The sequence below is a fragment of the Heterodontus francisci genome, chromosome 5, assembly GCF_036365525.1.
Source record: "Heterodontus francisci isolate sHetFra1 chromosome 5, sHetFra1.hap1, whole genome shotgun sequence".
Classification (NCBI taxonomy): domain Eukaryota; kingdom Metazoa; phylum Chordata; class Chondrichthyes; order Heterodontiformes; family Heterodontidae; genus Heterodontus; species Heterodontus francisci.
The window spans coordinates 104,686,617-104,830,795 of record NC_090375.1 but is presented as its reverse complement, the minus strand read 5'-3'; the positions used below and the strand labels follow the sequence as shown (position 1 = coordinate 104,830,795).

The window sequence follows — 144,179 nt, the reverse complement described above, 5'->3', positions numbered from 1 at the left end:
AGCAGAGAGATTTAGGGTTCCAAGTATCAAAATCACTAACAGCTAGTGGACAGGTACAAAAATATAATGTAAAAGGCTAATTGAATGTTGGCCTTTAACTCAAGAGGGCTGGAATACAAAGGGGTGGAAGTTATGTTACAACTGTACAAACCTCTGGTTAGAATGCATCAGGAGTACTACATTCGGTTCTGGGCATGCTCCTCTGGAAGGATATTTTGGCCTTGCAGGAAGTACAGCACAGATTCACCAGAATGATGCTGGGCTAAAAGGGTTAAATTATGAGGACAAATTGCAGTGTCTATGGTTTGTATTTTCTTGAGTGTAGAAAATTAAGGGGTGATTAAGGGGTAAGCACAGAGTCCAGCTTGACAGAGTACTGCTTTGACAGAGTACTTGGGGAATTTGAGACTCACCAACAGCATCAGTGGTGATGGACCCAGGTGGAGACTGAGCACAGTGACCGAGGAATTAAAGGAGGGGAGAGAGCCTCCAGCAAAATCTCTGACAACAAAAGCAACTTCTGCAAAGCAGTTATAACGACATCCCAACCAAGGAAGGAGCCAACCGGTGAGTAGCTGGTAAGTAAATCCAGGTAATAGGAACCACAACCTCGTTGAATGCACATCCTGTGCCATGTGGAAAATCCTGGATGTTTCTTGTGGCCTGGACAACCACACGTGCAGGAAGTGTTACCAGCTAGAGCAGTTTCAGCTCCAGGTTTCAGAGCTTGAGTGGCAACTGGAGTCATTATGGGACTGAGAGCTTCATGGATAGCACGTTGCTGGAGGTGGTCACCCCGCAGCTTAAAAATGTGTGGGCAGAGAGGGAATGGATGATAGCCAGAAGGACAAGGTGGACCAGGCATGCAGGCCAGGGATCCCATGAGTGCATCTCACTCTCCAACCGGTATTCAGTTCTGAATACTGGTGAGAGTGATAGCTCGTCAGGGGAGTGCAGGAAGAATCAAGTCCATGGCGCCATGAATGGCTCAGCAACATGGGGGTGGTGGGGAAGGGGTGGAGGAAAAAGAGTGGGAGAGCAATAGTGGTAGGAGATTTGATAGTGAAGGAAACTGACAGGTACTTCTGCATCCGTAGACATGACTCCAGGATGGTATGTTGCCTCTGTGGCACCAGAATCAAGGATGTCACTGAACGGCTGCAGGACATTCTGAGGGCAGAGGTTGAACAGCCAGATTAGACTCAGAAGGGAGAGAAGAAACGTTAGAAATGGAAGACAGAAAATTAGTAAGCGTGTTTGGAAGACAGAGGGTAGAACATGGACAACAAGAGAGTTTGTCAGTGCTAAGTGGTATATGCTTCAATGCAAGCAATCTAGGAAATAAGGCAGATGAGCTGAGAGCACAGATTGACATGTGGGAATATGATATTATAACTATTACTGAGACATGGTTGAAAGAAGGACAGGAATGGCAGCTCAATATTCCTTGTTACAGGGTTATCAGATGAGATGGAGAGGGCCATAGAAAATGTGATGCGGCTGGGGGGTGTGGGGAGGGTTGCAATATTGATTAAGGAAACAATTATAGCTGTGAGAAGGGATGATGTGGTAAAAGGATTATCAAATTAGGCCACTAAAATAGAAACAAAATACTGCAGATGTTGGAAATCTGAAATAAAAACAAAAAGTGTTCGAAAGTACTCAGCAGGTCTGGCAGCATCTGTGGAGACAGAAGCAAAGTTAATGTTTCAGGTCAGTGACCTTTAATCAGAGTTCCGATGGGACTAACAAATCCAGAGCCCCCTGGATGTCAAGGGGCTTAAAGGAGAAGATAAAAAGAAAAGGGAAGCTTATGACAGATACCAACTGCTCGATATTGCAGACAACCTAGAGGAGTATAAAAAGTGTAGGGGAGAAATTAAAAAGGAAATTAGGAAAGCAAAGAGGGCATGAAAAAATATTGACAAATAAAATCAAGGAAAACCCAAAGATTTTTTAAAATAAATACATAAAGAGCAAGAGGATAACTAAAGAAAGAGTAGGGCCTGTTAGGGATCTGTGTGTGGAGGTAAACAATGTTGATATGGTTCTTAATGAATACTTTGTGTTTGTTTTTTACAAAAGAGAGGGACAATACAGACATTGCAATCAAGGAGCAGGAGTGTGAAATATTAGATGAAATTAAGAAAATAAGAAGAAATATTAAGGTGTTTAACATCTTTGAAAGTGGATAAATCCCCAGGCCCAGAGGAAATGTATCTGAGGCGTTAAGGGAAGCAAGAAAAGAAATAGTAGAGGCTCTGACCATCATTTTCCGATTCTTGCTCGATACAGGTGTTGCCAGAGGACTGGAGGACAGCTAACATTGTACCAATGTTTACGAAGGGAGAAATTACAGGCCAGTCAGCACAACCTCAGTGGTGGGAAAATTATTGGAAAAAAATTCTGAGGGACAGGATAAATACTCATTTATAAAAGCATGGATTAATCAAAGACAATCAGAATAGATTTGTTAAGGGAATGTTGTGTCTGACTAACATGATTGAATTTTTTGAGGTGGTAACAAGGAGGGTCAATGAGGGTAGTGCATTTGATGTAGTCTATATGGATTTTTAGCAAGGCTTTTGATAAGGTCCCACCTGGCAGACTGGTCACAAAAGTAAAAGCCCATGCAACCCAAGGCAGAGGGGGAAGTTGGGTTCAAAATTGGCTCAGTGGCAGGAAGCAAAGGGTAATGGTTGATGGGTGTTTCTGTGACTGGAAGGCTGTTTTGCAGTGGGGTTCTGCAGGGCTCAGTGCTCAGTCCCTTGCTTTTTGTGGCATATATCAATGATTGGGACTTGAATGTAGAGGGTATGATTAAGAAGTTTGCAGATGATAGAAAAATTGGTTGTATGGTTGATAGTGAAGAAGAAAACTGTGGACTGCAGGAAGGTATCAGTAGACTAGTCAGGAAGGTAGAACAGTGGCAAATGGATTTCAATCCAGATAAGTGTAAGGTAAAAGGTTGAAGGGTTATGGAGAATGGGCAGGAGAGTGGAGCTAAGGCTGAGATGAGATCAGCCATGATCGTATTGAATGGCAGAGCAGGCTCGAGGGGCTGAATTTCCTACTTCTGCTCCTAGTTCTTATGTTCTTCCAAAATTCTATAGATTCTGGAACGGTTCCTGCAAATTTTAAGGTAGCAAATGTCACCCCACTATTTAAGAAGGGAAGGAGAGAGAAAACAGGGAACTACAGATCTGTTAGCTTTACATGAGTAGTAGGGAAAATGTTAGAATCTATTCTAAAGGATGTGATAAATGGACACTTGGATAATAATCTGATTGGGCATCTTATATCTTTATCTATATCTTTGGCCTCCTTATCTCGAGAGACAATGGGTAAGCACCTGGAGGTGGTCAGTGGTGTGTGGAGCAGCGCCTGGAGTGGCTATAAAGGCCAATTCTAGAGTGACAGGCTCTTCCACAGGTGCTGCAGAAAAACTTGTTTGTCGGGGCTGTTACACAGTTGGCTCTCCCCTTGCGCCTCTGTCTTTTTTCCTGCCAACTACTAAGTCTCTTCGACTCGCCACACTTTAGCCCCGCCTTTATGACTGCCCGCCAGCTCTGGCGAACGCTGGCAACTGACTCCCACGACTTGTGATCAATGTCACAGGACTTCATGTCGCGTTTGCAGACGTCTTTAAAGCGGAGGCATGGACGGCCGATGGGTCTGATACCAATGGCGAGCTCGCTGCACAATGTGGGGATCCTGCCATCTTCCATGCGGCTCACATGGCCAAGATATCTCAAGCGCCTCTGACTCAGCAGTGTGTAGAAGCTGGGGATGTTGGCTGCCTCAAGGACTTCTGTGTTGGAGATACGGTCCTGCCACCTGATGCCAAGTATTCTCCGGAGGCAGCGAAGATGGAATGAATTGAGACGTCGCTCTTGGCTGACATACGTTGTCCAGGCCTCGCTGCCATAGAGCAAGGTACTGAGGACACAGGCTTGATACACTCGGACTTTTGTGTTCCGTGTCAGTGCGCCATTTCCCACACTCTCTTGGCCAGTCTGGACATAGCAGTGGAAGCCTTTCCCATGCGCTTGTTGATTTCTGCATCTAGAGACAGGTTACTGGTGATCGTTGAGCCTAGGTAGGTGAACTCTTGAACCACTTCCAGAGCGTCGTCGCCAATATTGATGGATGGAGCATTTCTGACGTCCTGCCCCATGATGTTCGTTTTCTTGAGGCTGATGGTTCAGCTAAATTCATTGCAGGCAGCCGCAAACCTGTCGATGAGACTCTGCAGGCACTCTTCAGTGTGAGATGTTAAAGCAGCATCGTCAGCAAAGAGGAGTTCCCTGATGAGGAGTTTCCGTACTTTGGACTTCGCTTTTAGATGGGCATACACAACATGGATTTATGAATGGCAAATCATGTTTGATGAACCTGGGAGTTTTTTGAGGATGTTACCAGCAGCATTGATAAAGGGGAGTCGGTGGTTATAGCATACTTGGATTTTCAGAAGGCTTTTGATAAAGTCCCCCTGTTAGAGTGGAATTGACTAAAATGAACCACTCAATGCTCAGGTCTGTTCCAATCGTCAAAAATTTTATTTTACACCAGTGGGGAGTAAGACACTGGGCCTACTGTGCGCTTCTCCACTGAACAAAGGAAAATCCACAATGGATATACAATAACTCTGCCCATCCCGGCTGGACACGGACACAATCCAATCATAACGGTTATTGATTACACACATTATATTCATTACCAATAAAATTACTAATTAGGTATCATGTGGTTGTGGGGATAGCTCGTGGTATGCCCCTGACCATCTCAGGATGTTTACCAGGCCCCCTTATCAATTATCCTTGAGTCTTCACAATGAATCTTTCTACCTCTGTCAGGCCTGCCTTCCTAGTTTCTTTGTGCAGTCTGCTATTAGACAGAGCAGCTGTCTTATGCACTGTTATGAGAGGCCCTCTTTGGTCAGCTTAGTTACCTGTGCTAAGCAGTACCATGCTCAAGGCTGCAAGCTAACTTAACTAGTCCCACAATGCCTTGGGTAAATACTCCATTTTGTAACAATATGTGGCTACACTTTCATCTTGTATATATGTTTATATTTATTTAGCTGCATCGGCCACAATTTTTCTCCTACACCCCTACAGGAGGTTGGTTAGCAAAATTAAAGAACATTGGATAGGAGGTAATATACTGGCATGGATTAAGGATTGGTTAACAGGCAGAAAATAGAGAGTAGGAATAAATGGGTCATTCTTGCATTGGCAGGCTGTGACTAGTTAGATACCGCAAGGATCAATACTTGGGCCCCAGCTGCTCACAATATATATCAGAGATTTGGATGTGAGGACCAAATGTAATATTTCCAAGTGCACAGGTGACAAAACTAGGTGGGAATGTGTGTTGTGAAGAAGATGCAAAGTGGCTTCAAAGGGATTTGGAAAGACTTCGTGAGTGGGCAAGAACGTGGCAGATGGAATATAATGTGGAAAAATGTGAGGTTATCCATTTTGGTAAGAGGAATAGATGTGCAGTGTATTTCTTAAAGACCGCAATTGTTGACAACGCGATCGGTAGGTGGCGCTGTTTTGGCACATGCGCAAATACAGCATGTGCCACGAAAACGTCACAGCTTGCGACTGTAGCAGCTGCCAGGACTAAAGATGGCGCTGCTCAAAGAATCACAGAGATGAAACCTAACTAACACGTGGCAGAATACAATGGCTGGAGTGAGAGAGTGGAGCGGGCCGGGGAGAGCAGCGCGGGGGGCGGGGAGAGCAGCGCGGGGAGACCAGCGGTAGCGGTGACGGGGGGGAAGACGGTGACGGGGGGGGAAAAGAGGTGGGGGAAAGAGGGTGGGGGGAAAAGAGGGTGTGGGGGAAAAGAGGTGGGGGGAAAAGAGGTGGGGGGAAAAGAGGTGGGGGGGAAAGAGGTGGGGGGAAGGTGGGGGGAAGGGGGGATAGGGGGGAAGAGGGAGGGAGGAAGGGGGGAAAAGAGAGAGGGAGGGAGGGAGGGGGGAAAAGAGGGAGTGAGGGAGGGGGGAAAGAGGGAGGGAGGGAGGGAAAAGAGGGAGGGAGGGAGGGAGGGGGGCGAAAGAGGGAGGGAGGGAGGGGGGAAAAGAGGGGGAAAAGAGGGAGGGGGAAAAGAGGGAGGGGGGAAAGAGGGAGGGGGAGGGGGAGGAAGAGGGAGGGGAGAAGGGGGAAGGAGGGAGGGGACAAGGGGGGAAGGAGGGAGGGGGCAAGGAGGGAGGGGGCAAGGAGGGAGGGGTAAAGAAGGGGGAGGGGGAGAGCTGGGGGAAGTGGGGGAGAGCTGGGGGAAGTGGGGGAGAGCGGGTGGAGGGGGCGAGAGAGGGAGGAAGGGGAGAGAGTGGGGGGGGGGGAGCAGCGGAGCGGAAGAGGAGTGCCTTTTTCTGTGCATGCGCCATAAACACAACAGCAAAAGACTTACCAGCCAGTCCCTGGACCCGGCGACACCAAGGTCTTCGCACGCTCGCTCCCCGCAGCTCTCTACGGCCTCTCGCTTCCGGCCCTCTCCATTCAGCCGTTTCCTCCAGCTGCAGATGCCCAATCCAGTTGCTTTATCCCCTACCCAGTTGCTTTCTCCCCTACTTCTCCACAGTACTTCAGGCATTGCAACTGTCTGGTCCCTGCATGTTGCATGCTCCCTCTCCCCACCCCTCCCTACTCTCCCCACCCCTCCCCGCTCTCCCCACCTCTCCCTCCCCCTCTTCACCCACCCCTCTATCCCCCCTTCACCCACCCCCCCCTACCCCCCTACCTCCACCCCTCCATCATAGTTGAATATCTGAAGTGCAGTTGCAAAGTCGGGGAAATAGCATGCAAAACAAAACCTCAACAATTCTGGGTTTAATTATTGAAAAGTTTTATTAAGTTCATTAAGCATCCGAGGAACTGCTGTGCATGGATACATGAGTGCTGTGTCCAGCATTCCCGTGAGACAGACAGGCCGAGTCTCTGCTATGCACAGCTAAAGAGATTGTTCCTGGAGAGCCTTGTGGTGAATGAACGCTTGGCTCTCTATTCCACTACTGTATTGTCCATGTGAAGAAGGCAAAGTCACAAGAGTCTGAGCTCAGTCTATTCTTGTTGAATGTTCCCCAAGCGCATCCCAACGTGCATTCCCAATTCATCCATGAATGCAATGTTCCTTTCCACATCGTGACCAGCTCCGCAGCATGATCCAGTTGCCTTCGTTGCTTGAATGCTGACCGTAAGTCTCGAGGATTGTTTTCTCGACGGCATGTTTTACATGAAAAGAAATAAAGCAAATCAGAGTCAGAGCTTGCCTCCCTCCATCCACTGAAATTACTGTTGAGCACACCTTTTTAAGTTCTGCAGTGAAGGCACCAATTGATAACGTCGCCAATGAAGCACTTATTACCCGCCTCAGATGCAGGAATCAGCACATCCTTGCGTCATCTCCTGCACTGCCTCCTTTGCTGGAATGCCATCCTTAAGTGTCGAGGATTGTTTTCTCAAGGGCACATTTTACATGAAAGGAAATAATGAAAGAACATTAGTGTCAGAGCTTCCCTCCCTCCAATGAAATTACTGTTGCGCATGCTTTATGCTCTGCAGTATAGGCCAATGAATCACTTAGAGATTAGATTAGAGATTAGAGAGATACAGCACTGAAACAGGCCCTTCGGCCCACCGAGTCTGTGCCGACCATCAACCACCCATTTATACTAATCCTACACTAATCCCATATTCCTACCAAACATCCCCACCTGTCCCTATATTTCCCTACCACCTACCTATATTAGTGACAATTTTTTTTTTTATAATGGCCAATTTACCTACCAACCTGCAAGTCTTTTGGCTTGTGGGAGGAAACCGGAGCACCCAGAGGAAACCCACGCAGACACAGGGAGAACTTGCAAACTCCACACAGGCAGTACCCAGAATCGAACCCGGGTCCCTGGAGCTGTGAGACTGCAGTGCTAACCACTGCGCCACTGTGCCGCCCTCAGCTACCCACCTCAGCTGTAGGAGTCAGGATGATGTAACTGCCCCTATCTCGTGATGGTTCAATGCTGCTCTCAGGGAAAACATGAATGATGTGAGGGTGCTGGAAAAAGAAGCACATTTCTTTTGGACTATGAACATAAAGCAGGCCATTTAGCCCAGCTGTTCCCTGCTAGTGGTTATGCTACTCGTGCGTCTTCCCATCCATTCCCATTTAATCCTGTCTACTACTATCAGCATCATCTTCCATTTCTTTCACTCTTATCTACCTTTGCCTTAAAGCAACACTGAGGATGGAGAATGGTGTGGCTGCACTCCCACCTCACCAGTTGTGTACGCAGCAAGAGCATTCACATTTGTGCTACCACTGGACACGGCATGCTTGTTTCTTTTAGTGCTCAGTCTCTTCTTGCTGAATGTTCCCCAAGTGCTTGACCCCTTTGGACGCCTTCTCTGCTTGACAGGCAGCAGCTGGCAATTGCGGAGTCTCACAAGGCTCTGCATGGTTGTTTCAAGGGCGGATGGGGAAACATGTGGCTGTGTGTCCACGTGCACTGCTCGGATGGGTGCAGGAACAGGTGGCTGTGTGTCCACGTGCACTGCTCGGATGGGTGCAGGAACAGGTGACTGTGTAACTGAACAGCAAGGAGAGGGTACTGCAGGTGGGGGAAGTGGAGCCTTGAACAGGCAGGCGTATGTATGGTCCATCAGATCATTAGGCCAGGGGGTGAAACGCTCAGGATCCATGGATTGTGGCACGTGACTGATGTCCAGCGCATGGCCACCTCCATCCGAAGGTGCTTCCGGGCAATTGTTGGGCAAATTAATTGGCTCCATCTCATCAGCCAGTCCTTGTGTTTATGGCACATGCACAGAAAAAGGCACTCCTCTTCCGCTCCGCTGCTCCCCCCACCCCCCCTCCCTTCCTTCCCTCCTCCCTCCCCCCTCCCTCCCTTCCCTCCTCCCTCCCTCCCTTCCTTCCCTTCTTCCCTCCCTCCCTTCTTCCCTCCCTCCCTTCCTTCCCTTCCTCCCTTCCTTCCCTTCTTTCCTCCCTCCCTTCCTTCCCTTCTTCCCTCCCTCCCTTCCTTCCCTTCTTCCCTCCCTCCTCCCTCCTCCCTCCCTCCTTTCCCTCCTTCCCTCCCTTGAAATGTTTTCAGACCAACTTAACAACAGGCACTGGAGCACATGCAGTGCCCCAGACAATGTAAATATTTTCAGAGCAACTTACCTTGGAACAATCTCCTCTGTCAATTAAAAATGAAGCAAATGTCCAAAATGACTAAATAATTGAGATAAAATGCCCGACGAAACCTCTCCTCCTTCCACTTTCAAAAACTCGCGCCGAAGCTTTCGGAAGATTGACGCACATGCGCACACGGTCTCAGGCCCTCTGCGCATGCGCTGCGGTCCGGTTTGCCAGGACCAGTTTGCGCATGCGCAGAGGCCAACCTGGCGTGTCCCCGAGGAAGATGACGTTACGCGATGACGTCATCTGCGCATGCGCAAACTGGTCCTGGCAAGCCGGACCGCAGCGCATGTGCAGAGGGACTGAGACCGTGTGCGCATGTGCGCACCGCGGCGCAGCCTGATGACGTAGCGTTGTCATCAATCACTTTGTTTCTTAAATGGGAAGACATTAGAAAGTGTAGATGTACAAAGGAACCTGGGTGTCCTTGTCAATAAGTCACTGAATGCTAACATGCAGGTGCAGCAAGCAATTAAGAAAGCTAATGGTATGTTAGCCTTTATCGCAAGAGGATTTGAGTACAGGAGTAGTGAAGTCTTGCTTTAATTGTATAGTACCTTGGTTAGACCGCACTTGGAGACTGTGTGCAGTTTTGGTCCCCTTACCTTAGAAAGGATATTATTGCCATAGAGGGAGTACAACGAAGGTTCATCAGACTTGTTCCCGGGATGGCGGGACTGTCCTATGAAGACAGATTGGGGAAACTGAGACTGTATTCTCTAGAGTTTCAAAGAATGCGAGGTGATCTCATTGAAACCTACAAAATACTTAAAGGGATAGACAGGGTAGTTGCAGGTAAGGTGTTTCCCCTGGTTGGGGAGTCTAGAACCAGAGGACACAATTTCAAAATAAGGGGGAAGCCACTTAGGACAGAGATGAGAAGAGATTTCTTCATTCAGAGGGCTGTGAATCTTTGGAATGGTTGTAAAAGCTCAGTCATTGAGTATGTTTAAAGTAGAAATTGACAGATTTCTAAATACCAATGACTTAAAGGGATATGAGGATAGTGTGGGAAAAAGGCATTGAAATGGATGATCAGCCATGATTGTATTGAATGGCAGAGCAGGCTCGATGGGCTGAATGGCCTATTCCTTTTCCTATGTTCCTGTGACGTGTAGAGGAACAGAGGAATGTTGAAGTGCATGTTCACAGATCCCTGAAGGTGGCTGGAAAGGTAGACGATAGTCAAGAAGGCATTCAGGATACTTCCCTCTATTAGTCGAGGCATAGAATATAGGAGCTGAGAGATTATGCTGGAACTGTATAAAACACCAGTTAGGTCACAGCTGGAGTACTGCATGCAGTTCTGGTCACTGCACTACAGGAAAGATGTGATTGCACTAGAGAGAGTATAGAGGGGATTTACGAGGATGTTCCTTGGACTGGAGAATTTTAGTTATGAGGAAAGATTGGATAGGCTAGGGTGGTTTTCTCTGGAAAAAGAAGTCTGGGGGAGGCCTAACTGAAGAGTAACTATGAGGGGTCTAGATAGAGCGGATGGGAAGGCTATATTTCTCTTGGTTGAGGGGTTCATAACCAGGGGGCATAGATTTAGGGTAAGAGGTAGGAGGTTCAGAGGGGATTCAAGGGGAAATTGTTTGACTCAGAGGGTGGTGGGAAGCTGGAATTCACTGCCTGAAAGGGTGGTGGAGGCAGAAACCCTCATAATTAAAATATACTTGGACGTGCACTTGAAGTGCCATAGCCTATAAGGCTACGGACCAAGAGCTGGAAAGTGGGATTAGGCTGGATGGCTACTTGTTGGCTGTCACAAATACAGTGGGCCAAATCGCCTCCTTCTGTGCTGTAAATTCTTTAGGATTCTATGATTTAATTGATGTATTTGATGATTAAGGAAATTGATAGGATATACAGAAATAAACTATTTCCTCTGCTAGGTGTGTCCAGAACAAGGGGCATAAACTTAATATTAGAGTTAGGTAATTGTTACGACCAGGTGAGAAAGAGCTCTAGGGGTCCCTCTCAGCCTTCATCTGGTCTTTCTGTAACAGGGTTTAGTTTTTAAATACACTGTGTTTTAGCTCCCCTTTGGTGAATCCTTGTTCACTGCTTTCCAATTAGGCAAAGAAACCAGCACAACCAGGCTTTCTTAGGTTTAAAGAAGAAAAGTTGAAATTCATTAAACTTAAACTTAAACTCCAATTCGGTTAACACCTACGATACACAACATGCCCACACTAGCATGCATATGCGATACACACATGCAAATAGAGACAGAAAAGAGCAGAAGAAAAATAAAGTGGAAGAGTTTGAGACAACATCTGAAGAGATTTTGTTACAATTCTTCGAGCTCACTGTAGAGTCCTTGATTGTAGGTAGATCTTGCTTTTTGTTGGGACCCAGTATTCTTCTTAAACCTTGTTCATTGTAGGAGACTTTTCTCTCTTGGCATTCATGTGTCTTCAGTGGATTCAGAAGCTTGTGAGAAAGAGATGGGAGCAGGCAGACGGGAGAGGCTGTGGTGAGCCAGCCAGGAGAGATCTTCTCAGTCCAGGAGCATTCTGCTTTCTGCCCAAACTGTTGGTACAAATTCAGAAAAAATCTCAGGTTGCCCAGCAGATTAGTCACGTGACTAGCTGGTTTGACCATGTCCATTTGTGTATTTGGCCATCTTTGTAGTCACCCTGGAATGCGAGCTCCCCCACCGTCAACGTCTGGTAATCAAAAGTCCATTGTGGGTTGAATGTGTTACAGAATTGTCCTTAGTTCTTTCCAAGCACAGTCTGTTTGTATACATGTGCCTTTCCAGCCAAGGGTCCATTGTAGGATGAATGTGTCAGGGAATGGCTGCTTTGTCCTTCCAAACACTGTCTGTTAATATGCAAATTTCTTTCCAGCCAAGATCTGGCAATTTTGTAAAGCAAGTCCTTCCTTCACTTCAACAACAGTTTGAAATTTAATGTCCATGTGGTGAAAGTAATATGCCTCATGCTTGGCAGGTGGGGGTCTGCTTGAAATTATTTTGGGATGATGTCAGAAAGCACTTCTTCACACAAAGGGTATTGAAATCTGGAACTTTATGCCCCAAAAACTGTTGAGGCTAGGTCATTGAAAATGTCAATATTGAGATTGATAGACTTTTGTAAGTGAAGGGTATTAGGGGTTATGGAATCAAGGCATGTAAATGGAGTTGTTACATATCAGCCACGATCTAATTTAATGGTGGAACAAACTCAAGGGGCTGAATGGCCTATTCCTGTTCCTATGAGAAGCAAGGAACATGAAGCTTTTCAAAATGTAAGACCAATATTGTGTGTAATATGTGTTGATCAGTGAGTTAGTAGTACTCACACTTCAGGATATCAATACATCCTAGGATCATTTGTTATTGCTTCAATTATAAAAATCCTTCATACCTTATTAATAGCATAGGTGTTGTCTGCACTGCCATTAAGATGTTATTGTTTATAATATATTTGGTTGGAGTGTTGTGTGGAAAGGTAGTCTGAGGTGTGTGCGTGGAGGGGGTGAAAGTTCTGTTCTCTTTTTAGCATTTTGTTTTCCTTGATTTAAGTTGAGGTAGAAAGGTTAATTAATAGCAAGTACCCACAATTAAATTTAATGTGCTGTTGCATCATGCAATTTTCACTGCAGTAACATCTAGTTGTATTTCACTGCATGTTACTTGGGAATAGCATCGAATGTACAATAAGGTAATATCAGGCATTGAAATTAGAGTGAACGATGTTACTGTATGAATGCTCTACATGGTCATGTTAAATTCTTCTCTGCACTACTTTAACAAGCAATAGCCTACTTCTTTTAAACTTAAACATGCTTGTACCAAATTCTGTTAAATAGAGCATAGAGGAATTCAGTACAGCACATTAAGCCTTTGTACAATAATACTGTAAACAATCATTTCTACTCCTACTTTAAGAAACATAAAGTAACTAGTATTTAAACTAGGAATATTTGTTTAAAGCTGCAGTGCCCGCCAATTATTTTTCCTGTGGATTAGGGGAACTAAACCATCTATACAGAAATATTACATTTCTGATGCAATTAGTTTTAAAGCTATTAGTTTTTTGACAGCTTTGAAAGATAAGACTACAACTTTAGTGCATTTATCTGCTCTACACCCTTATTTTTGACTCCAATTGACAGGAGCCTGGGGCAAAGAACATAGTTGTACAAACCTGATGTTTTAATCTTCACTACTATAAAGCTAATAGCCTTGAAACTAATCATTGGAGACTGGACCCAATATATTGTATATGTATGAGAGAGAAAGAGGACATAGTTGATGAAAGCTGTTAAAAAAAGAAAACAAAGTGTGGTTAAAAACAATGTTTTGATTTAATTGGCAGATATCTATTGTTCTTACTGATTCAATTTATTTTTGACTTTGGCATATTACAATTTTAAGAAAGATTTTCCATTATGTTTCTGATACAGTTATAGAGTCATTTATGGCATAGAAGGAGGCCACCTAGCTCATTGAGTCCATGCTGGCTCTCCGTGGAACAATCCAATCAGTCCCACTCAATTCCTGTAGTTTATTTCTTTCACGTTCCCATCTAATTTCCTTTTGAATCATTGATTGTCTCTGCTTCCACCATCCTCATGGGCAGTAGGTTCCAGGTCATTGACACTCACTGCGTAAAAAGTTCTTCCTCACATTCAAAGAACAAAGAACAGTACAGCACAGGAACAGGCCATTCGGCCCTCCAAGCCTGCGCCGATCTTGATGCCTGTCTGAACTAAAACATTCTGCACTTCTGGGGACCGCATCCCTCTATTCCCATCCTATTCATGTATTTGCTAAGATGCATCCTAAACGTCGCTATCGTACCTGCTTCCACCACCTCCCCCGGCAGCAAGTTCCAGGCACTCACCACCCTCTGTGTAAAGAGCTTGCCTCGCACATCCCCTCTAAACTTTGCCCCTCGCACCTTAAACCTATGTCCCCTAGTAACTGACTCTTCCACCCTGGGAAAATGCTTCTGACTATCCACTCTGTCCATGCCACTCATAACTTTGTAAACCTCTATCATGTCGCCCCTCCACCTCCGTCGTTCCAGTGAAAACAATCCGAGTTTATCCAATCTCTCCTCATAGCTAATGCCCTCCAGACCAGGCAACATCCTGGTAAACCTCTTCTGTACCCTCTCCAAAGGCTCCACGTCCTTCTGGTAGTGTGGCGACCAGAATTGCACACAATATTCTAAGTGTGGCCTAACTAAGGTTCTGTACAGCTGCAGCATGACTTGCCAATTTTTATATTCTATGCCCCGACCGATGAAGGCAAGCATGCCGTATGCCTTCTTGACTACCTTATCCACCTGCGTTGCCACTTTCAGTGACCTGTGGACCTGTACGCCCAGATCTCTCTGCCTGTCAATACTCCTAAGGGTTCTGCCATTTACTGTATACTTCCCACCTGCAATAGATCTTCCAAAATGCATTCCCTCACATTTGTCCGGATTAAACTCCATCTGCCATTTCTCCGCCCAAGTCTCCAACCGATCTATATCCTGCTGTATCCTCTGACAATCCTCATTCCCCCTGCATCTCTTGCCTAAAACCTTCAATATGTGTCCCCCTAGTCCTTGTACCATCAGTTAATTGGAACAGTTTTTCCTTGTCTAACTTATTTAAGCCTATCATAATCTTGTACATCTCTATCAAATTTCCCCTCAATTTCCTTTGCTCCAGGGAGAACAACCCCAGCTTTTCCAACCTAACCTTGTAACTAAAATCCCCATCCCTGGAACCATTCTGGCAAATCTCCTCTGCACCCTCTCAAGGACCCTCACATCATTCCTAAAATGCGGTGACCAGAACTGGATGCAACACTCTAGTTGGGGCCTAACCAGTGCTTTATAAAGATTCAGCATAACTTCCCTGATTTTGTACTTTATGCCTCTATATATGAAGCCAAGATCCCATATGCTTTGCCAATCATTCTCTCAATATGCCCTGCCACCTTCAAAGATCGATGCACATACACTGCCAAATCCCTCTGTTCCTGCACACTCTTTAGAACTGCGCATTAGGTCTATATCACCTCACCCTATCCCTTCTGCCAAAATGCATCACCCCACACTTGTCTGTATTAATTCCATCTGACACTTGCCTGCCAGTTCTGCTAGCCTATCTATGTCCTATTGCAGGCGGTTCATATCATCCTCTCTGTTTACCATTCCTCCATGTTTGGTATCATCGGAAAAACTTGAAATTCTGAATGGCCTCCTTCAGCACTCTAACAATTCTGTGATTCTATAATTTATATATAGCAAAAAAAAAAGCAGTGGCCCTCGCACTGACCCTTTGCGAACACCACTGTCTACCATCCTCCAGTCTGAAAAACAAACATTTACCATGACTCACTGTTTTCTGTCCTTAAGCCAATTATTTTATCCAAGTGGACACTGACCCTACTATCTGATGTGCCTCAATTTTGTTAACCAGCCTTTTATGTGGTACTTTATCAAACACTTTCTTAAAATCTATATAGACAGCATCTACCACATTCCCTTCATCAACCTTCTTTGTTACTTCATTAAAAAATTCAATTAGATTAGTCAAGCATGATCTGCCTTTAACAAATCCATGCTAGTTCTCCTTAATTAACTCAAACGTCTCCAATTGCCTGTTGATTTTTTCCTTGATTGTTGTTTCTAAAGCCTTACTCACCACTGATGTTAAACTAACAGGCCTGTAGTTGCTAGGACTATCCTTATACCCTTTCCTGAATAAGGGTGTCACATTTGCCACTCTCCAATCCTCTGGTACTTACCCGGTATCTAGAGAAGATTGGAAAATTATGGAAAGCCCTTCCGCTATCTCCATGCCCACTTCCTTTAGCAAGCTGGGATGCAAGCCATCTGGACCAGGTGACTTAGCTACCTTAAGCATAGCCAACCTTTCCAGTATCTCCTCCTTCTCAATTTTTACCTTATCCATTGCCTCTACTCTCTCTGCTCTACCAATATTTTGTAAGATTCCTACTTCTTAGTAAACATCAATACAAAGCACTCATTAAGTATTCTAGCCTTGCCCTGTACCGCTAAGCATGTATTAACTATATATTACATTAAAATGAAAAGAAATGTATACGTAGCTTTACTTTGTATAAAACAGGATTTAATATGGACTGACAGATTTGGGCTGAGAGTAGAATTCTTAACCTCAATTTAAGGGAAACATCCTTTACCAGAAATATAAATCTTGAAATTATGCTGTAGAAAACTTCAATAAAAACACGTAGGGGGTGAATTTCCTTTATTTTTATTCATTTTTTTATTTAGAGATACAGCACTGAAACAGGCCCTTTGGCCCACCAAGTCTGCGCCGACCAACAACCACCCGTTTATACTAACCCTGCAGTAATCCCATATTCCCTACCACCTACCTATACTAGGGGCAATTTACAATGGCCAATTTACCTATCAACCTGCAAGTCTTTGGCTGTGGGAGGAAACCGGAGCACCCAGCGAAAACCCACACAGTCACAGGGAGAACTTGCAAACTCCGCACAGGCAATACCCAAAATCGAACCCGGGTCCCTGGAGCTGTGAGGCTGCAGTGCTAACCACTGCACCACTGTGGTGCACCGAGAGAAGTCCAAAAGAAAAGTTACCCCATCACTGTGTTTGTGAGAAAATTTCCTTCTTCACTATTTTGATGTAAAAGCTGATCCAAATGAAGTAATGTTTCCAGTGAAATTAAGCTTTCATTTGCTAGGATCAGCCAGCATAATCTCAAGACCAAATTGTTTATTTGATTACTGATATTTATAACAGCAATATTAAAGTTACTTCCCAAATACACAGTACATTCTATTTTTCATGAAAGCTGCTTTTAAATATTGAAAAGCAAGAATATAACTAAAATTGTCATTCTAGTATTGATAAAAGTGTACAAAAACTTTTCAAGAAGCTTGTTTTTGCAGCAGCAACAGATGTTCCCACTATCAGAGGGATCATATACAAAATAAAGAGATGTATAATGTGCAGGTTAATTATACCACAATAGATAGGATAAAGTGTGATCAGCAAATTTATAGTGAATTCAACATACATTTAATTTTCCATTTAATTAGAGAATCTAAAACACAACTGAATGGAACAGAAAGCAGTTAGTTTTAGTTTTGTTTTTGAAGTTCCTAGGAAATAGCCAAGCAGTCAGGAACTGCATGTAGAACCATTCGGTGCTAATGTAATGTTAGCTGCGATCAGTTAGTTTAGATGCAACACAGAGTACCGAACCACAATACTTGGAGGCTATTATATCATCCAGCGGGTACAGCGGATGGACATTAGTTTTGTAATCCACTTGGAGCTAGAGATGAATCCCACCTTGGTCCAATAAGCCTCAACATTACTGATATTAATAATAGTAGACATGCACACATTGTGCTCATGTAACATTTATTTACTTTAAACAGTTTAATGCCGTTGTAAACATAGCAGAGGAATTTCAGACAAACACATTAAGCTCCTGTCTGTTAATATCGACAAAAATCATATTTAGCTTTGTCTGACTAAATTTGAGGTAACTCCAACTCCACAGAGGTATTGGTAATGGCTTTATTTTCCTGGGAAATTTGAATCCTAGCAAGCTAATGGGATTGTCTAAAACTTTAGTCAATGTCCTCGTGAAACAAGTCATGAAAAATTTAGAAACAATTGACACAAAAAGGCATTGGAATTTTAGATAGCTACTTCCAATTAATTACGTTAAATGTATTTTATTTTAAATTATATGTGACAAATAGAGACATTTTTCTTGATTTCATTTTAAAATCATTAGATCTGAAATGAAGACTGCCAATAAATTTACAACATAGCAATCAAACACCAATGCTTCAGGATAATAGTTAGCTGATAAAATGGATTCCCATTGATGCCAGAAGTCTCTATGTGGTAATTGTATGTCTTGACAGATTATTGAGGTATTAGGAAATTTCATTACCAAGTGTGAAATCCAGTCTAGGGAAACGTATGGAGAAAGCTGCAATTTCCAATCAGCATGTCAGCTCCCAGTTGCAAAAGTTGTGAACAATTCTTTTTGTTTACTTCAAACATTGCTATACAATGGCCATCAGTAGTTTTCAGTTATGATGAAAATTATTCACACTCCCTAGGTAAACGGGAACTTCCACATACTAATCCTGTATTAAAGAGACAAATCTGTGTCATTCAAAAATGTTGTTACATGTCAAATATTTAAAGTACCTTTCTAAAAGGGTATATTGGTCTCCTGTGAATTGATTATAGTTTTTTTTTCTGTTTTTAAGCATTCTACTTTTTTTTTAATCTTGCTACAACCAGGTGAGAAAGAGGTCTAGGGTTCCCTTTCAGCCTTCACCTGGTCTTACTGTAACAGGGTTTTTTTTAAACACTGTGTTTTTAGCTCCCCCTTGGTGAATCCTTGTTCACTGCATTCCGATTATAAGGCAAAGACACCAGCACAAACAGGCTTTCTTAGGTGTAAAGAAGAAAAGCTTAAATTTATTAAACTTAAACTCTAATTCGGTTGGCGCCTATGAATACACAACGCACCCACGCTAGCATGCATACGTGATACACACATGCAAATAGAGACAGAAAAGAGCAGAAGAAAAATAAAGTGAAAAAGTTTAAGGCAATATCTGAAGAGGGTTTTTTGTTACTGTGCTTCACGCTGGCTGTAGAGTCCTTGATTGTAGGTAGATCTTGCTTTTCATTGGGGCCCAGTATTTTTCACTGTAGGAGACTTTTCTCTCTTGGGGATCATGTGGCTTCAGTGGGTTTTGGAGTTCCGTGAGAAAGAGATGGGAGCAGACAGAGGAGAGGTCTTCTTCAGTCCAGGAGCAAACAGACGCTCTGCAGACTGACTCTCAGTTCAAATTGTACAATTCAGAAAAAAACCCGGACTGCCAAGCGGGTTAGTCATGTGACTAACTGGTTTGACCACGTCTGTTTGTGGATTGTATTGGAGCAGGGGACAGCTCCTTTGTTCCAAGCACTGTCTGTTAATATGCAAAAATGTCTTTCCAGTCAGGGGCCTGGCAACCCCTTGTCACAGGCCTTCTCTTCTTCCCAGCAACAATCTGAAATTTAACGTCCATGTGGCAAATTTAATGTGCCTCATTCTTGGCAGGTGGGGGCCTGCATGACATACTATTAAGATACACCCATGTCTAAAGACCTTATAACTTCTTATTTTAACCTAACTCCAGCCACCCCCCCCCCCACCCCACACACACACACACACACACTCAAAACTAACAGTGGTGTTTTTAAAAATTAACTGTTTCTAAAGAATAAATAACTAAGTCTTTGTGGGTTATGTTTCTGATGGGTGAGGTATCCTAGTGTACAAATAATCAAATGCCTCTCGAAGTCTTCACACGGATTTGATGAAATAGTCTCTTAGTACATTGGCATTCAAAACACTTCGGCTGCAGAAGACATCAAACAGTTCTTTCAACGGTGAGCACATTGTTACGACCAGGTGAGGCAGGGGTCTAGGGCTCCCCTCTCAGCCTTTTCCTGGTTTGGCTGGAACAGGGTTTCATTTTTAAAACACCCTGTTTTTAGCTTCACCTCAATGAATCCTTGCTCACTGCTCTCTAATTGTAGTGGCAAAGAAATCAACCAGACAGGTTTTCTCAGATTTAAACAAGAAAGGTGTAAGTTTATTAACCTTAAAACTCTAATTCAGTTAAAACTATTAAAAATACGCGATGCAACCATGCTGGAATGCATACGCGATAAACACACATGCAAATAGAGACAGAAGAATTGAAAGAAGGGGAAAGGTTTGAAGTAATAGCTGGAGTTCAGTTACACATTTTGGATTGGATGTAATGTAAAGGCCTGCTACCGGACCCGACGACATGTGTCGGGTTCGGATTGGGTCGGGCCCATCTTCCGGGCCCATCTTCCGGGTCCAGCTTTCGGGCTTGGGCCGGGTCAGGCCGAGTCCAGGTCAGACTCAGGCGGACACACATGGTAAGTGCTCTGCTGGTAAGTATTGAAATTAAAAAACTTACCTAAGCTGGGAGTCCGGGACGAAACTGAGTCTGCGCAGTGAGTGAGTGACATCACTATGATGTCATCACGCATGCGCTGCAGCTTCGTGGAGCTTCCCAGTCAGAAGGTAAGTAAAGGGATGGTCGGGTTGGGTCGAGTCAGGGTCGGGCTCAGGTTGGGTCAGGCTCGGGGCGAAATTGGAGGGACTCGGGTCGGGCTCGGGCCACTGTAGATCGGTCGGGTTCATTTTCCCGACCTGAGCAGGCCTTTAAAGTCTTTGATTGAAGTTAAGTCTTGCAGTTCTCATTGAGGCCCTGTGCACACTTTCAGACTTGTTTTGCTGGTCTTCTATATTGAGACTTAGTTACTTCCGTGGGTCCCTGGAACTTTGTGTGTGAGAGAGAGACAGAGAGAGAGGTGCTCTTTTCTTGAAGTTCACTTGCAGTCTCATCCAAAAACTGTTCTGTGTGCACAATTCAATTAACTCTAGGTTGGCCAGCAGGTTAGTCATGTGACTAGCTCCTTGTTTAGAGCAGCCTCGCATGCGAGATTTGTGGTTTCCTTCAAGCTCAACAAACACTCTCAGTGTGGGCTGGGGGGTGGGGGGGTTGGGGGGAGGGATGCTGGCTCAATATCTCTCAATGTCTCTTGATCATCACTATGGAGAAAATCCATCTGGCTAATTGAATCAGGGAGTACTCCCATTGTCTTCTTCGTGCAACTGTCTTTTAGAATGCAAATGTGCAGTCATGTTTTCAGCCACTGTTGTGGTCTTTTTATACAAGTTATTTCAAGTCCAATAACAGTTCAAAAATAATGTTCCATATGACGAAATTAATATGTCTCATTTTGGCAGGTGTGGTTTCCGTCACAACAGGTCAACTTGAATTTTAAAACCGACAGTCTATCAGTCAAAACTTTACTTCGAATTCCAGCAAACACAATCAGTCAAGAGAGATTCAAACTTGAAGCAAATATTTCCTGGCCTGGAAGTAAAGAAAAGGAGTTTTGCTACCTTCAGCGATACAAATGGTCTCTTCAAAAAAGGGCTTTTTTTTCTCCATAGGCAATTAACTTGGCCTGTAGCTCCTTGTAGAATTTCTTCTGAGAGAGTAGACAGCTCTTTTCTTCAGTAGCATGCCTCACAGCTGGTTCAGACCAGATTTTGCTAGTTTTACACACAGTCAAATTGAAACATTACATTTATAAACCGACTGTCAATCTATATTGGCTTATGTTTGGGGAAAAAAGCAACTCATGATTGTTATACCAAATCTCTTCATTTTAAGACTTTCGCTCTTGTTTTCTGAGACATTGGGGTTGGCATCTCTGACATAGTGTCTTTCATGATCCCAGGGCATCCCAAGCGTTTCACAGCCAAAGAAATGTCGTCACTGTTATAATGTGGAGAAACACAACAACCAATTTGAAAACATCAAAGGCCCACAAAAATAAATAAGGTAAGTCACCAAACAATGGTTCAGTTTTGTTGCTTGAGGGCTAAATGTTGGCCAGGGGTACCAGAAATTCAGTGGTCTTCTTTGAATCGTGTCATGGGAACTTTTATGTGCACTTGAGAGAATAGACAGGGTCTCAGTTTAACATCTCATCCAAAATGGCATTCCCTCAGTACTTTACTTATGTGCCAGTCAAGATCATCTGCTCGAGTCTCTCAAAATTGTTGATTTAAGAGGCGAAGGTATTACCTCTGAGCCAAGGATGACATTTCTAAATCATAACTGTAACAAAAAGCAATTTTGTAAACTTTAGTTTTGCAATAATAGTGCTGGGAATACTGGACGTGTGCAGCTTTAGTTATATCAAGTTCATGTTTATTTAATTTTCTTTTCTTTAGAGATACAGCACTGAAACAGGCCCTTCGGCCCACTGAATCTGTGCCGACCATCAACCACCCATTTTAGACGAATCCTACATTAATCCCATATTCCCTACCACATCCCCACAATTCTCCTACAGCTACCTACACTAGGGGCAATTTACAATGGCCAATTTACCCATCAACCTGCAAACCTTTGACTGTGGGAGGAAGCCGGAGCACCCGGTGGAAACCCACATGGTCACAGGGAGAACTTGCAGACTCCGCACAGGCAGTACCCAGAATTCATGTAGCTATTTTTTTTTCACATGTCTTGGCAAGGTCATAGGATTTCAGCTTTCATTAAAAAAAGTAACTGAATTGCAGATCGTGAAATACGTTTAAAAATCCTAGAATTCTACTTAAGAAAATCAGAATTTAACTCTTTCAGTCACCTTAAAGCAGTGGCCCTGCTCATAGACCTATATAGCCATTCCCATATTTAATTATCCTCCTTTGCTAATTTTCTAGGTTGGAATGTATGTCTGTAACACATCAAGCTGTGTGTAGATCCCCAGTACGCAAACTCCAAGTGTCACTACGTGCTGAGGTTCTATCTGTCCCCGGTGTTGCGAAGGATGGGCCTGGTCACATTGCCGCGGAACGCTCCATGCAGTTGGGCCGTGCCGTACCACCTATCCTTCGTGGAGCAGTTTCTGCGGGAAAACACCTTCGACCACCGGTCCATCAGGCAGTGGTCTGCACGGAATGTCCTCAAGGCCCTACGGGTAAAGGAAACGGTGGATCCTGTCGGATGGTTCCCCGAGCAGACCGTCAAAGTCATTTGGCGGAATGCCTCATCACCAGAACTTTCAAAGAAGCACCAAGACGTAGCTTGGCTGGTGGTGAGAAGGGCCCTCCCCGTCAGATCCTTCATGCACACCCGAAGTCTCGCCCCCTCCGCACAGTGCCCCCGCGTTGGCTGTGGTGGGGAAGAGACGGTCGCACACCTCCTCCTGGAATGTGCCTTTGCAAAGCAGGTGTGGAAAGAGATGCAGTGGTTTTTGTCAAGGTTCATCCCAAGCAGCTCTGTAACACAGGAGTCTGTGCTCTACGGGCTGTTCCCAGGGACGCACACCGAGACAAACATCAACTGCTGCTGGAGGACTATCAATTCGGTGAAAGACGCCCTTTGGTCTGCCCGAAACTTGCTGGTCTTCCAGCGCAAAGAGTTGTCCACCAACGAATGTTGCAGACTGGCACATTCCAAGGTCCAGGACTACGTGCTGAGGGACGCACTAAAGCTTGGGGCAGCCGCAGCAAAGGCTCAATGGGGAAAGACCACAGTGTAAGGTTCCCCCACCAAGCTGGACTGAGGGGCTGGATCAATGGGAAACCCCTCGAACTGTATCGTTAATATTCTCAATTGCTGTAAATGTAAAACTGTAATTGACATGACAATTGTGTAACGGAAGGGTTGGGAAGAAACTCATGACAGTCTTGAAGGAAACTGACCTCCCTTGCAATGTTTGTATTTTTTGGTGCTGTTTGGAAACTGTTTGGCAATGTAATTTTTACAGATTTTTATGAATAAAGTATATTTTGGAAATAAAAAAAGTATGTCTGTAACACAGGAGTCTGTGCTCTACGGGCTGTTCCCAGGGATACACACCGAGACAAACATCAACTGCTGCTAGAGGACTATCAATTTGGTGAAAGAAGCCCATTGGTCTGCCCAAAACCTGCTGGTCTTCCAGCGCAAAGAGTTGTCCAGCACCAAATGTTGCAGACAGGCACATTCCAAGGTCCAGGACTACGTGCTGAGGGACGCACTAAAGCTTGGGGCAGCCGCAGCAAAGGCTGAATGGGGAAAGACCACAGTGTAAGGTCCCCCCACCAAGCTGAACTGAGGGGCCGGATCCATGGGAAACCCCTCGAACTGTATCGGAAAAATTTTCATTTGCTGTAAATGTAGAAATGTAATTGACATGACAAATGGAAGGGTTGTGAAGCAACTCATGATTGTATTGAAGGAAACTGATCTCGCTTGCAATGTTTGTATTTTTTGGTGCTGTTTGAAATGTTTGGCAATGTAATTTTTACAGATTTTTATGAATAAAGTATATTTTGGAAATAAAAAAAGTCTGTGGCGTATTTTGGTTCAACTTGACCCATGAGGTACACTGCTGGCAAAAGGATATCTCGCCTGTGCGAGTATGTTCCAGTGCAGCATTAGGACCGTATCACCCATTCAATTGCATGAGGCCCAGCGCGGATGCTGCGAAAGGCCACGCATGCATTGGCAATGGGGGATCCCCAAACATTTTTCAACCATTTTTGCATTAACTGTTGCAAACGTGCCTTTTCACCAATGTGTTTACATTCGACACGAGATTTACTTTCATTGTTCAGTAAAATGTTGCCCACTCCCCCACAAAGCACACGCTGCTCTTCTATCTAAGAGCAGTGTTAGTAAGAAGCAGTGAGTGACCTGCTCAACCCTTCTCTCGAAGTCAATCAAAGACCTGGGTGAATAGTTCTGTGGCGATTGCTCCTCCGACTGTCAGGGGGCGCTCCTGCCTTCTAACTTCAGCCGGTGTGCGGACGGGCGACAAAGTGCGGCGCTGGATTATTTGATTCCCGCTCCGGGAAGCTGCGGTGCTGGACTGAGTTCATTTCCACTCCAGGCCTCGGGAAGCTGAGGGGCGATTACAGCTCCGGCGCTGGATTTCGTTCATTCCCGCTTCGGGCAGCAGCGGTGCTGGACTGAGTTCATTTCTGCTTTGCTCCGCTCCGCTCCGTGTTTTTATTCCATTCTGTCAGTGACGGCTGGGGAAAGCGTTTCCATCCGGGGGCCGGCCGCTCGTGGCGGGATTTAAGCGCGGCCGAGGCCCCGCCCCTTCCTTTTCAGCTGTGACGGCGGCGCAAGCGGAGTCTGTGGCTGATCCGGTCCGTGCCCTCCTGACTCACCGCTGTTCGTTTACTTTTAAAGTCCCGAGCGAAGAAGTCGACGGATAAGTCGGTCAGGAAGTTACCATGGTGAGGGTGAAAGAATGGGATTGGATGGCGGGCGGGCTGCACAAATCCCAGGCCCGGGGCCTGCCTTCACGGGCTTTGTCCACGTGTTGCCCTTTCCGGCCTCGGTTTTGGCGGAATGGGAGGGCAGGAGGGATGGGGTATTTGCTGCGGTCGCTGTTGTATTGAATCTTCTGAGTGACTCCGTTAAAGGAGCTGATCTAATTCTTGTAGAGAAGGGAGGAGGTGTTGATCTAACAACCGATACATGGAAATAAAAACAATGTCGCAAGCTTTCCGCGGTTAACATCACGGAAAGTTTACTGCACAGAAGGAAGCACTTGGCCCATCGTGTGTGTGTGTGTGCGCGCCGGCCGGAAAACGAGCCACTCGGCCTAATTCCGCCGTCGAAAGTTAAGGGAGTATCCGAAGAGAAACGGTTTGTAGGTTATAAATCGGTTACCTTCCGGTACCACATTGTATTCGCTTCTGGGCCGTCTTCGGGACGGTTTATTGCATTCAAATTGGCATACATTTGTTGTTTACTCCTTGCCTTGCGGGTTTAAGCCATTTAGTTGACCAAATTTGTTTAGCTTCAAAACAAGTAACGCGTTTCTGTCTGGGAGGAATTTTTGTGGGAAGCTTCAAATTAGCTCATGAATGTGTTTCATGGGAGGCACATTTTAATTGAGGCATTGTTAATTTGGACATTGTGGGACTCAGTATATTGTAAATGCCAAGTTTCTTTTGCATAACTGGTGTAAGATGTTGATAAAATGGAAGTTTGTTATTTAGTCATAAAGTCATAGTTATACAGCACAGAAACAGGCCCTTCGGCCCAATGCGTCTGCGCCGACCATCCAGTACCCATCCAATCTAACCGATTTTCCCACACTTGGCCTTGTGGTGTTATGCTATGGCATTTCAAGTGCTCATCTAAATACTTACTAAATGCTGTGAGGGTTCCTGCCTCTACCACCCCTTCAGGCATTGTGTTCCAGATTTAAACCACCCCCTGGGTGAAAAGTTTCTTCCTCAACTCCTCTAAACCTCCTGCTCCTTACCTTAAATCCAAGCGCCCTGGTTATTGACCTTTCTGCAAAGAACATAGACTAGCTGTTCCACATTTCTTGTCATCCAAGGTTCCTTCACCCTACCATCCCTTCCCTGCCTCGTCGGGACAAACCTATCCAGCAGTCGCAGCAAGTGCTCCCTAAACAACCTCTGTCTTTCTGTCGTGCATTTCCCTGAGAACATCTGTTCCCAATTTATGCTCCCCAGTTCCTGCCTAATAGCATTGTAATTCCCCCTCCCCCAATTAAATATTTTCCCATCCCGTCTGCTCCTATCCCTCTGCATGACTATAGTAAAGGTCAGGGAGTTGTGATCACTATCACCGAAATGCTCTCCCACCGAGAGATCTGCCACCTGGCCTGGTTTGTTGCCAAGCACCAAATCCAATATAGCTTTCCCTCTAGTCGGCCTATCTACATATTAAGTCAGGAAACCTTCCTGGACACACCTGACAAAAACTGCTCCATCCAAACTATTTGCACAATCAATATTGGGGAAGTTGAAGTCACCCATGACAACAACTCTGTTACTTCTGCATCTTTCCAAAATCTGCCTCCCAATCTGTTCCTCCATGTCTCTGTTGCTATTGGGGGGGGTCTATAGAAAACTCCCAACAAAGTGACCCTTTCCTGTTTCTGACTTCCACCCATAATGACTCAGTAGACGAACCCTCCTTGATGGCCTCCCTTTCTGCAGCTGTGATACTATCCCTGATTAACAATGTCATGTTAAGCTTTTTTTGTGGGTACTTTTAAGTATCAATATTGGGGTATGTTAATTCAGGATTTTTTCCATGTGAAATTCTAAGAGAATTGTTAATGTGTAAACAATTCAGTTCATTTGGACATTTTGAATTTTGATCTTAATCTTGTGGTAATGTGAACAGGTATACTTCTAAACTGGCTTCTTCGCCTTATTTGGGAGGACAAGTTGTATAACTACTTTGAGAATTCTGTTCTGTTTATGCCATATGATTTTCTCTCCACCCCAAAACAGGCATTTAAAGATCCTGGCAAAGCACCTGTGGAACAGGAGGTTGCAATCCACCGCATTAGAATTACCTTGACCAGCCGGAATGTAAAATCACTTGAGAAAGGTAAGCATAACTTAATATAGTGGGATCGTTAAAATCAGCATTTAACAAATTTCCATAATAAATTGAGTTTATGGGTAATGAATCTGTAAATATTTGAGGCAAAAAAAATTGACATGTTTCTTGCCAAAAATTTGGTATGTGACATCAATTTTATGTGCCATGCTTTGTCATGGATGCAATACATGCACATCTCAACACTATTTTCAGCAGGGGAGAAAATAGACGCTGTGCAATTTGGATTTTTAAATGATCCAGAAAATGTCCATCTCTCTGGCGCTTTCAACTCAATGTAAAGTAGCTGTTCTCCATCTTTCTTGAAGTTGTTTCTCACTGACTTTCTCGCCCACCAGAAAACCTCAGATTTTTAAATTGGCAATGCAAACAGATTCTTCATCAACTAGATGAAGTGGTAAACGAGCCTTGGAGAAGATAAATCTTTGTACAAATAAGCAAAGCATTTTAAAAGGAACCAAGCTTTTGTACTGTACAGCTAATTGTCTCAGCTGTTGAATAAGCATCTTCCAATGTAAAAATTTGTGAAGCAAAATCTAATTGTTCTGACAAAACTACTGGGTTTTGTATTTGCTGGCAAGGAGGATATACTGTAAATGAAATAACATGATTGCTTTATACGCTATTCTGAGCCAGTTTTGATGGCAATATAAATTATAGATGTATGCTTTCTTCCCTAATACATTTGCTTCTCTCCAGTTTGTGCTGATCTAATTCGTGGTGCCAAAGAGAAGAATCTGAAGGTCAAGGGACCTGTTCGTATGCCCACCAAGGTGAGGTCTTTTATAGATAAAAGACTAAGGGAGGTCAGGTGTTTTGAGCAGCATTTTATTTTGACCTTGAAGTTGTGGGAAAATTGGAACATTGATGAAAACAGTTGTCAAAGGAGGGAAATGGGGGAAATTTGTGATTAGATTGATAAATGTCACTGCAGTCTCCAATTGGCTTTTCTTTTCAGTCTTGACTCTGGAGAAGGGCATTCTGATACAAGCAGAGACTTGGGCACATAATCTAGGTTGGCCCATAGTGTTGTACTGCCAGAGATGTAATCTGTTGGATGAAACTGGACTTGTTTCTCTTGGGCGTAAGCGGTCTCATGGCAATATTAAGAGCATGGGAGTTCTAATGATCTGCCTGACATTTAACTACTCAACCAATATTGCGTTTAAAAAAAAAAAAATCTAGTCACTTATCTTATTGCTGCTCTGTACTGTGTACAGTTTGCCATGTATGTTTTCCTGCATAACAGCAGTGAGTACACTTGAAAAATTACTTGGTTGTGAAGCATCTTGTGGTCTGAGGATGTTGAAGGGTGCTATATAATTACATATACTTTGTATGGGTTGGGTTTTGTGGCTGTTCTCATCTTAGACTTGGAATGTATTTGACAATTAAGAGCAAAATTTTCTTGGAAGCAGATTATAGCAATGGAGAGATGTGACTTCCATTTAAGGCTAGTATGGCAAGGGTTGTATGCTTTAGTCAGAGTCAGCGTTATACAGCACAGAAACGGGCCTTTCAGCCCAGAGTGTCTGTGCCGACCATCAAGCACCCATCCAATCGATCCCATTTTCCTGCACTTGGCCCGTAGCCTTGTATACTATGGCATTTCAAGTGCTCATCAAAATACTAAAATGTTGAGGGTTGTAAGGAGAGAAGGGGAGACTGTGGCATAGTGGAAATGTCACTGAACTAGTGATCAAGGCCCAGGCTAATGTATTGGGCCAGGCCTGGGTTCAGATCCCACCATGGTAGCTGGGGGAATTTAAATTCAATTAATTTAATAAGATCAAATTGAAAGCTAGTCTCAGCAATGGTGCCATGAAACTACCATTTTTTTTGTTTAAAACCCCCCCCCCCCCCATCTTGTTCACTAATCTCTTTTTAGGGCAGGAAATCTGCCATCCTTTTTTATATCGGAAGATAGGAACAGGAGTAGGCCATTCAGCCCGTCGAGCCTGTCCCGCCATTCAATGAGATCATGGCTGATCCGTGGCCTAACTCCATATACCTGCCTTTGGTCCATATCCCTTTATCTTTGCTTAACAAAAATCTGTATCTCAAATTTAAAATTAACAACTTCTTGCTTAACTGCTGTTTGTGGGAGAGAGTTCCAAACCTCTACCACCCTTTGCGTGAAGAAGTGCTTCCTAACATCTCTCCTGAACGGTCTGGCCCTAATTTTTAGACTATGCCCCCTAGTTTTAGAATCTCCAATCAGTGGAAATAGTTTATCTTTATCTAGCCTGTCTTTTTTTTCCTGTTAATATCTTGAAGACTTCAATCAGATCACCTCTTAACCTTCTAAATTCAAGCGAAAATAGGCCTAATTTGTGTAATTTCTCCTTGTAACTTAACCCCTGTAGTCCAGGTATCATTCTTGTAAACCTATGTTGCACTCCCTCCAAGGCCAATATATCCTTCCTGAGGTTTGGTGCCCAGAACTGCTCTCAGTACTCCAAGTGGGGTCTAACCAGGGTTCTGTGCAGCTGCAGCATAACCTGTGTCTTTATATTCCAATCCTCTAGATATAAAGGCTAGCATTCCATTAGCCTTTTTGATTATTTTCTGCAGTTGCTCATGGCATTTTAAAGATCTGTGCATCTGAACCCCCTGAGTCTCTTTGGACATCCACTGTACTTAACCTCTTCCCATTTAGAAAGTACCCTGCTCTATCCTTTTTTGGTCCAAAATGGATAACTTCACACTTGCCCGCATTGAAATCCATCTGCACAGTTTTGCCCACTCACCTAGTCTGTCAATATCTCTTTGCAATCTTATGCTATCATCTAGACTGTCTACAATGCTGCCTAACTTTGTATCATTGGCAAATTTGGATATATGACTTACTATGCCATCATCCAAGTCGTTAATGAATAATATGAATAATTGAGGCCCCAACACAGATCCCTGCAGCACACCACTAGTTACATCCTGTCAATCGGAGTACTTACCCATTATCCCCACTCTCTGTCGCACACATGACTTGAGACCAACAGCAATGTGGTTGACTCTTAACTGTCCTCTGAAATGACCTAGCAAACGACTTGGTTCAAAGCAGCTAGGGATGAGCAACAAAAATGCTGGCCAGCCAGCAATGCTCACATCCCATGAAAGAATAAGAAATCTGAAAGATGTAGATCTGGACAGTTAAGCAGGTACAATAAACAATGACGGCAAATTGTATGTTAGCTTTTATTGCAAGGGGATTGGAGTACAAGAATAAGGAAGTCTTGCTGCACTTTTATAGGGCTTTGGTGTGACTGCACCTGGAGTACAGTGTACAGTTTTGGTCACCTTAGCCAAGGAAGGATATACATGGCTTGGAGGAAGTGTAACAAAGGTTTGCTAGATTGCTGCCTGGGATGAGGGCTGTCCTATGAAGAGATTGAGTAGAATGGTCCTGTACTCTGGAGTGTAAAATGAGAAGTGATATTAAAACATAAAAATTCTTAAGAGGGTCAACAGGATAGCTGCTTGAAAGACTTCTTTTCTGGGCTGGAGTGTAGAATTGGGGCATGGTCTCAGGATAGGGGCTGGCCATTTAGGACTGAGAAATTTCTTGTAAATTCTGTACCCCAGAGGGCTGTGGATACTCAGTTGTTCACGACATTGATAGATTTTTGGGCAGTAAGCAAATTAAGGGATATGGCAGGAAAGTGAAGTTGAAGTTCAGCTGGGATGTTGCTGAATGGTGGAGGTGAGGGATTGTACAGCCAACTTGCTTTTCTTTCTAGCAACAGTAGAACTCTGACAAATAATGATTCCTATATTACAATCATGAGTAGTTTAAGTATATTGACTAATGAGCTTGAGGACATCCTGCAGTTGTGGAAGGTGCTATATAATGCATTTCTTTTGATGGCAGAACAGAATGGCTTAGGGTGGAGCCGTGGGAAAGTTAATGGAAAGGGTTTGTGGTGAGACATCGACTAATGTTCTGTTTTTTAATCTGGCCAGTCAGGAATGGCTTTGGTAAAATGTTATGAATTTGTCCAAAATGTCTGACTGCAAACCAGAGTAAAAGTATTGGCAGTGTCTGATTATTGGAATATTCAGTTTAAGAAGTCTTGCTTAGGGAGCAAGATCATTTGTGGTTCAACTGTGCTGATTAACTAAATGAAGAACGACATGCAGCATTTGAGTTCAACTTGGGTTTTCTCCTATGCATTTGGATTACTTGCCATGTGATATGTGCTATTTAACACCTAACCAGGAGAGGTTATCTGACTGGTCACTTTAGATGCTGACTATCTTATCTTTGTGTGGTGATCCAAATGGGTGGTACATTGATTATTTTAAGTGCTAATGTCTGACTGAAATTGATTTTTTTTTTTGTCAGCTGGGGAAAATTGTGAAATTTAGTTGGGAAGTACTGTAAATTTCCACATAATTGAGCATTGGATTCCAACCCACACCCCCAGTACCTCCAATTCTAAAATCTAATAGGAGATAGTGAACTGTCATATGCGTGCAGTTGTTACAACCTGGTATGAAAATGGTCTGTTACTGTCTTCACCTTGTCTTATTGTAACAGTTTAATTTTAAACACAATGTTTTGAGCTTCCCTTTTTGTGATTCCTTGTTCAGTTTTACAATTATAAGACAAATAAACCAATTCACAGGCTCTCTGGTTTAAAGGAAGATTAAATTTTATTAAAACTTGAACTCTAATACAGTTCATGTCTGCGGATATATGACACGCCCACACGGGCATGCACACACGATACACACATGCAAATAGGGACAGAAAAGATAAGGTGGAACAGTTTGAGGCCATATCTTGTAGTGCTTAGAGCTCACTAGTCCTTTTTGTAAGTAGTCTTGCTTTTTGTTGGGGCCTAGTATTTGTCTTAAACCTTGTTCACGTATGAGACCGTTCTCCCTTTGAGTTTGTATCTTCAAGATTCAGGTCTGTGGGAAAGAGATGGAAGGGGGCAGACAGACAGGAGTGGAGATGTTCAGTCCATGAGTACACTGTTCTCTGTTCCAATTCCTTTGGGAGTTCAAATTCAAAAATACTCCCAGGTTGTCCAGCAGGTTAGTCATGTGACTAGCTCCATATATGAAACCGTCTCCTGCGAAGTTTGTGGATTGTGCTGCAGTCTCTGGAATGCTATCTCCCCCACCTTCAATGTCCTGGTAAACAAAAGCTCATTGGTTGAATGAGCTGGGCATGGCCCTTTGTCCCTTAATCCAACACTTGGTTACCATGGAAATGTCTTTCCAGTCAGTGGCTTGCAGTTTGAAGTTTTAATGCTCATGGTGAAATCATGTCTCAATCTTGGTAGGTGGGGGGGGGGGGGGTTTGCCTGACACAGTAATTAGCTGTCAATTATTGGATAGAACATTGGCTCAGTGCAGTGACTTGTATAGGCAGAAGTTACAGCCATTTTATCAGTAAGGTCCTGGGAGTAGTGCTGTGATGGACCAGCATCTTTACTAGTCATCAGAATAGGTAGACGAGACCTCTGAACACTTGAAACGCCAAGTGCTGGAAAATGGGATTAGATTGTATGGGTGCTTGATGGTTGATACAGGTGCATTGGGCTGAAGGACCTGTTTGTGCTGTAAAACTCTGACTCTGGTTTCTCATGGATGTTACAGTGCAACACTTCCTGCAGTACTGCATTGGACCGTCTCTGTAGAGGTCAAACTTTGGAATTGTGCTTGCTCCCATGACCTTTGAGACGAGTATCAGCTGAGCTAAATTGATAACTTCCAGCTGGGTCAGAACTTGCAGGATAAAAGCAAAATACTGCGGATGCTGGAAATCTGAAACAAAAACAAGAAATGCTGGAGTCACTCAGCAGGTCTGGCAGCATCTATGGAAAGAGAAGCAGAGTTAACGTTTCGGGTCAGTGACCCTTCTTCGGAACTTGCAGGAGTCTTGCTACAGATTGCCATTCCAGTACAGTTGCAGTACTGTGATTTCAACATCTTTTGAACAGCAAGATCAGCTGTTTGTACTGAATTTTTCTTCTGGGTAGAATTTTAAATACCTAATACTTCATTATGGTTACTATTGACATCAAAGAATATGGGGGTAGTGGGGGGCAGGGGAGAGGTGTAGAGGTAGATCAGCTATGATCTGTTTGAATGGTGGAGCAGGCTCCTTGGGCCGATTTGTTCTACTGCTTCCTATGATCCTATAAAATAATTCTTGAATTTGATCAGTCACCCAATCTGAAGTTACTTAGTTTGCCATCTTTCCTTTCTGACAGTTCACTTGAATGTTAATTCTTTAAATGGATGCAGTTCAAAATGTTATGGTCTCCTGCAGAACCATTGTAGCTAAATTTACATAATCTGCTTTATACTTTATTTCAGACTCTGCGTATCACAACAAGAAAGACTCCTTGTGGTGAAGGTTCCAAAACCTGGGATCGTTTCCAAATGAGGATCCACAAGCGTCTAATAGATTTACATAGTCCATCTGAAATTGTGAAACAGATCACCTCCATCAGTATCGAGCCTGGTGTTGAAGTAGAAGTTACAATTGCTGATGCTTAAATGTCTATGGAGATGCATACAATAAAAGTTTAAAACCCTATTGTGCTTTTCCTAATCTAGATTTATTAATTTTTTACAAGGACATTCAAATCAAAATAGGCTTTTCATCAGTGAAACCTAATTTTTTGTGACTTTCTCCCAAGTGTTTATACTGCAGGGCTAATTCAGCAAAAATTTAATCAGAAATAGGAGTAGGCCATTTGGCCCCTTGTGCCTGCTTTACCGTTTTATACTGTGGTTGGTCTGATTATAGCTTTAACTCCACTTTCCTGCCTCTCCCCATAACTGTGACTCCCTTGTACATCAAAAATTTAAGTCAGCCTTGAAATATATTCAATGAGCATCCGGAAGAAATTCCTCTTCTGTTAAATGGAAGCTCCCTTATTTTAATAGTGCCCCCTAGTTCTAGATTTCTCCTTGAGGGGTAACATTCTCTGACATCTACTGTCAAGCTTCAATTTGATTTTAATAAGATCACCTCTCATTCATTCTAAACTCCAATGAGTGTAGGCCCAACCTGCTTAACCATTCCTCAAAGGCAACCCATTCATCAGAAATCAGCCCAGTGAACCTCTGAACTAATGCAAGTATATTGTCAAATAAGACCAAAACATAACTAGTAGATTTGCAAACACATTCGTGTCACGGCATTACAAATGACCTAAAATGGTAGTGTAGCCACCTCTGTTAAGTCATAAGCAAAACTCCCCTTGAATTTTGAGTAAGATAAATATATTGCCAAGCTACTGTGAAACCCTGTTCACCCATATTTTACGTTATCAGTCTTGCTAATTGGTTTGGGGTCAAACGAAACTTTTTTGGTTTTATAATTTTGTAAAAATCTTTCCCAACCTTGGATGTAATTGGTTAGAACTACAAATACCAAATTTAGTTCTGAAGAGGATTACTTTTCCTATTGATTCTAAACTATACCCAATGGTGATATGTTATGACAGTAAACTGATGGGATCTTTGCTTAACGATCTTGTCACAACCATAAAGTGCCCATCGTGTGCAGCTTTCAACAAAGTTGTTAGCTCCTTTTTTGTTGTATCCTTGGTTTTTGTACAAGCAGTGGTGTCTTGCTATCTTTAATAACAAATGTAATTAAATAATGGATGTGAAGCATCCAAGGATAGAGGAAAGTAAAGGTGTAAATTGCAGAGGCACACAAGTTTCTAATCCTTAAGATACAGGTGTGCTGGAGAAATGTAAATATTACACCCTTAATCAAAAAAACATGCAAGGAGAAGACCAGCAAATCCAGGCCAATCAATTTAACTTTTTTGAGATGATAATTTGGGGCACAATTTGGACACGTGAAATAAGGAAAGCCAGCACTGATATGGGCATATTGTGCTTCATGGATGTCCTTGAGCTTTTTTGATGAGATAATAGAGGTTTGATAGGTACATGAACTTACAAAAAGCATTTGATAAAAGTGCCACATAACAGGCTTGTCAGCAAAGTTAAGAGCCCACAGGATGAAGGGAACATGGATACAAAATTGGCTGAGTAACAAACCGGAGTTGTGAACAGTTCTTTTGGACTGGAGGAAGGTTATATGATAGGGTTTCCCAGGAGTCAGTGTTGGGCCCTGTGCTTTTCTTGATATATTAATGGGTGACTTGGGTGTACAGGGCACAAATTCAAAATTTGCACAGATGCCACAGAACTTGCAAGTATTGTGAACTACAAGAAGGATACTGATAGACTTCAAGAGGACATAGGCTGATGGAATGGGTAGACAAATAGCAAGTGAACTTGAATGTAGAAAAGTATGAAGTAATTCATTTTGGTAGGAAGAAGGAGGCGAGGCAATATAAATTAAAGGATACAATTCTAAAGGGAGTGCAGGAGCTGAGGGATCTGGGGGTACATGTGCACAAATATTGGAGGTTGCAGGGTAGGTTGAGAAAGCTGTTACAGGATATGGGATCCTGTGCTTTATAAATGGGGCATCAAGCACAAAAACAAGAAAGTTATGATAAACCTGTGTAAAAAGCTGGTTTGGTCTCAACTCGAGTATTGTGTGCAGGTCTGGGCACACACTACCGGAAGGATGTTATGGCATTAGAGAGGGTGCAGGAAAGATTCATGTGAATGGTTCCAGGGATGAGGAACTTAAGTTACATTGATAGGTTGGAGAAACTGGATCTGTTCCTCTTTGAAAAGAAATTAAGAGATTTGATAGAGGTGTTCAAAATCATGGCTCTGGATAGAGTAGATAGGGAGAAACAGTTCCCATTGCCTGAAGGATCCAGAACAGAGGACACCGATTTAAGGTGGTTGGTAAAAGAAGCAACAGAGATATGAGGAAAACCTTTTTTATGCAGTGAGAGTGTGGTGGAGGCAGATTCAATTGAGGCCTTCAACAGAGAATTGGATAATTATCTGAAGAGAAAACATTTGCAGGGTTATAGGGAAAAGGCAGGGGAGTGGGACTAGGTGAGTTGCTCTTGCAGAGAGCTGGCACAGACACAACGGGCCAAATGGCCTTTTGTGTTTTAACCATTCTATGAATGAAATTTAATTAACACCTGGTAAGGTCATATTTGTAGCTATGCAGTCCCTGCAGACAGCACTGTTCAATGTCACAATTACACTTGAGTAGAGAATGTTGTGTCCCCAGTTTTTGCAGAGATCTTAAATAGATCAAACTATATTGATCCAACAATTTCAAACACTGGAACTGGTCAGAAATGTGGGGAATAACTGCTTATTCAACCATGTGTTAATCAGACCAAATTACCATTGCGAACTAATGTTGCAAAGACTGAATAGGAATTTTTTTTTGGTTGCTCTCATTTATCAACAATTAGTATTTAGACTTAACTGCAGTTCAAATCCAGCAAGGCACAAGTTCTAGAGGAAGGCAATGCAGTCAGATGCTGGTCAAGATAGGTGTATTGTGTTTGTCTATTCTGTAACGAGTATTCCTTTGATTTACACAAAGCCCTACTGCTGCAACCACCAGTTACAGCTCTGCACATTCCTTTTTTGATGCATATAAAACTACTTCATTGTGCTCCATCACCCTCCATCCAATCCATTTTGGCTCAAATGAATGTATGATCCACTCCATCCTTTAATTCACTGGAGCAATTTGCCTCTATGCCTACAGTTAAGATTTTACACCCCAGATAGCTGTTTCATATAGTCACTAAAAGCTTTGACTGTATTTAGGTCAACTGTAATTAACACCATCTAGTACCCAATCTTCTGACTCACTTGTGTGATCCTCACTGCACATCCTCTTGTCCAATCCATTTTGATAAATATATGTCATGTTTTCATGGAGGGTGTCAGTTTATTTTTACAACAGCATAGCAGGCCTCTGTATTTTGACACTCATTCAAGCAGATTCTTGATCAATCAAATGCTTAAGCATTATCCAGTCCCTTATTTGTTACTGCTAAGGTATAAAGTCATGTGATAGTCCTAGAGCTACAAGAAATAATTATGTTCATGGAATTTCTTGCATTTCTACTTCTACTTTTATAACTACCTTAAATTCAGATTTAAAGAACCTTAACAGTACCCGGCATGAGAAATTACAGAGGCTTTTTCTTTTACTTTGCCGACTTTGCATTGCACACAAGATCAGGGGGCAGGTTGTTCAACCTTGCCCGTCTAAGAGCGAAGTCCAAAGTATGGAAAGTCCTCATCAGGGAACTCCTCTTTGCTGACGATGCTGCTTTAACATCTCACACTGAAGAGTGCCTGCAGAGTCTCATCGACAGGTTTGCGGCTGCCTGCAATGAATTTGGCCGAACCATCAGCCTCAAGACACATTGTACAGTGAGCTCGCCACTGGTATCAGACCCATCGGCCGTCCATGTCTCCGCTTTAAAAACGTCTGCAAACGCGACATGAAATCCTGTGACATTGATCACAAGTCGTGGGAGTCAGTTGCCAGCGATCGCCAGAGCTGGCGGACAGCCATAAAGGCGGGGCTAAAGTGTGGCGAGTCGAAGAGACTTAGCAGTTGGCAGGAAAAAAGACAGAGGCGCAAGGGGAGAGCCAACTATGCAACAGCCCTGACAAACAAATTTCTCTGCAGCACCTGTGGAAGAGCCTGTCACTCTAGAATTGGCCTTTATAGCCACTCCAGGCGCTGCTTCACAAACCACTGACCACCTCCAGGCGCGTATCCATTGTCTCTCGAGATAAGGAGGCCCGAAAGAACTTTGCATTCAACAGTGATACTTCAAGTACAAATAGAAAGTCCATAATGAAAAAGAACCCTTTGCTGCTAGAGAAACTATTCAGGAATTGGGAGGAGAGGTGATAGTATAATCCGTCAACTTCAAAACAGCATTTGATTGAAGTGTATAAGCAAAACAGATCAGTGGAAAAACATACAGAGGCTGGAATTATGCCTGACATATGGGAAAATGCTTGTGGTTCTTGGAGACCAATCATTGCAATGTCCTGGACATGACTGCCAGCTATACTACTGTTGTAAGGTCAGGAATGTTCCTGTTTGCTGACGATTCTACAATGTTCAGTTCCATTCACTGCTCCTTCATAATTAAGCTACTCAAATGCCAGTCTACAGGGCTTGGATAACATCCAGGCTTGGGTTAACAAGTGGCAGAAAGCATTTGCACCACATAACAACCTTTTTTAATATAGCGCCTTTAATGTAGTCAAATGTTCCAAGTGCATCACAGAGGTGTAATCAAACAAAGTTGTGTCAAAGAAGGAGATTTAGGAACTTTGACTGAAGACTTGGTCTTAGGGGGAGAGAGATGGAAGGTTTAGGAAGTGAATTGCAGAGAATGGCAGTTGTAGGCATGGCTGCCAATGCTGGTTAAAGTCAGGCTCGGATATAAAATTAAAACCCAACTCGGGCCCGAGTCGTTTAATTTTGTTTTTGCCCCCGACCCGACACAAATATTCTTAATCCGTTCTGGCAGTGGCTATTCCTGCAGGTGGAGTTGTGGGGAATCATGGGTAAGCCTGATCCCGTGACTTCCCAGAAGCAACACTGTCCAGCCCGACCTGAGCCCAAATGCTGGACTTGGAATATAGACCCCACCCGACCTGAACCTTGGTTCGGGTTGGGCAGCCAGGCTTTAGTGGTGGTTCCACACAAAAAAAAGGAGCCAGAGGGATGGAGAGTTTGGGGTTGCAGGGCTGGAGGAGGTTAAATATATAGGTAGGGCTGAGGCAATGAAGTAATTTAAACACAATAATGAAAATTAAATTTGTGGCACAGGGAACTGGAAGCCAAAGTTGGTCAGTGAGAGCTGTGATGATAAGTGCGCAGGATTTGCTGTGGAATAGGATATGAGCATCATAATTTTGGAGGAGTTAGTTTATGGAAGATGGGACAGTATTGAAACAGCAGCTGACAAAGGCATGGATGAGCATTTTAACAGCAGATTGGCTGAGCTAGGGATAGAGGTGGGTGATGATATGGTTCTGTTGATAGTATGCTCACCTCAAAATCACAAGGTTCCAGGTTCAAATCCCACTCCAAGACTTGAGCACAAAAATCAAGGCTAACACTTCAGGGCAGTACTGAGGGAGTGCTGTACAGTCAGAGGTGCATCTCTCAGATGAGGTGTTAAACCAAGGCCCTATCGGCTTGTTTGAGTGGATGTAAAAGATCCCATGACGCTATTTTGAAGAAGAGCAGGGGAGTTATCCATGGGTGTCCTAGCCAATATTTATCCCTCAATCAACATCACAATGACAGATTATCTGGTTATTATCACATTGCTGTTTGTGGGAGTTTGCTGTGCACATACTGGCTGCATGTTTCCTGCATTACAACAGCGACTACATTTCAAAAAGTACTTCATTGGCTGTAAAGCATCCAGTGGTAATGAAAGGCGCTATATAATGCAAGTCATTTTTTGTGTGGAACTAGGTGGTCTTTATGATGGAGAGGATATGGGGTCAGAAGCTTAGCTTGGGGTGTAAGAGACTTCCGAAGTTGTATTTAGTTTTGTTCAGCTTAAGACAGTAGCTAGGGAAGTGTCAAGGGTATAGAGTTTGTGGCAGGGGCAAAGACAATGAACATCCCAATGTTTAGTTGGAAAAAATGAAAGGTCATCTGTTATAAGGGACTGCCAATTACCATCTCCAACAGGAAAAGTCCAACCACCTCCTCCTGACTATGTATGACATCATGATTACCAAGTCCCCTGCAATCAGCAGCTTGGGGGACACCACTCGCCAGAAGGTTAACTGGACCAGTAGCTATGAGCAGGGCAGAGACTGTGTACTTTATAACGAGTGGCATACTTCCTGCCCCCTCAAAACCTCTGGGAATAGAAGGATATAGGAGCAGGGTCCGAAGAGGTAATTAGAATGGAGGAGGCTCATGTTGACTGTAAACACTGAGCATGACCAGTTGGACCAAATTGCCTGTTTCTGTGTAGTAGATCTTATATAATTCGATGTACACGGTGCAAGTCAGATATGTGATGGAATACTCAGCATTCACCTGGCTGGGTGCAGCTGCATTGACACTCATGGACTTCCAACAACATCCAGGACAAGGCAGTTTGTTTGATTGGCACTCTTGCCACTGAACTCAATATCAACCACTGCTGCATTGTAGCTGTAATACGTACATACAGGATACGCTGCAGCAACATGCCTAGCTTACTTCAGCAGCTCCTGAGTTCCTACAAGTTGCACACCAATCTGATTTGGAGACATACTTACATTCGTTCATCGCTGCTAGGTCAAGATAATAGAAATCCCTAACTAACATCATCATTATAGCGGTACCATCACTACAAAGACTGCAGAACTTGAAGGAAAAAAACCACGACATTCTCAGGACAACTAAGGTTGGAAGAAATGTGATCTTGTCAGGGTTGCCCACACCCTGAAAACAAATCAAAAATGTTTGGCTTTTTAACGTGTGCTTACAGGTAGCTAAATTTTATTTTGCAACATTATGCCCTTTTTTTCTCCAGGATTGAATTTGTACTGAAAAAAAAAACACATTTCTGATGTTCCTGTTTCCAAGGAGCCTTTGTTATTTTATTCTTAAGAGATAACTTTGATTTTAGGTTCAGGCCGGACTTTGAGAGTTTTAATCTTACTGATAGTCTTAAGAAATTTAGTCCTAATTTTAGTCCAGTCTTTTAGTTTCAAATTAGCATTATCTTTTAGTTTTAATCCTGTAAAGTGTTAAAAAAAATTAAATTTTGCTTTCCATATATTTGTTCTCATCTTTTCAGATACGTTTTCATAATATATGTTTAAATAAAATGTAATAGTCATTGTTTTACATCTCACACAAATCACAAGCTCATAAGGGATGTTATGAAATACTAAAATGGAGCTTGAAATGATTAAGATGTTATTAGTCCATTTCAATTTCTGATGCAGATCTAATAAAATTGGATATGTTGTGTGGTTTTACTATAATATACATTTTGATCATGGTAAACCAGTTTTCAGAATGCCAGTTGATGCCATTTCAACTACAGAAAAAGATTGTTTTCCTTTCAACAAAAATCAATAAAGTTAAAGATACTTTGAACAAGATGTGAAATAAATGGATCATAATTTGCTGAGCATCTTAGGGCATCTGCTGTTTGTTCTATTGCATTTGCAAGTTTAAGATTTTAAATATTTTTCATGGCAAGTTACTGAAATTGTGACTTGATAAGAGCATAGCAACAGAAACAGGGCAGTTAGTACCTAACTGAATAGAGCAACCAACTGTGTATCACCTTTACTAATCAGATTGAAGGTTTGCGAAATAAGCAGTACAAGGATTGAGAAGGAAGTGTAAATTACAGTGAATGACTTCAATACCAAATCAAGTACAAAAAAATAAATAAAGAGAGGGAAAGAAAGGTTAGGCTAAGAGAGAGAAAAAAAAGAGGCAGAAAGGAAAAGTTTAAAAGGTAAAATTTAAAAATTTTACTTTTTTAAAATCTCCAACAATTAGTACCTGAAGGAATGAGACTCCATACTTGCAATAGTTAATTTTTAGTACCAGCGAGGATGATTGGCAGTATTTAACAGTATCACATCATTAAAAGAGTACCTAGACTTGAAGTGACAAGACTTAACTTTCTGTGGTGAAATTAGATTGTCTTCTTTGGCCTCCTTATCTCGAGACACAATGGGTAAGTGCCTGGAGGTGGTCAGTGGTGTGTGGAGCAGCGCCTGGAGTGGCTATAAAGGCCAATTCTAGAGTGACAGACTCTTCCACAGGTGCTGCAGAAAAATTTGTTTGTCGGGGCTGTTACACAGTTGGCTCTCCCCTTGCGCCTCTGTCTTTTTTCCTGCCAACTGCTAAGTCGCTTCGACTCGCCACATTTTAGCCCCGCCTTTATGGCTGTCCGCCAGCTCTGGCGATCGCTAGCAACTGACTCCCACGACTTGTGATCAATGTCACAGGATTTCATGTCGCGTTTGCAGACGTCTTTAAAGCGGAGACATGGACGGCCGATGGGTCTGATACCAGTGGCGAGCTTGCTGTACAATGTGTCTTTGGGGATCCTGCCATCTTCCATATGGCTCACATGGCCAAGCCATCTCAAGCGCCGCTGACTCAGTAGTGTGTATATGCTGGGGATGTTGGCCGCCTCGAGGATTTCTGTGTTGGAGATACGGTCCTGCCACCTGATGCCAAGTATTCTCCGGAGGCAGCGAAGATGGAATGAATTGAGACGTCGCTCTTGGCTGACATACGTTGTCCAGGCCTCGCTGCCATAGAGCAAGGTACTGAGGACACAGGCTTGATACACTCGGACTTTTGTGTTCCGTGTCAGTGCGCCATTTTCCCACACTCTCTTGGCCAGTCTGGACATAGCAGTGGAAGCCTTTCCCATGCGCTTGTTGATTTCTGCATCTAGAGACAGGTTACTGGTGATAGTTGAGCCTAGGTAGGTGAACTCTTGAACCACTTCCAGAGTGTGGTCGCCAATATTGATGGATGGAGCATTTCTGACGTCCTGCCCCATGATGTTCGTTTTCTTGAGGCTGATGGTTAGGCCAAATTCATTGCAGGCAGCCGCAAACCTATCGATGAGAATCTGCAGGCACTCTTCAGTGTGAGATGTTAAAGCAGCATCGTCAGCAAAGAGGAGTTCCCTGATGAGGACTTTCCATACTTTGGACTTCGCTCTTAGACGGGCAAGGTTGAACAACCTGCCCCCTGATCTTGTGTGGAGGAAAATTCCTTCTTCCGAGGACCTGAACGCATGTGAAAGCAGTAGGGAGAAGAAAATCCCAAAAAGTCCCAAAAAGTGTGGGTGCGAGAACACAGCCCTGTTTCACGCCACTCAGGATAGGAAAGGGGTCTGATGAGGAGTCACCATGTTGAATTGTGCCTTTCATATTGTCATGGAATGAGGTGATGATACTTAGTAGCTTTGGTGGGCATCCAATCTTTTCTAGTAGTCTGAAGAGACCACGTCTGCTGACGAGGTCAAAGGCTTTGGTGAGATCAATGAAAGCAATGCAGAGGGCATCTGTTGTTTGCGGCATTTCTCCTGTATCTGACGAAGGGAGAACAGCATGTCAACGGTCGATCTCTCTGCACGAAAGCCACACTGTGCCTCAGGGTAGACGCGCTCGGCTAGCTTCTGGAGCCTGTTTAGAGCGACTTGAGCAAAGACTTTCCTCACTATGCTGAGCAGGGAGATTCCACGGTAGTTGTTGCAGTCACCTCGGTCACCTTTGTTTTTATAGAGGGTGATGATATTGGCATCGCGCATGTCCTGACGTACTGCTCCCTCGTCCCAGCACAGGCATAGCAGTTCATGTAGTGCTGAGAGTATAGCAGGCTTGGCACTCTTGATTATTTCAGGGGTAATGCTGTCCTTCCCAGGGGCTTTTCCGCTGGCTAGAGAATCAATGGCATCACTGAGTTCCGATTTGGTTGGCTGTATGTCCAGCTCATCCATGACTGGTAGAGGCTGGGCTGCATTGAGGGCAGTCTCAGTGACAACATTCTCCCTGGCAGTATTTAACAGTATCACATCATTAAAAGAGTACCTAGACTTGAAGTGACAAGACTTAACTTTCTGTGGTGAAATTAGATTGTATCTACTGTGCAAATACAGCAACGTCATGCCATTCAATTCATTTCCATGGCGAGTTGGACATTTTCACAAAGCTAACAGCATAGCGTTGAAACTCAAACAGCAACTTTTGGAACCACATTTAACTGTGCATCTACCCCTTGCCTGAAATTGCTATATCATTTGTGCATAAATAATGGTGATGCCATCAACCTTACTGTTAATTTAACAACAAATTCTGACCTAATATTGCTAACATTTATTGTGTCAAATGTTCAATGATGTATCTTTAAAAAAAGTTCATGTGGTCATCTTCTTGATACTGTGTTCAGAAATTGAACGCAATGTTGAAATAACATTAAACCTTAGAATACTGAAACAAAGATTAAACCTTCTGGTCTGTGATATGTATAGACTGCAATTCAGTCACCAAAGATGTTTACTGCATCTAACATTAACATTGAGTCAAATTCATATCTTTGAAACTAATACAGAAAAGTGATAAAGAGCATCAATGTGTAGAACAGTTTAACTTTCAATTGGTAATTTCAGAGATTGTTCACTGGAACACACTACCTGAAGGGATGGTAGAGTCAGGAACCCTCACAATATTTAAGAAGTATTTCGATGAGCACTTGAAACACCATAGCATACAAGGCTACGGGCCAATTGCTGGAAAATGGGATCAGAATAGATAGGTGCTTGATGGCCGGCACAGACGCGATGGGCCGCAGGGCCTGTTTCTGTGCTGTATAACTCTATGACTAATGAAACAAAGAGGCTAAGCATAAAAGCAAAATACTGCGGATGCTGGAAATCTGAAATAAAAACAAGAAATGCTGGAACCACTCAGCAGGTCTGGCAGCATCTGTGAAAAGAGAAGCAGAGTTAACGTTTCGGGTCAGTGACCCTTCTTCGGAACTGGAGGCTAGGCACATTGTTGCAAATTAACTGCATCTTCCAGTATCAACATCTCTTTAAATCTGTACTCTATTTTCTAAGTTAATCTATATTTTAAATTAATGTTTAGCATTTGGCAATGGTATTTATTACAAAGGGGATTTTTCAGTTTAAGAACGGTTCCTTTAAAAATAAATTAATATCGCGTCAACAGCAGGTGCCAATGGTTCCCAACTTAAAGGAGAAACATGTCTTTTTAAAAGAAGCTATTTGTCCAGTAAAATAGTGACAAATACTGGTGTTTTAAATTTTTCTGCGCCGTGAGTATGGACTAATTTTTTTCACTTTACATTATTTAAAAGGCTGAGGGAAATTTCACACTTTTCCCCCCCAAGAGCTGTGATTGGGAAGCACTAACAATTGTCTCCAAATTAAAGCGCCGCTGAGTTTGACTTTTTAAAGCTGTGGGTAAATGTTTTACACGCTAATATTCCGAACTTCTGCTGTTTCATGTTTTTGAACTTTCAAAACTTTCCGCGTTTTTGACAGATCAATTCTGTGTGTTTGGCTGCCTGTGACCTGCCATTGATTTAATACTAAGACGATGTGAGTATAAACTTTCACCAGGATGTTTCGACACAGCCACAGGCCATTGGATAGATTCAGTCCACGCCCAATACTAAACCCTTTATCCCTGAGTCGGTGTTAAATGCTTCGATTTCATTGCAATTCAGACACTCAATCGTGTCAAATTACTTTATTCAAGGTTTATGCGTTTCTGGGGCTCCATTTTCCTGTAATTCCGATAGCATATGTTTCAGGTGGGACTTGAGACGTGTACAAAATGAACTTCAATCTTTTTGTACATTTTTCCATATTATAGGGTGGGGAAGTTCAGGAGACACTGTGGCTTGAATTAAATCCTAAACAGAATTCAACTTTTTTTTTTTACCTCTTCAGCAATTTCTGTTTTGTTTTTCCTGGGGAATTATAGAAATCATGTTCTCTCAGTCTGAAGAGCCGTGTTCTACATTTCCTGAACTGCAAGATGCACAAAGTCAGGAGCAGCTGCCATGTGATTTGTTAGATGAGTTCTCTACTCCACAATGTTTAAAGGTTGGTCCTTCATGTTTTTAGTTTAGGATATGACCTATCCTGAACTGCTGCCAGTTTTTGTCTGACTTACTGTCTTGGTCTTGTGTTTAATCCGAACAGGCTCATAGTCGGGTGAAAAGCAGTTTACCTATTGATGAGGATCAACATCTGAAGGTGTATTTGAGAGTGAGACCATTTTTTAAAACCGAATTGGCCAATAATGAAGCCAAGGTTAGCAAATGCAATCGATGTGTGATGGGACTTATTTCATGATGTGTATATAGACAAATATTATTTATCTTTTAAATAATTTGAAAGAGAAATTTCAATATAATTCATCTGTCAAGATTGATAGGTTGGCTATTCATTTTTTTTTGTGGGGTGGGTGGGGGATTTTATTTATCCTCCAGCAAGAATTCTGAAGCCCATGTTACTGCATTTTAGTATGATTAACATAACCAATTTTAGAACTGTTTTGAGCATAGATCCATAGAACAGCATCTGGGCAACACCTTTTAAAAATATATTTTTTTAAAAAAAGCTTTATTCCAGCACAGAACATGAAGTATTAAAGGGCCGTCTTCCTCTGTGGGGTAGCACTCTTGCCTCTGATCAGAATGTCATGGATTCAAGGCTTACTCCAGGATTAGAATACACATTCTGTGCTCCTTTTTGCCTGTTCAGTTGATGTAAAAGATTCCATGATGCCTGCCACTCTTATTGTTTGTGGGACTGTGCTATGTGCTAAATTGGCTGCTTGTCTTTGCCTACAAACAAGTGCTACGCCTCAAAAGTAATGATTTGGTTGTGAAGTGCTTTGGACAACTTAAGATTGTGAAAGATACTATACATTCCTCTTTTCCTCTGCTAACATGTTGCAGGCCATATTTTTTGGAAGCTTCATGGAAGAAAATTTTTTTAATGTAAAAAAAAACTTAAATTTGCCATAACATACTTGTATGACCAGCTCTGGGAGCAGCTTTTTAGCTAGGATGAGATGTTGCAGATAATTCTATTGGGATTCCTTACATGAATGAATAAATTATGTCTGTTTGCTGCAACGGTGGTATTAATTTAATCCATTAAAACTTGGCAAAATGGAAGTGGTCTTATTGCAATAACCTTCCATTGTTTGGGGGGGGGGTTGCGGGTAGTGAGTTAGTGGCATAACTTAATGAAGAATAAAATGTGGTTATTTTTAATGTTCTATGGTTCTTATCAAAGTCACATGACAACCTATGCTATTGTGACAAAGGTAACTTATCCCTTCTTTACCTGTCTGCAGCTTTTGACACAGTTGACCACACCATCCTCCTCTCAAGCCTCCCCACTGTTATCCAGCTGGGTGGGACTGCTCTCGCTTGCTTCCATTTTTATCTAGCTAATAAAAGAAGCAATGGCTTCTTTTCCTGCTCCTGCACATTACCTCTGGTGTACCCCAAGGTGCTCCCTCTTATTTTCTCATCTACATGCTGCCCCTAGGTGACATCATCCAAAACCACAGCATTAGTTTTCTCATGTATGCTGACAACACCCAGCTCTACCTCACCATCACCACCACCTCTCTGAATCCTCTACATTTACTAAATTATCAGACTGCTAATCTGACATCCAATACCGGATGATCAGAAATTTCCTCTAATTTAATATTTAGAAGATTAAAGCCTTTGTTTTCGGTCTCCCCTCCAAACTCTGTTCCCTAGTTACTGAGTCCATACCTATCCCTGATAACTGTCTGTCTGAGACTAAACCAGATTGTTCACAACTTTGTTATATTTGACCCAGGCTGACCTACATTGACTTCTAGTTAAGCAACACTGATTTTAAATTTCTCATCCTTGTTTTCAAATCCTGCCATGGCCTTGCACCTCCCTATCTCTGTAATCTCCTCCAGCCTCACAATCCTTTAAGATACCTGTTGTAATCTAATTCTGACCTTCTTGTGAATTCTCTATTTAATTGCTCCACCATTGCTGGCTGTGCCTTCAATTGTCCCAGCCCTAAGCTCTGGAATACCCTCCCTACACCTCTTTACCTCACTTTCCTCCTTTTAAGACACCCCTTAAAATCTACCTCTTTGATAAAGCCTTTGGTCATCTGACCTAATATCTCTTTATGTGGCTTGGTATCATATATTTTGTTTTATATTGCTCCTGTGACACCTTGGAACATTTTATTACAGTAAAGTCACTATATAAATATATGTTGTCATCGTCCTATTTCCTAAATTTAAATATTCCATTTAACTTGCAATTCTGGTTCCCTGCAAAGGACATTTGCCACATCCATAAGTAACAACCCTAAATATGACTAATTAAGATTAAATAAGCTTAAATATTGGGAAGGAAAGCCAGAAGTGCCTTTTTATCCTGGAAGAGTGAATAAAATTGTAGAATCAGAGCTGATGGTGAATGATTTCAAAAGAAAATTAGATGAGCACTTGAGGGAAATACGCTTGCTGGGCTAAGGGGATGGAATGGGACGAACTGGATTGCTCTAGAGAGCCAGCATGGACTTGATGGGCTGAATGGCTGCCTCCTGTGTTGTTATGACCCTAAGTTCACAGGAAGGGTTTCTAGGGGGGGAATTTTGTGCTCCTTCCCATGGCAAGTTTGGAGGTGAAGAGAGCATAAAATTGGGGGGGGGGGGGGGGGGGTTCCTGCCTCTGCAAAAAATTTAGCCCGTGGCAGGAAGGCCTGTGAATGGCCTTCCTGTCCTGCTGCCAGTTGATGCCCCTTACTGGGCAATTAGCCCCTAATTAACGTCCTCTTCCCATGACAGGTGGCCCTGTCGCTGCATAGGAAGCATGGCATGACAAACTGTGCGGGCTGGTTCTGGTGTGGGGTTGGGGGGGGGTCCCTCGTTCACAGGTATTGAGTGTGGGATCTGGCATTGGGAAGGGGGTGGGCTGGGAGGGGGGGCCACACCCCAGGAGACTCCTCCCACCTGACTTACCTGAGGCCTGGCTCCAGCAAAGCTCTTCGGCCTCCAGTATGTGCCCCTCCAGCCGTCGCCTCTGCAGTGGTGTTGCAGCTGCCGGTCAAGGGCGGGACCTCTGGAGAAGAGGCAATGCAGGCATCTCGGTGATGCTTTTTCCTCCAGAATAAAATTCCCTCCCATGTGTCTGTCTACCACAACTTGCATTTATATGCCTTTACCATTGTAAAATGTCCCAAGGTGCTTTACTGAAGTATTATAAAACAAAATTTGACATCAAACCTCATGAGATAATAGAATGGATGACCAAAAGCTTTTTATGAAGTAGGTTTGAAGGAGTGTTTTAAAGGAGATGGTGGTTTGTGAGGGAATTTAAGAGACATGGGAGGGGGCTTGGCAGTTGAAAGAATGGCTGCCAATGGTGGAACAATTTAAAGTCTGGGATGCTTAAGAAGCCAGAATTAGAGGAGCACTGAGATCTTGGAGGGTTTTAGGGCTGGAGAAGGTTAGAGAAGAGTGAGGTCATGGAGGGATTTGAAAATGAGCTTGAGAATTTTTAAAGTTGAGGCATTGCTTAATTGGGAACCAGTGATAAGTCAATGAGCATAGGGGGGACTGGGTGCACAGGACTTGGTGCAATTTAAGGACACAGGAGGCAGATTTGGGAGGAGCTCAAATTTTACGACATGGGAGACCAGCCAAGTGTGTTGGAATAGTCAAGTCTAGAGGTAACAATGGCATGGATGACTGTTTCAGCAGCAGATGATCTAAGGTCGGGGTGAGTTCGACACTGTTAGAGGTGGAAATGGGCAGTCATGATGATCGCTCAGTCCTTCTGCTGCTGCTCTATGCCATGGTGTATGCAAATTGCAACATCATCGTATAGTACAGGATTGATGAACCAGCTGGTCTTTTCCTGTTCATTTTTGTACTTTTGAATGAATGTGAACTCTTGCACCAAAGCTTGGACTGTAAACTAATACACAAGAGGGTAGAAATTAGTTATTGTTACAAGGCTATGCTTTGTGCCTGGAAGATCGCAGAAAAGTGCTATCCTTGGATGACTTTCAGGCATGCAGGGCAGCTGCTTAAAATGAGCATTAAGCCCCTTGTATATGTTAATGAGGCCCAATACCCGTTTTAGGACCCCTTTGGGAAACATGTTGCCCTGAATGCTTGGGTTTTTGCTGTTGTGAATTTGGTCTAGCAAGGGGTCGCCACCAAAATATTTTTTCTTGCCTCTGTGTACTCCCACCCAGTACTGGGAATTACCTGAGGCCATTGCTGGCAAGAGGCCCTATTTTTGGACTTGCCTCTGGCAGCTTGTTTTGAACTTCCCACACAACAGAGTCTGAAGTTAATTCCTGCTCCCATTTGTATAATAGAGCAGGTAAATGAACAGTACTCTGTGCAAAACATTGTCTTCACTGCAACTTGCAGAAGTTGCTATCTGTCAAAATAATAGATTTGGTTTCCCTGCAGCACCTTTTTCAGGCTCCATTAAAACTAAAAACATGTTCAGTGTTTTGTCATTTGTTACTGACTTGGTGCAGGTTGTCTACTAGCTTCAAACTGTACAGTGGACTTCTGAGGTAAATTCACCTACAAAAGTATATCATACAAAATCTTTTGAAAGTACATTGAATATTTTAGGAAATACAGATCAATGGTGAGCCTTTCTTGTGTAGGATTTATGTTTCACTTCCCACCCCTCCAGTTTGAAATATTTGGTCAGAAATTAACACTTTGTCTATCCATTCATAGTAGCATAAGACACCAGTTTAACCTAAAGCCTCTACATTCAATTAACAATAACCTATTTAAAAATCACTTTGGTCTAACAAAACATTAGTTGACCTTTGCCTGCCTAGATAACATGTATTTTCTGTACCTTGGTGAAATGACCCCTAAAAGTTACTAACTGCAATTTTTCTAGTAATGAGTTATTCAAATTGATAATATGGAAAAAAAAAAATTGCTGTAAATGTGCAAAGGGATAAATTAGGTGGAAATCAACAGTTTATTTAAAAACTGCAAATTGTGGAAATTTATAATTTAAAAATAGAATGTTTTGGAAATACAGAGCCCTCCCTGACATCTGAAAAGACTAAAGCTAGGTTAATGTTTTACGTAGAGACTCGGAGACTTTCCGAAATGAAAAGACAAACCTGCTGGAAATGCTCTGCAGGTCTGGCAGCATCTGTGGAGAGAGAAACTGAGTTAACATTTCACAACTGTTCCGATGAACGGTCACCAGACCTGTAACATTATCTGCAGTATTTTGCTTTTAATTTCATAAGCTTTCTAACGATTTGGATATAACTGGTTAATGTTGGGGAAATAATCAGTTTTTTTAAAAAAACTTTTACTGAAGCTGCAAGTGGGAGCTTTGAGGTATTAAAACAATATTTTGGGCTTTGTTTTTTCAAAAAAAGCCAGGATCCTTCCCCGATAAATACTCACTCATGAATCAAGCAGGGTAGCCTCATATTTTTAATCAAAACCTGCATCGGTGATCAGGTGTGCAGATTTAAAAAGTATGAAATATAAAAGGACACTCCCCTGTGGTACTAGGTGTTAATGGGGAGCAGTATTTCACTGAATGGGTTGCACGTTTTTTGCAACTAAGATTTTATCAGCTCATATATTAATATGGTCTGGAGGATATTTTCAGCCAATTGGAAGCAGGTTTGTTGTACTCCTATTTGCAGAAATCTTATCTGACATCTCTGTTACTGTTGATGCTATTTTGTGAGCTTGGCGTAAACCTTATTAACTTTGCAATCATGTATGGTTTAGGACTGTATAATAATAGAAGATTCTGAAACTATTGTGTTAGAAGCACCTAAGCATTCAACTACTAAGAAGAATCTTGAAAGAGGGATTGGACAAGCTGTACATAAGTTTACATTTTCTCAGGTGAGCAACACTTGTTTTTATTGCATTTTAGTAACGATGGTTGCTGGAAACTGCTCCTGAGCTGTAATCGGTGTTTGTATCTGTCCTGATTCATTTTGAAAATAGTTGTCAATTTACAAAATTTACTTTTTAATTTTATAAACGATTCTGTGAGACCATATCCTATTTTCCCTGTAAGTATTCCACAGCAGTCTTGAAAATGTATTTCACAAGGCAAATTTTCTTAACTTGTTCAGGTTTTAATTTATTTCTTTATCTGATGATAAATCTTTGCCTACATTGGCTTTTTTGGCTTGGTTTTCCATCCTTTTGCATTTTTAAAATCCATCAATTGCCCATCAATTCATGGTCCGTTTTATAGTTACAAATGTGTTTATTTTACTTTTTATGTTCCCTTTTTCAAACCTGTAGATGCCTGAATAAAATACAATGAAGTGTTATTTGTACTGAATTTGCTTTGGTTGTAAGTTGGGGCCTTTGCATTAAATGGAGAGAATAAAATTGTGAAAACACACACTTACAGAAACAGGCCATTTGGCCTAAGGGGTCTATACTGGTGTTTATGCTCCACATGAGCCTTCTCTCAACTTGCTTCATCTAACCCCATCAACATATCCTTCTACTCCCTTCTCATATACTTATTTAGCTTATACAAAAGCAAAATACTGAGGTTACTGGAAATCCTAAATGAAAACACAAAAGTGCTGAAATACTCCAGCAGGTCTGGCTGCGGAGAGAGAAACAGTGTTAACGTTTCAGGTTTGTGACCTTTTCATCAGAACCATGAAAGGTCACCAGACCTGAAACGTTAACTATTTTTCTTTACGCAGATGCTGCCAGACCTGCTGAGTATTTCTAGCATTTTCTGTTGATTTTACTTATTTAGCTTTCCTTAAATGCGTATATGCAATTAATTTCAATCGCTCCATGGCAACAAGTTTCACATTCTCACCACTGAGTAAATGAATTCCTCCATTGTATTTATTAATGACGATTATGTATTTATGGCCCTAGTTTTGGATTCTGTCAAATAGGGTAGATGTAGAAAGGATGCTTCTATCAAACACCTTCATAATTTTTAAGACCTCAATCTGACCACCTCTCGGTCTGCTGTTTTCTAGAGAAAAGAACCACAGTCTTGTCTGTCTTTCCTGATAGTTCTAAATTCCAGGGAATTTAGAAGATTAGTGAGTGATTTGATTGACGTTTACAAGATATTAAGGGGAACAGATAGTTTTTCCTCTATCTACCCTATTTCTTCTGGTTGAAGAGGTTAAAACTAGGGAGCATAGTCTAAAAATTAAAGCCAAACATTTTCAGAAGTAAAATTTAAGCAACACCTCTACACACAGGGTGGTAGAAGATTGGAACTGTCTTCTGTTAATGTACATTGATGCTCTAAGGGATATGGGGCATAGGTGGGTATATGGAGTTAGGTCCCAGATCGTCTCATTGGCTGAACAGGATCGAGGGGCTAAATGGCCTACTCTCTTCCTATTTTCTGGATTTTTTTTTTAATGTTTAGATTCTGCTCATTGTACTGCAATAGTTAAATTTAGAACTCTAACATTTCTTCCCAGTTCTTTCATCAACTTTTGTTAGATCTTTGGGCAGGAAACCAGTCAGAAAGAATTCTTTGATGGCACAGTAAAAGATATGGTTAAACAATATCTCCAAGGGCAAAATGGTTTGGTGTTTACCTATGGAGTTACCAATGCTGGGAAGACCTACACTATTCAAGGTATGGAATTAGAGGGAGAAGAAAGAGATAAAACTATAAGATACCAAACTAGAATTGTCACTGGTTGTTGAGCTTTTTGTATTTAAAAGGCTATGTGCAACTCAAACCATGGGTAAATCATCCAAGAAGATAAAACAGTAAGTTCCTCCTTGATGATTGCAGTGCTGGACCTAATTCTGGGGAATGAAGCCAGATGGGTGGTTGATGTGTTGGTGAGGGAGCGTTTTGGTGATAGCGTCCACAACATGGGCCAATTTAAGCTTGTTATGGAGAAAGAAATAGACAAGTTGCAAAAAAAGGTTTTGGATTGGGGGAGAGCGAATTTTAGTAAAATAAGGCAGGATCTGGCCAAGGTAGTCTGGAAAGAGTTGCCTGTCGGGAAATCTACAGAAGAGCAGTGGGGGGCAGTCAAAAAGGAAATTGGGAGGGTACAGGCCCAACATGTTCCCTCTAGGGTAATAGGTAGGAGCAACAAGTCCAGAGAACCATGGATGACCAGAAACATTCAGTGTACGATGAGAAGGAAAAGAGAGGCTTTTAGCAAATACAAGGAGAGCAAATCAACGGAAGCATTAGTGGAGTACAGAAAGTGTAGGATGGAGGTTAAGAAAGCAATTAGGAGAGCAAAGAGGGGATATGAGAAAGCCCTGGCTGGTAAAAGTAGAGAAAATCCCAAGATATTCTATAAGTATATCAATGGGAAGAGGATAACCAGGGAAAGAGTAGGACCCATTAGGGACCAAGGGAGAAATCTGTGGGTGGAGCCAGAGGACATTGGTAGGGTGTTGAACGAATACTTCACATCTGTCTTCACCCAAGAGAAAGAGGATGTAGATATGGAACTCAGAGAGAGAGAGAGAGAGAGAGAGACTGTGAGGTTCATGAGCAAATTGTCATAGGGAGTGACAAGGTATTGGAGGTTTTGGCAGGTTTAAAAGTGGACAAATCTCCAGGTCCGGACGATTTGTGTCCCAGGATGCTGTGGGGGATGAGGGTGGAGATTGCAGGGGCTCTGACCCAAATTTTTAATTCCTCTCTTGCCACGGGGGAGGTGCCAGAGGACTGGAGAACAGCTAATGTGATCCCACTATTTAAGAAAGGTTGTAGAGATAAGCCGGGGAACTATAGACCAGTGAGTCTCGCGTCAGTGGTAGGTAAACTATTGGAGAAAATTCTGAAAGAGAGAATCTATCTCCACTTGGAGAGGCAAAATTTGATTAGGAATAGTCAGCATGGCTTTGTCAGAGGGAGGACATGCCGAACAAATTTGATTGAATTTTTTGAGCATGTGACCAGGTGTGTAGTTGAGGGTAGTGCAGTTGATGTAGTTTACATGGATTTCAGCAAAGTATTTGACAACGTCCCACATGGGAGACTTATCAAGAAAGCAAATGCACATGGGATACAGGATAACTTGATAAGGTGGATTCAAAATTGGCTTATCTGTAGCAGACAGAGTGATGACAGACGGCTGTTTTAGTGACTGGAAGCCAGTGTCCAGTGGCGTACCACAGGAATCTGTGCTGGGTCCCCTATTGTTAGTCATCTATGTCGTTCATATAAATGACAATGTGGGGGGTAGGATCAGTAAGTTCGCGGATGACACAAAGATTGGCCGAGTGGTTAACAGTGAGGTTGAGTATCTTGGGTTACAGGAAGATATAGACGAGATGGTCAAATGGGCAGAAAGGTGACAGATGGAATTTAACCCTGAAAAGTGTGAGGTGATGCACTTTGGAAGGAGTAACGTGATGCTGGGAAGTTCCGAGGACCAAAGGGACCTTGGCGTGTTTGTCCATTGAACTCTGAAGGCAGAAGAGCAGGTTAATAGGGTGGTGAAAAAGGCATATGGGACACTTGCCTTTATCAATCGAGGCATAGATTACAAAAGCAGGGAGGTCATGTTGGAGTTGTACAGAACTTTGGTAAGGCCACAGCTGGAGTACTGTGTGCAATTCTGGTTGCCACATTATAGGAAGGGAGTGATTGCACAGGAGGGGGTGCAGAGGCGATTCACCAGGATGTTGCCTGGGATAGAACATTTAAGCTATGAAGAGAGGTTGGGTGGGCTTGGGCTGTTATCGCTGGAGCTGAGAAGACTGAGGGGTGACCTGATCGAGGTGTACAAGATTATGAGGGGCATGGACAGGGTGGATAGGGAGCAGCTGTTCCCCTTAGTTGAAGGGTCAGTTACGAGGGGACACAAGTTTAAGGTGAGGGGCAGGAGGTTTAAGGGGGATTTGAGGAAAAACGTTTTTTACCCAGAGGGTGGTGACGGTTTGGAATGCACTGCCTGGGAGGGTGGTAGAGGTGGGTTGCCTCACATCCTTTTTTAAAAAAAAAAAGTACCTGGATGAGCGCTTGGCGCATCATAACATCCAAGGCTATAGGCCAAGTGCTGGCAAATGGGATTAGGTAGACCGGTCGGGTATCTTTTTAATGCATCGGTGCAGACTCGATGGGCTGAAATGCCTCTTCTGCGCTGTATTATTCTGCGATTCTTTGAAACCTTAACCTCTCAAGTTACAAAAATGAAAGTGTTTAATACTTCAATTTCTGCAGCCAATAATTCAATATTTAAAAAGATTCTGATTTTTAATTTAAGATTTTCAGAAATTGATATGACTTGCTCACCAATCTGTAAAATGTGGATGTTATTACCCTCTTGGTCAACCATAGGTACTGCTAAAGATGGTGGTATCTTACCAAGGTCATTGGACATGCTCTTTGATCACATAAAAGGCAGGCAATATCAAAAGATGGATTTAAAGCCAGGTATCGGTGATGAGGTGTTAAAACTGGACAGTAACCAAACTTGGCAAGAAGAAGCTATCAAGGCTGCAATCTTTTCCACGCTGAGAGAGGTGATTATGATTTTGGAAATGAAGACTGATTTTTATGTGGTGAAATTCCTTTTTATTTTTGGAAAGGATTAATATTCATACATTTTCCTTCCAAATCAAGAGCTTTCGTATTGTGTGCTGCAGAAATGCTCATGAGCTAAAGCACAATGTTGCAAATCTTAATTGTATCTAATCTTCATGAAAGCCAGTCTTTTGCAGATGGTTTGAAATTCTAATTCAAGCTGATTGTGACATATTGCAAAGACCTGTAATGTAGCATTTACCTTCCACAAATATAAATAACTATAACTCGCTTATTATTTTGCTCATGAGTGGCCTGCTCATTATAAAATTCCTGTAGGATCAGACCAATTTAAATAACGTTTTCACTTATTGGAAGAATGCTATGATGGAGTAATGCTTGCCTATTTCCATTATATAAAGAAGTACTTTAAACTCACTGGGAGAAAAGTATAATTTGGACTATTTGAAAACACTAAATGTACTTCTCAATACTGTTGATTCTCATGCCAATGTTACAATAGAACAGAATGAATTTGTGTTTACAAGGGCACTTCTTTGTTTTAAATAGGAGGTTCAGTTTTGATTTTTTACTGCCATTACCTGTTTTCATGTATGGATTAACACAATGTTTTAGGTGTCAAATACAAATTCAAACTTGTACACATTACTGTGGTATGATTTTATAGTCCAGAGTTGCTGGTTCTGCTTTCTGATAAAAATGCAATTCTTTGGTAGAAGGTCCTGTGGTGATTTTAGATTTAGAGATACAGCACTGAAACAGGCCCTTTGGCCCACCGAGTCTGTGCCGACCATTAACCACCCATTTATACTAATCCTACACTAATCCCATATTCCTACTACATCCTCACCTGTCCCTATTTTCCCCTACCACCTACCTATATTAGGGGCAATTGCTAATGGCCAATTTACCTATCAACCTGCAAGTCTTTTGGCTTGTGGGAGGAAACCGGAGCACCCGGAGGAAACCCACGCAGACACAGGGAGAACTTGCAAACTCCACACAGGCAGTACCCAGAATTGAACCCGGGTCGCTGGAGCTGTGAGGCTGCGGTGCTAACCACTGCGCCACCCAAATAGGTTAAGTTTCACATTGATTGCTACCAATGCATGATGTGAATTGTGTAATCTAAAATTTATGCATATTTAAATTATTTTATATGTTTTACCATCTCCTTTTTTGAACTGGGTTAGTCACGATTATTAGGACAGAACCACTGGATTGTTTCAGTGCCATATGCATTGCACTTTTTAGAACAGATGGATATTGGAATGAAATTGTAAGTGTATAGCATCTCCTTTTCTCTTGTAGGAGACCGAATACCACTCTTCGAAGACTCCAACCAACAAGAGTAGCCAAAAGGACTTGGCACAGCTTAATTCCATCGCTCCGGCAGTCCCTGTAGCTTTTGATCAACTAGGTACCTTCCTATTACTTTTCTATATGGGAGGATTTGTGTTTATTCATATGACTTTGTTTGTTTCTTTACTTTTTCAAAAGGATTCATTTTGGACAATTAGAAGTAAATTACAAAAAAGTGCTGAAAATACTTGGGTCTGGCAGCATCAGAACTGATGAAAGGTCACTGACCTGAAATGTTAACTCTGCTTCTCCATAGGTACTGCCAGACCTGCTGAGTAATTCCAGCACTTTTTGGTTTTATTTCAGACTTCCGGCATCTGCAGTATTTTGCTTTTATTATAGAACTAAATTACTTTTGTTTTGGCTCATGCCCATATCCTGCAGAATTTGGGGGTAGAAGAAATAGAGAAATTAAATATTATGGTTTAAGGAATAGCTGCATTAGTGATGAATAGTTTGCTTTGTTTCAGCACTGGAGAAGAGTTAAGTCCTCAAGAGCTTATGGATGAGGAAGTACAAGGGCAACCAATCAATGTATGTATGAATGAGAAATGTTAAGGGGCTGAGGAAGCTTTTTTAAAAAAAAAATTAAGCCAGAACCAAATGGTTCTTAGCCTACAATTCTGAGAAGTTAGTGAAGAATTAGTGGAGGAATGAATCATTGTTTTAATACAAGAATCTTTAGTGACAGGTGTGCCACAGAGCTGGAGGGTGGCAAATATATCTTTGAACAGGAGTAAAAAGATGAGTCAAATGATTTTTTCTCGGTTAACCTTATGTCAGTAGTAGGAAATGACTAGAGACTGTAATTGGAGATGATAGAATTTTACATTAGGCTTGAAAGTGAGGTAATTCAATCTGAAACCAGCGTGTTAAATTTGAATAAAGGAAATTCTGAAGGAATGAGGGCAAGTTGGCTGAGGTGGATTGGGAAAATACGTTAAAAGGTATGACAATTGTTACGACCGACCGCTCCTGTCAAAGCCCCCAATCAAAATATACGATTCTGATTGTGGTGGGACCAACACACTGTTAATTCAATCCCATCGCTCCACAGATTTGCTAACATATCATTTAAAACTTTCCAAATTAAAGAAAGACCCAGCCAAATTGTACCACATATTAACCCCCAAATGAGGCTAAACAAACCAGGTGTCCTATAAAACAACAAATTAACTCTATAATTGGACAAACTAAATTCCTAAACACCATGAAGAATAAACCACATTTAAAATAGAAAAATTAGAGTTCTTGCAAATTTACAGTCCAATGTTGCTTTCCTTCTCCAGTGAATTTCAACAATTAACAGCTTGCCAACTCTTTTTCAATGGAATCAATCTGACTTTAGAGTTTTTGAGGGATAAAAGATTGTCACAGTCTAACTTCCCTTTCTTCAGTTTAAATTACCAGAGATCTCTGTTTTGGCTTGATGTTTTAGAATTTTGAGATAATTAAACAGACTAAAATCCTCTTCCTTCAGATTTAAGTGGTTGAGAGCTCTTTCTTCAAGTACCAACCCCAGCTGTGTCTGTATGTCTCTGTCTGTTAGAACAAACTGTCTTCAAGTAAAAGCCAGTTCAAAACTGAATTGTAACAAATATATTGGATGAGACTCACTCCCAGTGGTTATATCTATGGTAACAAGAATGCACCCTTTGAATCACAGTCTCCAAATGGCTGTTTCTAAGGCAATGAAAATGCACCTTCCTATAACTGCTGCGGCTTGCTGGTTCTTAAAGCAATACTGATCCCTTGCAAGCCTTAAAGGCAAACCGCATATTCCTGAAAAAAAAACTACAGGACCATGACACAATGCATAGACAATGGATAGTCTTTAAAGAATTATTACATAGTTTACAGCAACTATACATTCTTTCAAGGCACAAAAACCCCAAAAGTAAAGGCAATCAACCATGGCTAACAAAGGAAGTTAAGGATTGTATAAGATTAAAAGAAAAGGCCTATAAAGTTCCCAGAAATAGTAGTAAACCCGAGGATTAGGAGGATTTTAGAATACAGCAAAGGAGGACCAAGAAACTGACAACGAAAGGGAGAATAGAATATGAATGTAAACTAGCAAAAAAAAACTAAAAATAGACTATAAAAGCTTCTATAAGTACGTAATAAGGAAATGTTTGGCTAAGACAAATGTGAGTCCATTACAGGCAGAGTCAGGAGAATTTATAATTGGGAATAGAGAAATGGCAGAGATGCCAAATGATTACTTTGTGTTTGTCTTCACTGAGGAAGATACAAGAAATCTCCCAGAATTAGAGATTCAAGGGACTGGGGAGTATGAGGAATTTGAAGGAAATTGGTATTAGCAAGAAGAAATATTGGAGAAATTAATGGGGCTGAAGGTTGATAATTCCCCAGAACCTGATATTCTACATCCCAGAGTGTTGAAAGAGGTAGCTATGGAGATAGTGAATGCATTGGTGATCATCTTCCAAAGTTCTATAGATTCTGGAATGGTTCCTGTAGATTGGAAGGTAGCAAATGTCACCCTACTATTTAAGAAGGGAAGGAGAGAGAAAAAGAGGAACTAAAGACCTGTTAGCCTTACATCAGTAGTAGGGAAAATGCTAGAATCTATTCTAAAGGATATGATAAATGGACACTTGGATAATAATCTGGGCATAGTCAACGTGGATTTATGAATGGGAAATCATGCTTGATCAATCTGTTGGAGTTTTTTGAGGATGTTACTAACAGAATTGATAAAGGGGAGTTGGTGGACATAGTATACTTGGATTTTCAGAAGGCTTTTGATAAAATCCCTCACAGGAGGTTGGTTAGCAAAATTTAAAGCACATGGGATAGGAGGTAATATACTGGCATGGATTAAGGATTGGTTAATAGGCAGACAACCGAGAGTAGGAATAAACGGGTCATTCTCGCGTTGGCAGGCTGTGACTAGTGGGATATCGCAAGGATCAGTACTTGGGCTCCAGCTGTTCACAAAATATATCAATGATTTGGATGTGGGGACCAAATGTAATATTTCCAAGTGCACAGGTGACAAAACTAGGTGGGAATGTGTGTTGTGAGGAAGATGCAAAGCGGGTTCAAGGGGATCTGGACAGACTTAGTGAGTGGGCAAGAATGTGGCATTTGGAATATAATGTGGAAAATGTGAGGTTATCCATTTTGGTAGGAGGAATAGATGTGGAGTGTATTTCTTATGGTAAGACATTAGAAAGTGTAGATGTACAAAGGGACCTGGGTGTCCTTGTCAATAAATCACTGAAAGCTAACATTCAGGTGCAGCAAGCAATTAGGAAGGCTAATGATATATTAGCCCTTTATTGCAAGAGGATTTGAGTACAGGAATAGCAAAGTTTTTTAGTTCTAGTTTTAGAGACAGCACTGAAACAGGCCCTTCGGCCCACCGAGTCTGTGCCGACCATCAACCACCCATTTATACTAATCCTACACTAATCCCATATTCCTACCACATCCCCACCTGTCCCTATATTTCCCTACCACCTACCTACACTAGGGGCAATTTATGATGGCCAATTAACCTATCAACCTGCAAGTCTTTGGCAGGTGGGAGGAAACCGGAGCACCCGGAGGAAATCCACGCAGACACAGGGAGAACTTGCAAACTCCACACAGGCAGTACCCAGAATTGAACCCGGGTCACTGGAGCTGTGAGGCTGTGGTGCTAACCACTGTGCTGCAAAGTCTTGCTTCAATTGTATAGAACCTTGGTTAAACCACACCTGGAGTACTATGTGCAGTTTTGGTCCCCTTACCTTAGAAAGGATATTATTGCCATAGAGGGAGTGCAATGAAAATTCACCAAACTTGTTCCTGGAATGGAAGGACTATCCTATGAGGAGAAATTGGGGAAACTGGGTTTGTATTCTCTAGAGTTTTGAAGAATGCGAGGTGATCTCATTGAAACCTACAAAATACTTTAAAGGGATAGACAGGGTGGATACAGGTAAGATGTTTCCCCTGGTTGGGGAGTTTAGAACCAGGGGACATAATTTCAAAATAAGGGGGAAGCCACTTAGGACAGAGATGAGGAAAAATTTCTTTACTCAGAGGGTTGTGAATCTTTGGAATTCTCTACCCCAGAGGGCTGTGGAAGCTCAGACATTGAGTATGTTTAAAGTAGAGATTGATAAACTTCTAAATACCAATCCCATAAAGGGATATGGGGATAGTGTGGGAAGAAAGGCATTGAAGTAGATGATCAGCCATGATCATATTGAAGGGCAGAGCAGGCTCGATGGGCTGAATGGCCTACTCCTGCTCCTATGTTCCTATGAGCTTTGAAATGTTATTTCCTATGAAATAAATACTAAACGGGCATGGCCAAAATAGAGATGGGTCAACTTGGATTTGCAAAGCATGCAACTTGAAAAGACTTAGAGGAACAGCGAAACCTGGGTTCAGATACCTTTTTGTGAATAGGATGATATGTTGATAAAATGTATATATTTCAAAATAAAGTGCAACAGGGGTCCTATGATTTTATAATTGGAAGCATTGAGTAAAAGTAAAGAGGTAAGGCTAAACTTGCACAAATCACCAGCCAGGCCACTGTTAAAATTTCAGGAAAGAAGCCAAGGACATAAAGGCCAGAATCTTGTTCTCCTCCCGACGTCGGGTTTCGTGGGGGGCAGAAGATCGAGCGGCAGCAGCCAGCCACGGAACCAGATGTCTAGATTACCAGGCCTGATCTTGCCGGTGGGGAAGCTCCGTGGCGGGCCATCTGCCGTTCTGTGACGGGACCCAACTTTACATATTTAAATAACCTGTTTGCATGAATTAATATGAAAACCAGAGTGATCTTCACAACATGTGGCACTCGTGCGCCTTCATTTTCCTGTCCAAGGGAAGCTGGTGCCAGAGGTGGGGAAGGGGTTAACTCTACATTGGTAGTGTAGTGGGGGAATGGGGGCAACTCTGCAGTTACTTAGCAGGACTGGTAGCCCTTTAAAAATGGTGTCAGCGCCTGCGCAGAAACAGTTGATGGCGCGCCGAGGCTGCCCCCGCCATGTGATTTGTGGAGGGGGTGGGTGGCAGCCGCCCTGCATATGATGCACCGGGACCGCAAGATTCAACCCAAAGAAGGTGCAGAATTGAATAATGTGCTACCAGGAATATGAGAACTTGGTTATGAAGAATTACTGCAAAAACCTGGGCTTTTTTTTCAGTGGAGTAGTAAAGTTTAGAGGAGCTAAGATAATTCAGGTGTTCAACGTTATGAAGTGTTTTGATAAGATTAATGGGAGGAAGAACTATTTTTCCACTTGTCAGTGCATCATTAACTCTCAGACACAAGTTTAAAGGTTGCGTAAAGAACAAAGGGAGAACTTCTGAAATTATTTTTTTGAAACGCTGCTGGTTATTCGGACACTGCCTAGCAGAACCCATAGTGGAAAACAAATGTATAATAGCTTTTAACAGAAATTTGATCAAAATTTTAAGAATTAAAAGGATATGGAGAAAGGGCAGGGGAATGAAGTTTGGTGGAGCTTGTGATTTTCTACCATTACGGCGAAGTTATGTTTGAATAACCTAATAAAAACCTATTGAGAGAATATGGGAAGTATAGACTGGGAGAATGTAATAGTTTGTATGAACTTCCAAAAGCATTTGATAGTCCCATTTAAGAATTTTTTTTTTAAAGTTGGAACTAATAACATAGAGATGTGGTTGTATGGATAGAGATATTTAAAAGGTTGTGCTAAATGAATGCTTATTCGATTAGAAAGCATGAGCTGGCTTTCTGTCTTTAAAAGTTTGCTGATCCAACTCTGAATCAAAAACTGCCAGAAGAATACTGAGAATTACAGAAGAATGAGCAGATGCAGTTTACGGAAAAGTGAGGATACTCGGTACTTTCCTAGGGCCAAAAATCTTCAACTGTTTTCATCAATGACCTTCCTTACATCATAAGGTCAGGACTGGGGTTGTTCATTGCACGATGTTCAGTTCCGTTCACAACTCCTCAAATAATGCCTGTATGTAGCAAGACCTGGGCAAAGGTTCAAGCTTGGGATGATAGCTAGTGAGCAACATTAGTGCCAGGCAATGACCAGCTCCAACAAAACTACAGCCCCTTGACATTCACTCGTTTTCATTGTCAAATCCCCTGCCATCAACATCCTGAGGGTCACCATTGGCCAGAAACTTAACTGGACCAGCCGCATATGTACTGTGACTGCAAGAGCAGGTTGGAAGCTTGGTATTCTGTGGTGAGTGACTCCAAAGCCTTTTCACCATCTACAAGGTCCAAGTCAGGAGTGTGAATACTTGCCTGGATGGATGCAGCTCCAATAGCACTCAAAAGGCTCGACACCATTGTTATGACCAGGTGAGAAAGAGGTCTAGGATTCCCTGTCAACCTTCACCTGGTCTTTCTGTAACAGGGTTTAATTTTAAACACCGTGGTTTTAAGCTTCCCCTCGGTGAATCCTTGTTCACCGCTTTCCAATTATAAGGCAAAGAAATCAGCACAAACCGGCTTTCTTCGGTTTAAAGAAGGAAAGTTGAAATTTATTAAAACTTAAACTCTAATTTGGTTAATGCCTATGGATAAACGACATGCCCACGGTAACATGCATGCGCGATACATGCAAATAGAGATAGAAAAGAGAAGAAACAAATAGTGGAAAGGTTTGAGGCAATATCTGAAGAGTTGTTATGGTTCTTTGAGCTCACTGTAGAGTCCTTGATTGTAGGTAGATCTTGCTTTTCTTGGGGCCCAGCATTCGTCTTAAACCTTGTTCGCTGTAGGAGACATTTCTCTCTTGGGGTTCAGAGGCTTGTGAGAAAGAGATGGGAGCAGACAGCAGAGAGATCTTCTCAGTCTAGGAGCAAAATGACTTTTTCTGCCCAAACTGTTTGTACAAATTCCAAAAACTCCGGTTGCCCAGCAAGTTAGTCATGTGACTAGCTGGTTTGAGCATGTCGATTTGTGTATTCAGCCATCTTATCAGTCAACTTGGAATGCAAGCTTCCCCCACCTTCAATGTCTGATCTAAAGTCCATTGTGGGTTGAATATGTCAGGGAATGGCTACTTTGTTCTTACAAACACTGTCTGTTTAATATGCAGATGTCTTTTCCAGCCACAGCTGATCTGTTTAACAAGTCCTTTCATCACTCCAGTAGCAATTAAAAAATCAATGTGGATGACAAAATTAACGTGCCTCAACTTGGCAGGTGGGGGCCTAGCATGATGCCATCTAGGACAAAGCAATCTATTTGCTGGATGTCCTATTCATTTCCACAACCACTGGAGCAACTTGCCAAGGTTTCTTCGACAGCACTTCCCAAACATGCAGCCTGTACAACCTAGAAGGATAAGGAGAGCAGGTACATGGAAACTCCTCCATCTCCAGTTTACACACTATCCTAACTTGGAAATATATTGCCATTCTTTCATCGCTGGGTCAAAATCCTGGAACTCACTGCCAAAAGCACTGAGAGTACCTTCACCACATGGAGTGCAGTGATTTAAGAAGACAATTCATTATCACTTTTTTTCAAGGGGAAATTGTGGATGGATAATAAATGCTGGCCTTGCCAGTGATGCACACATCCTGTTAATGAGTTTAAAAAAAAAACTACTTACAAACCAGAGCTAAGATTGAAAATGTATTTTAAATGGGTAAATGTCTTATTGGGCATCCATGAGGCGCTGTGGACCGTCAGCAGCAGAATTGTATTCAGCCACAATCTGTAACCTCATGGGCAGGCATATCCCCCCACTCTACTATTACCATCAAGCCAGGGGCCAATCCTAGTTCAATGAAGAGTGCAGGAAGGCATGCCAAGAGCAGTATCAGGCATACCTAAACCATGGTGTCAGCCTGGTGAAGCTACAACACAGGACTACTTGCATGCCAAACAGTGGAAGCAGCATACGATAGACAGGGCTAAGCAATCCCACAACCAACTGATCAGATCTAGGCCTGTGAGTGGTGGTGGACAATGAAACAACTGACAGGAGGCTCCACAAATATCTTCATCCTCAACAATAAGGGAGCCCAGCACACCAATGGAAAAGACAAAGCTGAGGTATTGGCATCTATCTTCAGCCAGAAGTACCGATTGGTTGATCCATCTTGGCCTCCTCCCAAGGTCCCCAGCATCATCGATGCCAGTCTTCAGCCAATCCAATTCACTCCACGCGATATCAAGCAACAGCTGAAGGCATTGGATACTGCAAAGGCCATGGGCCCTGACAACATTCTGGCAATAGTACTGAAGACGTGCTCCAGAACCTGCCAAGGTGTTCCAGTACAACTACAGCATGGTATCTACTTGACAATATGGAAAATTGTCCAATTTATGCCATGTGCACAAAAAGTAGGACAAATCCAACCTGGCTGATTACTGCCTTGTCGGTCTACTCTTGATCATCAACAAAGTGATGGAAGGGATCGTCGACAGTGCTATCGAGCAGCACTTGCTCAGCAATAACCTGCTCACTGATGCTCCGTTTGAGTTCAGCCAGGGCTTCTGACCTTATTACAGCCTTGGTTCAAACATGGACAGAAAAGCTGAACTCGAGTTGAGGTGAGAGTGACTGCCCTTGACATCAACGTAGCATTTGACCAAGTACGGCATCAAGGAGCCCTAGCAAAATTGAATATTTCTGATGAAAGGTCAGACCTGAAGCATTAACTCTGCTCCTCTCTCCACAGATGCTGCCTGACCTGAGTATTTCTAGCACTTTGTTTTTATTTTAATCCCTTTACTGGAAACCTCAAGAGAAGGCTGAGATGGATCATCCACTCAGCACTTCTGGCTGAAAATGGATGCAAATGTTTCAGCCTTGTCTTTTCCACTGATGTGCTGGGCTCCCTCCTGACAGTTGTTTAATTGTCTGTCTGCCACCATTCGCGAGCATAGATCTGATCCATTGGGTGTGGGATTGCTTAGCCTTGGCTATTGGATGCTGCTTCTGCTGTTTGGCATGCAAATAGTCCTGGTGTTGTAGGTTCACCAGGCTGATAGCTCATTTTTAGGTATGTCTGATGCTGCTTCTGGCATGCCCTCCTGCATGCTTCTTTGAACCAGGATTGGTCCTCCAGCTTGATGGTAATGGTAGAGTGGGGGAGATGCTGGGCCATGAGGTTACAGATTGTGGTTGAATACAATTCTGCTGATTTTTTTTTTTTATTTCCAAAATATACTTTATTCATAAAAATCTGTAAAAATTACATTGCCAAACTGTTTCCAAACAGCACCAAAAAATACAAACATTGCAAGGGAGATCAGTTTCCTTCAATACTGTCATGAGTTTCTTCCCAACCCTTCCGTTTCACAATTGTCATGTCAATTACAGTTTTACATTTACAGCAATTCAGAATATTAACGATACAGTTCGAGGGGTTTCCCATGGATCCAGCCCCTCAGTCCAGCTTGGTGGGGGAACCTTGCACTGTGGTCTTTCCCCATTGAGCCTTTGCTGCGGCTGCCCCAAGCTTTAGTGCGTCCCTCAGCACGTAGTCCTGGACCTTGGAATGTGCCAGTCTGCAACATTCGGTGGTGGACAACTCTTTGCGCTGGGAGACCAGCAAGTTTCGGGCAGACCAAAGGGCGTCTTTCACCGAATTGATAGTCCTCCAGCAGCAATTGATGTTTGTCTCGGTGTGCGTCCCTGGGAACAGCCCGTAGAGCACAGACTCCTGTGTTACAGAGCTGCTTGGGATGAACCTTGACAAAAACCACTGCATCTCTTTCCACACCTGCTTTGCAAAGGCACATTCCAGGAGGAGGTGGGCGACCGTCTCTTCCCCACCACAGCCAACGCGGGGGCATGTGCGGAGGGGGCGAGACTTCGGGTGTGCATGAAGGATCTGACGGGGAGGGCCCTTCTCACCACCAGCCAAGCTACGTCTTGGTGCTTGTTTGAAAGTTCTGGTGATGAGGCATTCCGCCAAATGACTTTGACGGTCTGCTCGGGGAACCATCCGACAGGATCCACTGTTTCCTTTTCCCGTAGGGCCTTGAGGACATTCCGTGCAGACCACTGCCTGATGGACCGGTGGTCAAAGGTGTTTTTCCACAGAAACTGCTCCACGAAGGATAGGTGTTACGGCACGGCCCAACTGCATGGAGCGTTCCGCGGCAATGTGACCAGGCCCATCCTTCGCAACACCGGGGACAGATAGAACCTCAGCACGTAGTGACACTTGGAGTTTGCGTACTGGGGATCTACACATAGCTTGATGCAGCCGCACACGAAGGTGGTCATCAGGATGAGGGCCACGTTGGGTACATTTTTCCCGCCCATGTCCAGAGATTTGAACATCGTGTCCCTCCGGACCCGGTCCATTTTAGATCCCCAGACGAAGCGGAAAATGGCTCGGGTGACTGCCACGGCGCAGGAGTGGGGTATGGGCCAGACCTGCGCCACGTAGAGCAACAACGTGAGCGCCTCGCACCTGATGACCAGGTTCTTACCCACAATGGAGAGAGATCGCTGCCCCCACATGCCCAACTTTTGTCGTACCTTGGCTACTCGCTCCTCCCATGTTTTGGTGCACGCCCCGGCCCTTCCGAACCATATCCCCAGCACCGTCAGGCAATTCTGCTGTGGTCCACAGTGCCTCATGGATGCCCAGTTTTGCGTTGCTAGATCTGTTCGAAATCTATCCTATTTAGCACTGTGTGGTTGTACCACTCAACATGATGGTGGGTATCCTTGATGTGAAGATAAACACACTATTGATCTATCAGGGTGTCATGTAGGCCCCACCTGCCAAGAATGAGGCACCTTAATTTCGCCACAAGGACAGTAAATTTCAAATTGTTGCTGGGAAGAAGCGAAGGCCTGTGACAAGGGATTGCTGGCTGGAAAAACATTTTTGCATATTAACAGACACTGCTTGAAAAGACCAGACAATCCACAAAGCCAGAAGTGGTTATACCAGTCGGTCACGTGACTATCCTGCTGGCTAATTTAGCTAGTTTTAAATTGTAGACAGTGTTTGAACTAGCAGTAAACTTTTTGCTCCGAGATCGAAGAACTCTGCTAGCTGGCTCACCACAGTCTCTCCTGCCTGTCCTGTCTGCTCCCATCTCTTTCTCACGGAACTCCAAAAAACACATGAACCCCATGAGAGAAAAATCTCCTACAGAGAGCAACGTTTAAGAAAAATACTGGGCCCCAACAGATCTATCTACAAGCAAGGACTCTCTACAATGAACTCTACAAAGTGTGTCATGTATCCGTAGGTGTTAACCGAATTCGAGCTTAAGTTTAATAAAATCTCACTTTTTTTTTCTTCTTTAAACCTTAAGAGCCTGTTTGCCCCAGTTTCTTTGCCTTCTAATTGGAAAGCAGTGAACAAGGATTCAACAAGGGGCAGCTAAAAACCGTGTTTAAAATTAAACCCTGTTACGGCCAGACCTGGTGAGGGCTGAAAGGGAACCCTAGACACCTTTTCTCACTGGGTCGTAACAAGGGGATATTGAAAGTAATTCCTCCACATAACCTGTCTCCTACTGTCATATCTAACACTCCCAATTGAAGATGTTATTCACTGCTGCAAGTTGGTGATTTTTAGATGAACAGATTACAATAAATCAAGAATTGTACTTTCTATCCTCCACCACCATGTCCTATGAAAGACCATCAACACACTATTCAGGTCTTTCAGATTGGAACTTGCATTTGTGACTCGGGCTTTGAAAATATAAAGTGACAACAGTCTTTACTATAAGCTTAACATTGGTCACTGACCACCTCCAGGCGCGTATCCATTGTCTCTCGAGATAAGGAGGCCCAAAAGAAAGAAGAAGAACATTGGTGATAGAAGCCTAACTTACTGTAATCTCTACTGTAGTAGTTGTTTTGAGAGTACTTGGTTTAAATGATTTAATCTTTACATCGAATTTTGTTTTTTGACACAAGCATTCTGAATTTCTCAACAGCGTCAGATACAGGTCTCAGTGATCAAAGCCCACTGAAATATTCAGTATGGGTTTCATTTTATGAGATTTACAATGAATATGTGTATGACCTATTGGATGCAATACCAACTTTAAAAAGCCAGAAACGTCAAAACCTGCGAGTCTGTGAAGATCTAAAAGGAAATAGCTATGTTAAAGGTACAGGCTAATCTCCTTAATGAGCTGTTGCACAAATAATTAAACTGTTAAATTTAACATGAAATGTGTTTTTAAAATTGTCTTTCTTGTGTATGTGGTGGGTCAAGACCATTCTATATAGTAATTATACAAACATGAATGTCCAAGGTTCGATTCCCAGTAGAGTGACTATTTATTAATGTAGGCAAACAATGTAGGTACTTTTTTTTTCTCTCTTGGAAGACCCACAAATAACATTTAATATGAATGATCTGTTTATTGTGGCACAGGCTGAGGGGTGGATGTTGACCAAGACACTGGGAGACCTTGCTCTTCAAATAGTACAATGAGATCTTTAATCTGAACAGGCAGAATGGGGCATCTGGTTAGCACATCATCGATGGTTTTCACCAGACACCCAGATTTTGAGTACGTAACCTTTTGACACAGAATTCAAAATGCCAACAAGTCAAGCTGACATCAGGACTGAAAAAGGAAAATTGGGTGGTATTCCTGCTCTGAATTATCTGACTCCTTTTTAATATAAATTTTTTGTTTCCAATATATAGATTTTTTTTTTTCTTTTTTTTTTTTTGCTCTTGAGGTTCAAGCTCATCCAATGTCCTGCATTGTGTAATGACATTGGCTATCTGGCTCAAATTTAAAAACCTCAAATTGGCCGAGGTACTGGAGACCTGACAGCTGTCAAAGGAACTGTACTCCAGCAGAAGCTGATCCTTTCAGGAGGGGGAAAAGTAAAAAAAACAATATCTTTTGCTGCCTTTCTTTGAATAGAAATTAAGTCAATGTATGAATGTCAAACTGTTTCCAGAAGGCTGGTGACTATGCAATTATATATATTTTATGATGGTTAAAGTTTTTGAGTTTGAATTGTTTGAAATATTTTAGATCTAAAGTGGATCAACATTACTAGCTCAGATGAAGCTTACAAATTCCTAAAAATCGGAAATAAAAATCGAAGCTTAGCTTCCACCAAAATGAACCAACAGTCCAGCCGAAGGTATGTGTATAATTCTAACTGTAGCTACCTTTACATTGGTTAGTTAGCAGTTTAAAAATTCAAGTAAAATGAAGACTTTTGTTTGATTTTTGTCAAAATTAATTCCATAATATTTTGAATCTTAATCAAAATACTTTTTTTTAAGCTATGATCAATCTGGTTAGTCTAAAATTACCTTCTTACAGTCACAGTATATTCTCCATTCGCCTGCTGGAAATAATTGGTGAAGACAAGCCCCATGTGATGAGGACTTCTGAGTAAGTTAGTTTTTTTTTAAAACTCTTTCATTAAATGTTTGCATCTTATTGTAGTCCATACCTTTTTTTTTTGTATATTTAAGTTGAAACAAGACCTGCAGTTTTGAGTCTGTATGCTGGGGCATCACTTTAGCAAATTTTGCTTAAAAAGCTGAAAAGGCTGGCATTTACATTCCTAATTTTTGTTGATGAAAAGAATGTAGAAATAATAAAATCTTGGCACAGAAGGAAGCCATTCAGCCCATCATGCCAATGCTAACTTTGAAAGAGCTGTGCAGTTTGGACCCACACCCAAGCATTTACCCCGTAACCCTGCAAAATAATTCTCCAAGTAAACTTCCAATTGTCTTTTGAAGGTGCCAATGGAATTTGATCCCCCTACCCTTTCAGTTAGTGCATTCTAGATCTTAACCCTCTGGGGGCTTGGGGTATAATTCCCATTTTCTCGTCTTCTCTTTGATTTAAAATAATTAGCAATCACCTCTGGTTACCAACCCACTTGCCTGGAGAAACACTTTTTTTTTCTCTCTACTTGTTCTATCAAAACGCCTCCTAATTTTGAAATTAAAAACAGAAAATGCTAGAAACACTCAGCAGGTTGAGTGAAACAGAGTTAATGAAGGGAATTTTATGCTCTCCCCTGCTACAGGTTTGGAGGTGGGGAGAGCATATAATTGGGTGGGATGGTGGTGTGGGAGAGACCCCACCACCTTCTTGGCTCCCCGGGCATTAAGTCTAAGGCGGGGAAGGGTGTCCAAGGCCTTCTGCCCCTCCGCCAATTAGGGCCCTTAAGTGGGCAACTAATGCCCAATTAAAGGCCTCCTCCCGCTGCCGCCACAATTAGCTCTGTGGCAGGCAGGCCTGTTGCCGCATGGGAAGCACGCCGCTCTTCAGTTAAGTGCCTAATTGGCACTTGATTTGGCGGGGCTCTCACAGAAGGGGCAATGCGGAGTTCTCTGCTCCTGGATAAAATCCCGGCCAATGTTTCAAGTTGGTGCCCTTTCATTACAACTCAATGGTAGGTCAATGACGTGAAATGTTAACTCCTCTGTTTTTCTGTCTACAGCTGCTGTCTTACATGCTGGGTGTATCCAGTATTTTCTGTTTTTTATTTCAGATTTCTAGCATCTGCAGTATTTTGCCCTCTGAATTTTGAATAGCTTTATTAGGTTTCACTTTGACCTACTCTGCTCTAAGGATAACAATCCCAACAAATGGATCCGGTTTAAGGAGAGTCTCAGATTAAAAACTGAAGGACATACAACTAGAAGTTAGAGAAAAGAATGAGAAATCTTGCATTTGCATAGTGCCTTTCAGGATATCCCAAAGTGCTTTGCTAATGAAGTACTTTTCAAATGTAATCACTGTTGTAATGTTGGAACAGTGATTCCTGACAACGCACCGATCCTCAGACGTCATCAGAGTGCGCCCAAAGGCGCAGCTGCGTCTTGCTAGAATTTAATGATGCATGCGCAGGATCACATCATCACACAGCGATTAACCCCATCGCATATCTGCGCCAGGTCCATCTTCGCGATTAAAGCATCATGGGGTGTCCAGCCCCTTACTGGGCTAAGCGGCTGAATAGGAGACTTTGAGGCTGGAACTCTTCCCCCCTAGCTCCAGGTCTCGGTGCTTCCTCGCCTTAGCCGCTTGCTCTAGACCTCGCTGCTCCCCTGGCTGATTTGTTCCTCGCTTTGCGCCATCCCGCTCTCCGGCCGCTCGCCCCCGCACCCACCCCACCCACCCCCCCCACCCCCCCCACCCCGCAACCAGCTGCAAGCTCTAGGCTGTGCCACTTCCCTCCTCCCGCCTACTCGATCCTACGTTGCCTCGTCGCCCCTTGTGGCCCGCCTTGCTTCTTCGGGCGGCACTTGGTGTCTGATGAAATGTGGGGGCGAGAGAAGGGAAACAGCATGGCCTAGAGCTTCTGGCTGGAGGGGAGGGGGGTGGCGGGGAGCGAGCAGCCAGAGAGTGGGGTGGCACAAGCGGGGAACAATCAGCCAGGGAAGTAGGGGTGTGTGGGGGAGCAGCGAGGTCTAGAGCAAGCAGTTGCGGGGGTGGGGGGGCGGGAGTGGCCGGTGGGGAGGAGGGGGAGAAAGCAATTTTCCAAGGGGGGAGCGTGGCCAGTGGGGTGGGAGCTAGTAGATGCATTTGGGTGAAATCGGTCCGGGTCAGTCATATAAATGAAGCGCCATAACGAATTGGGAGCACATTTTATTCACTGCCCGAATTATTTTTTTTTTCTGTATCAGGATGCCAATTCACTATTTTTCAATGGAAATTCAATCATAACATTCCTTTGTATTTAATAGGATTACTGGAATATTAAATAGATCTGAGGATTACAGTTAATATCCTATAACTACATAGCATATTACTGGGCTTCCATCCAATTTAATGTACGGTTAGTTTGCTAGAACGATCTAGTCATAAGCATCTCCTGTGATAAATTGAGCAGTGCCATCTTTAATCCTGGCAGCTGCCTGAAGGTTCCAGTTGAAGAGCCTGCATTTCCACATGTGCAAGCACTTTGCCACCTACTGATTGCGTTGTTAGCAAATGCAGCCATGTTGGAAAGATGGCAGGCAACTTGCACAAACTTTTCACACAAACCACAATGGGAGAAATGTACAGAATCTGTTCGTGATGTTGATTGAGAAATAAATATTGGCTAGGACACAGGGGAGAACTGCTCTTCAAAATTGTACCATGGGATATCTGGACACCCACTTAAGCAGGTAAATGGAGCCTCCGTTTAACATCTCATCCTAAAGGGGCTATCTCCAACAGTGCCACAATCCTCAGTATTGGACTGAAGTCTCTGCCTGAATTTTGTGCTCCAGAGTGGGGCTTGAAAATGCAGCTGCCTTGCTAACACTGAGCCATAGCAAATCTGTTCATAGCTTTGGCAATATTTTCCTTTAAAGGGGCAAGATACTTTGTTAATGGCTAAGAATTTATATTTTTACTAAATATAGGCTTTCCTTGTGTGATTTGGCTGGGTCAGAGCGTTGTGACAAAGCACAATCTTTTGGCGATCGACTGAAGGAGGCAGGAAACATTAATAGTTCTCTCCTTATCCTTGGCAAATGTATTTCTGCAGTCAGGCAGAAACAGCAGAATAAGTAAGTATTGAAATAAGTTGATCTATTCGATTAATTTAGTGAGTGGAAACATTAGAATTTAAGTTTTATTTTTGTATTGTGAAATTGAGTTACGTGCACTTTTTTTTTTACATTATATCAAAACAGTGGGTTAGTATTTTTATTTACTGTTCTTCCATTGTGGATGATGTTTCAAATTTGCTTTCCAACAAAAAAAATCCCATCTTTTAATTTTTAGGAACTTAGATAATTCTGACTTTTTTCTAACAAATTGATTTAAAACAAATTATCTACTTTAATTAAAAAAAAAAACTTTTTTGCAAAATTGGAAGATCCAGCTTATTTACCAGGAACCTAGGAACAGAAGGAGGCCATTTGGGCCTTCGAGCCTGCTCCACCATTCGATAAGGTCACGGCTGATCTGGTTGTGGTCTCAACTCCACTTTCCTGTCTGCCCCCCATAACCATTGATTCCCTTGTTTATCAAAAATCTATCTAAGTTGGCCTGAGATAAATACAATGACCCAGCCTCCCCTGCTTTCTGAGTAAGAGAATTCCACAGACTAATGACCCTTTCAGGGGAAAAAAAAAATTCTCCTTATCCCTGTCTTAAAAAGATGACCTCTTATTCTTAAACCTTGTCCCCTAATTTTGGTCTAATCCCACAAGAGGAAACATCCTCCCGGTATCCCTCTCTCAAGTCCCCTCATGATCTTGTATGTTTCAATAAGATCACGTCTCATTCTTATAAACTTCAATAGGTATAGGCCCAACCCTTTCAATCTTTCTTCATAAGATAAGCCCTTCATCTCTGGAATTAATCAAGTGAATCTTCTCCGAACTGCTTCGAACACAATTCTATCCTTTTTCTTTTCAAATAAGGACACTAAAACTGTACACAGTGCTCCAGATATGGTCTCGCCAAGGTTCTGTATAGCTGCAGTAAGACTTCCCTACTTTTTATACTCTATTCCCCTTGCAATAAACACAAACATTCCATTTGCCTTCCTAATAACTTGCTGTACCTGCATAGTAACCTTTTTGTGATTCATGTACCAGGACACCCAGATCCCCTGTACCAAGTTCTGGAATCACACTCCATTGAAATAGTATATAGCTTTTCTATTCTTCCTGCCAAAGTGGACAAGTTCACATTTTCCCACATTGTTTCATCTGCCAAATTTTTGCCCACTTACTTAACCTATCTATATCCTTTCGTAGACTCTTAACTTCCTCTTGACAACTTTGCTTTCCTTCCTATCATGGTGCCATTGGCAAATTTAGCTACTATACATTCGATCCCGTCATCCAAGTCATGGGAGGTCTTCCAAGAGGTAAACTTAAGACTAGACATATTCTCCCAAAGCTCCATGGATGATCTAAAGCTAGAGATTAAAATAAAGCCAAAAAAGGAGACTTGGGGTAAATACTGAAAATACCAGAAATAATTCAGTAAGTCGTGCAGCATCCATAGAGACAGCAGCATAGATAACATTTTGTGTTGATGACCTTCAGAACGGTCAATCGTTGACCTGAAATGTTAACTTGATTTTCTCTCCACAGATGCTGCATGACTTGCTGAATATTGCCAGCATTTTTTGCTTTTATTTCAGGTTTGCAGTATTTTGCTATTGGCTTTATGATAACTGTCAGGTTCATAATTCAGTAGAGCTGAGCAGAATACAAAGTACAGGGGTGAACTGAAAAATAAGAGAGTATGAGAATAGACTAGAGGGCACATACAGGTAACCCTAAGTCTTTTCATAAACATTTAAGGAACAGAAGGGTGTGGTTAATTAGGAACCAAAAAGAAGATCTTGTAGAGGCAGAGGGCATGATGGATGCAAGTATTCATTTTAATGCTTCAGTCTTTACTAAAAAGAAATGCTAACAATGTCTTGGTAAAGGATAAGGTAGTAGAGAAATTGAATAAGATAAACCTAAAGAAGAGGTACTTTTTGGAAAAAAAAAATTTGCCAGCTTTAGAAGTAGAAAAGTCACTGGGTCCCGATATGTCATGAGTTATGGAGAGAAGTAGGAATAGAAATTGAAGAGGCTCTGGCTGCAATTCTTCCAAGCCTCCTTTTAGATATTGGTGTGACGCCAGAGGACTGGAGGATTGCAAATGTTACACCTCTGTTCAAAAAAAGTGATTAAACCTAGCAACTACGCGCCAGTCAGCCTAATATCTACTGTGGGGGGGGAAGTCTTAGAGACACTAATCTGGGTCAAAATTAACTGGCACTTGGAAAAATATGGATTTGTTAAATCCAAGCCTAGTGCTTGACTAACTTGATTGAATTCTTTGATGTAATTGAGAAGGCTGATAAGGGTAGTAAAGTTGATGCATATATGGACTTTCAAAAGGCATTTGCTATGTACCAGGTAATAGACTTGTTAACAGTTCATGAGATCAAAGAGGCAGTGGGTGTGTGGATAAAATGTTGGCTAAGGGTCAGAAACAGAATAATAGTGATTTGGTTGGTTGTTTTTCAGACTAGAGGGAAGTGTGCAGTTGCGTTTTCCAGGAGTCAGTGTTTTTACTACATTTAAAAAAAAAAGTAACAGTCTTCAGGAGGACAAAGACAGATTAGTGAAATGGGCACACATGAAGCACTAAATTTAGCACATATTGGGAGGGAGAATGAGGAGAATCATTAGAAACTAAACATTATAACTATATAACATTAATTGAAATAATAAGAATAAGAATCTTCCGAGACTCAGGTAATTTAGTATGGTTTAATTAGTAAGCTTTATGAGCAGTAGTGGGGCTTGCTAGTGGGATTTATTAATTATAAATTAAAAATAAATTAACATATAATGAAAATGGTGATGTGTTGCAACTGCAGTATGTGGGAGCTGGTGGACACCAGTGTGATCCATGGCAAATGCGTTTGCAGCTTGAGGAGCTTCAGCTTAATGAGCTGGAGGCTGAGCTACAGATGCTGCAATGCATCAAGGCGGGGCAAAGTTACCTGGACACTTCCTTCCAGAAGGCAGCTAGACCCCTTAAGATAGGGTCTGATTTGGTCAGTGGTCGAAGACAGGAGGGTGTGACTGTGAGTGAGGCAGGAAGGGAATAGAGAAGGCAGAAGTGGAAGAGCTTCAGCCCTTGCAATTGTGCAACAGGTTTGAGGTTCTTGCAACTTGTATGGATGAGAGCGAGGGCTGCAGGGTGGATAAGCAAACTGACCATGGCACCATGGTACAGGAAGCCATTCGAGCGCTGTAAGTAAATAAGAATGTAGTGGTAGTAGGAGGTAGTATAGTCAGGGGGATAGAAACAGTTCTCTGCGGCCAAGAGTGAGTCCAGAAGGCTGTGTTGTCTGCCTGGTGCCAGGATTCGGGACATTTGCTCAGGGATGGAGAGGAACTGGCAGTGGGAGGGGGAGGATCCAGTTGTCGTGGTCCACTTGGGTACCAACGACATAGGCAGGACTAGGAAAGAGGTTCTGCATAGTAAATATGATCGGTTAGGAGCTAAATTTAAAGCAGAACCTCAAAGGTAATGATCTCTGGATTATTATCTGAGCCATGAGCAAATTGGTGAAGGGAAAATAAGATTAGAGTGTTAAATGCGTGGCTCAAAGATTGGTGTGGGAGAAATGGGTTTCGACTCATGGGGCACTGACACCAATACTGGGGAAAGTGGGAACTATACCATTGGGACAGTCTTCACCTGAACCTTGCTGGGACCGGTGTTCTGGCTAGTCGTATAACGAGGGTGGTTGCGAGGGCTTTAAACTAAATAGTGAGGGGGAGGGATCAAGTGAGAGAAGATGTGATAATTTAAAGAGAGGAGCAAGCAAGAGAGTAAGGTAGCAACAAGGGTAACGATAATCAGTGTGGCAGGAAGGGACAAAGCATACAAACTTAATGTGCCAGCAGATAAGGCTAGAGGTTGTGAAAATAATAAGACAGAATTAAAGGCATTCTATCTGAATGCACACAGTATTCATAACGAGGTAGATGAGTTGACAGCATAAATAGAAGTAAACTGATATCCAATTGTCTTTACGGAGACATGGCTACAGGGTGACCAAGAGTAGGAACTACATATTCAAGGGTATAGGACACTTGGGAAGGATCGGCATAAAGGAGGTGGGGTAGCGCTGTTAATAAAGGATGAGATAAGTACATGAGAATCATAGAAAGTTTAAGGCACAGAAAGAGGCCACTTGGCCCATCGTGTCTGTGCCGGACGAAAAATGATCCAGCTATTCTAATCCCACCTTCCAGCATATGGTCTGTAGCCCTGCAGATTATGGCACTTGAGCTGCAAATCCCGACTCCTTTTGAATGAGTTGAGGGTTTCTGCCTCAACTACCCTTTCAGATAGTCAGTTCCAGACCATCACCACCACCTAGGTGAAAAAGTTTTTCCTCATCTCCCCTCTAATTTTTCTACTTTAAATCTATGCCCCCTCGTCACTGACCTCCCTGCTAAGGTGACTAGACCTTTCACCTCCACTCTATCCAGGCCCCTCAAACTTCTGTACGTTTCAATCAGATCTCCCCTCCGCCTTCTCCGTTCCAAGGAGAACCACTCCAGCCTATCCAGTCTTTCCTCATAGCTACATTTTTCCAGTCCTGGAAACATCCTCATAAATCTCCTCGATACCCTTTCTAGTGCAATTACAACCTTTCTGTAATGAGGCGACCAGAACTGCACACAGTACTCAAATTGTGGCCTAACCAATGAGTTACACAGTTCCAGCATAATCTCCCTGTTCTTATATTCTATACCTTGGCTAATAAAGGAAAGGATTCCATATGCCTTCTTAACCACCTATCGACCTGTCCTGCTACCTTAACAGATCTGTGGACATTCACTCCAAGGTCCCTCACTTCCTCTATAAGTCTCCATATTTTCCTATTAATCGTGTATTCCTTTGCCTTGTTTGACCTCCCCAAATGCATCACCTCACACTTCTGCAGGTTGAATTCCATTTGCCCATCTGACCAGACCATCAATACCTTCCTCAGCCTACAGCTATCCTCCTCGCTATCTACCACACAGTCAATCTTTGTGTCATCTGCAGACTTCTTGATCATGGCCCCGACATTTATGTCCAAATCGTTAATATGTACCACGAAAAGCAGGTGACCCAGCACTGAGCCCTGTCGAGCGCCACTGGAAACAGCCCTCAACAATTACCCTTTGTTTCCTGCCACTGAGCCAATTTTGTATCCACCTTGCTGCATTTCCCTGGATCTCATGGGATTTTTTTTTTTAACCAGTCTGCCAAGTGGGACCTTGTCAAAAGCCTTGCTCAAATCCATGTCGACCATATCAACTGCACTAACCTCATCTTTCTTCCTTGTCGCTTCTTCAAATAAATTGATCAAGTTGGTCAAACAAGATCTTCCCTTAACAAATCCATGCTGACTATCTTTTTGATTAACCTGTGCCTTTCTAAGTGACAGTTTATCCTGTTTCTCAGAATAGAGTCGAATAATTTGTCCACGACTGAGGTTAGACTGACTTGCCTGTAATTATTCGATCTATCCTTCGCTCCTATTAAACAGAGGTACAATGTTAGCAGTTCTCCGATCCTCCAGCAACACACCTGTATCCAGTGAGGACTGGAAAATGATGGTCAGACCTTCTGCTATTTCCCCTCTTGCTTCTTTTAACAGCCTAGGGTACATTTTCATCTGGCCCTGGTGGTTTATCAACTTTCAAGGATGTGAATCCCATTAATGCTTCCTCTCTCCCTATGTTTATCACATTCAATACTTCACCCTCTCCCTCCTTAACTACAATATCTGCATCATCCCCCTTTTTTTGTGAAGACAGACGCAGAGTATTCATTAAGAACCAAAACAATGTCTTCTGCCCCGACACATAGGTTACCTTTTTGGTCTTTTATGGGCCCTACTCTCTCTTACTCTTAATGTATTGATAAAACATCTTTGGGTTCACCTTGATTTTGCTTGCCAATATTCTTTCATGCCCTCTCTTTGCTTTCCTAATTTCCTTTTTCATTTCACCCCTCCACTTTTTATTCTCCTCTGGCTTTCTGTAGTATTGAGTTCTGTGTTGGACATGAGCTTTCCTTTTCTGCCTTATCTTGCCCTGTAGGCTCCTTGACATCCATGGGGTTCTAGATTTGACCATCATACCCTTTTTTCTTTGTGGGAACATGTTTACTCTGAACCCCTTGAATCTCCCCTTTGAATGCCTCCCACTGTGCTGACACTGATTTACCTTCAAGTATCTGTTTCCAATCCACTTTTGCTCAATCACTCCTCAGTTTAGTAAAACTGGCATTGCCCAATTGAGAACTCTAACTCCTGTTCTATCTCTGTTCTTTTCCATAATTATGTTAAAACTGACTGGAATTATGATCACTACCACCAAAATGTGCGTGGCACTGGGAGTAATCTGGAGATGACTACTTTTGAGGTGCTGCTTGCTAATTTCTTACCTAGCTTCCTAAATTCTGACTGCAGGACCATATCCTTCTTTCTGTCTTTGGTTCCAATGTGGGCGATGACTGCTGGCTGTTCACCCTCTGCCTTCAGGATGCTCTGCAACTACTCAGTGCCATTCTTGACCCTGGCACCAGGGATGCAACACACCATCCTGGATTTTACGTCTGTGGCCACAGAAATGCCTGTCTGTTCCCCTGACTATTGAATCTCATATCACTATGGCTCTTCCAGTCTTCCCTGTACCCGCCTATGCAGCTGAGCCACCCGTGGTGCCATGGACTTGGCTCTGGCTGCACTCCCCAGGTGAAGCATCACTTTCCTCAGTATTCAGAACTGAATACCTGTTGGAGAATGAGATGCACTCAGGGGTCTGCTGCACTACCTGCCTGATTCTTTTTGACTGCCTGGTGGTCACCCATTCCCTCTCTCCCTGCATACTCTTAAGCTGTGGTGTGACCAAATCTATAAACGTGCTACCCACATAGCTCTCGTCCTCATGAATGCACCACACTGTTGCCAGCTGCCATTCAAGTTCCAAAACCCGGAGCTCAAGCTGCTGCAATTAACAACACTTCCTGCACAAATGGTTCTCCAGGATACGGGAAGCATTCTGGAGTTCCCACACAGCACAGGAGGTGCATTCTCGAGCTTGAAGCTCCCCTGCCATTCCTTTTATTTTAGTTCACCCTTTGTTACTGCTTAAAAAACCTCACCAATACTGAAACACCTTTAGAATTATTAATATAACCTTACTACATAAGAAATAGGAGCAGGCGTAGGCCATTCTGCCCCTCAAGCCTGCCCCGCCATTCAATAAGATCATGGCTGATCTGTCCCAGTCCTCAACTCCTCTTTCAGGCCTGCTCCGCATAACCCTTGACTCTCCGAGATTTCAAAAATCTATCTACCTCCTCCTTCAATACATTTAGTGATCTAGCCTCCACGACTGAGGCAGAGAACTCCAGAGATTCACCACCCTCAGAGAAGAAATTCCTTCGCATCTCAGTTTTAAATGTGTGCCCCCTTATTCTGTAATTATGTACCCTAGTTTGAGATTCCCCCACTAGTGGAAACATCTTCTCAACATCTACCCTGTCAAGTCCCATTAAAATCTTATACGTTTCAATAAGATCACCCCTCATTCTTCTAAACTCCAATGAATAAAGGCCTAACCTGTTTAGCCGTTCTTGATAAGACAACCACTTCGTCCCAGGAATCAGTCCAGTGAACCTTTTCTGAACTGCCTCCAATGCTAGTATATCCTTCTTTAAATATGGGGACCAAAACTGTACACAGTACTCCAGGTGTGGCCTCACCAACACCCTGTACAGTTGTAACCAGACTTTCCTATTTCAAAACTCTAATCCCCTAGCAATAAAGGCCAAAATTCCATTTGCCTTCCTAGTTACTTGCTGCACCTGCATGCTAACCTTTTGTGTTTCATGCACAAGAACACCCAGAGATCCCTCTGTACTGCAGTATTTTGTAGTCTTTCTCCATCTAAATCTGCTTTTTTATTCTTCCTACCTCACACTTTCCCACATTGAACACCATCTGCCAAGTTTTTGCCCACTCACTTAACCTATCTATATCCTTTTGCAGATTCTTTGTATCCTGATCACAACATGTCTTCCCACCTATTTTTGTATCATCAGCAAATGTGGATACACTACACTTTGTCCCTTCCTCTAAGTCATTAATATAGATAGTAAATAGTTGAGGCCCTAGGAACGATCCTTGTGGCATCCCTGTAGTTATGGCTTTCCAACCTGAATAAAGACCCATTGATCCCGACTCTCCGCCTTCTGTGTGTTAGCCAGTCATCAATCCATGCCAACACATTACCCCCAATACCCTGAGCTCTTATTTTGTGCAATAACCTTTTATGTGGCACCTTATCAAACGCCTTCTGAAAATCCAAATACACTACATCTACCGGTTCCCCTTTATCCACTCTGCTTGCTATATCCTCAAAGAATTCCAACAAATTTGTCAAACATGATTTCCCTTTCATAAAACCATGTTGACTCTGTTTGATTTCATTATGTTTTTCTAAATGTCCTGCTATTTCTTCCTTAATAATGGACTCTAGCATTTTCCCAATGACTGATCAGCTAACTGGTCTGTAATTTCCTATTTTCTATCTCCCTCCTTTCTTGAATAGGGGCGTCACATTAGCAGTTTTCCAATCCGCTGGTACCCTACCGGAATCCAGTGAGTTTTTGGCATATTATGACCAATGCCTCCACTATCTCTGCAGCCACTTCTTTTAAAACCCTTGGATGCAGACCATCAGGTCCTGGTGACTTTTCTGCCTTTTAGTCCCATCAGTTTGTCCAGCACTTTTTCCCTCGTGACAGAGATTGTTACAAGTTCCTCCCTCCCATTTTACACCTTGCTCATCTATTATTGTCAGGATGTTTATAGTGTCCGCCCCGGAGAAGACCAATGCAAAATATTGTTTTAAATTATCTGCCATTTCCCTGTTATTAATTCCCCAGTCTCATCCTCTAAGGGTCCCACACTTACTTTAGCTACTCTTACTTTTAATATACCCGTAGAAGCTCTTACTGTTTGTTTCTATGTTTCTTGCCAATTTACTCTCATCAATTTTCTTCCTCCTTTATTAGTTTTTTATCATCCGCTGCTGGTTTCTAAAAAAAAACCCAATCCTCTGGCCTACCACTTGTTTTCGCCGCATTGTAGGCCTTTGTTTTTGATTTGATACTCTCCTTAACTTCCTTTGTTATCCACGGGTGGTTCATCATTCTCTTTGAGTCCTTCCTTCTGACCAGAATAAATATTTGCTGAGTGTTATGAAATATCCGCTCAAAAGTCTGCCACTGCTCATCTACTGACTTCCCCTATAGTCTATCTTCCTAACCCTCTTTAGACAACTCTTTCTTCATACCTCTGTAATTGCCCTTGTTTTAGTTGAAGACACTGGTTTGAGACCCGAGTTGTTCACCCTCAAACTGAATTTGAAATTCTACCATGTTCTGATCACGTCCCCCTAAAGGATTCTTAACTACGAGATCTCTTATTAATCCTACCTCATTACACAATGCCAAATCTAAAATAGCCTGTTCCCTGGTAGGTTCTGCAACATATTGCTCTAAGTAACAATCCCTGAGGCACTCTACAAATTCGTCTTCCATGCTACCCTTGCCAATTTGACTTGTCCAGTCTATATGCAGATTAAAATCGCCCATGATAATTGCAGTGCCCTTCTTACACGCCTCCATTATTTCCTGATTTAATATCTTGTCCTACAAAGAGGCTACTCTTCGGGGGCCTATAGACCGTTCCCACCCGTGATTTCTTTCCCTTGCTGTTCCTTATTTCCACCCAAACTGATTCTACATCACGATCTATAACACCTATATCATTACTCACAACTGCACTGATTCCTTCCTTTTATTAACAAAGCTACACCATCTCCTTTTCCTTTCTGCCTATTCTTCCGGAATGTCAAATATCCTTGAACATTAAGATTCCAGTCCTGATCATCCTGTAACCACATCTCAGTGATAGCTGTCAAATCATATTCATTTGTTTCTCTCTGTGCCGTCAGCTCATCTATCTTGTTACAAATGCTACGTGCATTCAGATAAAGAGCCTTAAGCTTTGACTTTTTACCATCTTTACCTATTCTGGTTCTAATTTCTGCTGTACTCTTGTGCTTATATTCTCTGTCCCTTCCTGTCACTCTCTGATTGATCAATGTATGCTCCTTCACTATCCTGCACCTCTGCTCTCTTACTTTTTGGCTTTTTAAAGTGCCTTTCAATTGAACCCTCGGTTTAAAGCCTTATCTACAACCCTAGTTATGCAATTCACCAGGACACTGGTCCCGGCATGGTTCAAGTGAAACCCATCCTAACGAAACAGCTCTTTCCCCAGTACTGGTGCCAGTGTCCCATGAATCGGAACCCATTTCTCCCACACCAATCTTTGAGCCACACATTTACCTCTCTCTAGTCTTATTTACCCTATGCCAATTTGCGCATGGCTCGGGTAGTAATCTGGAGATTATTACCTTTTGGTTCTGCTTTTTAATTTGGCCCCGTGCTGCTCATAGTCCCTCAGCAAAACTTCTTTCCTAGTCCTACCTATGTCATTGGTACCTACGTGGACCACGACAACTGGATCTTTTCCCTCCCACTCCAAGTTCCTCTCCAGCCCAGAAGACGTGTCCTTAACCTTGGCACCAGGTAGGTAACACAGCCTTTGGGGACTCTCTATCTTTGCTGCAGAGAACAGTTTCTATTCCCTAACTATGCTATCCCCTATTACAACTACATTTCTCTTTTCTCCCCCCACTTGAATGGCGCTTTGAACCACGGTGCTATGGTTAGTTCGCTCATCCTCCCTACAGTCTGTGCCCTCGTCCACACTGGGAGCAAGAACCTCGTACCTATTGGATAAGGGCACTGACTGAGGCTCCTCCAAAGCTAAATTCTGGATCCCCATACCTGCCTCACTCGCAGTCACACCCTCTTGTCCCTGACCACTGGCTGAATTCAAGGTAGTTAATCTAAGGGTTGTGACTGTCTCCTGAAACAGTGTCCAGGTAACTCTGCCCCTCCCTGATGTGTCGTATTGTCTGCAGCTCGGACTCCAGCTCATAAACTCTGAGCCGAAATTCCTCGAGCAGCCAACACTTGCTGCAGATGTGGTCACCGTGGATTGCACTGGCAAGCACCAGCTCCCACATACTGCAACACATCGCCTGCCCAGCCATCTCTATTCTATTTAATTAATCTGGATCTCCAGTATTTAAAAAAAAAAAAGAACTATTTAAGTGTACTCTTAACCTGTAATGACGTCACCTGATTTAAATCACTTGGCCAAAACTACAAAAAAAACATGAGACACAGAAGAAATACCCACCAATCACTTACCAGCTCTCCTGTGACATCACACTTCGATTTTTTATTTTTTTCTGCTGTCGAGCAGGTCCACAGAACAGAGCGCTCTCGCTGTCGCTGCTTCTGGTCACTGGCCTCTGCTCCTTTTATCTCCCGGCTCCTCTCGCCTGTTCCCGCTCTCGCCGCTATCTAGTATTGATAAATCCTACTAAATATCAATACAGGTCACTAGTTAAAATACATCTCAAATTTTAAAAAAAAACTCACCAGCTACTAACTTGTTCCTTTTTATTATTAATACATAATTTTTTTACTCTTTTTTTTTTTAGTCAGCCAGTTGTTGAAACACAAACCGAGCTATTTACACACACACCCGAACAGTAGTGTACTAACCCAGCTATTTACGGATACTCCCTAACAGCAGTTACTCACCACCTTATAGCTTTACTGTGATGTCACTGTTCACTTTGTTTTCAAACTCAGGCATGCCTGGACCCCTCTCTGCTGCTCTCCTTGAAGGTAGTGAGAGAGGATCTTTGATCGAAAGATCAAGATGTAGATCCAGTTTGGGTAGAGCTAAGAAACAGCAAGGGGAAGCAAACATTGGTAGGAGTTGTTTATAGGCCACTAAACAGTAGTGGTAAGGTAGGGCACAGTATAAATAAGGAAATTAGAGGTGCATGTAACAAGGGTAATACAGTAATCACGGGGGACTTAAATCTACATAGAGACTGGATAAAACTAATCCTAGAATATACACACGACGGTTTTCTAGAATAGTATGTTGGGAACCAACTAGAGAATGGGCTGTTTTAGATCTGGTATTGTGCACAGGGGAAAGGGCTAATTAATAATCTCAAAGGAGCCTTTAGGGAAGAGTGACTATATGATGGAATTTCACTTTTTATGTTTGAAAGTGATGTAGTTCAATCCAAAACTAGGGTCTTCAATCTAAACAAAGGAAACTACGAGGGTATTGGGGGAAAGTTGGCTGTGGTAGATTGGGAAACTACATTTGAAGGTATGATGGTAGACCAGCAATGGCTAGCCTTTAAAGAATTAATACATGGTTTGCAACAAATTTATATTCCTTTTGAGGCACAAAAACCCAGCAAGGCAAGTGATCTGACCATGGCTAACAAGAGAAGCTAAAGATTGTATTAGATCAAAGGAAGAAGCTTATAAAGTTGCCAAAAAAGTAGAAAGCCTGAGGATTGGGAGCATTTTAGAATTCAACAAAGGAGGACTAAGAAACTGATAGAGAACATAGAATATGGAAGTAAACTAGCGGGAAACATAAAAATGGACTGCAAAAGCTTCTATAGGTAGGTAAAAAGGAAATGATTAGTAAGGACAAATGTGGGCCCATTACAGGCAGAAACAGGGGAATTTATAATGGGGAATAAGGAAATGGCAGAGCTACTAAACTTATACTTTGTCTGTCTTCACAGAGGAAGATACAAAAGACCTCCCAGAAATACTAAAGAACCAAGGACTAGTGAGAATGAGGAACTGAAAGATATTGATATGAGTAAAAAAGAAAAGTAGTACTGGAGAAATTAATGGGACTAAAAGCTGATAAATCCCCTTGACCTGATCTACATCCCAGAGTGTTGAAGGAGGTGGCTGTAGAGATAGTGGATGCATTGGTGATCCTCTTTCAAAACTCTATAGATTCTGAGCAGTTCCTAAAGATTGGAAGGTGTCAAATGTAACCCCACTATTTAGGAAAGGAGGAAGAGAAAAAACAGGGAGCTACAGACCTGTTAGCCTGACATCAGCAGTAGGGAAAATGCTAGAATCTATCATAAAGGATGTGATAGCTGGATACTTAAGAGAAAAAAATGGTAGGATTGGGCAGTGTCCACATGGATTTATGAAAGGGAAATAATGTTTGACAAACCAGTTGGAGTTTTTTGAGGATATAACTAGCAGAATAGATAAGGGAAACCAGTAGATGTGGTGTATTAGGATTTTCAGAAGGCTTTCAAATAAGGTTCCACACAAAAGGTTAGTAAGCAAAATTAGAGCACATGGGATTGGGGGGTATTAAACTGGCATGGATTGAGAATTGGTTAACAGATAGAAAACTGAATAGGAATAAACTAGTCATTCTCTGGTTGGCAGGCTGGGAGTAGTGGGGTACTGCAAGGATCATTATTTGGGCCCCAGCTATTCAGTCTATATCAATGATTTAGATGTGGGGACCAAATGTAATATTTCTAAGTTTGCTGATGATGTAAAACTAGGTGGGAATGTAAGTTGTGAGAGGCTGCAAGGGGATTTAGACCGGCTAAGTGAGTGGGCAAGAACATGGCAGATGGAATATAATGTTTAAAAATGTTACGTTATCCACTTTGGTAGGAAAAATAGAAATGCAGAGTATTTCTTAAATGGTGAGGGATTGGGAAGTGTGGATGTCCAAAGGGACCTGGATGTCCTTGTTCATAAGTTACTGAAAGCTAACATGCAGGTGCAGCAAACAGTTAGGAAGGCAAATGGTGTGATGGCCTTTACTGCAAGAGGATTTGAGTGCAGGAGTAGAGAAGTCTTGCCTCTGTGGCATAGAGGGAGTGGTTCACCAGACTGATTCCTGGGGTGGTAGGATTATCCTATGAGGAGGGATTGAGGAGACTGGGCCTGTATTCTCTAAAGTTTTGAAGAATGAGAGATGATCTCTTTGAAGCATACAAAGTTATTAAAGGGCTCGACGGGTTTGATGCATGAAAGAGGTTTCCCCTGGCTGGGGGAAGGGGTCCAGAACCAAGAGAATCAGTCTCGGAATAAGAGGCCATTTAGGACTGAGATGAGAAGGAATTCCTTCACTCAGAGGGTGGTGAATCTTTGGAATTCTCTACCTCCAGAGGACTATGGAGGTTCAGTCATTAAGTGTATTCAAGACAGAGATTGACAGATTTCTAGATATTAAAGATATCAAGGGATATGGGGATAGTGCAGGAAAATGATCTTCTACCTCAATGCCAGTCATGATCTAGTTGAATGACAGAGTGGGCTCGAAGGGCTGAATGGCTGACTCCTGCTCCTATTTCCTATATTCCTGCGTTCCTAAATGGTACAATTTTAAAAAGGGGTGTAGGAAGAAAGAGATTTCTGATGTGTTTTGAAGGCGGCAGGGCAAGTTGAGGACGCTATTTTTTTTTTTAACAGGGGTATGTGGGATCCATGGCTTTATACGTAGGCATGAAGTACAAAAGCAAAGACATTTTAGTAAACTTTAAAGAAACACTGGGTCAGCCTTATTTGGAGTATTGTGGCCAGTTCTGGGAATATCCTTTAGGAAGGACGTCAAGGCCTTGGAGGCTGCTGTTAAAATTTACTAGAATGGTACCAGGGCTGAAAGATTTGTTATGTGGGAGAACTAGAGAAGATGCTAGTTTTCTCTTTGAAGCAGAGAAGGTTAAGGGGAGTTTTGATAGAGGTGTTCACAAGCTATGAAGGGTTTTGATAGAGTAAATGATGAGAAACTATTTCCAGCGGCAGATGGGTCGGTAACCAGAGAACACCGGTTTAAGGTAACTGGCAACAGAACTGGAGGCAACATGAACAAAGTATGCAGAGTTATCATCTGGTATGCACTGTCTCGAAGGGTGGTGGGAACAGATTCAATAATGATATTCAGAAAGAAATTGGGATAAATATTAGCATGGGAAAGATTTACAGGGCTATTAGAAAAGAGCAGAGAGGAACTAATTTGATAGCTCTTTCAAAGAGAAGACATGGGTCTAATGGGCTGAATTGCCACCTCCCTATGCTGATCATTCTATGATCTAAAAGCCTAATGCATAAAGTACATTAAATTGTTTTAACTATATCTATAACTCACTAAGCTGGTGATTTATTCCATTTTGGCTTGCTGCAGTGCCATATGGCTGTGAAAAAGACAATAAATACAGTAAGCTAAACTTTTGAGGCTTTTCCAAATTGTGGAAGGAAGTTGAATGTCTTAGGACACCTGCCTGCCTCGCCTCTTCTGGTGCATTGACTGTTTTGGTGCCACTTCCTCTAACTTTTTGTTTCCAACTTCCATCCTTCTCTCACCTTCACATGGTCCATCTCCAACTCTTCCCTCTCCTTCCTTGTCATCTTAGTCTATATGGAGGCTATCAGCCAATATTCACCATAAGCCCACTGGCTGCCACAGCTATCTGGACTACACTTTTTTTCATACCCTACTTCCTCTAAGGATTCTATTTCATTCTCCCAGTTTCTCCATCTCCGTTGCATCTGATCAGACAACACAACCTTCCATTCTAGTGCTTCTGATATGTCTCTTTTTTTTTTCCCCCCTCGACTGAGAATTCCACCCCACCATGGTTAAAAGGGTCCTCGACCATGTCCAATCTATTTCACTTACTTCTGCTCTCACCCCTTCCCCCTCCCTCCCAGAACCATGATGGGGTTCCCCTTGTCCTCACCTTCCACCCCACCAGCTTCCATATTCAACGGATCATCCTCTGCCATTTCCGCCACCTCCAGTGTGATGCCACCCCCAAACACATCTTGCTCTCCCCTCCTCTTTCAGAATCTTAAGGGACCATTCCCTCCACAACACCCTGGTCCACTCCTCAGTCACTTACAGCACTAACCCCCCCCCCCCCCCCCCCCTCAACCCCATTTCCTAAGGCACCTCATCATGCAAGTGCAGGAGATGCAACCTGCCCTTTTACCTCCTCCCTTATCACCGTCCAAGGCCTGAAACACTCCTTCCAAGAGAAACAGCGATTTACTTGTGCTATTTTCAATTTAGTATACTGTATTCATTGCTCATGATGTGGCCCACTCTACTTTGGGGAGACCAAACACAGACTGGGCAACCGCTTCATGGAATACCTCCATTCAGTTTGCAAGCATGGCCCCGAGCTTCCTGTCGCTTACCATTTCAATTCTCTACCTTGCTCCCTCACTGACCTGACTGCCTTTGGCCTGCTACAGTGTTCAATGAAGCTCATTGCAAGCTCGGAACAAACATCATCTTTTGACTGGGCACTTTTACAGCCTTCCAGACTCTATATATTGAGTTCAATAATTTTAGATCATAACCTCTGCCCCATTTTTTAATCTATTTTGCTGGTTTGTTTTTCACCCCCTCTTGTTTCTTCCTTTTACTTTGTGTTTGGATGGCTGCTATCCTCCCATCCACACCACATCATTTGTTTCTTTTTGTCCCATTGCCACTCCCCTTTGGCTTTGTGCCACGAAACCTTTTGTCATTTATTCTCTTCTGCCCTCTACCTCGATCACAGAGCTTCCCTTTTTTGTTCTTTCTTTCCCCTCCAGCTCCCCACCCCTGCTTTCACTTGCTCAAAACCTATTGCATTTCTAACTTTTTTCCAGTTCTGATGAAAGATCATAGACCTGAAAGGTTAACTTTTTTTTTTCTCTCCACAAATGCTGCCTGACCTGAGTATTTCCCCCATTTTCTATTTTTGTTTCATATTTCCAACATTTGCAATATTTTGCTTTTGTAAACCAAACGTGTGACTTTAGTAGGGCTAAATATGGAGTTGCCCATAAAACTTGCTTACTTAGTGATTGAACACATTAATTTGAAATATATTGAAACGGATTTCATTTTAATATTGCATCAAATATTGACTGCTTGTTTTGTAATTGTTCCCAGTTCCAAGTGAAATACTTGCTGAATTCCAAGATCATATTCTAATAAATAGCAAACCTCTATTAATCTAAAGCTACATCTTTTTACTTTTCACTTCCAATTTTTGTTTTGAAACAAGTCCTGGCCTTTGCAATGGAAAGATTTGAACTCTGAGATCTCCATTGTGTATTATTTTTAACATGACCTATCTTTTGGCTATTAGATTGAAATCAGTTGTTGTCCCTTTCCGAGAGAGCAAGCTGACTCGTCTCTTTCAAGCTTTCTTTTGTGGCAAAAGCAAAGCGTGTATGATTATTAATATAAACCAGTGTGCTTCCATGTATCATGAGACTCTCCATGTACTGAAATTTTCAGCAATTGCTAAACAGGTAAGGTATCATTCATTGCCTTTTGTCTTGCCTTTTGAAGACATTATCCTGTAAAATGAGGATAAAATTTTCATTCCAATTTTCGAAATTTTCTTGAACACCGAAAGAAAAGTCATAAAAGCTACACACTAATGTGCATAACATTTCAATTCAAATGCACCATTGTATAAATCAGCATACTAAATATTTGCCTTTGACTTAAACCATTGCCTTTGGTATTCAAAGTCTGTTGTTTGCAGAAGATTATATATTCTGCCAACTCACTGACATTTAACAATTTAAATCTTTACTTTTAGAAAAGCTGTGCAATATTCTGCTTACTTTTCCAATTTTGATGGCTGGTGTAAAAATCTTTATGAAGATGCTCCTAGTACATGTTTAGCATTATTGCCAAGAATAGAAAGTTGTGAACAATAGTTACTGCACGCTTGTCCAAGTAAGCTGTTTATAGAAACTCTTGATTTTCAGATAGTTCAGATCATACACCCAAAAGTAGACCTGCAACTTATTGATCCAATGAAGGGGAGTGATGCCAGTATGATGGTATGCACTGATCTCTGTGAAACACTCTCTGCTGAAAATTTCTTTCTCGAAGATCTACTAATTAAAGAGGAACAGGAGAACGAAGACCTTGATACCACCTTGGGCCATGATGTAACTTTTTTTTAAAATTCTCTTCACCACTTGAGCTTGAGTATAAAACAGGCTGTACTAACTGTAGTCAACTTTTTAATTATTCAGCAATTAATTGAATATTGAGAATTAGACTAATGCTGCCTGCAACATGTTAATGGGGTAACCCTAGGGGAACATCAAGCATGAACTTAAGTATTTAGTAGAACAATTGAGTAAAAGAAAATATTGCATTCGTAACCTCTTTTACAACGTCAGCATGTCCCAATGCACCTCACAGCCAATTAAGCACTTAAGTGTAGTCACTGTTGTAATGTAGCAGTAATTATTTTGGATTTGACCCTGGAATAGACACATTAAATCAGGCATCAGAAATGAACTTAAGTAAAGTATTGTGAAACTAAAACCAAAGAGGGAAAATGTTACACATGAGGCCGCATTTAGTAATTGGTCATTAAAGTCTAAAAATATGCATAGATAGGTAAAGAGCATCAATAATGGAAAAACAAGATGTTGTGTACAATTTAAGGAAATGCCAGTTTTATTGGGAAATTTTATTAAAGGAAACGGATCCTAGATTTGGGGGAGGGGTATGGTGGCCGTGTGGGGAGGGCGGTTGGTGATCAGAAAACCAATTCTGAAGATTTTTCATAAAGCATGATCATGTACTCATAGTCATAGTTATACAGCACAGAAACAAACCCTTCGGCCCATCGTGTCCATGCCGGCCATCAAGCACCTAACTATTCTAACTACTCGGGATGTTCCAACTGCTTTGTACGCATGCATTACTTTTTGAAATGTATTTAGAAGCTGTAATGTATCAGCTTGGTGATTCTATTTGTCTGCTGATCTTCACCTTGATCCTGCTTGATGTTATAGGGTTTTCTAATCTTTTGCTCAGGAATTATTGGCCATGATAGAAAATCTAAAACAAAAATTGATTGCTGAAAGACAGCACAAACTGGTTTTAGAAATTCGGGTTCGTGAAGAGATGGGAGAGGCTATGTTTCATCAACTACTGCATACAGAAGAAATTTGGAGGTAATTTTTAATATTTAGATTGTAGTTAGCATAAAATTAACCAAAAATGTTATACAACAAAAACATTTCAAAAGATTTTGTGGGAATAAGGATGGGTTACTTTGATTTACTAAATTAGTTGATGTTTGACATGGATGTCACAAGACAGTGAAGCAGCACCATTGCTGCATTGATAGGGCTGCATATGTAATTTTGGGATAACTAGTTGATGGGATAGCTTCTTCCTTTGTCTAGTGTTCTAGATCTAAAGAAAGCTATTCCAAGGGACTTGACTAAGAAAGCAACCTTTATCGAATGGGTGAAAAGTTGTTGTTTAAACTGGGGTCAACAACTGGTTGTTGCTGCTTATTTCTGTGAAATAACCGACCAGATCTGTTTGGTAGTGTAGCCTGTTGCCAGGTGTGCCTGATATTGTTCTTGGATATAACTTGAGATTTATGCTAGAAACCTGTTATAAGGGATGGTTTTGAATTATGTGAGGAATTGGAACACTCCAGTTTCACAGATGTTGGTGGGCTCGCTATCTTCCAACAAATGGGTAAAGAAGGAAATGTTGCATTATATAAGTTTTCAAATTCTCAGCATGTCCCAAAGTGCTTCAACAACAAGAAATTACTTCTACGTGTAGGCAAGCATAACAGCCAGTTTGTGTGTGGCCTGGTTTCCGCAAATGTGTAAGTTCAGATCCAAGCCACAGGATGGATTTGTGGCAAGAAAGGGTAACAGTTGCAGGTTAGAAGGTCTTGGCCACAGAGCACCCTTTTAGATGGGAAACTCTGCCTTCTGGTGTAAACATTTATTTGCCACAACCCCTCAAATGACACATTGGTCCCAATAAACCTTACATCTAACATTCCTTTAGAATATTAAGGTGACTGTGCAGATCCTTCTAACATGTTGAAGGTAGATGTCTCTGGTCTTTGTAGTTGATTATAAAACTTGGGAGAGCTGGAAGGAATTGCCTATGCAGGGTAGGAGAATGCACCCCTATATTAATGCTCTGATGTCATCTTAATTATCAAATGTCCTTGCTGACAAGTACAAAGTCCTATATCATTTTGAAGCATCCGCATGAACTATGCTATCTGGTGGCCTATGCACTTTACAAACTAGTGATGACTATACTCCAGATTTTTTATTTTTTAAATGGGATGTGGGCATCAGTGGCAAAGCTAGCAGTTTTTGCCCATCCCTAATTGCCCTTGATAACTGAGGTGACTTGCTATGCAATTTCAGAGGGCAGTTCAAAAGCGACCACATTGCCGTGGGTCTAGAGTCATATGTAGGCCAGACCAGGTAAGGACGCACATTTCCTTCCCTGAAGGACAATAGTGAACCAGATGTGTTTCCATGACAATCGATGATTAGTTTCATGGCACCATTAATGAAACCAGCTTTCAAATTCCAGATTTTCTATTAATTAATTAATAGAATTTAAATTCCACCAGCTGCCATGATGAGATGTGAACCTGCCCCCACTCCTTTCTCCCCGCCCCCCCCCCCCCCCCAAATACACCCCAGGGCATTAGCTTGGGCCTCTAGATTACTAGTCCAGTGACTACCACTATGCCATCGCCTCCCAATTTATACGCCAAGTCTAAAAGCTCGTTATTGATAGCTCTGTTTTCAGCCATCTAGGTCTCAAGCTCTGCAATACTGTCTCTAAATCTTCCCACCTTCCCCTCCTCTTCCATTTTTTAAGAGTCTCCTTTTAAAACCTTCCCCTTTGACCAAGCTTTCAATCATCTCTCCAATATCTCATCTCATCTCATCCTTTGGCTTGGTGTTGATTGTAAAATTTCTTGGTTTTCTTTGTTAAATGTTGAAATGTTGAACTACTTGACCAAAGTCCAGTTTTGGATGAGTTAGAACTTCCTCCAGCTCGACATTAGATGGATAAAAGCCAGTGTCTAAGCTCCTGCCACAAATTCTTCTTTCTATTGATTCTGTTCTCCTCCTGGGCTGTTGTTTTGGGCTCAACCTGATCATTCATGACTTTGGCGTCCTATTTGACCTTGAACTTGGTTTTAGATTCCATTTCCTCTCGTCATTAAGAGCTCCTTGCTCTACCTCTGGAACATTACTATCCTTCAATGAACCCTGTATCTTTGCCTTTGAAATCCTCTTGCTTGTCATCTTCGACCTACTTCCAACACACTGCTCACTTCCCTTTCTCCCTCCATTTATCTGTAAACTTCAATTTGTGTAAAACTCTGTTGCATGCCTCCTTTCTTGATCACTCATCAACTATGCCTCACCGGCCTACATTTGGTTCCTGTCCTTAATGCATTAAATTTTAAAACCCTCATCCTCCCCTTTTTTAAATGAGTGTTTCCTGCCTTTATCACTGCATTATCATCTAGCCTTTTTTTTTTCTCTTTCTCACTGTCACTCTCTGCCCCCTCCAACCCACCCCTTCCCTTTCGTGGAAACCGTTACAGTTTAGAAGGCCATCTGAGTCCTACTCTCTGGGATTCCCTCATTTAAATCTCTCCTTTTTAAAAAAAAAAAAAAAAAAATCTCCTTGAAAACACAACTTTTCAATCGCCTCTTCACTTCTCCCTCCTTGGCTTAGCATTTGTTTTTGTCGTCTTTGAAGGGGCTATATAAATGCAATTTGATATGTGTCATCAGAGGTGATTTTTACCTTCACTGCCTGGGATGGAAATCTAGTGGACCAGATCACCTTTTTATGTATACAATAAAAGTTCTGCCAGATGTTTCATTTGAAATCAATGAGATGAAAATTTGGTGGACAATCTGCACTCAGATTTCTACCCAGGCTGTGAAAATTATCCCTTTTGGGGGGTGGGGGGAGAGAAGGGTGTGGTTCGGAGTTGTTGTCGAAGGAGGTTGAGCGTGGCTCCTTTTTTTAGGGTTGAATGTGTTCTGATATACCAAGTGAGCAAGGAAATGTTTATGGTAGATTTGGTAATCTGATGACATCAACAATACCCTTTTGGGTTTGTCTGGTTCACTCATCATTAAGCCAGATTTATTTATGGAGCCCAGAGGGGTGGATAACACATGCTCCGTATAACACTGAACTAAAGCCTAAACATACAAGATAATTTTGGATTGATCAGCGTTAAGCATTTATTTTCCTAACCTCCCTTTCATTCTTTTTGTTTATCTTAAATTAATGCTTTCTAGTTACCAACTCGGTGACCAGTGGGAATAACTTTTTCTCTTTATTTTCAAAATCCCTCATAATTCTATCCTGATCTGATCTCCACTTACTATTCTCTGTGCTAGTGAAAATAAACCTAATTTCTTGTGCTGAAACTTGCAATCACTGATGTTGCCCTAGAAGATCTACTTTGCACCCTCTTTTGACATTCTTAGAAAAATAGAATGTTCTAACTGGCCTGACCAATGCTTGGAACGTTGTTGCAGTACTAGTTTGGTTTTGTACTTTTATGCCCTGAATATACAGATCACTTATGTTTTTTGTTTTAAAGCAGCTTCCTCAACTGTTGTCCGGTCTTAGTGTATCCTGAACTGCTGCTCACACATCCCCATATTTCCCCCCCACCCCCCCCCCCCCCCCCCCCCCCCCCCGCAATCCCTAACCCCCATCTCTTCTATTCTACTTTTAAAGTCTGGCCATTTAATTCCCTTTTCACTTTTCCTTCCCAAAATATACCTCCTTGTACTTGTTTATATAAATCTTCATCCAACATTTAACTGCTTAATCCAATTTGTCATCCTGAAGTTGATTATAGTCCCTTTTAGTCAGTCTTGCTCCTTATCTTTATCCACTGCACAGTTTTATATTCCGTTTTATACAGATCACTTATATACTTTATATTTACATTGTTGGATATGGGCATTGTGTCAGTAGAATGGAGGGTTTCCAATGGAGACAAGATATGCCAAGTAATCATAGGCCAGTCAGTGGTCCTAAACTAAGAATACTATTGTTTGTTACTCCAGTTCAACATTCAACCATTAGCCATTGCTCTCTCTCTCTCTCTCTTCCTATGTCTAATTTCCTTCCTGTGCTCGTTTCAATATTGTGCCTTAATTTTTCAAGCAACCTCCTCCATGACATCTTATTAACACCTTTGAAAATTTCTATCCACAGCATCCACTGCATTATTTCTTTCTCTAGTGATTACTACTAAATTTGGTCAGACATGACTTGCCTTTTATAAATCCATGCTGACTGCCCTTAACCGATTTTTCTAAGTGAGTAATTCCTGTGATTTATGGAATAGAGAAAATTGCCCACTGATGCTAGGCTTGCCATTTTGTCTCTGGTTCTTGACCCTTCCACTAATGGAAACAGTTTCTTTTTATGTATTCTGTCGAAACCCTTCATGATTTTGAACACTTCTTTCAAATCTCTTCTCCAACTTCTCTAAAGAAAACAACTCCTGTTTCTCCAGTCTATCCACGTAACTAAAGTCCCTCATCCTGGAACCGTTCTTGTGAATCTTTTCCGCACCCTCTCCAAAGCCTTCACATCCTTCCTAAAGTATAATGCCTAGATTGGACACAATATGGCAGTTGAACTCGAACCAGTGTTTTATAAAGGATCACCATTACTCCCTTGCTTTTGTGTTCTATGGGCTGGATTTAACGTTCCAGCGGTGGGCGAAAAAAAAAAAAAATAACAGGTGGCCCACGAGTGGGTTTCATGTTGCCGCGATCTAGTGTGCAGTAGCTCAAGATAATATGCTGGTCAGGTCACCTGCTCCCCCCCCACCCCCCAACTCACATGGTGCCTATATCATTTCTCATCTCGACCAAAACAGCTTCTACATCCTGGTTTCCTGAACTTGGGTCATCCCTCTCTATTGTACTAATACCATCATTAATTAACAGAGCCATTCTTCCACCTTTTTTGTAGCTTCCTGTCCTTCCTAAATGTCAAGTACCCTTCAATATTCAGGCCCCAATCTATGTCATCCTGCAGCCATGTCTTTGTAATGGCTATGAGATCATACTTATTTATTTCTATTTCTGTTATCAGTTTACCTGTTTTGTTTCAAATGCTACATGCATTCAGATACACAGCCTTTAGTTTTGTCCTTTTTTTTTTACAAAAATATTTTTTTCAAATCTCTAGCCTTATCTGCTGACTTACTCTTAGATTTGTACCCTCTGTCCCTTTCTGTCACAGTCTGTATCATTTCCCATATTAATACCTTTCTCTCTTGCCTTGTCTCTACTCTAATTTACCACCTCTTCCCAAATTTGATCCCTTTCCCCCAATATTTAGTTTAAAACCCTCTCTACTTCCCTAGTTATATGGCTCACTAGAACACTCGTCCCACAGTTCATGTGTAGCCCGTCCCAATGGTACAGCCCCCACTTTCCCCAGTGCTGGTGCCAGTGCCTCATGAACTGAAACCCTCTTCTACCACACCAGTCTTTGCACCACACATTCATTTCTCCAGTCTTATTTGCCCTATGCCCATACCTGCCTCACTCGCAGTCACACCCTTCTGTCCCTGGCCATGGACCAAATCAGAAGACCCTACCCTAATGGGTGTGACCGCCTCCTGGTACAAAGTGTCCAGGTAACTTACACCCTCCCTGATGTGTCGCAGTGCCTGCAGCTCAGCCTCCTGCTCATTAACTCTGAGCCGAAGTCCTCCTAGCCTCAGATACTTCAGACATGGTCTGCAAAATAATAACATTTAGCTGGTATTGTCTCTTCTCAATCATGCAACCAAAATGTACTGTCTCTCATTTCCCTGTGATGCATTTTATCTGCCATGTTCAGTGTTTTCAACCTTTTTTTCAGAAAATTGTAAATGTTGTTTTCTTCACCCATTACAGTGAGCGTTTTGAAGAATTAAAGGAGATCTATGAAGAACAATTGGACAGTAAACTCCTCATGTACAAAGAATCAATCAGGCGTCATGCATATAAATGTGCTTTGGTAGAAGTTCAAGATAAATATCTTGCAAAAGAAGAGTTCACTGCTGAGCAACACAAAGTGAAGGTAATATTTAAGGCAACATTATGTTGCTGCCTTTTAATATCAAAGGAGGAACGGAACAAGGAAAATAGCTGACTTTTTTTGTAATCCAGTTGCTCACCTGTACAGTCACAGTACAATGTACAAAAAATACTGCAGATGCTGGAAATCTGAATTTTAAAACAGAAAATGCTGGTAATGCTCAGCAGGTCTGGCACCATCTGTGGAGAGAGAAACAGAGTTAACGTTTCAGGTCAATGACATTTAATCAGAACTGAAATGTTCGATGCAATGGGTTTAAAGCAATTAGAGAGGCAGAAAAAGGGAGGGAGGAAAAGAACAAAAGGAAACTGTCTGTCTGTGATAGAGTGGAAGACGATTAAATGACAAAATGATGGTACAAGCCAAAAGGGGGGATGGTAATAGGACAAGTAAAGAAACAAAAGTTGTGTCTGGAAGAACGGTAAATGGGAAAATGCAGAATAATTACCAACAACTGCCATCCAAAAACAAAAGGCAGTGCTTGTGAACATAACTTGTTGCTCAATGTTGAATCCAGAAGGCTGTAAAGTGCCTAATTGAAAGATCAGCTTTATTAGAACACTGCAGGAGGCAGAGGACAGAGGTCCAAATGGGAGCGGGAGTGGAGAATTTAAATAACCGGCAATTGGAAGCTCGGGGTCATGCTTACAAACTGAATGGAGGTGTTCTGCAAAGCAATCACCCAATCTGCATTTGGTCTCCCTAGTGTAGAGGGGACTGCACTGAGTGTTTCGAGGCTTGGATGGTGAGAAAGGAGGAAGTAAAAGGGAAGGTGTAGCATGTTCAGCTCTTGCATGGGAAGGTATCTTGGGTGGGGGTGTTGGGGTAATAGAGGATTGGACCAAAGTGCCATAGAGGGAATGGTTCCTTTGGAATTCTGAAAGGGGAGGGGAAGATGTGTTGATGGTGGCACCATTCTGGAGGTGGTGGATGATGGGTTGAATGTGGAGGCTAGTAGGGTGGAAAGTGAGTACAAGGGGAACCCTATCGTGATTTGGGGAGGATGGATATGGTGGGGAAGGGGTGAGAGCAAAAGTGGGTGAAATGGAATGGATGTGGCTAAGGGCCCTGCTAATCATGATGGGATGGTAATTCTTGGTTGAGGAAAGAGTAAGACATTTTGGAAGCGTTGGTTTGCAACATTGCATCATCTGACTAGAAGAGACTGGGGAAATTGAATAGAGTCCTTTTTACAAGAAATAAAATTACTTGTTCTCATGATACTCATTGGTTCAGCCCAGTTTTTGTGGTCAATTTATTACTCATTCCTTTTAAGATGTACCTTACTTTGCGACTCTTGTTTCTCCCTTTCAAATTTGATATCTAATGCAATCGTATTGTGGTCAATATTTGCAAGATGCTTTTACTGTCAGATTGTTAAGTAATTCTGGCTCATTATTCATCACTAAATCCAGTATGACGTGTTCCCTTATCTGTTCTTATTCTGCATTGAACTCGAAAGATTTGCCACTCCAGTACGTTAACAGATATCCTTATTTAATATATGTTGCCAATGATTAGGAGCAAAGTAGTGTAGTCATTTGTTACTGGGCTAGTAATTCAGAGATCTGGAGCAATAATCCAGAGGGCGTGATTTCAAATTCCACTATACAAACATACGAATTAGGAGCAGGAGTAGGCCACTTGGCCCTTGAGCCTGCTCTGCCATTCAACAAAATCATGGCTGATCTGATTGTAAACTCAATTCCACATTCCTGCCTACCCCCAATAACTTTTCATCCCTTGCTTATCAAGAATCTATCTACCTCTACCTTTAAAAATAGTCATAGACCCTGCTTTCACCATCTTTTGAGGAAGCGAGCTCCAAAGACATGGCCTGCTGAGAAAACATTTTTCCTCATCTGTTTTAAATGGGTGACCTCTTATTTTTAAACAGTGACCCCTAGTTCTAGATTCTTCTACAAGAGGAAACATCCTTTCCACATCCACCCTGTCAAGACCCCTCAGGATCCTATGTCTCCATAAAGTTGCCTCTTACTCTTCTAACCTCTAGTGGATACAAGCCTAGCCTGTCCAACCATTCCTCATAAAAGAAGACAATCTGCCCATTCCAGGTATTAGTCTAGTAAATCTTCTCTGAACTGCTTCCAATGTGTTTACATCCTTCCTTAAATGAAGAGACCAAATACTGTACACAGTACTCCAGATGTGGTCTCACCAATACCCTGTCTAACTGAAGCAAAACTGCCCTACTTTTGTATTTAATTCCCCTTGCAATAAATGATAACATTCTATTAGCTTTCCTAATTACTTGCTGTACCTGCATACTAACTTTTTGCAATACATGCACTAGGACACCCAGATCCCTCTGCATCTGAGCTCTGCAATCTCCCACCATTTAGATAATATGCTTTTTCATTCTTCCTGCCAAAATGGACAATTTCACATTTTCCCACATTATACTCCATTTGCCAGATCTTTGCCCACTCACTTAACCTATCTTTATCCCTTTGTAGCCTCCTTATGTTCTCTTAAATTTATTTTCCTGCCTATCTTTGTGTCATCAGCAAATTTAACAACCATACTTGAGGTCCCTACACCCAAGTCATTTATGTAAATTGTAAAAAGTTGAGGCTCCAGCACTGATCCCTGTGGCACACCACTCATTACATCTTACCAACTAGAAAATGACCCATTTATGCCTACTGTCAGTTTCCTGTTAGCTAGCAAATCTTCTATCCATGCTAATATGTTACCCCCAACTCCATGAGCTTTTATTTTCCACAATAACCTTTGCTGTGGCACTTGATCAAATGCCTTCTGGAAATCTAATGGTTCTACTGGTTCTTCTTTATCCACAGCACATGTTACTTCTTCAAAGAACTCCTATTAATTAGTTAAACATGATTTCCCTTTCCCACAACCATGTTGACTCTGCCTGATTGCCTTGAATTGTTCTAAGTGCCCTGCTATAATGTCTTTAATAGCTTCTAACATTTTCCATATGATAGATGTTAAACTAACAGGCCTGCAGTTTTCTGCTTTCTGTCTCCATCCCTTTTTGAATAAAGGTAGTTTTAAGGATTTGAATACAGATTACAATATCTGGTAATAAAGCTAGTATTGGGTAAAGTGCCCACATGACTAATGGATTGTCATAGAAGTTCAACTGGTTTACTAATGATCCTTAGGAAAGGAAACCTGCCATTTTTATCCAGTCTGGCCCACATGTGGCTCAGTCCCACAAAAACATGGTTGACTCTAACTGCCCTCTAGCCAACCAAGCCACTGTTGTTAATTATAGTATAATTACTAGTGAGCACTGACTGTTCAAAAAGAAGATCCACCATCACCACTTTGAGGTAACCACGGGTGGGTAATAAATGTTTACCATGCCAATAATATCCACATCCTAGGAATGAATTTAATGAAAAAATGCAATGGCAGAGCAGCTTTTGCAGTCTCCTCACTCCTATGTCCACCAGATGGCATTGGTGCAATAGTTAGAGATGACCTTGGTTCAGAAGGTTTGGGTGACGATGAAGAATAGTGGGGGAACGCAGTCACTAGTGGGAGTGGTCTACAGGCTCCTGAACAGTGATCACAATGTAGGACAAAGTATACAAGAAGAAATATTGGGTGCTTGTGATAAAGGGACAGCAATAATCATGGGTGATTTTAATCTACATATAAACTGGAAAAATCAGATTGGCAATAGTAACCTGGATGAGAAGTTTATAGAATGCTTCTTAGAGCAGCACGTTCTGGAACCAACCAGAGAGCAGGTTATATTAGACTTGGTATTGTGTAATGTGACATGATTAATTAATGACTTCAGAGTAAAGGCAGCTCCAGGTGGCAGCGATCACAATATCATTGAATTTTACATCTAGTTTGAAAGAGAGGAGTGGGTCTAAGACTAGTATTTTAAGCTTAAATAAGGGCAACTATGTGGGTATGAAAGCTGAGCCAGCTGAAGTGAACTGGGTTACTGGGATAGGAGATAGATCAATAGAGAAGCTGTGGCAGACATTCAAGAATATTTCAGAATACTCAATTAGTATATTCCTACTGTAAAGAAAAATTCTAAGGGAAGAACCCACCATCTGTGGTTAACTAAAGAAGTTAAGGAAAGCATCAAACTTAAGGAAAAAGCATATAATGTGCAAAGATGATTGGTCAGAATATAAAGAACGGCAGGGAATGACTAAAAGATTAATCAGAAGAAAGAAATTAGAGTACGAGAGGAAGCTAGCTAGAAATGTAAAAACTGATGGCAAGAGTTTCTGCAGGCATTTAAAAAAGAAGAGAGTAAGTAAAGTGAGTGTTGGTCCTCCAGAGAATGAGAATGGGGAGTTAATAGATACTGAAGCCGTCCGTGTAGAAATGCAACAAGACCTGGACAATATCCAGGCTGATAAGTGGCAAGTAACATTCAACCAATTAATTGGAGCTCTTTAAAGAAGTAACGTGCTGTGGATAAAGCAGAACCAGTGGATGTATTGTACTTAGATTTCCCGAAGGCATTTGATAAAGTGCCACAGCAAAGGTTATTGTGGAAAATAAAAGCTCATGGTGTTGGGGGTAACATATTGGCATGGATAGAAGATTTGCTAGCTATCAGGAAACAGAGCAGGCATAAATAGGTCATTTTCTAGTTGGCAAGATGTAATGGTGTGCCGCAGGGATCAGTGCTGGGGCCTCAACATTTTATAATTTATATAAATGACTTGGATGAAGGGACTAAAGGTATGGTTGCTAAATTTGCTGATGACACAAAGATATTTAGGAAAATAAGTTGTGAAGTGGACATGAGGATACAGATAGGTTAAGTGAGTGGACAAAGGTCTGGCAAATGGAGTATAATGGGGGGAAAATGTGAAATTGTCCACTTTGGCAGGAAGAATAAAAAAGCATATTATCTAAATGGTGAGAGATTGCAGAGCTCTGAGATGCAGAGGGATCTGGGTGTTCTAGTGCATGAATCGCAATAGGTTAGTATGCAGGTACAGCAAGTAATTAGGAAAGCTAATAAGGTTATTTATTGCAAGGGGAATTGAATACAAAAGTAGGGAGGTTGTGCTTCAGTTGAGAACCCATCTGGAGTATTGTGTACAGTATTGGTCTTTTTATTTAATGAAAGATGTAAATGCATTGGAAGCAGTTCAGAGAAGGTTTACTAGACTACCTGGAATGGGCAGATTGTTGTATGAGGGAAGGTTGGAAAGACTGGAGTTTAGAAGAGTAAGAAGTGACTTGATTGAAACATAAGCTTCTGAGAGGTCTTGACAGGGTGGTTGTGGAAAGGATGTTTCCTCTTGTGGGAGAATCTAGAACTAGGGGGTCACTGTTTAAAAATAAGGGGTCACCCACTTAAGACCGAGATGAGGAGAAATTCTTTTCTCTCAGGGTCGTGAGTCTTTGGAACTCTCCCTCAAAAGGTAGTGGAAGCAGAGTCTTTGAATATTTTTAAAGGCAGAGGTAGATAGATTCTTCATAAGCAAGGGGGTGAAAGGTTATTGGGGTAGGTGGGAATGTGGAATTGAGGTTACCATCAGATCAGCCATTATCTTATTGAATGGCGGAGCAGGCTCGAAGGGCCTACTCGTGCTCCTAATTCATATGTTCGTATCCAAGTCACTTATGTATATCAAAAAAATGCTGTGGCCCCACTCAACCTTGGGGAATACTGATGACTACCATCCTACAGTGAAAAGCAACCATCCACCATGATTCGCTGTTTTCTGCCCTTGAGCCAAATTTTTATCCAATTGGACACTGAGCCTCAGTTTTGTTAACCAGCCTTTTATGTCGCACTTTGTCAATGGATTTTAAACAAAGCAATATAGACATCTGTTGCTTTCCCTTTCTCAACTTTCTCTGTTAATTCATCAAAAAATTAATTACATTATTTAAGCATGATCTGCCTTTTTCAAATCTGTGCTGGCTCTCTTTAATTAACTCAAACATCTCCAAGTGCCTGATTTTTTTTTTTCCAGATTTATTGTTTCTAAAATCCTACCCACCACAGATGTTAAACTGACCACCGGCCTGTAGTTACTGGGAATATCCTTGCATCCTTTCTTGAATAAGGTTGTCACCTTTGCCACACTCCAATCCTCTGGCACCTCCCCGGTATCTAGGGAAGATTTATGGGTAGCCCTGTGCTATCTCCAATCCCACTTCCTTTAGCAACCTGGGATGCAAGCCATCCAGACTAGGAGACTTATCCACTCTAAGTGTAACCAGCCTTTCCAATACATCCTGCCTATCAATTTTCACTTCATCCTTTACATCTACCATCTCCGCTTGTACCCATATTTAGTCAGATTGCTCTTCCTTCATAAACACCAATACAAAGCACTCATTAAGTATTCTAGCCATGCCCTGTGCCTCTAAGCATATTATCATCCTCTTTGTCCCTCATGGGGCCCACCCCACCTCCTGCAACCCACTTACTATTTACATGCCAGTAGAAGATTTTTGGGTTCCCTTTTATGTTAATTGCCCTTCTATTCTCATAGTCTCTCCCTTTTTTTTTGCTTCTCAACTCTAATCAAATGGATTTTCTCTGCCCCCTCAAGGAAATCCTCTCTTTCTAACACTACAATGTCTTCCCTAATTGATACTGCCACCCCTTTTTGCCTTCTGTACCTTTTCTAAGCACTTTGTATTCTTGAATATTATGTGCCCAGTCCTCTCCATTTTTGTTGTTGTACATAGAAGCATATAAAGATTAGCATTGGAACTTTGATTAAATGGCTATTATCTATCTCTGTCTCCAAGGTGAAGGATTCAAAAGTGGAGGAGCTGGCAGCTGTCTCGAGTGCTCTTGTTGCTGCAAATTCTGAATCTGTAACTGGATTGCTGGAGGAGTTGGCATGGTTCAAAGAGGAAGTTTCAAAAACTCAATCTCAGCTGCAGAGTCTTCAACTGGAAGCTGCTATAAATGACAATGGTAAAGGACACATTATTTGATCTGAAACACCTTTTTTTTTGTGCAATATATAGTGCTTTACAAAACCTAGTTGCATGTCTTATTAATAGCCAAATTTGTCCTACCTTGATTTCACAAACTTTTACTTCTGTGAATTCTTTACTTTTTTGATAAATTACAGTTTAGTTTCATGCTTTTGGGCTTATTTGTACCACTTAAATTATGCAGTAGGTATTGTAAATTAGAAAACAAGTTTCACAATTTCTTTTTTCACCAAATTTCAAACCAAATTTTGCAATAACTGTTCTGAGGTGAAAAATGCCTTTGCGCTTGTGACATCCATGTTTTGGTATTAATATAGAAGGGTGCAGAAATAATCTTGAAACCTGCACCAATTAATCTCAACAGTAGTAGATGAACTGCTTTTTAAAAAAAACTTTCATTTGATATACCACCTTATCTAATCTCAAAATGCTTCATGTACTGCAAATTACTTTTCCACAGCAATCATTCTGTAACAATCCCACAGACTAACTAAGGGACAATAGTGAGCACTTAAAAAGTCTTGAAGGAGATGGTCAGCACAGATTTCTTTCTTAAAAAGTACAGGTTATGCTTAACCAGATTGAATATATGGGTAAAGGGACTGCAGTACTGGTGTTGTATTTGCACGTTCAAAAGCACTTGATAGTTTTGTTGGAATGGTTTAAGGCAGTTGATGGTTAAGATGCAGCAGGCAGTGAGTGATTTAAGGACACAAAGAAGAGTTGGAATAAATAGATGTTTTGCAGTTTGACAAGATATGGAGTGCCCCATGGACAACTTCTCCATATGGGCAAAGAGGCAGTTGTATCAAAATTCACTGACCATACCAAATTAGGGACATGGAAAACTGAGTGCATGAGATCATTGAAGGACATAAATTAGGAGAGTGGACAAATATTTGACATATGTATCTAGAAGTGAGGTATGTTTTGAGGGAAAGGAACAGAGAATGGAAATGTATTTTAACAGTAAAAATTGAGATAGCTAGGGTTATAAATCTAAATAATTAAAAGCAAGATTGCTGTTGGTAAAAGCCACTTTTCTGGACAAAGGGATTCAGAATTTTATATGTGGAAGATTGATTTCAAAATCAATGAGCTGGTGACGACCCTGTACAAGATATTAATTTTATTCGGCAGTTTTGGCAACCCGTTATGGAAAGAATATTCGAACCATGGAAAAGGATTTACTAGGATGATCTCAAGGATGAGAAGATACAGTTATGGTATTTACTTGGATTGTGTTCAGTGGATGAGAGCTGATCTTGTAGAAATGTTCAATATTTTGTGATTTAAGATTCACCAAGTATTGAAAATAGAGGCACGATTTCTTTTGGCTGCTTTTGTTGACAACACCACCACTAGGTGGTGTAGAGCACTTACCTTCTGGGAGAGCAGCGGACCTGCGGGAAGAACAGAGCGATAAATGGAGCCCGAAGATTGCGGCCTAGAGCACTTGCCTTCCGGGAGAGGAGAGGAATCCCGGCGCGGCGGAGTTTAAAAACCGTGAACAGTGATGTCACAGGAAAGCTGCAAGGTGATTGGTCGGTGAGTAACTGCTGTTAGGGAATTAATCAATAGTTGGGTTGGTACACTACTGTTAGGGTGCATGTGTAAACAGCTTAATAAGGAACAAGTCGGTAGCTGTTTTATTTTTGAGTAAGGTTTATTTTAACGAGTGAACTGTATTGATTTTTAGTAGGATTTATCAGTACTAATAAGGATTTATTAATAATTCTAAGCTGTTGTAGTATTGGTAAGGTTTTTGTTTAGTAGTAGCAAAAGGTCAACTAATAAATAAAGGAATGGCAGGGTTGCTTCAATCTCGAGAGTGCGCGCCTCCTGTGCTATGTGGGAGCTCCAGGATGTTTCCCATATCCTGGAGAACCATTTGTGCAGGAAGTGTCATCAATTGAAGCAGTTTGAGCTCTGGGTTTTGGAACTTGAGCGGCAGCTGGCGACACCAGTGCATTCATGAGGATGAGAGCTACATGGATAACACATTTTCACCACAGCTTAAGAGTATGCAGGGAGAGAGGGAATGGGTGACCAAAAGGAAGTCCAAAAGAATCAGGCAGATAGTCCAGGAGACCCCTGAGTGCATCTTGCTCTTTAACAGGTATTCAGTTATGAATACTGTGAAAAGTGATGCTTCACCTGGGGAGTGCAGCTAGAGTCCAGTTCATGGCACCACAGGTGGCACAGCTGCACAGGGGGTGTACAGGGAAGACTGGAAGAGCCATAATCATAGGTGATTCAATAGTCATGGGAAGAGACAGGCATTTCTGTGGCTGCAGACGTGAATCCAGGATGGTGTTGCCTCCCTGGTGCCAGGGTCAAGGATGTCACTGGCTGCAGAGCATCCTGAAGGGGGAGGGTGAACAGCCAGCAGTTGTGGTCCACATTGGAACCGACGACCTTGGTATAAAGAGGGATGTGGTCTTGCAGTCAGAATTTAGGGAGCTAGGTAAGAAATTAGCTAGCAGGACCCCAAAAATAGTAATCTCCATATTACTCCCAGTGCCACGTGCAAGTGAGTATAGAAGTAGAAGGATAAGACCAATTGAATGTGTGGCTGGAAAGATGGCACAGGAGGGAGGGCTTCAGATTCCTGGGACATTAGGACTGGCTTTGGGGGAGATGAGAACTGTATAGGCCAGATGGGTTGCACCTGAACAGAGCTGGGGCTGAGTCCCTTGCAGGACGTTTTGCTAATGCTGTTGGGGAGGGTTTAAGCTAGTTTGGCAGGGGGATGGGAACCTGAGAGTAGACTCAGCTGGGAGAAAATCTGAAATTTAAATGGAAGGCAGAAAATTAATGGATGAGTCTGGAAGACCGAGGAAACGAGGGTTAGAAAATAAAAGAAAAAGGTTGGCAGTGCTCAAGGGTATCTATTTCAATGCGAGGAGTATAGCAAATAAAGCAGATGAGCTGAGGGCACAGAGACACGTGGCAGTATGATATCATTGCTATTACAGAAACATGGCTGAAGGTGGGACAGGAATGGCAGCTCAATGTTCCTGGTTACAGGGTTTTCAGACGCAATAGGGAGGGGGATAAGAAAGGAGGGGGAGTGGCAATTTTGGTCAAGGAAATTATTCCAGGTGTGAGGAGGAATGATGTGTTGGAAGGTTCATCAAATGAGGCCATATGGATTGAGCTAAGGAACAAAAAAAGGGGCAATCACATTGCTGGGAGTGTACTATAGACCCCAAACAGTTAGGGGGAGATAGAGCAGATATGTAGGCAAATCTCTGAAGTGCAAGAACATTAGGGCAGTAGTAGGGGATTTTAATTACCCCAATATTAACAGAGAGTTTGAGTGTGAAAAGAATTGAGGGAGAAGAATTCTTGAGGTGCATTCAGGAGAATGTTTGTTTGTTTTTGCCCAGTATGTAGCAAGTCCAACAAGAGAGGATGCAGTTTTAGACTTAGTTCTAGGAAATTAAGATGGGCAGGTGGAAGGAGTGACAGTGGGAGAGCATTTTGGTGGCAGTGATCATAATTCAGTCAGTTTTCACATAATTATGGAAAAGGACAGAGATAGAACAGGAGTTAGAGTTCTCAATTGGGGTAATGCCAATTTTACTAAACTGAGGAGTGATTTAGCGAAAGTGGACTGGAAACAGCTATTTGAAGGTAAAATGTCAGAACAGTGGGAGGCATTCAAAGGGGAGATTCAAGGGGTTCAGAGAAAACATGTTCCCACAAAGAAAAAGGGTGAGACGGCCAAATCTAGAGCCCCATGGATGTGAAGGTGCTTACAGGGTAAGATGAGGCAGAAAAGGAAACCTTATGTCTGACACAGAGAACTCAATACTACAGAAAGCCGAGAGGAGTACAGAAAGTGGAGGGGTGAAATCAAAATGGAAATTAGGAAAGCAAAGAGAGGGCATGAAAGAATATTGGCAATCAAAATCAAGGTTAACCCAATATATGAAGAGTAAGAGGATAACTAAGGAGACAGTAGGGCCCATAAGACCAAAAAGGTAACCGATGTGTAGCAGCGGAAGATATTGGTATGGTTCTTAATGAATGTTTTGCGTTTGTCTTCACGAAAGAGGGGGACGATGCAGATATTGCGGTTAAGGAGGAGGAGTGTGAAGTATTGGATGTAATAAACATAGGCAGAGAGGAAGTATTAATGGGATTAGATTTAGATTTAGAGATACAGCACTGAAACAGGCCCTTCGGCCCACCAAGTCTGTGCCGACCATTAACCACCCATTTATACTAATCCTACACTAATCCCATATTCCTACCACATCCTCACCTGTCCCTATATTCCCCTACCACCTACCTATACTAGGGGCAATTTATAATGGCCAATTTACCTATCAACCTGCAAGTCTTTTGGCTGTGGGAGGAAACCGGAGCACCCGGAGGAAACCCACGCAGACACAGGGAGAACTTGCAAACTCCACACAGGCAGTACCCAGAATTGAACCCGGGTCGCTGGAGCTGTGAGGCTGCAGTGCTAACCACTGCGCCACTGTGCCGCCCTTGAAAGTTGATAAACCACCAGGGTCAGATGAAATGTACCCTAGGCTATTAATAGAAGTGAGAGAGGAAATAGCAGGAGGTCTGACTATCATTATCCAATCCTCAGTGGATATAGGTGTGGTGCTGGAGGATTGGAGAACTGCTAACATTGTACCTCTGTTTAAAAAGGGAGCGAAGGATAGACTGAAGAATTACAGGCCAGTCAGTCTAACCTCCGTAGTAGGCAAATTATTGGAATCTATTCTGAGAGACAGGATAAACTGTCACTTAAAAAGGCACAGATTAATCAAGAATAGTCAACATGGATTTGTTACGGGAAGATCTTGTTTGACCAACTTAACATTTTTTGAAGAAGTAGCAAGGAAGATAGATGAGGATAGTCCAGTTGATATGGTCTACATGGATTTGAGCAAGGCTTTTGACAAGGTCCCACATGGCAGACTGGTTTAAAAAAAAAAAAATCCCATGGGATGCAGGGAAATGCAGTAAGGTGGATACAAAATTGGCTCAGTGGCAGGAAACAAAGGGTCATTGTTGACTGGTGTTTTAGCGACTGGAGGGCTGTTTGCAGTGGCGTTCGGCAGGGCTCAGTGCTGGATTCCCTGCTTTTTGTGGTGTATATTAATGATTTGGACGTAAATGTAGGGGGCATGATCAAGAAGTTTGCAGATAACACAAAGATTGGCCATGTGGTAGATAGCGAGGAGGATAGCTGTAGGCTGCAGGAAGATATTGATGGTCTGGTCAGATGGGCAGAAAAGTGGCAAATGGAATTCAACCTGGAGAAGTGATAGATGATGCATTTGGAGAGGTCAAATGAGGCAAAAGAATACGCGATTTAATGGGAAAATACTGAAGTGTAGAAGTAAGTGACCTTTGAGTGAATGTCCACAGATCCTTGAAGGTAGCAGGACAAGTCAATAAGGTCATTAAGAAGGCATATAGAATCCTTTCCTTTATTATCCGAGGTATAGAATACAAAAGCAGGGAAGTTATGCTGGAACTGTATAACTCATTAGTTAGGCCACAACTTGAAGCAGTGAGGGCTGAAGTGAGTAGTGTGGCGGGGAGTGAGCGGCTGAACTGGCAGAAGCGGCAATTGAAGCAAGGACAGTGAGAGGGAGCGGGGTACTTTTTGGGTGAATGGAGCTGGCTGTTGAGGGGTGAGGACATCATTGCATGGTGACATGCGGGCATTCATGCTGGCAAATAATCGCATGCACTGATCGCAATCGCTCTGCACATGCTCTGCGTTGTCAGGAGTCACTTTGTTTTATTTTAGGATTAGTACTGGAATTAAAGTGAAAAGGATTTCTTTAGGTATAGGTTTATTAGAATGTGGAGAATGTTCACAATGGCTATATTTAAAAGAGACATTGATTAATACCAGGAGGGAAAAAAAATATAAGGAATTAGATGGCCTTGATGGGAGCATTATCACCAGTTGTGGTTCAAATGACCTTTTTTTTGTGCTGAAATTTCAATTAAATAATTTTTTTCTTTTCAAATCTGTACAATTTCAAAAGCTGTAAACTGATGATATGTGAGCTAGTTGTATGTGTGTTTTCCTGTTTATTTTCTGGAAAACAAAATTCCTAATTGTTACATTAATATGCTGATATAATCATCATCGAGGCTTGCTTCCTTGACACTTTTCTCTTTCTCACATCTTTGCTGGTTAGGGATGGGAAATGTACAAAAGGTTGTGATTTGTACAATAGATTTGCATCATTTATAATTTTATGTATAAAATTATTCTGTTGCTGGAGCCCACAATTTGTATATATCTTTCATAAAAATTCTGACTCAATTAAGTGTACAGCAGTTTTAGTCAATATCAGAATTTTATCTTCTGTCTATTGGGAAGATTTAAGTTATTCAAATGTTTTATGCTCCAAATTTATGTTGAGAACTGGGCATTAGACACTTGTAAAATGTCTACTGGTGTGTTTTTGTTTTTTTTGCATTTCATTTTCATTTGGTCACTTTAATTATCCTTCTGTTCTCTAATAATATGCATCTAGAGTTAATATTTTAGTGAAAAATGATTATGCAAGAAAGGACTAAAAGTGCATTTCTCCACAGAGATAAACAGATATAGAGAATTATATAAGAGTAAAGTCGAATCTGAAGAACGGTATGCAAAACAGCTTGATGAAAAGAATCAGGTATTACTCCTGCAATGCATGTCCCCAATTCAAGTTGCTAAAATCATATGTCATGGTATTAAAGGCCAAGTTCCATAATAGCTTTTTTGTTCTTTATGCATATATTTTAGCTGAACCTTTAACCAAATGTAGGCAATACCTCTGAACTTTGAACTGCCATTCATTAATTCTTCTGTTAGGTGACCCAGTCCTTGATGAGGGAGGTGAAGGAGATGCATACAGCTTTGAAGAAGGCAGAGAAAAATTCTCAAGAAAGCAATGAAGAGGTGAAAAAACTTAATTGGACTATAAAAAAGCAGGTATACATTTAATATACGCACTTTTTATTCCCCATTTCTTAAACCACATGTGGAATCTTGGCATAACAGTATTTAGTTCTATTATCAAAATTAGTTCTAATTTTTACCTCTAATTAAATGTAAACCACAATTAAAAAGGTGCAATTAATTATTGAAGAAAATAATTTAGGCTATTTCTGGTAAGTAATTAATATTGGAAAGCTTAATTGTTTTTTTATATGGAGAAGTTTGAGAGGTAGAATAAAGTAATTGAGAGGGTAGTGCAGTTGATGTGAATATAGACTTTCTAAAGACACTTCATAAAGTACTGCATTTTAGACTTTAATTCTGTTGGTATTTTTTAAAGAGGACAGTGGCAGCATGAATACAAAATTGGCTATTTTTTACAGACTGGAGGGAAGTATACAATGGTGTTCCCCAGGGGTCAGAATTAGGACAGCTTCTCTTTTTTTTTAATGAGCTGGACTTTCATATACAGGGCATAATTTCAAAGTTTGCTGATGACTTATCCTTTATATTGTTTTCTACAATAGAGTTTAGTGATGGACTGGTAAAATGGACAGGGACATGGCAGCTTAATGTAGAGAAGAGTGAAGTGATACCTTTCCTCCTCCTCCTCTTCAAAATGTAATAAACTAAAAGGCACAATTTTTAAAGGGGTTGCAGGAACAGAAAGACCCAAGGGTATATTATACAAATCTTTTGAAGGTGGCAGGGCAAGTAAGAAGGCAACTATGAAAACATATGGGATCCTTGGCTTTATTAATGGATACAAAGTACAAAAGCAAGGAAGTTGTAAACCGGTGGGCCTCATCAAACTATGCACCACGCTTTGGTTGGAATTTTACGTTGAGGCCGTGGCCCCAACCACTGGCTAAAAAGGCAGGGGGAGAGTCTTCCTCCACCAGGCCTGGAAGCCATGCAGCAATTTCTTTTTATTCCATGGGATGTGGGTGTCGCTGGCTAGGCCAGCATTTATTGCCCATCCTTAATTGCCCTTGAAAAGATGGTGGTGAGCTCCTAAATTCTGCATGGCCCAGGCCCTTAATTGGCCTTAGTCGGGACTTCTGCCCCTCTGAGGCAGGAAGTCTCTCACCTCCAGGAACTGCCAGCAAATCAGAGGGCTGGCAGCTCTTCAGTCCCAGCAGCGCCGTTGGGGGCAGTGATCACTGCTGGGACTGCAAAACAGGTCATTGGGGATTGGGCCCCGGTGAGGTGGGTGGAGGTCTGATCCTAGGGTGGGGGGTGGTTTTAACAGGGGCGGCCTGTGTAGCTCTGGGGGGGGGGTGGGGGCCCTCCATGGGGCACAGGGTGCTCAATTAGGTAGTTCCCCCTCAGCCCACAAAGCCACCAGGTGCTGTTGGGTGGCCTCTCAGGTGCTGAAGTGCCCATCCGCCACTGGTAAGATATCAGCGGCAGTGGAAGGAGGCCCTTAAGTAGCAACTAATTGGCTAGTTAAGGGCCTCAGTTGGTCTGGGGCGGGCAGGCCATTTGCCACCTCCCTTGCAGCTGGTAAAATAGGAGGGGTGGGTAAGTGATGGGAACAGGTGTGGCCACACTGTCTGTCTCCATTCTGTTTTATGGCCCCCACCCCTTGCCTCCCAACCTGCTCCCGGTGGGGCTGTAAAATTACTGCCTTTAGGAAGAATGTCAAGGCCTTCAAAAGGGCGCAGGAAACATTTACTAGAATGGTAGCAGGGATGAATGGCTGCAGTTATGTGGAGAGACTGGAGAAGCTGGGGTTGTTATCTAAGAGGAGATGTGATAGAAGTGTTCAAAATCATGACCAGGTTTGATCGATTTTAAATAAGGAGGATCTGTGAATGACCAAAGAACACCGATCGAACGTGATTAGTAGAAAAACCAGAGATGACATGCACTTTTTACTCCGAGTGGTTATGATCTGGAATGCACTGTCGAAATGGGTGGAGGAAGCAGATTCACAAGTAACTTTCAGGAAATCGGATGAGGACCAACACAGGGCTATGGGGAAAGAGTAGCAGAGAGGGGCTAACTAGATAACTCTACCAAGGAGCTGGCACAGGCATGATGGGCCGCATGGTTTCCTTCTGTGCTGAAGGTACTATTGTTAATAACTTAGAGGCAATCAGGTTATTTAACTTGATCAAGGATATAAGTGCCCAAAATCACTAACTTGAAGTGAGTCTAGAATCCTCTTTTATTTTTCCAGAAACTAACTATTGCACTAAAATTATCTCATTTAAAAATAGATTCATTGGTGATGGAATATGGGGTACAGTATTTGAAAATCAATTGAGACTATGAAAAATGTCATTTTTTCCAGAATGCAGTTGGTCAGGGCAGTATAATGTAAATTACATTTAGATATTGTGAAGCTGCAGTAGATTCCCTTACTGGATGTGCATTCAGAGAAATTTCAACCGTGTCTAATTGGGTAGTGCAATTGATGGGTAAATTGTGTAGTCTCTGAATGCAGCACAATTAGACCATTCAGTCCATGCTTATTGGCTTACTTTCCCAGATTTCTCTACTTTTAGATAAAAATAGTCAATTTTGCTGAGATGCTACAGTTAATAATTTAAGCTGTTTGTAGGTGAAATGCTAGTATATAGGTTGTCTACTTTTAGTATTTCAAACTAGATCACCAAAATATAAAATACTAGTCCAGGCTATTATTTTAAGGAATAATTCTATACAACAGACCTGAATAGGGTGAATCCTGTCTGAATTCTGCATTACTCAAACTGTTAAGGTAGTAAAGATTTTCATGAAACCAAATTTATTTCTTTTGAATAATACTTCATAAAATGTTCCTTTTGTTCTGTTTCACTTTTTTTCTTTCTCCATCCAAGGAAAAAATGCTCAAGGACATTGAAGAAGAACATGTTAACCAAATCAATCAACTACAAGATATGGTGTCAAAACTCCAGGAAGAACTCGCTCTCTCTACAAAGTTATCTAAGGCTGAAAAACCACCACAAACAAAAAAAAGGCTGTTTGCAAATTTAACTGGATCCAAACTGGCAGTTGGCTCACCATCAAAAAACAGTTTGTTTAAATCCAGGGAGTTGACTCCCCGACTGAATGTTAAAAAGAACACTGCGTCTGGTAAACTGCCATCACTAAGTAAAGCTAATGAATAATTAATTCATTGTCAACTTATTTTGTCTAATTATGCTTTTAAAATACATAGACACATTCTTGTTTTAAATGTAAACCAATAAAAGTTGAACATTTAATAAATAACAGCCACTAGATTTTGGTATTTTATAGTGAATCCTAATGTTGAAGTGTACTGCGAATACTATAGTGAAGGCTGGAAGCTTAACTAAGGTCAGTTAAGGACAGTTTAAAAATAAGGAAATAGAGAAGTGCGCTATAGAGCACAAGATGAATTCAAGGAAATGTTTGCTGGTAGATGAATGCTTAAAGATCAAAGAAATCCTTTGTCATGCTAGGCCCCCACCTGCCAAGAATGAGGCACATTAATTTTGTCATGAACATTTATGTTAAACTGTTACTGGAGTGAAGAACACCTTGTTAAACCGATCAGCCATGGCTGAAAAAGACGTTTGTCTATTAACAGTGTTTGGAAGGACAAAACAGCCATCCCTGACATTCAACCCACAATGGACTTTTGATCACCAGACATTGAAGGTGGGGGAACTCTCATTCCAGGTAGTCTGCTAAGATGGCTGAATACATAAACTGACATGGCCAAACCAGCAAGTCACATGACTAACCTGCTGGGCAACTTTGGGTTTTTTGACTTTGCTCAAACTGTTTATACAAAGTGTCTGTTTGCTCCTGGACTGAGAAGATCTCTCTCTCCTGTCTGCTCCCATCTCTCTCTCACAAGCCTGTGAATCCACTGAAGGCACATGAACCCCAAGAGAGAAAAGTCTCGTACAAAGAACAAGGTTTAAAAAGAATACTGGGCCCCATGAAAAGCAAGGTCTACCTACAATCAAGGACTACAGTGAGCTTGAAGAACCATAACAACAGCTCTTCATATATTGCCTCAAACCTTTCCACTTTATTTTTCTGCTCTTTTCTGTCTCTATTTGCATGTGTTTATTGCATATGCATGCTAATGTGGGGCGTGGCGTGTATGCATAGGCATAAACTCTAATTCGGTTAATGTTTAATAAATTTCAACTTTTCTTTAAACCTAAGAAAGCCTGTTTGTGCAGGTTTCTTTGCCTTATAATTGGAAAGTGGTGAACAAGGATTCACCAAGGGGGAGCTAAAAACATTCTTTAAAAATTAAACCTGTTCTAGTAAGACAAGGTGAGGGCTGACAGGGAACACGAGACCTCTTTCTCACCTGGTCGTAATACCTTTTCATAAAGCAAGGTTACTCATCAAAAGTTGGTCATGTGCCACAATCTCAAGCGATGGCTTGTTCAAGCACAGCTCTTGTAAACCTTTTAGAAGAAGGATGAAATAAGGACTGTTATTAAATAAATCTTTGTATATGCACACATAACTGGAAAATTTAAATATCTAAAGTGTTGACTCATGTCAAAAACATCTTACACTAACATGGTTATAAGTGGAATCAGACTTGTCAGGGGACAGCTTGTCTGTACTTTATTCTTCATTGGCTGTCCTAGTGCTGCTAATAAAAACAGAGAATGCTGGAAATACTCAGGTCTGGCAACATCTATGGAGAGAGACCCAGTTAACATTTTAGGTTGATGACCTTCTGTCAGAATTGGGGAAAAATAGAGGCAGCTCCAATACTTTGAATGACTGTTTGGGTGGCACGAGCCAAGGGTTGCAGTTTGTCTGCAAGCTACATATGGAATACCCTACTATTGGGTGAGTTGAGTAGATATTTGATTAGAAAATAGATGCTTTTTCAGAAATTCTTCGCAATGATTATCTAAAACAAGTGAAAGTCCAAAGACCTCTGCCTGATCTTTTAACAGAATCACACTAATGCTAAGTTCTCCACCTTTCAACATTGACTGAAAACTTAACTAAACCAGCCGTATTAACATTGTGGCCATAGTATTTATTAACTACAGGTTGCAGTTTGCCATCAAATGTACTTTGCAGCACCATCCTCACCTCACAACCTATAACACCAAAATGGGAAAAAAACAGCAATATCGTGTTATGGATGGATAGGAAATGATGGGGTTGGTTTCCCTTTTCATCTCTCAATTGACTAGAGGTAGTGTTTTATTAGAATGGTGTTTTAACCCTTAAGCACTTTAATGGTCAATAAACAGACAAATGACAGGTTTTCTCAGATTTACAGAAAGATCAATGTTTGATAAACAAACCTGAAAAATTGAAACTTCACACACACAGAAACATAGAAAATAGAAGCAGGAGTAGGCCATTCAGCCCTTCGAGCCTGCTCCGCCATTCATTCTGATCATAGCTGATCATCCAACTCCGGAACCTGTTCCTGCTTTTGCCACATACACTTTGATCCCTTTAGACCCAACAGCTATATCTAACTCCTTCTTGAAAACAATGTTTTGGCCTCAACTGCTTTCTGTGGTTGTGAATTCCATAGGCTCCCCACTCTCTGGTTGAAGAAATTTCTCCTCATCTCAGTCCTGAAAGGTTTACCCCATGTCCTTAGACTATGACCCCTGGTTCTGGACTCCCCCACCATCGGGAACATCTTTCCTGCATCTACCCTGTCAAGTCCTGTTAGAATTTTATAGGTTTTTATGAGATTCCTCCCTCACTCTTCTGAACTCCAGCGAATATAATCCTAACCGACTCAATCTCTCCTCATACGTCAGTCCCGCCATCCCAGGAATCAGTCTGGCTAACCTTCGCTGCACTCCCTCTATAGTAAGAACATCCTTCCTCAGATAAGGAGACCAAAACTGCACACAATATTCCAGGCATGGCCTCACCAAGGCCCTGTATAATTGCAGCAAGACATCCCTGCTCCTGTACTCGAATCCTCTCGCTATGAAGGCCAACATACCATTTGCTTTTTTTACTGCCAGTTGGACCTGCATGCTTACGTTCAGCGACTGGTGTACAAAAACACCCAGGTCTCGCTGCAAATTCCCCTCTCTCAGTTTATAGCCGTTCAGATAATCTGCCTTCCTTTTTTTGCTACCAAAGTGGACAACCTCACCTCTATCCACATTATACTGTATCTGCATGCATTAGCCCACTCACTCAACTTGTCCAAATCACCCTGAAGCGCCTCTGCATTCTCCTCACAACTCACTCTCCCACCCAGTTTTGTGTCATCTGCAAATTTGGAGATATTACATTTAGTTCCCTCATCTAAATCATTAATATATATTGTGAATAGCTGGGGTCTGGCACCGATCCCTGCGGTACCCCACTAGTCACTGCCTGCCATCCCTACTCTTTGTTTCCTGTCCGCCAACCAATTTTCTATCCATCGCAATGCACTACCTCAATCCCATGCACTTTAATTTTACATGCTAATCTCTTATATGGGACTTTGTCAAAAGCCTTCTGAAAGTCCAAATAAATCATATCCACTGGCTCCACCTTATCAACTCTACTAGTTACATCCTTGAAGAATTCTAGTAGATTTGTCAAGCATGATTTCCCTTTCGTAAATCCGTGCTGACTCTGCCCGATTCTGCCACTGTTCTCCAAGTGCTCTGCTATAAAATCTTTGATAATGGACTCTAGAATTTTCCCCACTACCGACGTCAGGCTGACTGGTCTATAATTCCCTGTTTTCTCTCTACCCCCCTTTTTAAATAGTGGGTTTACATTAGCTACCCTCCAATCTTCAGTTCCTCTCTCTCACTAAGCCCTGTGTTCCCCAACATTTCTGGTATGATATTTGTGTCCTCCTTTGTGAAGACAGAACCAAAGTATACATTTAGTTGATTAGCCATTTCTTTGTTCCCCATAATAAATTCCCCTGTTTCTGACTGTCCGGGATCTACATTTGTCTTCACCAATCTTTTTCTCTTCACCCACCTATAGAAACATTTACAGTCAGTTTTTATGTTCCCCGCAAGCTTGCTCTCGTACTCTATTTTCCCCTTCTTAGTCAATCCCTTGGTCCTCCTTTGCTGAATTCTAAACTGCTTCCAATCCTCAGGTCTGTTGTTTTTTCTGGCAGATTTATATGCCTCTTCCTAGGATCTAATGCTATCTCTAATTTCCCTTGTAAGCCATGGTTTGCCTACCTTTCCCATTTTACTTTTGCGCCAGACAGGGATTGTTGCAGTTCATCCATGCGCTCTTTAAATGTTTGCCATTGCCTATCCACCGTCATCCCTTTAAGTAATGTTTCCCAATCCGCCATAGTCAACTTGCGCCTCATACCTTCGTTGTTTCCTTTACTAAGATTCAGGACCCTTGTCTCAGAATCAGCTATGTCACCCTCCATCTTGATGAAGCATTCTATCATATTATGGTCGCTCATCCCCAAGGGGTGTCGCACCACTAGATTGTCAATTATTCCTCTCTCATTACACAATACCCAGTCCAGGATGGCCTGTTCTTTAGTTGGTTCCTCAACGTATTAGTCCAGAAAACCATCCCGTAAACACTCCAAGAATTCCTCCTCTAGGGTATTGTGACTAATTTGATCTGCCCAATCTATATGCAGATTAAAGTCACCCATAATTACAGATGTTCCTTTATTGTATGCGTCTCTAATTTCCTGTTTAATGCCATTTCCAACATCACCATTACAGTTTGGGGGTCTATATACAACCCCCACTAAAGTTTTTTGCCCCTTAGTGTTTCTCAGCTCTATCCATACAGATTCCACATCGTCAGAGCTAATATCTTTCCTCACTATTGCGTTAATTTCCTCTTTAACCAGCAATGCAACTCCACCGCCTTTTTCCTTTTGTCTATCACGCATATGCGAGAAAAGATAGAGATTAAAAGATAGCATGCATTTAGGTCTGGTGTTTTTACAAAGAGTGGAACCTTGATTGTTTTCCTGGGAGGAAAATTTAAATAATGCAGGCCTTTTTTTTTGGTTTCCTGGAGCCAAGCTTTGGAGTGTTTCAGGTGGACGGATGCTCTGCTGCAGACTTTTTTTTGTCAAATCTCAGTTAAAGTCTGATGGCGAAGATTCTGTTTCAATCTCTCAGATGGCGAGTTTACAAAAGTCACAGATTCATCGTTGCCTCTAGGTAGTTTTAAAAGATGGTATTTGGCAGAGTCCCCATCTTGGCTGCAATAGATCTGTCTCAGCTTTCCTAGCTGTTGGCTTTCTTTCTGCTTTTTTTTAAAAAAAAAGCTTATTAAGCTTGGTTTCTGTCAGGTGATCAAAGTTGCTGTCCCCTGGTGTTTTCATACGATGTCTCTGAATATGTGGCCATTGTTGGACAATGGTGTTTTGAATGTTGCCCATCTTGATTTAACGTGGTGTTTGGTCACACTTATTATCCTCAGTTTGAATATGGAGACTTCTAGGGGCTGAATTTTGAGGAGGATTCGGGGCTGCCGACGCCAGCCTGAAATGGCGGGTGAACCCCACCTCGCCTTTTTGTGCCCCCCTCTTTCTTCACCACCCCCCTCCCCCCACCCTTGCCCAGAGCAATCTGCCATCATTCTTCTGTCTGAATATCCTGTGCCAGGATCCCTATCCCTTTAAAGATGGGAAGCCCGTCTCCAAGAGCTGCTGGCCAATTGCATGGCCAGCAGCTCAGCAGTATCCTCATGTAAGTGAGGCAGGGTCACCAGCGTCACTCTGGAAGGCCCTGGCAGCGGATGGGGAGGAGGGCGGGTGCGAGGTTGGTGGTTGTAAAGCCTAGGAAGAAGGGGGTCCTGGGAGGTGCATTGTTTCCAGGCTGGAGCCCTCCATGGGCCACAGAGGAGGGACCCCAGCCCGCAGGGAAGGCGCCTTGTTTAACAGGGGGCCCTCCCCGCGTGGTGGAAGCACTTCCTGCCACTGGTTAGATCCCGGCAGCAGTGGGAAGCACCCCTTGATAGGCTACATGAGGGCCTCAATTGGTCTCTGGGTGGGAAGACCGTCGTTGTCCTATCCCGTCCCAGGCAAGATCGGGAGGTGGGCCCTCCACCCCGCTGCGTTACGATTCTATGGGGACCCCAACCTCCAGACCCCCCCTCCGACAGGCCCATTAAATCCAACCCTAGGTCTGCAAAGGTCATTGTTAGTCCAACTGGTTGAAAAAGGTAGCCATTAACATTGAATAGGACCCTTAGCATTTCAACTGCTTTCTTCAAAGATGGTCCAGACATGGAACAAAGAACAAAAGACCAAAGAACAGTACAGCACAGGAACAGGCCATTCGGCCCTCCAAGCCTGCGCCGATCTTGATGCCTGCCTAAACTAACACTTTCTGCACTTCCGGGGCCCATATCCCTCTATTCCCATCCTATTCATGTATTTGTCAAGATGTCTCTTAAACGACGCTATCGTATCTGCTTCCACCACCTCCCCTGGCAGCAAGTTCCAGGCACTCACCACCCTCATGGTGATGGGTTTAGTCTCCAGCAGTCACTATGCACATTCGCAGTACAGGAGAGGTCACCTGACCTCTTACTCCATTTTGTCTGGCAGCAAAAATGTGTCCATTTTTGGGAGGTTAATTCATCAGTTCATTTTTATAGTTCATAAATGCTTCTTGCGTGAGCATTACAAATGGAATACCAAGTCCATATTTTCCCAACATCTGGACTTTGACATTTCACTATTCCTTTGTCATGCTGGGTCAATATCCTGCCATTCCCTACCTAACAGCATTGTGGAAGCACCATCTGCACAAAGACTGCAGCAGTTCTAGAATAAGACCTACCATCTGTTCCAGGGAGCTAGGCATGAGTATTAATGTGGCTTTGGCAGGGTTATTTAATTTTTAAAAATTAATTTTGCCATGTGGATAAATTTGGGGTGTGGGCTTCACTGGCCAAATCACCCCATTCTTAGTTACCATGAAGTGGGTGGCCGGCTGCCTTTATTGAATTGCTGCAATCCTTGTGGAGAAGGTTCTCTTTTTGTAGCGATTTGATGCAAGTGAATGGCATGCTCGGCCACTTCAAAGGGCTGTTTAAAAAATTAGCCACATTGGCGTAGGACTGAAGTTGCATGTCAGCCAGACCGGGTGAGGGTGGTACGTTTCCTTCCTTTTAAAGGACATTGTAAACCAGTTGGGTTTTTATAACAACCTGATATATTTGTGGTCGCTGCCAGCTTTTTTTTGTTTCCAGATATTTTTGAAAAACTGAATTCAAGCTCTCAAGCTGCCATGGTAGGATATAAACTCTCATTCTCTAAATTATTAGTCTGGGCCTCTGGATTATGGAATGACACAGTAGAGAAATCATGCCTGTGCTGCTTCTTTAGTAGAGTTAGCGAATCTGTCCCACTCCCCTGCTTTTTCCCTAATCCCTGTAAATGTTTTCCTTTCAAATATTTATCTAATTCCCTGTAGAGAGGTACTATTGTATCTGTACCATCCAGATCATTACTCACTTTAAAAAAAAATAAGTTTTCTTATGTTGCCTCTTGCTCTTTTACCGATCACCTTTTAAAATCTGTCTCCTCTGGTTATCAATCCTTTATTACTCCATGCTTCTTGTAATAAAGCCAAGGATCCCATATGCTGTTATAGCAGTCTTTCAATTTGTCTTGCCACCTTCAAAGATTTGCGTACACCTTCAGGCCTTTCTGTTCTGAACCTCCTTTAAAATTTGTACCATTTAGTTTATATTGCCTCTCCTCACTGTTCCTACCACAATGTATCCCTTCACCAGTCTCTGTATTAAATTTCATCTGCCCATTTCACCAGTCTATGTTCTTCTGAAGCTTCTATCCTCCACATTATTTACTACAATTCCAAATTTCGTGTGAGCTGCATGCGTTGAAATTATGCTCTATAAACCCAAGTCCTGGTCATTAATGTATAAAAAGAACAGTGGTTCCAACAACAACCCCTGGGGACACTACTGCATGCTTCACTCCAGTCTGAAAAACAACCATCGTCATAGTTGTCTGCTTTCTGTTCTTTAGCTTATTTTGTATCCCTGTCTCTTTAATCTCTCCAACTTTAATTTTGCCAAACAGTCCAATGCTGTGGTACTTTATCGAACGTAGGAGCAGGAGTCGGCTATTCAGCCCATTGTACCTGCTCTGCCATTCAATACTATCTTGGCTGCTCATCCACTTCAATGCCCTTTTCCCAGACTATCCCCAAATCGCTTTATGTCATTGGTACTATGGAATCTGTCAATCTCTGCTTTAAACATACTCAATGACTGAACTTCCACAGCCCTCTGGCGTAGAGAATTCCAAAGATTCACAACCCGCTGAGTGAAGAAGTTTCTTCTCATCTCTGTCCTAATTGGTTTCCCCCTTATTTTGAAAGTGTGTTCCCTGGTTCTAGACTCCCATGCCAGGGGAAACATCTTGCCTGCCTCCACCCTATCTTTCACTTTAAGTATTTTGTAGATTTCAATATCACCTCTCATTCTTCGAAACTCTAGAGAATACAATCCCAATTTCCCCCAATCTCTGTTCATAGGATAGTCCCGCCATCCTGGGAACAAGTCTGGTGAATCTTCGTTGCACACCAGAAACTGAACTGGAGTAGCCATATAAATACCGTGGCTACAAGAGCAGGTCAGAGGCTAGGAATCCTGTGGAGAGTAACTCACCTCCTGACTCCCCAAAGCCTTTCCACCATCTACAAGGCACAAGTCAGGAGAGTGATGGAATACTCTCCACTTGCCTGGATGGGTGCAGCTCCAACAACACTCAAGAAGCTCAACACCATCCAGGACAAAGCAGCCCGCTTGATTGGCACACCATCTACAAACATTCACTCCCTCCACCACCGACGCACAGTGGCAGCAGTGTGTACCATCTACAAGATACACTGCAGCAATGCACCAAGGCTCCTTGGACAGCACCTTCCAAATACACGACCTCTACCACCTCGAAGGACAAGAACAGCAGATGCATGGGAACATCACCACCTGCAAGTTCCCGTCCAAGTCACACACCATCCTGACTTGGAACTATATCGCTGTTCCTTCACTGTCGCTGGGTCAAAATCCTGGAACTCCCTAACAGCACTGTGGGTGTACCTATCTCACATGGACTGCAGCGGTTCAAGAAGGCAGCTCACCACCACCTTCTCAAGGGCAATTAGGGATGGGCAATAAATGCTGGCCTGGCCAGCGACACCCACATCCCATGAATGAAATTAAAAAAACCACTCTCTATGGCAACAATATCCTTCCTAAGGTAAGGGGGCCAAAACTGCACACAGTACTCCAGGTGCAGTCTAACCAAGATAGTTGACGCAAGACTTCACTACTCCTGTACTCAAATCCTCTTGTGATAAAGGCTAATACCATTAGCCTTAATTGCTTGCTGCACTTATTGAATGTTAATTTCCACAGTATTCACCACATTTCCCTCATCAAGCCCCTGTAGTTACTTCAGCAAAGAACTCAATCAAATTAGTCAAACAAATTTACCTTTAACAAATCCGTGCTGACTTTATTCGCCCAGACTTTTCCATGTGTTAATTAGTTTTGTTCCATATTATTGCCTGTACACGTGTCCCCGCCACTGATGTTGGGCTGACTGGCTGTAATTGCTGGGTTTATTCCTTTCATTTTTTTGAACAGGGGGTGTAACATTTACAATCCAGCAGTTCTCTGGCACCACTTCCATATCTGAAGAAGGTGACCAAAGCCTCAGGTGCATCCCACACAGGCTGGGTAACTTTTCTACTTTCGAGGACTGACATTTTTCGTACCTTCTCTTTCATTTTTAAAAATTCATTCATGGGATGTGGGCGCCGCTGGCCAGGCCAGAATTTATTGCCCATCCCTAATTGCCCTTGAGAAGGTGGTGGTGAGCTGCCTTCTTGAACCACTGCAGTCCATGTGAGGTAGGTACACCCACAGTGCTGTTAGGAAGGGATTTCCAGGATTTTGACCCAGTGACAGTGAAGGAACAACAATATAGTTCCAAGTCAGGATGGTGTGTGACTTGGAGGGGAACTTGCAGGTGGCGGTGTTCCCATGTATTTGCTGCCCTTGTCCTTCTAGTTGGTAGAGGTCGCGAGTTTGGAAGGTGCTGTCTAAGGAGCCTTGGTGCATTGCTGCAGTGCATCTTGTAGATGGTACACACTGCTGCCACTGTGCGTCGGTGGTGGAGGGAGTGAATGGTTGTAGATGGGGTGCCAATCAAGCGGGCTGCTTTGTCCTGGATGGTGTTGAGCTTCTTGAGTGTTGTTGGAGCTGCACCCATCCAGGCAAGTGGACAGTATTCCATCACACTCCTAACTTGTGCCTTGCAGATGGTAGACAGGCTTTGGGGGATATAGCTACTTCAGTTCAGTTTCTGGTCAATGGTAGTCCCTAGGATGTTGACAGTGGGGGGATTCAGTGATGGTAATACCGTTGAATCTATTACTAGTTCAGTAACATAACCTGTATATACTGAGAACAATTTATCAAAACTTGCCTAAATGTAAAAGTATACCAACTATAGTGTGAACCTCGAGACTGACTACCAGCAGAGGGCAGCAGTCTCTGTTATATCTTACAGTTGAGGAATATCATTTTTTTGAGATGCAATTTTTGTATTTTATCTTGCAACACTAGAGGGTGCAATATTCACAGTAATCCAAAAGCTACCCTTGTAAAAATGTTGGGCAAACTGCCATTAAAATGCATGTGAGAAATACAATTTACATTTTAAAAAATCATTTGCAAGATGTGGGCATCGCGAGGAAGGCCAGCATTATTGCCCATCCCTAATTGTCCTTCTTAAAATACAACTCGGACTTCAGTGGGAAGCTGCAAGTCAACCACATTGCTTTGGGTGCGGAGTTATGCTTAGGCTAGACGTGGTAAGGTAGGTAGCATTCCTTCCCTGAAGGATGTTAAATGAACCAGATGGATTTTTATGACAATCCAGTAGCTTCGTAGTCACCATTACTAATACTAGCTTTTTATTCCAGATTTATTTAATTGAATTTAAATTCCTCAGCTGCCATTGAGGGGTTTGAACTCAAGTCTCTGGATTACTAGTCTAGCCCCATAGTCACCATTACAGTACCCCCAAACACTGCATAATCTTTGAAATTTTACTTCTATTTTTGGACCACCTGATGTGTGGGCTGGGGTCTGAAGGAATAAATGCATTACTATTGGGATACAAAAACTGATTGCAACATTTGAACTTGACAACTTACTGTGACCAGTTGCTGTCTTTCATCTGATGACTTAATGCCCATGTTCAATTGATTTTGCCCCACAGGCAGTAGTGAACACAGAATTCACAGCATTGAATTTTTACAGTGCTGATTCCCTGACTATACTTCTAAAGATGCACTTTTTATAGCTCTGAGTTTATCATCTAATTATTAATCTAAACTCTTAGGCTGATGTAACTGTCCCATTAACACTTTGTCAAGGGACTATAGTAACATTTCTGTTCTATCCCCACTGAGGGAGGAGGGATGGGAATCCAGGCCCATTCTGGGATAGATGCCGCAGATAGTTAGAATCATTTACAGCACAGAATCCAGCCCAAAGACTTCCAAATGAATCTGTTATTAACTTTGCCTCAATAGTCATGTGTTGCAAAGCATTTTTGTTTAAACAACAAAATAAAAGCAAAATAGTGAGGATGTTGGAAAGCTGAAATAAAAACAAAATGTGGCAAATACTCAGCAGGTATGGCAGCATCTGGGAAGCGAGGAATAGAGTTAATGTTTCAGGTTTGAGACCTTCCATCAGAACTGGCAAAGGTTAGGCTTTGAGCAAGTGTAAAGAGGGGGAGGGGGATAGGCAGTCTGCGAGGATTCATTATAAGCCCACCAAATCGCATATCTACTTTGATTACACTTCCTCACATCCTGTGTCCTGTAAGGACTCCATTCTAGTCTTCTAGTTTCTCTGTCTCCAACGCAACTGTTCTGATGATGCAACCTTCCACAACCATGCTTTTGATATGTCTTCCTTTCTCATTAACTGAGGATTCTCCCCCACTGTGGTCGGCAGGGCCCTTGACCGTGTCTGACCCATTTCCCTCACTTGTGCCTTCACCCCTTCCCCAGCCTCCCATAACTCTAACAGCGTTCCTTTTGTCCTCACTTTCCACCCCAACAGCATCCACATTCAAAGGATCATCCGCTGCCATTTCCACCACCTCTAACATGATGCCACCATCAAACACATCTTCCCCTCCCCGTCAGTATTCTGAAGGGACCGTTCCCTCCATGAAAACCTGGTCTACTCCTCCATCACCCCCGACAGCTCATCCCCTTCCCACGGTACCCATGCAATCACTGGAGGTGTAATACCTGCCCTTTTACCTCCTCTGTCCTCATCATCCAAGGCCCCAAACAATCCTTCCAGGTGAAGCAGTGACTAATTTGTACTTCTTTCAATTTAGTATACTGTATTTGCTGCTCACATTGCAGTTGCCTGTACATTGGGGAGACCAAACACAGATTGGGTGACCACTTTGGAGAACACCTCCTCTCAGTCCTCAAGCATCACCCCGTGCTTCCGGTTGCTTGCCATTTTAATTCACCAGCCTGCTCTCATGCCCACATTTCTGTCCTTGGCTTGCTGCAGTGTTCCAGTGAAGCTCAATGCAAGCTTGAGGAACAGCACCTCATCTTCTGATTAGGCACTCTGCAACCTTCTGGAACAAATGATTTTACAATGTTATTAGTTTGAGCATCATTATTCTTCCTCTTTGGAAAAGTGGAAACTTTCTCAAAATTTTGGCATCCTGTCTTGTACTTCAGAGTTTTCGAATTTGAGTTGCCATTTTGGATGACAAAGAATGCTGGAAAATTATAGTTTGCCATGGAATTGTGTGTAAATACTCAGGTAATAAATGACTTTATTCTAAATTAATGTCATTACAAATTCATAATTTACTGTATATTGCTCCCCACACTAAGGGAGAACAGAAAAAAAATCAAAGCAGTTATTGCACATTTTACAAAATAGGGTACACATCTGTTAACAGATCCATTAAAATAGTCAAATTTTATTTTACAAAATACATATGTAAATGGCATTTTATTCCATCAATAGAGGAAGAGGGAAAATTTTCTGGTTATATAAAGTTAATTCACTTCTGGGACATTTCACTGAATTGTAAAATGCACAAACAGAATGGGTTCAACTCATGTCATAGGTAATATTCGTATCATGGAATACTGACAAGGCCAGTGGAGTTTTATTCCTATGTTGCACCAGAGTATTATACTCAAGAATCTGTCTGAATGGACTAGATTCTGAAGATAGAGCTGGATTCAGATATTCTAAAAAGTTTCATTTTTAAAAAGTGTATATATTGTGATGTACTGTTATTACCCAATCCCATCACCCAAGCTATATAATGAATATAAAATACCTCAAAACAAAGGATTTATGATATATTAACTTTTCATCCTTTGTACTATCGTCAGTGCAATTTATTTTGCAAAATATTTCTGGGTTGTGGACCCCGCTACTATCTATATATAAAAAAAGTGTATTTTGCACATTCACACACAGTAAAACCTCAGATAATAACACGCCTTCAAAGCTGTCAAATATCAGTTATATATAACGGAGTGAAACTTGTGAAAACCAGCACTTTCATTCCAGTAAAAACACTGGTACTGAGGTGGTGTTTTTATAGGAATGACATGTAGTTACAAGAATTTAAAATAAAACATAAATCAGGACCACAATAATAACTGGTTTACACACCTTCCACATGCTTAGTTAGTCAGAATTACACTGCCACTGATCAAAGCATTGATTTGCAGTTTAAATGGAAAAATGGATGGAGTTGTGAAATATAATCTCAAAAACACAGTCGGATAATAAAAACTGCATTTGACTAATTTGGTGAGCCAAACAATAAATCAACATTATTACAAAGTAACTCCCAAAACACTCAAAATGCACCAGAATCCAATGCAATAGTAAAAATAAGACTTTATGCAGTTATCAAACAACAGTGGTCCTGCTAATAGATTAATTCATGATTGCAGTTAATCTGGTTCCTATATCTGAAAAAAATTGTTTCAAGGGACTATCACATTTCAGAATTTGCTGTACTTATTAATTTCCTGACTAGAAACTCCATTCCATGTTCATACATGTATGACCAATGCAAGCACTGGCCTAAATTGTATGGATTAAGTACTCTTTGCAGCTATTAATGTGAATAATCTTCCAATACCAACTATAGTGAGTAATCTTCAATCTGGTTTGACACTCACTCATCAAGTTATGACCAAATTTGAGACACCACCACAAGACATCTTCACTTTATCCATGAAGTACCAAGATAGCATAAGAGGGCTGTGTAGTGATTCAGGGCAAGGACTTCCATCCCATCACCTTACCCCTCACCCCCACTCTGCCTGCTCCCTCTTGCTTTAGAAAATGATTTACTACTAGCATATTCTGCTCTAGTTTATTTAAAAAATAATGAAAGTTTCAGAATGGTTCTAACTTCTGCTTCTATCCATTAAGATGCTGAACATACAAACTTCACAATTACATTTCACAATGGGATCGAGCTGATACTAGTTACAAGATATCATTGAATGTTCTAGTTATTTGTATAATTTATACCATTAGTGGCTTCTTCACATGGAATTATTGTATATATATTTGGTGGCAATCAAATGGAAGACATTTTCACACAATTTAGTTTGTACTAGCTATTGATTTTTCATTTAAATTCTTCTATGGCTGTTGTTGGTATTGACCTTCTGTTGCTGTATAAAAGTCTTCAAGAAGCCCTTTAAGATATTCAAAGGTTGGCCGATCTTCAGCTTTGTTTTTCCAACAATCCTTCATGACATCATACAGCTCTTGTGGGCATTCTTCAGGACGTGGCATGCGATAGCCACGCCCAATAGCATTTACAACTTCTGTGTTGGACATCCCTAAGAAAGAAAGAGAATTTTTTTCTTAGGCAATTAAAATTTTTTTTTAAAAACTGCAATGAAAATAATTAAAATCACCATTATTCTCTGACAAGTTGCTAGTGATCATTATCGCGCCAAAAAACAAAACAGCAACCATGGCAGAATCAAATTAGTAATTGCACTCAGAGGCCACAGGATAGCTGACGAAGGATTAAAATGTCGCTTATACAGTGATCCTGTTCTTCTGCGGTTGGGGCACGTTATTGGCCTAACGTAGAGGGAACTTTATTTTCTATGTATAAAAGATCATTGGTTAGATTCAGGCTGTAACAGTTGAAATACAAAAATTTAAGATATAGCTGCCTATTTTCATGTTTTTTTTTAAAAGCTATACCATGTAAGTAAATATTTGTTTAGCCTTAGAAGTAAACTACCTAAATATGGATTTTCTTTTAAAATCTTTAGGGCTTGGTTTTAACTCTTCTCAACTGGCGGAAACCAGGAAATATGGAGCAGGGACTTACATACTCCTTTTCACACACCTGATCTGTGTGACAGCAAATTTAAATTGCGGGTGGCAAGGATGCCCACCACAAACAAGTGAGGTCCTCTTTAAATATGCAAATTAGGTTCTGATGACTTCATCAAGGCTTAATTTGCCAATTTAACCCAAGGCCTTGAAGGAGGAGCAGTGGTGCCTTCTCCACCAGTTAAACTTGTCAGGAACAGCAACCAAGGCCAGAAGAGGCCCAAGCAAAATAAGTTTTAAAATCCTCCGGGATTCACAAGTAAATCTTGACACAAAACTCAGCTCCTTAGCGGCAAGAGGTTTCTGTGCCACGTGTCATTTTGGTACCAAAATGGTGTCCCCGGTGTGCGTACTCACTTCTAGTGCAAGCCAGCCTGGACACTATTTTGTTGAGGGCATTAGCACATGTACAGGGAGCATCAGTCAGAATCATCAGCTTGTCATCATGTTGATTTGATGCCAGTGCTGCTGTTTTGGAGCTCAATGTTCCAGCTAACCCCATCTCTTAAACACGCATAGCTGAACATGCATTCAGCAGCAGAAGTGCCCCTCCATCAGCACTATTTAAAGGGAGCATCAACTACCTGCAGGTTAGCAGTTAGTTGATCTATTCTGGCTGTTACTTCGATTCTACAAGAGTTTGGTGCTTTCCATAGTTGTATAAAAGTTATTAAAGTCTATAGGGACTGGTGTGGTGCATGCTGAGGGACACTAACCTGACTTCAAAAATTCTGCATAAACCACTTGCTCCCAAACATTCCCCTTGGACTGTAGCATGACAGGAAAAAGAGCATAGGTAACACAGAGCAGGACAAATTGCTGAAAGAGGGAGGTGGTCAGGGAGAAAGCCTCTCAGCTATATCCACTCAAGGTGTTCAGAAAGCAATTCTCCAACCTGAACCTCAGCAAAGAACAGTGGCTGGAATTTTACACCCCCTGCAGAAGTGAGCTGGAGGCAGGAGGGGGCGTAAAATTGAGTGGGAGGCAGGGGGTGCTGTTCCCGTTGCCTTCCCGCTCCCACTGCAATTTTACTAGTGGCGGTGACAAACGGCCTGCCCGCCCCAGGCCAATTAAGGCTCTTAGGTGGCCAATTAAGGGTCTCCTCTTGCCACCACTGGTATATCACCAGCAGCGGGCGGGCAGCTCAGGACTTCAGGCGGCCGCCCAGTAAAACTCCGTCAACCGCTAGCTAGTGTGTAGCCATACACTGTGTATCATACAGGTCAATGTATGGTACTGTGGCAGCAGTCATGATGCCTTCATTCTGTGGCAGTCTACATCCTAGGGTCTTAAAAGTAGTGACTGCAGAGATAGTGGATGCATTGGTTGAAACCTTCCAAAATTCTCTAGATTCTGGAGAAGTCCCAGCAGATTTGAAAACCACAAATGTGACACCTCTATTCAAGAAAGAAGGGAAACAGAAAGCAGGAAACTATAGGCCAGTTCACCTAACATCTGTCATTGAGAAAATGCTAGAATCCATTATTAGAAAGTAGTAGCAGGACATTTAGAAAATCATAATACAATCAAGTCAACAGGGTTTTATAAAAGGGAAATTGTGTTTGGCAAGTTTATTAGAGTTCTCGGAGGATGTAACGAGCAGTGTGGATAAAGGGAAACCAGTTGATGTCACAGAGTCATACAGCACAGAAACAGGCCCTTCGGCCCATCGTGTCTGTGCTGGCCATCAAGCACCTATCTATTCTAATCCCATTTTCCAGCACATGGCCCGTAGCCTTGTATGCTATGGTGTTTTGAGTGCTCATCTAAATACTTCTTAAATGTTGTGAGGGTTCCTGCCTCTACCACCCCTTCAGGCAGTGTGTTCCAGATTCCAACCACCCTCTGGATGAAATAACTTTTCCTCAAATTCCCTCTAAACCTCCTGCCCCTTACCTTAAATCTGTGCGCCCTGGTTACTGACCCCTCTGCTAAGGAAAAAAGTTTCTTCCTATCTACCTTATCTATGCCTCAATTTTGTATGCCTCAATTAGGTCCCTCCTCAGCCTTCTCTGCTCTAAGGAAAACAACCCTAGCTGATCCAGTCTCTCTTCATAGCTGAAATGCTCCAGCCCAGGCAACATCCTGGTGAATCTCCTCCGCACCCTCTCCAGTGCAATCACATCCTTCCTATAGCGACCAAAACTGCACAGAGTACTCCAGCTGTGGCCTAACTGGTGTTTTATACAGCTCCATCATAACCTCCCTGCTCTTACATTCTATGCCTCAGCTAATAAAGGCAAGTATCCCATATGCCTTCCTAACTACCTTATCTACCTGTGCTGCTGCCTTCAGTGATCCATGGACAAGTACACCAAGGTCCCTCTGTACTTCCTAGGGTCCTACTATCCATTGTATATTCCCTTGCCTTGTTAGTCCTCCCAAAATGCATCACCTCACACTTCTCAGGATTAAATTCTATTTGCCACTACTCTGCCAGCCCATCAATATTGTCCTGAAATCTATGGCTTTCCTCCTCACTATTTACGATACCAATTTTCATGCCATCTGCAAACTTATTGATCATACCTCCTATATCCATGTTTAAATCATTAATGTACACTACAAACAGCAAGGGTCCCAGCACTGATCCCTGCGGTACACCACTGGTCACAGGCTTCCAATCGCAAAATCAGCCCTTGACCATCACCAGATGTAGTGTATTTGGATTTCTAAAAGGCATTCAATAAGGTGCCACATAAAAAGTTACTGCACAAGCTAAGAGTTCAAGGTATAGGGAGTAATATATTAGCGTGAATAGAGGATTGGCTAACAGGAAACAGAGTTGGGATAAATGGGGCATTTGCAGGTTGGCAAACTGGAACTAGTGGAGTGCCACAGGGATAAATTCTGACGCCTCAGCTACTTACGATCTACATTGACTTGGATGAAGGGGGCGGGTGTATTGTAGCCAAATTTGTGGATGATACAAAGATAGGTAGGAAAGCAAATTTTGAGGAGGATACAAAGCGTCTGCAAAAGGATATAGATAGGTTAAGCGAGTGGGCAAATATTTGGCAGATGGAGTATAATGTGGGAAAATTAAAGGTTGTCCACTTTGGTGGGAAGAATAGAAAACCAGATTATTATTTAAATAGAGAGAGATTACAGAATGCTGTGGTACAGAGGGATCTGGGTGTCCTTGTACATGAAACATAAAGTTAGTGTGCAGGTAGAGCAAGTAGTTAGAAAGGCAAATGGAATGTTGTCCTTTATTGCAATTGGAATGGAGTATACAAGTAGGGATGTTTTGCTACAACTGTACAGGGCATTGGTGAGACTACACCTACTGTACTGTGTACAGTTTTGGTGTCCTTACTTAAGGAGAGATATACTTGCGTTGGAGGCAGTTCAGAAGAGGTTCACTAGGCTGATTCCTGGGATGAAGGGGTTTGCTTATGAGGAAATATTGAGCAAGTTGGGTCTATATCCATGGGAGTTTAGAAGAATGAGAGGTGATCTTATTGAAACATAAGATTCTGAGGGTGTTTGACAGGGTAGATGCTGAGAGGATGTTTCCCTCATGGGGGAATCTAGAATTAGGGGGCACTGTTTCAAAATAAGGGGTCTCCCATTTAAGATAGAGATGAGGAGGAATTTCTTCTCTGAGAACGTCTCTTCCCCAGAGAGCAATGGAAGCTGGGTCATTGAATATATTCAAGGCAGAGTTAGACAGATATTTGATCTACAAGGGAGTTAAGGGTTATGGGGGGGGGGGGGGGGGCAGACAGGAAAGTGGAGTTGAGGCCATAGTCAGATCAGCCATGATCTTATTGAATGGTGGAACAGGCTCGAGGGGCTCCTATTTCTTATGATCTTATGATTTATTATACCATGACAAACCAAGGTGGCTACTGGGCGACAAGGGCTATCCTTTAATGACATGGCTCATCTTTCCGGTATGCAACTCACACACACATGGTCAGCATGCATGCAATGAAAATCATGCTGCCACAAGAAATGTGATGGGACAGACCATTGGGGTGATGATCCAACGCTCTGCTGCCTGGACTGTTCTGTAAGAGCCCTGCAGTACTCAACAGAGTGGGAGTCAAGATTTGTGGTTGTTTGCTGCATGCTGCACAACCTCACCTTCATGAGGTTACAGTCCTCATAATCAGCTGCATGACAACCAGCTGGGGAAGAGAAGGTAACCAATATGCCCCTTTGTGGCTGAGCTGTTGGTGAATGACTAATCTGACTGTGATACCAGTAACCAAAACCAATACCCCAATAGTCCCACACATTACCTTCCCTCTGCTACTGACCATCACAGCATCTGCTTTGCCACAATACAAAAATAAAAGCCAACGCAAAATAAACATTGCAAATCAAATCATACACATTTCAACTAATCACCCTTGTGCATTCCCTTAATGCCTCCTCCAAAGCCAGCACGCTGACTTTGCATCACAGAAGTCTGAACTTCCACTGTCGGACCCAGATGTTGGGTGGCTTCTACATGTGCCGCAATGAAGGCTGAGACGTCAGCCACAAGATGCTGCATCATGATTGGGTCTACATGTGTTCTCATGGAGATGGCTACCACTTTCACACTGGAAAGGATGGTCTTCAGCCCCTGCCCAAGTTGGTGCCTGACTCCTCCATGCTCCTGGACATTGCAAGTAGACTTTCTGGCAGGCCTACAAATGCAACAAGCATTTCATTGTGCACACACATCAGCCCATTGCCATAGCCTGCCCCATCAAAGTGCTCATCTGAATCCTCTACAGTCAAAATTGTTTGACTGAACCCTCTGGCGAGCTGGCACCTGTGCTACCCTTGCCCCATTTGGCTGCAGGCCACTCATACTGGGTGTCTCACCACATGCAGATTCTGCCCGTTAGCCAACCTCTAAATTATGCAGCGTTGGCGGCTTTGAGTGTCAGAGCAAGTGATGGTGCTTCTTTTCATCACTGTCTTCCTGCTCTTTCACCACTGCCTGACCAGGTTGCAGTTCTTGTGCATCTGAAAGCAGAAAGGCACAAGGGTAGGGTTGTGGTGCAAGGAGTGGGGAAAGCAAAAGATGCACTATCTGCAGTTTGTAAATCAGAAGAGATTATGGGATGGGGCAGAAAGTGGGATGAGAGAAGAAAGTATCCTCATACTTAATCTGTCATCTTCAATGGTTTCAACCCTGCCACTGGTCACAACCTCCACGATGGCCACTCAAATGGCCGGGAAGACTGTCTCTTTCATTGGGGTAAAACATGCAGCTGTGCCTACACCCTCTGGCTAGCTCTTGCTGCCTCCAGTTATTTACCAGCTTGATCTGCAAGAGAGAGGGAAGTGTGTCAGTGAGTGTGGTGGAATCTGTTTAAGTGATACGGCTGTTATAGGTGACTAGCTGGCAGTGTGTGAAAGCTGTATGTGGGTGTGAGGCTTGCAGCAGTGCTAAATGTGTGAGGGTGAGATGACGCTATGAATTTTAGGTACGAGTCCTGACTGATGGAGATTGTTGGTACATGATTAATGAGGGTGTGGGGAATTGAGCAGCATGTGAGGCTAGTGGTAGAGATGGCTTTTGAAAATAAATTTGCTGACCTTAACAACTCTTAAAATTTTTCAACACTGCATCCAGGTCACTGGGACATGACCCATGGCAATGACCACCATGGCTATCTGGTTCCATTCCATTCACAACATTTGACCAGCCTCCAAACACAACTGGCCAGCCTCCTGACCTAATGGTAGATAGATCACATCTCTCCTCTTCTCTACTTCCTCCACCAAAGTATCTAGTGTAATGTCAGAGAACCTTGAAGTATGCTCTCTCCTCTGTTGCACCATGATTCACTTTTCTTCTTGCTCACACAATCTTCTCCAGCACCTGCTCCAGGGAGAATGCAGTTCCTCTTCAAGTGGCGTAGATTTGTTTTAAGTAGAGCAGGCTAGTTTGAAGTGGAGTTAGCCTTGCACAAACTTAGGCCGCTGCTGAGGTGTGCAGCGTTTAGCCCTGGCTAAAGTTGGCACACTGCCTGCAACTTAAACAATAGGTGTGCATTAATCGCACATCACGAACCCCACGCCTGCTTTGGGGGCTATGGAATTTTTCCCCGCCCCCCACTTGGATCTACCTCATCCTGAGCATTCCTCCCACCCACCACGGATTGGGATTCTCCTACTGGATCACTTGCCTTGTAAAGGGAACAGTACCCCTGGGTTGCCAGTCTGTTATTGCCCGAATTTAATGGCCAGGCAGCTACTTCCCAGTTGCTAAAATTGGCTGAGCCTGGCTTCTGCTGGTCCCAGATAGGCACAGCACTTGCTTTGCCATATTTCTGCCCTGGAGTTACAAAATGAGGCCCATATCTCAAATTCAGACTTTAGTTTTTTTTTAAAAATTCATTCAGGGGATGTGGGCGTCGCTGGTCAGGCCAGCATTTATTGCCCATCCCTAATTGCACTTGAGAAGGTGGTGGTGAGCTGCCTTCTTAAACCATGGCAGTCCATGTGAGGTAGGTACACCCACAGTGCTGTTAGGAAGGGAACTCCAGGATTTTGACCCAGCGACAGTGAAGGAACGGCGATATAGTTCCAAGCCAGGATGGTGTGTGACTTGGACGGGAACTTGCAGGTGGTGATGTTCCCATGCATCTGCTGCTCGTCCTTCGAGGTGGTAGAGGTCGCGGGTTTGGAAGGTGCTGTCTAAGGAGCCTTGGTGCGTTGCTGCAGTGCATCGTGTAGATGGTTCACACTGCTGCCACTGTGCGTCAGTGGTGGAGGGAGTGAACGTTTGTGGATGGTGTGGCAATCAAGCGGGCTGCTTTGTCCTGGATGGTGTCGAGCTTCTTGAGTGTTGTTGGAGCTACACCCATCCAGGCAAGTGGAGAGTATTCCATCACACTCCTGACTTGTGCCTTGTAGATGGTGGACAGGCTTTGGGGAGTCAGGAGGTCAGTTACTCGCCGCAGGATTCCTAGCCTCTGACCTGCTCTTGTAGCCACGGTATTTATATGGCTACTTCAGTTCAGTTTCTGGTCAATGGTAGCCCCTAGGATGTTGATAGTGGGGGATTCAGCGATGGTAATGCCAATGAATGTCAAGGGGAGATGGTTAGATTCGCTCTTGTTGGAGATGGTCATTGCCTGGCACTTGTGTGGCGCGAATGTTACTTGCCACTTATCAGCCCAAGCCTGGATATTGTCTACATGGACTGCTTCAGTATTTGAGTTGTCGCGAATGGTGCTGAACATTGTGCATTCATCAGCGAACATCCCCACTTTTGACCTTATGATTGAAGGAAGGTCATTGATGAAGCAGCTGAAGATGGTTGGGCCTAGGACACTACCCTGAGGAACTCCTGCAGTGATGTCCTGGAGCTCAGACGATTGACCTCCAACAACCACAGCCATCTTCCTTTGTGCTAGATATGACGCTAACCAGCAGAGAGTTTTCCCCCTGATTCCCATTGACTCCAGTTTTGCAAGGGCTCCTTGATGCCATACTCGGTCAAATGCTGCCTTGATGTCAAGGGCAGTTACTCTTACCTCACCTCTTGAGTTCAGCTCTTTTGTCCATGTTTGAACTAAGGCTGTAATGAGGTCAGGTGCTGAGTGGCCCTGTCGGAACCCAAACTGGGTATCAATGAGCAGGTTATTGCTAAGCAAGTGCTGCTTGATGGCACTGTTGATGACACCTTCCATCACTTTGCTGCTGATTGAGAGTAGGCTGATGGGGCGGTAATTGGCTGGGTTGGACTTGTCCTGCTTTTTGTGTACAGGTCATACCTGGGCAATTTTCCACATTGCAGGGTATTTGCCAATGTTGTAGCTATACTGGAACAGCTTGGCTAGGGGTGCGGCCAGTTCTGCAGCACAGGTCTTCAGTGCTATTGCTGGAATATTGTCAGGGCCCATAGCCTTTGCAGTATCCAGAGCCTTCAGTCGTTTCTTGATATCACGCGGAGTGAATCGAATTGGCTGAAGTCTGGCATCTGTAATGCTGGGGACTTCAGGAGGGGGCCGAAATGAATCATCAACTCGGCACTTCTGGCTGAAGATTGTTGCAAATGCTTCAGCCTTATCTTTCGCACTGATGTGCTGGGCTCCCCCATCATTGAGGATGGGGATATTTGTGGAGCCACCTCCTTCAGTTATTTGTTTAAATGTCCACCACCATTCACGGCTGGATGTGGCAGGACTGCAGAGCTTAGATCTGATCTGTTGGTTATGGGATCACTTAGCTCTGTCTATTGCATGCTGCTTATGCACTTTGGCATGCAAGTAGTCCTGGGTTGCAGCTTCACCAGGTTGACACCTCATTTTGAGGTATGTCTGGTGCTGCTCCTGGCATGCCCTCCTGCACTCGTCATTGAACCAGGGTTGGTCTCCTGGCTTGATGGCAATGGCAGAGTAGGGGATATACCAGGCCATGAGGTTACAGATTATGGTTGAGTACAATTCTGCTGCTGTTGATGGCCCACAGCGCCTCATGGATGTCCAGTTTTGCATTGCTAGATCTGTTTGAAATCTATCCCATTTAGCACGGTGATAGTGCCACATAACACGATGGATGGTATCCTCAATGTGAAGGCGGGACTCCGTCTCCACAAGGACTGTGAGGTGGTCACTCCTACCAATACAGTCATGGATGGAACATATGCAGCAGGCAGATTGTTGAGAACAAGGTCAAGTATGTTTTCCCCTCTTGTTGGTTCTCTCACCACCTGCCACAGAACCAGTCTAGCAGCTATGTCCTTTAGGACTCTGCCAGCTTGGTCAGTACTGGTGATACCGAGCCACTCTTGGTGATGGACATTGAAGTCCCCCACCCAGAGTACATTTGGTGCCCTTGCCACCCTCAGTGCTTCCTCCAAGTGGTGTTCAACATGGAGGAGCTCTGACTCATCAGCTGAGGGAGGGCGGTAGGTGGTAATCAGTAGTAAGTGGCAATCAGACTTCATGGGGTCCAGAATCGATGTTGAGGACTTCCAGGGTAACTCCCTCCCTACTGTAGACCACTGTCCCGCCACCTCTGTTGGGTCTGTCCTGCCAGTGGGACAGGACATACCCAGGGATAATGATTGCAGTGTCTGGGACATTGTCTGTAAGGTATGATTCCGTGAGTATGACTAGGTCAGGCTGTTGCTTGACTAGTCTGTGGGACAGCTCTCCCAACTTTGGCACAAGCACCCAGATGTTAGTAAGGAGGACTTTGCAGGGTTGACAGGGCTGGGTTTGCCGTTGTCGTTTCCGGTGTTTAGGTCGATGCCGGGTGGTCCGTCCAGTTTCATTCCTTTTTATTGACCGTAGCGGTTAGGTACAACTGAGTGGCTTGCTAGGCCATTTCAAAGGGCATGTAAGAGTTAACCACATTGCTGTGGGTCTGGAGTCACATGTAGGCCAGACCAGGTAAGGACAGCAGATTTCCTTCCCTAAAGGAAATTAGTGAACCAGATGGGTTTTTACAACAATCGACAATGTTTTCATGGCCATCATTAGACTAGCTTTTAATTCCAGATTTATTAATTAAGTTCAAATTCTACCTTCTGCTGTGGTGGGATTCAAACCCATGTCGCCAGATCAATACCCTGGGTCTCTGGGTTACTAGTCCAGTGATAATACCACAACGCCACCGCCTCCCTGAGTTCTCATAGCTCATGTCCTTTGGGTGCCATTACAGCCAAAACTATAGCATCTTTAACAGTAATTAGACTGAAGGCTTCACATACATTGGTGGTGGACTGAAGATTGCGGAGCACACCTAATGTGACATAAGGCCTAGCAAGTGGAATCATAGAACATTATCATGTTCTGCAGAAATGAGGAAGTAAATGACAAAAAAAAAGATACTGTAAACTGGAGAAAAACACCATATAAAAGTACTTTACTAAAACTAGGATTTTGCTAAACAAACTAGGCAAAAGTAGTCACAATGCAAACAAAATCAAAGTATCTAACAAGAATAATCAAATAACATGGAGGAATATTGTGATACAGACAACAGGATGGTGTGGATTATAGGCCAATAATGGAAAGGCTTTTCATATTGATTACAATAGGAGCTGGATAAGTTGGAAATAATGTACTTTGTGCTACATTTACAGAAGTTGTAATGTTAATGTAGCAATTCAGTTGGTTCCCAGGGAGGAACAGAAAGGCTGTAATTTACCAAGCGGGATTCTGCCAGCATAAACTTTGGTTTGAATGCATGAGCACCATGGGCAGTATATTATCCTCTCCCTGTGGCGAGTTTGGAGGCAGAGAGAACATTTAATCAGGCGGGACGGTGGCGTGTGGGGATTCCACTGCCTTCCTGCCTCCACCCCGATCAAGTCCGTGGTATTAACCCAGCAGTGGGCGGGCCTGTCGCCATACGGGAGCATGACATGCAAACACATGTGGGATTGCTTATGGTCTCCCACGGAGGAGGTGGTGGGGTCCCTCATTCAAAAGCATTCAGTTGCTGACCAGGGGACCTGGCATTGGGAAGGAGGGCCTGCTGAGAGCCACTCCCCGCTCTCGCTGCCAACCTCCTTCCCCGCGACCTCCCAACCCATGTAACCGCTCCTTGGGTCATTCCAGAGTCCTGGGCCTCCGGTGGGTGCTATTCCGACAGTAGCCACTATCACCCCGGTGGTGCTGCCGAGGAAAAGAGTGCTGGCCTCTGATTGGTCAGCAGTTCTTGGCAGGGGGGACTGCCAGCCCCCGGGGTTCTGTTCCCAGGAAAGGCCCAGCAGAGGCCTCTCAAGTGCCTGATTGGCTTGACATTCAGCAGGCCTTCCCCAAAGGAGGCAATGCGGGTCCATCGCTGGCTATCCAACCTATTGCTGAGACCCCCATTGCTTCCATAAAATTCCTCTCAAGTTCCACAAAACCTTATTAACAAGAGTGTATCATGTCAAAATCATATAGAAAATGGATTGGTACAAATTATTGATTGAATTGTGACTACTTGATTATGTCAAATTAAATTCTTTCTAAATATTGGACCTTTGATGTCCCATCACTGCTCAGTACTGGAAACCAGGACAAAAGTACACGATATATGTTTATGACAAAGCCCATTTGACCAGTTGCTGCTAATGTGACAGTTTTTGGTTGCAGACAATCATCCTTGTTGCTATTGCTTTGGAAATGTAGGTTCAAGTGCATGTGATGCCCATTTTTTGTTGGTTGCATCTGCTGACAACGAAGCTGCAGGGGACAAACCTCTCGCCATGTTCTCATGTGCCATACTTTTCATTTGAACCTTTAAGAAATGGAATACCTGCAAAACCACTGTCAGAGCATTGTTTTCAGGAAGTTGAGGAAAGGTGGATTTAACTCAGACTTCTCTGAATTTTACTTGCCGCATAAGTTATAGCAGTAATACCAGGAATAGAAGGAATAAAAGTGATTAGTACTATTGGTAATTTGCATAAACCATGCAGCAGGAAGTTTTAGGACAACAAATATAAGCTCATAGTTCGCTAAAAGTCAACCTTCCTGACATATGATGATTAACTATTTTAAAAGCTATATGCACATTTGTAAATGGCACTTCTGAAACTTGCTTTACTTAATTGTCACTTCCTCAAAACTAATACAGTGCTTCATCCAAAGGAATTAGATCCCAAGACAATAAAATATATCCTTGGAATTAGACAGTGAGATAGAAAAGACAGCAACAGATCACAGGAAACAAAGAAAACTAGAAAACTAAGATTGGAGATAGACAGATAAATATTTTGATGTTACAGAATTTCCAAGTTGGAATGAAAGCCTGTCCATTTTAGGTCAGCAGAATTTTTCTGCTCAATTACAAAAATGAAATGAAGGAACTAACCCATAATATGACTCAACTATACTGCTTTTTCCACTTTTTAAACTCAACTACAATTAATTAAGAAATAAACTAACTAAAATGATAAGTCTAAGCAATTTTCCTTCTCGACATCAGATAAGTTGCTACTTCCCCCCTTTCCTTCAGACGCCTCCTCAAAATCTACCTTTTTGACTCTTTTCTTAACCACTGCAGAGGCTCCGTCTTCATCCCTATGAATTGTTTTGGTATTTTTAAAGATGCTATTTAATTGTAAATTGCTGTTGTAGTTTAAAATGCAACACACATTTTGTGAAGGAGGAATGGAATTAAAGCTAATAAAGGTTTTACTTTCATAATAGGAAAGAGAAAAAAAACCTTTTGAAAAATTCACTTTTAGGTAAATTTATTCTGTCCTCTCTTCCTGTGTAGAGATGCTTACATTAATGTATTAACATTAATTGTGTCAAATCTAAAATACTGATTGGTTATCATTAAATCCGACTAGTATGTGATACATTTCGACAACACAAACACAGATTGAAAGTCTGGGAGGTTTTCAAAGTAATATACTTTATGGAAGGAAACACTAAACTCTTAAGAATTTTGATTGCCCTTTAAAAAAATATATACATATATGTTAATTTTCTTACTATCGCAGAGACTGTCAAAACCAAACTTTCCTCATTGGTCGGGCACAGCATTGAAATCACCAATGGGCAGCATCTCAGAGTGACTCCATAGTAAGGAGTGGAAAAGCTACTTTGGACTTGTTCTGGAGCCATGTGACTCTGAGAAACCATGCTTTAGACTGGGAGATTCTGCATTTGTAGCCTGTAGCAGCAGTTAAGTGGTCCCGAATCACAGCTTATACAAAAGATGGCAGACAGTAATGTCAAAATGGCTTTGCAGCGAGTCAGACCTGAGATCTCTATGCTGGTAAGGACATTTTTTAAAAAAAAGTTAATTGAAACTCTTCAGAAGCAAACAATTTCTTCTATAAAGTGAAATAGAAAAGTATTTACCTTTAAACAACATAAACCATTTAATATGCATATATGTTTCTGATCATGGCCTCCAAAATCAGGCATCATAAAATATTCCAGGCCAGCAGTTAAAATAAAATGAGTTGCAGGGCCTTTCCTGTACCATGTTC

The 144,179-nt window shown here is 42.4% G+C and overlaps 3 protein-coding genes and 1 non-coding gene across 5 annotated transcripts in view; 3 read left to right on the top strand and 1 right to left on the bottom strand.

Moving 5' to 3' along the window:
* The first annotated feature begins 24,897 nt into the window (after window positions 1-24,897).
* Window positions 24,898-33,758, top strand: rps20 (ribosomal protein S20). Its single transcript, XM_068031857.1, has 4 exons — window positions 24,898-25,047; window positions 27,094-27,193; window positions 27,905-27,978; window positions 33,536-33,758. The coding sequence occupies exons 1-4, from the start codon at window positions 25,045-25,047 to the stop codon at window positions 33,716-33,718; spliced, it is 360 nt and encodes a 119-aa protein (XP_067887958.1). The 5' UTR covers window positions 24,898-25,044; the 3' UTR covers window positions 33,719-33,758.
* LOC137370372 (small nucleolar RNA U54) lies at window positions 27,780-27,843 on the top strand. The gene has a single exon (XR_010975132.1). It is a non-coding gene; the product is annotated as a small nucleolar RNA U54 (small nucleolar RNA).
* An 8,064-nt stretch (window positions 33,759-41,822) lies between the features above and the next one.
* On the top strand, window positions 41,823-99,694 carry zgc:56231 (uncharacterized protein LOC406257 homolog). Its single transcript, XM_068032649.1, has 16 exons — window positions 41,823-41,826; window positions 45,623-45,744; window positions 45,844-45,954; window positions 51,460-51,579; window positions 53,182-53,320; window positions 56,000-56,184; window positions 57,518-57,626; window positions 69,480-69,656; window positions 70,545-70,656; window positions 70,842-70,913; window positions 73,895-74,041; window positions 91,172-91,337; window positions 91,806-91,991; window positions 92,875-93,014; window positions 98,805-98,970; window positions 99,506-99,694. Exons 1-16 carry the CDS (start codon window positions 41,823-41,825, stop codon window positions 99,692-99,694), a joined length of 2,145 nt encoding a protein of 714 aa, XP_067888750.1.
* Window positions 99,695-128,697: 29,003 nt separating this feature from the next.
* The window catches only part of lyn (LYN proto-oncogene, Src family tyrosine kinase), a 138,666-nt gene continuing 123,184 nt past the window's right edge, over window positions 128,698-144,179 (bottom strand). For both annotated transcript variants that reach the window (XM_068031855.1, XM_068031856.1), the window contains exon 15: window positions 128,698-130,767. In XM_068031855.1, coding sequence (XP_067887956.1) covers window positions 130,565-130,767 — 203 coding nt within the window. In that variant the 3' untranslated portion in view covers window positions 128,698-130,564. The remainder of the gene's footprint in view (window positions 130,768-144,179) is intronic.

What these genes read in the sequence shown, in the direction of transcription:
- zgc:56231 (XM_068032649.1), top strand. An exon ending in CATGTGATGAGGACTTCTGA is followed by an intron (nt 70,914 to 73,894) that starts GTAAGTTAGTTT and finishes TACTAAATATAG; the next exon opens with GCTTTCCTTGTGTGATTTGG. An exon ending in ATACCACCTTGGGCCATGAT is followed by an intron (nt 91,992 to 92,874) that starts GTAACTTTTTTT and finishes TCTTTTGCTCAG; the next exon opens with GAATTATTGGCCATGATAGA.
- rps20 (XM_068031857.1), top strand. An exon ending in TGTAAAATCACTTGAGAAAG is followed by an intron (nt 27,194 to 27,904) that starts GTAAGCATAACT and finishes GCTTCTCTCCAG; the next exon opens with TTTGTGCTGATCTAATTCGT. An exon ending in CTGTTCGTATGCCCACCAAG is followed by an intron (nt 27,979 to 33,535) that starts GTGAGGTCTTTT and finishes ACTTTATTTCAG; the next exon opens with ACTCTGCGTATCACAACAAG.